Below are 144,179 nucleotides of genomic sequence, written 5' to 3'. Positions count from 1 at the left end.
TCTAGTCACAAAAGGAAACGAGAGAGATTGGATTGAGTGATTCTCCCATGAGAAGATGGTGGGGAGAGAATACAAGGCTTGCAAACGTCTCAAAAAGTTGAAAAACATAGGTGAGAAGTAGGATGCAAAAATGATGATAAAGGGTCAAAATTGTGATCATGATGTAGAAATAACAAGGGAACAATGAAAAAGGATCACTTAGGTAGAACATTGAGAAAAAATCTTAGATGGGGTCTTATGTAAGGGCATGGAGGTGAATAAATTACTTATTTGTGATCATTTGTTTATATAAATTTAGAATTTTAGGAGCTTTAGATTATAAGATAGTGATGGTTACATAGGGAGAACCTAATCATTGGGTAAAAATCATGTGACACATGTGGGTGTGCAAGATAGTAGATAGAGTGGTAGGCCCTAAACCAAAATTTTTTGATTTTGAATTTGTTCTTTTTAGCATTCTTGGGTTTGCAAATTTTCACTCCCATAGGCACATGTCTGGTGGGATTTTGGTTTCACAAAAGAGTTGAGTAAGGAAGGGTAAAATATGGGCTTGATTAAGAGTTCATGAGAATGCAATCTTACATAAATTTTATGTGGGGTCACATTTTGTTATGCCCTTCATACCCATCCCTACATGTTGTGAGCAAAACTTTGGGTCCCTCTTTTTTCTTTTTTCTTATCTTGTTTGAGATAGGTCCTTTGTCATTTATTTTCTTTTTTAGTTTTTGGGTTCTTGAATCCTTGTACATGTTGCTAGTCCCTCTTGTGTGGAACAAGAAAGTAAGGATCCCAAACCTTGAGCCAAGGGTCTATAGTCGATGAGAATAGTAATTTTTAGACCAATTAGGAACACATTACATCATATCTTTTGTGGCAAGAAAAGGATTCTTTGGTCTCAAGTTGGACATGTGATAAAATTTACTAGTGAGGAATAAGTATAATTAATGCACCCTTTAATTTCTATTATCGACATGTATTTAAGATGCCTAAAGTGGTTAATTGTCACTTTCATTCATAATCACAAATGTCTCTACAAGAAATTTTTTTATTTTGGGTTGCCACCTCATCTATGTGCAATCATTTCTTAATTCTACAAGTGCTTTGGTGGATTAGACTAGTTTTGGTTCTTGATTGGACAAGGATGGGTCCTAGTGTTGTAGTGTCTATGTAAGAAAATGTTCTAGGTTGGTGTTTATCCATTCTCATTTTTTCACTACATCTTTCATGTTGTTCTTTGGATTTTCTTTATCCATCCTTTTCCTTTCCTTTTCCTACTAGTGCTCTTTTTGTTTGTTTATCTTTCCTTCTTGGGCATAGTTTCATTGGTTTTTGTTCAATTTTTATTTTCTTGTTTCCATTATTTATTCTGGGGAAGAGCTTTTATAGGACCACCCTCACTGTGTGTAGGGTAAGTTGACATTTTTCTATACAATGATCTTGGTACCTTGAATATTGATCATGTATGCCAGCTTGAATTCATGGTATATGATGCATTCTACCATAGGGAGGATTTCTTGGTTCTATTGGTTTCTTTTCTTAGTTTTGTTGTTTGGTGGTGCAATTTTGTCCTTTGACATCTTTTGGGAATCTTGGGCATCTTTTGATTTCCATTTTTGTCCTTAGTTTTGTACCATCTTAAAATGGATGCACTTTCCTTTTAAGGCCTTTGATCACCCTTCCCATTATTCCTTTCTTAGACCATGGATGAAATCATTCTCGATGTCCTCTTTGCCTCATTTTCTTCCACTTTTTCCTCTATTTCTTTTGGTGACAATATGATCACTTTGTGGCTCCTCCGATCTAATCTATGTGACTAGGTTGAATCAAGTCAACCTATTCTAAACTAGGTCAACCTAGTCCCAAATTATTTTGGGGCTCAAGGCACAAAATGCCTTAGGGTTAATTATTTTTATTGTGCTCTCTAGTTGCCTTATATTATTTTCCCACCCAAAAAATCATATACAAAGATTCTTCTAGGCTTCATTTTCATAACATCACATCTCATGTTGTTAAATTCATCTCTCAAGCTAAAGAATTCATATCCTTTTGAAGATAAGGAAGCTATTCAAGGAGTCCAAGAACTCAAGCAACGGATATTTTTACTAAACATCAAAGGATCCATTGTGGGCATTTCCTCTTCAGGTCTAGCTTAATTATTTTACATCAAGGGAGGGGACCTACCTTAAAGCATTCTTCATCTTCTACATTAATGCATACTTGCATCCATGACACCATAGTGGGATTATGGTAGATCTATTCCAAATTATGGAGATACCTTACATTGATATACCTAATTCAAGAGCTAATCCTTATTGATAAGGGTTTTAAGAAAGGTAAATCTTAACATCTATCTTGTTTTCACTTAGTTACATTTATATTTTTCATTTACATTTGATTTCTTGACCTAGGCTTGACCAAGGTAAGCCCTCATCCAACCCAACAAAAAAAACCCTTCATATTGTATGTGTAGGAGTAGTATATCAAAATTTTACATGTAGATTTGGAAATATCTCCATGGAAGATTTCTAAAGAAGTTGGTTCAATTTTATTATAGTACCATTGGACTATGTCAACTTGTGGGAATCCATCCATCCAAGTTGACCTAGTCCTTCTCTAGATCGACCTAGTCCCTTTTTATTTTATAGACAAAGAATTTCTAGGTTTTATTCTTTTCATTGTTTCATTCCAGGATCCATGTTTGGATTCTTGGATACATGACTTTTGGAACTAAAATACATCATCCTATATGCATTCCAATGCAAGTATTTCATGTTTTAGTTTCTTTCATATACATATCTTAGATCTATATCTTAATTTGGCTAATTGTATACACATAGCATCTAGATTTATATTATTTAAGCAATTTGTTCAATTTGGCATATACATTATCCTATAAGGGCCAAAGAATGTATTTCCTTGTATTGCTTTCACCTTTAAAATTATATTATAGTAATGAAACCCTTCTTATTTTGGGTTGTAGCTAATCTAGTTTGGATTATAAGAGGAATCATATTTGGAAATTTCCCTTTTTCCCACACATACATATTTGAATAGCTTAGTTGCCTAGAAGAGTGGAGACCTATAGTCTTATTAAAATATCCCCATTTTCCCCCTAGAGATTTTGGTGAACCCCCTTTCTTTTTGGTTTTAGATTGTCTTAGGTGTTTACCCTCTTTTGGTGAACCCCTCATCTTTTTCTCATTGAGTTAGATTTGGCTGTCTTGGTGTAGTTGGATCTCTCTTTCATTCTCTTTCTTGTATTTATATGGTTATATCTCATTATATTTTTATTTTGTGATCTACCATTTCATGATCTTAATCACACTAAGCCCAACCTATAACACTCCCATTAGGAAAAGTTGTAGACTCATGGGCTCCTTTGATCTTGTTTCATTTTTTCTTCATAGGACTTGTTGGTGTTTGAAAATGTTACCCATTTCCAATTACCCTGATGAGAACAAGATGCATCTAGGGGCAGCTAACTCCCATTATCAACACATCCATTCAGACACCAGGCCAACTATAAGGCATGACCCTTCTTCTACTTCAGGCTCTGCAAAACCTAGGCCGGTAGACCTGTAGATTCTTTATATGGTACCAGTTGTCAAAGCATACACTGAATCTAATATGAAGTAGATAAAACCCTTATTTCTTCTATACTCAACCAGGAATCATAAGCATGAACTAGCTAAGAACATAACTCATGAAACTGGCAAGCTAAGTGTGGGTTAACATTGAGTAGCTTTCAACATAAAAGGGAAAATTGATTTAATATGTTGATAACAGAAAGACCCAAGTATGAACAACAGAACTTAATGATCCTATCTCTGACCAGTGCCTTATCTATTGGGCAATTAAATGAATCATAACCATACATCTCTTGGAAACCTCAAACGTATCTCTACATTAAGATCCCTGATCTATCTTTCACCTTGTGAATAGACATCTGCTACAGAATGAATCTCATACTCAGAAAATCCTATCATGAAATCTACAAACCCTTTGACAAATATCAAGCAATTACATGGTTCTTTGTTCCATAAGCAAGACATTTTAACCACATACATTTCAAAATGTAATGCAACCTAATTCATGCTCTTTGATCACAAATTAGAAGAAATAACAGAGCCATACTCAGGAGACAAGATTCAAACTGAACTTCAAACTTTTGCTGCACTTTATTTGTTTTCCTTGAAATCAAATACATGAAATGTACAGAAAATAACTCATAGATCACCCAACAGAAAAGAACTATCCTGCAAAACTTAAAATGTTGTTCAATACAAGAAGAAATGCTGAAGAATGGTTTCTCAGTGCAAAAACTGGAACCCTTACAAAGTAACAAAGAAAGAAAGATATAGACAAGAAAGAAATCTCGGATCTATTCTGAAAATGACAAGTGTCCACTTGAAAATCAATCTTCTGGCAACTTAAAAACTTCTTTCTTCCATTATCCCTTCTGATATGATTTTGTTTCATCATTAATCTGTAACAAACTTGCAAAATATCCTTGCCTAATGATGAAAACCTTTTACTTGCCAAAAAATCTGATTGCCCCATAAAAAGCTAGTGAAAATGAGTTTTTACTGAGTAAATCAAAACAAATTCGACCCTAACTGCATTTCCATTGCCTTCTACTGATATCCAGGTCATTATCTTGACAAAAAACAAATCTGAACTTCCTAGTATGAATATGGTTACACTTTAGGTAGCAGATAGAAAACCTCGTATAGCTCAAACTGACTGATACCTGTGCAAAAACTGACTCCAGATTTGGAAAGTTCGTCTTCTCCTGATTCCAACGGTATATGATAAGGCATATCTAGCCTCTCGAAAACACCTGAAATCTTCATTTGAAAAATAGTCCTCTGGTAGAGACATCAGGTTTGCATATCTTTGAATTTAAAATCCAAAAAAAAATATAATAATATAATGTCTTAACATTAGAATTAAAACCCTGCTTGATTTTAAAAACTGACGTGCATTTTCAACAAAAATAATAATAAAATATTATTATTTTTAACTCTGCAAATTTTCCTGACCCTTTGAATTCGGGGTCAACCTTTAGTTGACCACTGCCACGTGTCACCTTTTGACTGGTTCGAGCTTTGCACAGCTGGGCGCCACATCATCATCTTGATTACTGCCATGTTAGCCTCGCTATCTCGCTGTAGTTAATTGGCGAGCATCTTCGCATGGCGAGGAAATGACAACCCTTTGATAGGAACACGTGTCATCATCTGGGAGCATCTAGGTTTTTTGGCGCCATGTCATCATGTTTGGATTTCTGTTGAAAATTTCATATTGACCCCACCCCACATCATGCTGATGTCATCAGGCATTTAAGTTCGGATTAAATGGGGCCCCTACCACATGGGCTTGGCTTTCCAAAAGCCTTCTCTTAATTCATTTAGTCTTTTGTGTGAAAAGGTATTTAAAGTTTCAAAAGCCTCTCACTCTAGCGAATGTGGGACATTACATTTCACCTCTCTATGATTGCAATTTTTCTTCTTGTTAGCGTGGTGTGAGCTTCATCCTTATCATAGCCGGCTGCTTGCTTCTCAAGATGCGTGAGATCATGTGTTTGACTGTGTGTTCAAGATAGATGCTTCCTTTAACGCCTCATTTTAAAAGTTACTGTTCTGCGTGAGTAATTTTGCTGAAGACGTTGCTTCTACCTCCATCACGTGAGCCTCCACTTGCTAACATTTTTCTTCACTCAAAATGTGAGGCTTCATCCTCTTTCATGGCCTGAAATGGGCTGAAAAGATGTCGCCCCTGCCCTCTTTTTTCTGGACTGGATGAAAACAGAAACTTTGTCTCTTTAAAAGCGTGATGTCCTTTATAAGACGTGTGCTCTTGTTGTGAGATGCCTCCCTCAAACATGGATCTCCTTTCATTTTTCTAAGCCTGTTCTCTCCATTGCTAGGCATGAACGACTTTTTACAAGTGGTGGGTGACTTCTTTCCAATGAACTGCAGGTTTTTTGACTTGGCTAAGTTTCTTTTATGCCTGGACGTGGGTCTTCAATGGCATGGGCTGTTCTGATGGCATCCTCAAACTCTGACACCTTCCTCTATTTTAGACGTGACTTCCTTGTCCCTTGGCAGCTTTTTCTTTTAATGTCGTGACCTCATTTTTTATGTGCCTTTATCCATAAAATTAATAGCAATATTCCACACTTTACCTATTACATATTCACTCCTTTTCATTGCATGTGGCTCTGCTATTTGCCCCATATCTATGGTCCATTGGATAAACTTTTCATCTGGCAGTATATCTTTACACAATCCTGCAAGAAAAATGGCTCCTTAGTTTTAAAATTTCTCTGCAAATGTTTCTCAGAGATTCTCCTAATGAAAAACAATTTTGCTGTCAATTTTGATGTTGCACGAGGGTAAAGTTTGTTTCACATCTCCTTCCTTTGCCCTATCTAAAAATTTTTTGACCCCCATCAAAATCACCACCTCATTGCACTCAAAGCCCTTTCTGCACAATTCATGGCTAGCTTAGATGCTATAATAGATGCTAAATTTGAGTGTCTTTTCAGGTTGTAGTATGCATCATGTATTTGTAGTAAATTCTGAAACTATTTTTTATGCAGGTCTGGTTGGCTTCGAAGCATGCAAATAGACAACAAAATTCTTAACATATCATATCAGCTCACTGAAATCAATCAGACCCCACAGTGGGTCCGGCTAAAAAATTTTCATTTTCACACGACTGACACCTTAAACTGATCCATTAAGATCTTCAAAGTATCTGACATCAAATTGGATCACAATTTGATCATTTAAAATTCATTTTATCACCTTCTACCAACTGTCAAATTCATGCCAGGAGGTCCATTGGTTGGCCTTAAAAATTGACCCAAACAACTGACAATGCTCTAAAAACAAGCACACTGAATCTCTGTTCCGCACACTCTCAGTCTGTTGAATCTCGTCTCATGAAAAATTTGGGTAAATGAGCACATGGAGAGATGAAAACTGGGGCGTTAAAACTTTATCATGAGGTGAGTATGACTATGCAATTTTGGCTCATGACGAATAACTGGGCGCAAATGGCGGACGCTCAAAGTGGGCTACTCAGAATTTTGCAATTAGGAACACTGACTGAAAGCAATTTTTGCAAATGGAATTGACCTAAAAAAGTGTGTAAATGGATTCGTCATGGCTTGCAAACTGACACACTTGGAATATTTTTAGAGAACAACATAGGGGTATAATCCATTTGATCTCACCAATCATAGATCAGGAGTTATGACGTCTCAAACAGGGCTACCAATCAATCTGTAAATACTAACACCAGTGAAAAGTTAGAAATTCCATTTGGAATCGCATTTGAAAATCACTCAAACGGATTCGTCAAGAGTTGAAACTTGAAACATAAAAAGTCTCTGACGTCAAAAATATAATGCAATAGGAATTTCAACATTTTGGTCAACTGGTCAAAAGTTATAGCACGTCAAACATGCCTACCCAAAAATATGCGCAAAGTGCAAAATCATGAAAACAGGAACTGACCAACTTCGAGGGATTCAAAACCTAATCAAATGGATTTGAAATGATTCAAAATCTGGAATATAGATTCTCAAGTATGGACACTAGACACTCTCAAAGTGGAAAGTCACAAAAACTTTTTTGGGTACAAAATATTCAATGGCAAACACAGCCTCCTATCGTTGTTTGATACTTGGGGTAAAAAGCAAATTTGAAATGCACTCAAAACAAGACTTCACAGAATGGTTCAAAATGATGCTTTAACTTCATGGAACACTTAGACGCACTAAATGAAAGTTTCTAGAAGCATAAAACACCTCATGGGGTTCAAAGGTACAGCTAGGTACATAGGCTTCACAAACCATTTATAGGCTTCAAAATTCGGACTACAATTTTGAGCGCCAACAGTGGCTCTGTCTGGGGATGCATGCCCCATGTGGGCATGGCAAGGATTCAGGTCTCTGGGAGAAGTAGACCATTCCAAAACTTCAAAACTCTCCTGAACAGCAAAACTTTCTCGAACAGCTTTATTGAAAACAGGAAACTACTCTTAACTATGTACAAGTGATGGCTGCAGGCCACCGAAAAGTTTCAGAGCTTTTTACCTCTGTCAAACACCTTATTTTCATTTACGTTCTCCTGAGGAAAACTGAAACTCTCATCCTTATTTGTTTCACCCATCATATCAACAGTTTCAATTACTTCGTTAGGCAAAACAAAACTGCTAATACCATCTTCATAGTGCATATAAAAATCAGACAAACTTTCTACACCTTGCTCACTATGAAAATATGAATCGGCGTGATCATAATAACTTACATCATACTGAAAATGAAACTGATCACTACTGATTGAGTCATGGATTCTTTCAACTGGAAACACAAAAGCTTGGTACTCTATTTCATTCAACGAGTTACATGGAGCAGATTGTAACTCACCTTGTGCTTCCATAAATGAAGAGTATGTGAAATCTGATCATTGCCTACTTGCAACCATGTTACACTTTGAATCAGATTTATCCTCCTTTGCTGAAACCTCTTCACACTCAAAAAATTGATTAGTGACCATATATGAAAATTCATTCTGAAAGTGTTGATCTAGACTATGCTGATCACTATCATTTTCTTCATCAAACTGAATGTCGGAATACACCTTGAACTCATCTTTACAAGACTTATTAGCACATGAAGAAAATCTATAATCTGATTGACAACCTTCACTATTTTCCTCCTCATCATATGAAAACTCAAAACTTATTGTAGCATAACCAGCATGGAAAGAATCTGAAACAGCATTAAACTTCCCTTCATTAACATTCCCTACATCCAGCAAATCATCATGTGCAAAAACATTTGAGGTTCTATTATATACACCTCCAAAGTCTAACCAAGATTGTTTGGATTCTACCTCTTTTTCCACATCAAACTTTGGGGAATTGATTTGACTGAATGAGAAAGTATTATGAGAGAACATATGAAAATCCTTAGAGATACTTATGTGCTTTTCAAACTCACAAACCAAAAAAACAGAGATTTCATTAGAGCTCAAGAATATTGCCTCACAAATCTTCTCCTGGTTGTGATTGTCATCTAGATAACATGAAGAACTTACAATAGGTAGATGATTAGTGTAACAATCTGGAAAATCAGAATTATTACAACATTCTTTCTTATCATGGCAATTATCCCCCTTACTGTTGTTACAACTTTCTTCAACTTCATATGTACTGTAACTTAATTTATCTTCTCTTTTATATCCATCTTTTTCATGCTGATTTCTATTACCTGATTCATTAACATTTGAATCCACCTCTTCACAATCGAAAGATAGATTATCTTGCTCTACAGACTCATTGTATTCATTACTACCTTGGCTTTCAGCATACTCATTATCATTAGGAGATATTTCATGAAATCTATAATCACCACTTTCCATCTCCTCAATGAATTTTGTAGTCTGCAAAATTATTTGTAATCTTATAGGTGCTGGCCAATCGACTGAATCAGGTACTAGAACATCAAGGAAAATATTTGGCAGGGAAGATTCCTCAGGTCTACAATGAAAAGGCATCTAACTGATTACTGACTTAAGCCTTAAATAACATTGTTCAACACTTAAACCTTGAGTACTCCCTACCTCAACTCTTATAAGATTTACAATCCTTTTGTAAACCATTGTAGTCAACATAGTAATGTTATTACTCACAGTTTCTAAACTCTCAAAATTTGGCAAACTAATCTCAGATCTAAGATCTGACTCCATCTTACAACAAAATTTCTACCTCTTCTTTCTAGCGCTGAAAATCACTAAATAGAGGCAACTTCTTTAAACACTTGACTTCCATGAAAAGAAAACATGAAAACCAAAATACCTCCAGTGCTGATACTGAACTTGGATTTGTTGATTTGGCACAGGTGCAAGACTGAAAATCCTTTATACCACTGATCAAACTTTGTAGAGTCGCCACCTCTTTGCAAGAGGAATGAAATAACCACTGCTGTGATCTATTTTTATATTTCAATTATTTATAACAACAGATTGCAACCAGCACTTAAAAACTTATCAAGAATTTGAAACTCCTTTTCAAAAAACTACCAAAATCTTCAGATCTGCCCATACAATTGAAAATCCTTCAAAATTTTGCAATGAAATCAACTAGGAACAAACTGGTACAGAGATTTGAGAGTCGCCACTCACACTTGGTGAGAAATAAAACATAATTTGTCACTTGACAAATCTGAACCAGACCTTCAATGTAGGAGAAACTTGTAGATCATTATTATCTTGAAAAAATTTTACACTTTATAAAAGAATTCTTGACTCTGAAACTTTCTCAACAGTATTTGCAAACTGGACTGATTGAAGATAGACCTATGACAGTCATAGAACACAATTTTCATCTAGTTTCAACATACTGCTGATAATGAATAAAGCTTAATTGGGGAACATGAAACTTCAGCAAGGAAAAGGAACACATCTTGCTATTGATATGATATATCCAATCTGTTTCACATCAAAGGCTCCTATTCTTTCAACAAAATGGATTGCCATCTTATGTCCCCAGCAGAGTCACCATTTTTTTGGTGTTTGAAAATGTTACCCATTTCCAATTACCCTGATGAGAACAAGATGCATCTAGGGGCAGCTAACTCCCATTATCAACACATCCATTCAGACACCAGGCCAACTATAAGGCATGATCCTTCTTCTACTTCAGGCTCTGCAAAACCTAGGCGGGTAGACCTGTAGATTCTTTATATGGTACCAGTTGTCAAAGCATACACTGAATCTAATATGAAGCAGATAAGACCCTTATTTCTTCTATACTCAACCAGGAATCATAAGAATGAACTAGCTAAGAACATAACTCATGAAACTGGCAAGCTAAGTGTGGGTTAACATTGAGTAGCTTTCAACATAAAAGGGAAAATTGATTTAATATGTTGATAACAGCAAGACCCAAGTATGAACAACAGAACATAATGATCCTATCTCTGACCAGTGCCTTATCTATAGGGCAATTAAATGAATCATAACCATACATCTCTTGGAAATCTCAAACGTATCTCTACATTAAGATCCCTGATCTATCTTTCACCTTGTGAATAGACATCTGCTACAGAATGAATCTCATACTCAGAAAATCCTATCATGAAATCTGCAAACCCTGTGACAAATATCAAGCAATTACATGGTTCTTTATTCCATAAGCAAGACATTTTAACCACATACATTTCAAAATGTAATGCAACCTAATTCATGCTCTTTGATCACAAATTAGAAGAAATAACAGAGCCATAATCAGGAGACAAGATTCAAACTGAACTTCAAACTTTTGCTGCACTTTATTTGTTTTCCTTGAAATCAAATACATGAAATGTACAGAAAATAACTCATAGATCACCCAACAGAAAAGAACTATCCTGCAAAACTTAAAATGTTGTTCAATACAAGAAGAAATGCTGAAGAATGGTTTCTCAGTGCAAAAACTGGAACCCTTACAAAGTAACAAAGAAAGAAAGATATAGACAAGAAAGAAATCCCGGATCTATTCTGAAAATGACAAGTGTCCACTTGAAAATCAATCTTCTGGCAACTGAAAAACTTCTTTCTTCCATTATCCCTTCTGATCTGATTTTGTTTCATCATTAATCTGTAACAAACTTGCAAAATATCCTTGCCTAATGATGAAAACCTTTTACTTGCCAAAAAATCTGATTGCCCCATAAAAAGCCAGTGAAAATGAGTTTTTACTGAGTAAATCAGAACAAATTTGACCCTGACTGATACCTGAGCAAAAACTAACTCCAAATTTGGAAAGTTTGTCTTCTCTTGATTCCAACGGTATATGATAAGGCATATCTAGCCTCTCGAAAACATCTGAAATCTTCGTTTGAAAAATAGTCCTCTGGTAGAGACATCAGGTCTGCATATCTTTGAATTTAAAATCCAAAAAAAATATAATAATATAATGTCTTAACATTAGAATTAAAACCCTGCTTGATTTTAAAAACTGACGTGCATTTTCAACAAAAATAATAATAAAATATTATTATTTTTAACTCTGCAAATTTTCCTGACCCTTTGAATTTGGGGTCAACCTTTAGTTGACCACTGCCACGTCTCACCTTTTGACTGGTTCAAGCTTTGCACAGCTGGGTGCCACATCATCATCTTGCTTGCTGCCATGTCAGCCTCGCTATCTCGCTGTAGTTAATTGGCGAGCATCTTCGCATGGCGAGGAAACGACAACCCTTTGATAGGAACACGTGTCATCATCTGGGAGCATCTAGGTTTTTTGGCGCCATGTCATCATGTTTGGATTTCCGTTCAAATTTTCATATTGACCCCACCCCACATCATGCTGATGTCATCAGGCATTTAAGTTTGGATTGAATGGGGCCCCTACCACATGGGCTTGGCTTTCCAAAAGCCTTCTCTTAATTCATTTAGTCTTTTGTGTGAAAAGGTATTTAAAGTTTCAAAAACCTCTCACTCTAGCGAATGTGGGACATTACATTTCACCTCTCTATGATTGCGATTTTTCTTCTTGTTAGCGTGGTGTGAGCTTCATCCTTATCATAGTCGGCTGCTTGCTTCTCAAGATGCGTGAGATCATGTGTTTGACTGTGTGTTCAAGATAGCTGCTTCCTTTAACGCCTCATTTTAAAAGTTACTGTTCTGCGTGAGTGATTTTGCTGAAGACGTTGCTTCTACCTCCATCACATGAGCCTCCACTTGCTAACATTTTTCTTCACTCAAAATGTGAGGCTTCATCCTCTTTCATGGCCTGAAATGGGCAGAAAAGATGTCGCCCCTGCCCTCTTTTTTCTGGACTGGATGAAAATAGAAACTTTGTCTCTTTAAAAGCGTGATGTCCTTTATAAGACGTGTGCTCTTGCTGTGAGATGCCTCCCTCAAACATGGATCTCCTTTCATTTTTCTGAGCCTGTTCTCTCCATTGCTAGGCATGAACGACTTTTTACAAGTGGTGGGCGACTTCTTTCCAATGAACTGCGGGTTTTGTGACTTGGCTAAGTTTCTTTTATGCCTGGACGTGGATCTTCAATGGCATGGGCTGTTCTGATGGCATCATCAAACTCTGACACCTTCCTCTAATTTAGATGTGACTTCCTTGTCCCTTGGCAGCTTTTTCTTTTAATGTCGTGACCTCATTTTTTATGTGCCTTTATCCATAAAATTAATAGCAATATTCCACACTTTACCTGTTACATATTCACTCCTTTTCATTGCATGTGGCTCTGCTATTTGCCCCATATCTATGGTCCATTGGATAAAATTTTCATTCGGCAGTATATCTTTACACAATCCTGCAAGAAAAATGGCTCCTTAGTTTTAAAATTTCTCTGCAAACGTTTCTCAGAGATTCTCCTAATGAAAAACAATTTTGCTGTCAATTTTGATGTTGCACGAGGGTAAAGTTTGTTTCACATCTCCTTCCTTTGCCCTATCTAAAACTTTTTTGACCCCCATCGAAATCACCACCTCATTGCACTCAAAACCCTTTCTGCACAATTCATGGCTAGCTTAGATGCTATAATAGATGCTAAATTTGAGTGTCTTTTCAGGTTGTAGTATGCATCATGTATTTATAGTAAATTTTGAAACTATTTTTTATGTAGGTCTGGTTGGCTTCAAAGCATGCAAACAGACAACAAAATTCTTAACATATCATATCAGCTCACTGAAATCAATCAGACCCCACAGTGGGTCCAGCTAAAAAATTTTCATTTTCACACAACTGACACCTTAAACTGATCCATTAAGATCTTCAAAGTATCTGACATCAAATTGGATCACAATTTGATCATTTAAAATTCATTTTATCACCTTCTACCAACTGTCAAATTCGTGCCAGGAGGTCCATTGGTTGGCCTTAAAAATTGACCCAAACAACTGGCAATGCTCTAAAAACAAGCACACTGAATCTCTGTTCTGCACACTCTCAGTCTGTTGAATCTCGTCTCATGAAAAATTTGGCTAAATGAGCACATGGGGAGATGAAAACTGGGGCATTAAAACTCTATCATGAGGTGAGTATGAATATGCAATTTTGGCTCATTATGAATAACTGGGCGCAAATGGCGGACGCTCAAAGTGGGCTACTCAGAATTTTGCAATTAGGAACACTGACTGAAAGCGATTTTTGCAAATGGAATTGACCTAAAAAAGTGTGTAAATGGATTCGTCATGGCTTGCAAACTAACACACTTGGAATATTTTCAGAGGACAACACAGGGGTATAATCCATTCGATCTCACCAATCACAGATCAGGGGTTATGACGTCTCAAACAGGGCTACCAATCAATCTGTAAATACTGACACCAGTGAAAAGTTAGAAATTCCATTTGGAATCGCGTTTGAAAATCACTCAAACGGATTCGTCAAGAGTTGAAACTTGAAACATAAAAATTCTCTGACGTCAAAAATATAATGCAACAGGAATTTCAACATTTTGGTCAACTGGTCAAAAGTTATAGCACGTCAAACAGGCCTACCCAGAAATATGCGCAAAGTGCAAAATCATGAAAACAGGAACTGACCAACTTCGAGGGATTCAAAACCTAATCAAATGGATTTGAAATGATTCAAAATCTGGAATATAGGTTCTCAGGTATGGACACTAGACAGTCTCAAAGTGGAAAGTCACAAAAACTTTTTTGGGTGCAAAATATTCAATGGCAAACACAACCTCCTATCGCTGTTTGATACTTGGGGTAAAAAGCAGATTTGAAATGCACTCAAAACAAGACTTCACAGAATGGTTCAAAATGATTCTTTAACTTCATGGAACACTTAGACGCACTAAATGAAAGTTTCTAGAAGCATAAAACACCTCATGGGGTTCAAAGGTACAGCTAGGTACATAGGCTTCACAAACCATTTATAGGCTTCAAAATTCGGACTACAATTTTGAGCGCCAACAGGACTCATGATAACACTAACATCTTTTCTCATGATCTTCATCTTGTATTGGAACATAACTATTCTAACTCATCCCATCATGAAGATGAACCTTTAAGAGTTCCTCCTTCGAGAGTTGATATGCTTTGTCATGAATTTGATAAATTAGAAACTTGGATTGCACAAGAAAATTAGAATCCTAATAGTGTTGATGCTATTGAATCTCTTTAAAATCTTGTTAATAATGATGAAAATAATATTTCTATCTTGTGTGGTATATCTCACCTTATTAATACTTATGTTACACCTTTGATGAAATGAGCTCAAGAGTTAGGAAAAAACCAAAGGAGGTACAAAAAAATAATAATAGAAATTAAAGAGCCTATAGAGTTAGAGATTTAATCTACCTATAGTCTCCTTTTTCATCATTACTATTAATCATATATGCTTGAATGGAGGGATAACTTAAATACATTGTTGATCAGTTAATTAAACATTATCAAGTACTATAACTGAAATAGTATCAAAGGAAACAAGATCATTTAGTTTTATCCAATCCAAGGAAGATAATAGTAAGAAATTAGAATAAACTCACTACTTTCAAGGCTAAATGAATCCCATTAAAATCACTCTAGGATCTATCTATTTTAATAATAGCTTAAAATACAAACAAGCAATAGGTTGAATATAAGAGAGAAAACACTTCCAAGAAGCTAGATATATATTAATTCCCCCAGATAAATATTATAGATATGTATGACTATCAAAAATATGGAGCAATGGGCACTAAGTGACAAAATCAACAATTTGATAGATCCCTTTAGAGTCGTTGATAAATAATTTGATAAACCTATTTATAGATGACAAAAACATGCCTTTGATAGATGACAAAATCATACCTTTGATAGATGACAAAATCAACAATTTGATAAACCTATTTATACTAAATATTTCCTCTCATACAAAATATCTATGCAAAATTTTATACATCAAAATTTTGGCAATTGCCTATCGGGACCAACGCTCTTATCTATCTACCCTATTTAACACTTTTGATGCGGAGGTACTACTCATGATATTTACATCATTACATACAATAAAGAAATACTAAGATACAAAAAAGGAGGTAGTTAAAATAAGATATCCTTCTCCTCCTACCAAGGTACAAACTTTTTTTTATGCATTTTGGCTTAAGTTCATATGACACAACATTTTCCTTCTTGATAATAAATTACCTAAAAAAATTTGGTGATGGAAAAACCAATACTTGTTCCTATGTCACCTCCAAAAAAACCAAGCAAATACTACTTCACCTTGAGGTTCAAAGTTTAGGGAATTACTGATTACCATGAAGGTATATTATTTATTTCTATCTAGCCCTCTTTCATTGGCCCTATGAAATTATTTGATGAACTTAGAGACCATCACTCAAACAAGGCTTTTCATGCAATGAAGTCACCCCTAGGATTTCTCCATCTGGTATTTAGCATCCTCGATGATAGTCTCCAAGTTCCCTATCTTTTCTTGTGCCTCACAAGATTTAAGGACCATTTATGTTAGAGCCTTCATAGACCCAATACCAAAAACTCCAAAGCCTCATATTATTCCTTCCACATGCTTGTCAAACTGACTGAGCATGAAATCTATGGGAGCCCATCCCCATTCATCCCATGGATCAAATCCTATGATGAGCTTTCTAACTTTGATTAATTCTCTAGTCAATTCTAGAGCTTGGTATTCTTAGGCCTCATGGTATCCAAGAGTGGCTTTATTTCCTTGATATAATATCTAATCAATTCATAACTAAAGTAAAAATAAGCAAGATCTTCCTCTTGCAATATATCTAGATCTTGTAAAATTTCATCCCTTATCTATAATACCTCATTGATGGTTTTCCCTAGCTAGACCAAATCCTATTCTTCTCCACCTCATTCAACCAAAAAATTTACCTACCCTAGTCCCCAAGCTAGCCCCATTGAAAAATATATTCAACAAAAAGGCCAAGGCTGGCCTTATACCATTTACTTGCTTCAAGATCCATCCATCCATCATTATATATTTCTCCTTCATTGTCCTTAATTATATTAGCTCCTTTTGGGGTACAGGAGCATTAATTTGTGATGAAGGAGGAGGCAAAGGGGTAACCAAAACCACAATTATTGAGGCCAATTCGGCTAGTAGTGCCTTGTAAGATTCCACCTCTACTTCAATCTTTGAAATCCTCTAGTTGAACTTGTTGTACCTATGATGCACACTCTCCTTGACCTAATTAATGTCTACCACTATTATAGCTACCACCACCTCATTAGGATCATTCTTTAATGTGTAGGTAGTTCTTTCTATCTTCTTCAATATTTTGTTAGTTTGGGTGGTGGTCATTATATCCAACATATCCATTAATGTAACCACAGGAGACAAGAAATAAAGCTTCTTATTTTAATCCTCTGCCAACCACTCTAGATATTTGGATCCCATTATCCTTAGCACAATAGCTATTACTTACTTAGCACTTGATACTATTGAGGCTAGGAGCACTTCTTCTAATTTCCCCCTTGTGATTGTTTCCCTAGTTTCTTCAGGCTAGTCACTTCTTATTATGACTACTTCTTGAGAAGCACCACCTGATCTCCCTAGAGCCCCCAAGAAATTGGGTCCTACTTTACCCTATATTCTAACTTCTTCAGTGGTAGACATATCCACTTCTTCCATATCATCCTTCACCTAGATCCTTCATCCTTACTCTCCTACCATCTTTACCTACTCTTCCATGTTGTCATGCTCTTTTTCCATATGTTGTCAAAGGTTTTTTTCTTCCTATTCTTTCTACCTTTGAAAGTGAAATTCATCTTCTTTCCTTTATTCTTCCAAGAGGGGTAGGACTTCTTTCATGTACTACTTTTCCTTGAAGCCAATCACTGGCACCACTTCTTTCTACCTCAATACTTCAAGGTTGACCATGAGAGTCATCTTCAACCTATTTTCTTCCTTTTTCCTCTAAGTTGGCTCCTCCTTCTTAGGTAGACTAGATACCTCCCCAACTAGGCCTTTGTGGATGTATGTCTATGATGGGTCTTCCACATCTATAATATCAACACACTCCATACCAAGGGAATCCTCTTCTATGACTACCAGTTGCTTAGAATTATCTTCAGTTAGGGAGATGGTGAGGCTTCCCCTTGATTTCCTAGTTTCCTTTTTTGTTACCTTCTTTACTAGATGGGGCATATCTTCTTCTTCTTCTATCTAGATAGGCTTCACCCCTAGATTCTCATGAATTGGAGGGGGAGCACTATTAAGGATAATGGGAAATCTAGCTACCCTTTCCTTTAGAGCCTCTGTTAGCCTACGAGATGCCTCAACTTTTTTTTTTACTTGTTCAATGAGCCTAGTGATTGGCATATTATGTTCTTTTAGCAAGGCCCATGATTCACCAATATTTTCCTTGCATTTACTCTAGCATGGTAGCTGATGGGATGAGGTAGAGGAATCCTCACACTCGTTAGTGTAAGGTATTATTTGGGATAAGATACCATGAAATGCTCATGTTTTCTATTGGTTACTTACACTATTGTCCCCTCTAGAGATATGGGTTCATCCGCATACCAATCCATGGGAGGGAGAGCCTAAAGGAATATCCCTAAATGTTTATAATTAGAAAAGGGATCTCTGTGATCTTTGAAACTCTTAGGAAAGCCACATAGCTTGTAACTATTCATTTTCTTGGTAGTCTTTCAAGTATCTATCTTCTCCCACAACTCATATTTTGTAGGGAGGCTGACCTAATAGTCCTCCAAATGTTTCACATAGAACTGGGTGCTCACATCAGAGCACACAACCTAGCTTGAATAATCAAAGTCCTTCCTCTACATGTAGAACTCCTTGAAACTATAGGTCACAAAGTCTTTCTCAACTTCTCTAGCCTAGATCAAAGTGCATGAATTCCCTACACTGGCTAGGAAAAGGAATACTCATTACCTTCTTAGTTGTACATACCCCATAAAATTCTAAAGCATGTTTACAAAGTTCCAAAAAAATTACCCAGTCTGTGCAAGTCTAGGGAACCATAAATAACTATTCACTAGAAAGTGCCACTTTGATATATGTGAACTTGTGATACTAGCTGAAATAGGCACCCTTGTCCATTACTAGTAACTTAGCTACATTTGACATTTGACATCCAATGTCCTCTGACAAAAATGGGGACCTATCAATGAAGAAGAAGCCATTTAACCTAACATAATGTGGAAAAAATTCATCAAAGTGAAACTAAGGGTAATATCCACATGGGGGTTGACTAAATTCACTTGGCATACTTATAATTATTCCTCAACAGATCATGCCCAGAAGCCAATTTGTACATAAAATATGGAAATATAAGAATTTAAAACCTACATGTGTGATGGATAAGGACATGACATGGTGCGTAGCTACTGCTCAATAGGGCTTGGTGTGTTAATAATGAAAATTCAAAAGAACAACATATTCAAGGTGGGACCACAAAAGTCTCTACTAAGAATGGAGCAGTTATGAGGCTTTTAGAGAAGAGGAGGAAAATGCCATGTTCCAACACCAATATCAAAAAATTATGTAGGAAACACCACCAAATTGGGTTTACCCAACCACTACCCCTCCATAGAAGTTAGGACCAAAAAAATTGGGAAAATCTACAAAGAAGAAGAAGCTAGTTGACACTTGTCAATATTTAGCAGTTGCAAGAAATGCAAAAAGTCAAAAGTTAGTTTTGGTAAAATAGGCATATCTCAATCAATTCTTAATAAAAGTAAGAATGGGTTATGGATTTGAAAATCTGAAAAAAAGGTGCAAAAACCCTTTTGAGAGTTTGAGTTAGTTCAGAATAGTTAATGAGCGCCACAAATTAGAAGTTGATTGAGTAAAAGGTGGCACGTTTTTAGGTAGCAGAAAACAACTTTCAATTAAATGATCATAACTTCCATGTTTCTTAATGGAATTCAGATTTGAAAAATGAGATGGAAAGCTGAAAATAAGGAGAATAAATTGGTAAAAGGGTTTGACCTAATTCATAATAATAAAGCAGCATCATGTGTTTGAGTGGACTACTAGAAAGGTGGAATAGAAAATCACCACACTTAGTCATTAGTTTTGTAATAAATCTCTTCCCTATTTAAAGGAATGATGGGACACTTTTTAGATGGTTTTTAGAGATTTAATAATCTTTTATATTTGAAATTGCAATCAAGCATTTTAGATGGATGCATATGGAGATATATAGAGATATAGATAGAAAGTTGTAGTTTGTAATATACAGTTCTTGTAGCCACTATTATGTAGTCTTTTTTAGTTTCCTACAACCATTACTGTGTATTTAGATTTATTTCCAACATTGTTATTTTGCAACAATAGAATAGCTTAGATATTATTATAGTGCATATACTTTGTAAACTTGTTTCAACTATACATCCTTGGGTTGACAATTTAAATGATTCTTCTCCATAAGAAAGATAGCTATCCATTTTGGATGTCCAATCCATGAGTTGTGTTTTTAGAACCAAGTTATTGATCTAATTGGGAAGCCAACATTTTTGGCACCGTTACCAAGGATAGGTCAAGCTATGAGATTCTTTGAGGTTTTAGTAGCTCTTTGCCATTTTTCTAGAATCTTAGTTTCTATAGACCTCATGCATAAGGCAAAGGCTACACAATTATATAGACCTCGTGCATGTATAGATGAATAATAGGGTATAATTTGTGAAAGGGAAAAAAATGGATTTTTAATAAAAGAAAAATAAAACTAGACACACCAATAGAAAACCACCCACACCCAAAAGAATAGAGCAGAAAAAGGGGAATTATTATCCTTTTAGGTAGAAATTGGATTAACACCTATAAGCCTAATGAACCACAATTCAAACCTATTTTTTACCCAAAAGGGATGATAATTTCACTTGACCTCTACCACATAGAAACCAACCAAAAGGAGCCAAACTCTAGCAAGAAACCAAACCAAACACACCAAAAAATCAAACCAAGACCCAAATGGAAAAGACCCAAAAAAAGAAGGAAAATGAAACAAAGGAAAGGGAAAATAGGGGAAACAAACCACCAACCTAAAAAGCATTGCATAGGATTTGAGTATACCTACCTAAACACTCACACCACCTTCTAAATTTATCCCTCTAGAAGCACCTGAATTGAACAAGATAGGAATTACAACATCTTGGAGTTCAAAATTCACCATGAGGTTTCTTGTAGGGCACAATTTTAATCACTTAGTGAAAATAGAAATAAATTGGATTACCATCCTTATGAGCCTTGAATTATAATACTTAAGGTACATTAGTTACTCCATTTTACCTTCTTGGGTGAGTTTCTACCATGTTATCTTCTTAGGAGCCCTAAAAATCCCTCCCACCATGTTTGAAAAGCATGAGGGGAGGGGGATTCATGGATCCCTAAGTCCAACTCTTTCTTAGTTGAAATACTCTTCATCTTTATTTGGGTGGGGAAACCATGAACTCCTAAGAGAAATGAAATAAATGAGGGCCCACTTCCCAAAAGAAGAAAGGGGACCCAAATATTGAGGCCCAAAGTCAAAAGGAGGGTTCTAACACAACACCTAGAAACACAAAATAAGGGGACTAAACTTTTTGCTTACAAAAAGTAGGGATGTGTATGTAGGGTGTAAAAACACTAATGATGTAATTATAGTTCTTGATAGGGAATGATGATGTAATTATACTTTTTAATAAAATGATCTTTCACATTTTTTGAAAGAGTTTTGAATTTATTTAAAATAATTATTTTTGATATTTTTGTGTTCAATTATTAGATTGTTTTGATTCAGTTTTGAGTTTTAAAATGTGTCTTGTGAAGAAAAAGTTGAAATGACCATATAAAAGATTTAATTGAGACCAATATTTATTTTCTTATTATCATTTTCAAAATTGGATTCTTTTGTAAAGAATGTATGTTAAATTATATCATCTTTCTAATTGAATGTTTTTTTGGTATTTTATTTGTTCATTATTTATGTAGGGTTGATTCAGTTTTGAGTTCTAAAATGTGTCTTGTGAAGCAAAAGTTGAAATGACCATATAAAAGATTTAATTGAGACCAATATTTATTTTCTTATTATCATTTTCAAAATTGGATTCTTTTGTAAAGAATGTATGTTAAATTATATCATCTTTCTAATTGAATGCTTTTTTGGTATTTTATTTGTTCATTATTTATGTAGGGTTGATGGATTCAAAATTTTCAATTTGTGAGTGTGGCACTGGCCTTGTAGTATGAGTATGTCACACACAACAAGTATTCTAGAATGTAAATTATTACATTTTCCAAATAGAAGAAAGGTTATTAATAATTTATTTACATGTTTATATGTTATGCAACAACTATTTATTGTGGCAACCACTAATTTAGATTTGGTATTGTAGGTGGATAGTGGCAGTAATTTATTTTAGTGGGTCAATGATATCCTACCTAAATCTATTGTAGCTAAATCTATAGCACATGAAAGTAATGATTGCAAGTTGTGCAATATTTAAGAGAGTGAAAACATGTTTCTTCAAGGTGTGCTGTGCATTATAATTATTTCAATCTTACTAGTCTATTCAGACCATATGCGTAAGTGAAGTTAAAAGTTAGAGTGACTATTCTAGACTATAACTTATTTTATGTTTTTGTATAGAAATGGTGGACATATTTAATATTAATTTGAATATTTTTTTTTGGAACTTTTTCATGATTGTGGTGATCAATTCTATATAAAATGATGAATAAATTTTACTAGTTTCATGACTATTTGATGCAAGAGCATCCCATGTATAAGAGAAATCTTGCATCACCCAAGAATATTTCCTTTTTGTTTCTTGAATAAGGTTTGTCTTAGTGAAAAGTTATGGTCTATGAAGGATTTCTAATTAGTAAGTCAGTCATACAAGCTCAAAATGCCCTAATTTTAGAGCAGGATGTGCATCTTGGATATATGAGCCTGCCAATTGAGGATCAATGCCATATCATGAGTATTTGTGGATTTATTACAATTTTTTGGTGTGAAATATTTGTATAAAAAGTTTAGGCTCACCATTGAAGACATTAGAGGCCCTGTATGGGCTCCAAAATAGGGTCAACTAGAGCTTGCATGAATTGGGTTGTGTAGATCAAAAGTTGAGGATTTTAAAAAGTGTTTATAATAGACAATGAAAGTAATAGTTTGAAAATTATGACCTTCTCAAGTTGGGCTAACCAAAATCTCCAAAATAAGTGTGAAAGGTATTTTAGGCCAGCTCTATATGTAATTTTAGAGTTAGTTGGTGTCAAGGGTTAGGGTTTGATGTCTAGAAACTTCTTGGGTAGTGTAAAAATGCCTATTTAAGGAATGCTCATACATTGTCTAGGATAACTTTGCATGATAGTTCATAGCTCTATGTTAAAAACTATTGAAGGAAGGCATCCATGTGGGCTTGCATATTGTATTTAAAAATTCTATTATTCCACATTTGTGGTGATCATAAGAAGCCCATATTTTGTTCTCACAAATTGTTGTTATTTCTTTATTTTTGTTATGTGTTTGTGGTATTATGGGAAGCACCCTTCATCAAGTAGTATTAGAGTAGGAGTTCATGAGTGTCTAAACAAATTTATGACGATGAGGTAGTTGCACAAGGAACATGGTTTGGGCTGAACCTATAGCTAGATCATTAATTGTAAGGTAATTTACACTAGGATTTGAATAAAGGTGTTGTGGTCTCACAATGTACACCCCATTTCTCCTAAAAATGGGAACCCCCTAGTAAATTCTTACCAACTAGGCTCCTATTTTGGAGCTTGATAAACATTTATATTCCCCCAAGAGTCTAGTTCAAGTCCCAATATCTAACTGAGAAGGCTTGGGAAGCAAAAAACTAGAGACAAGGGTGATTTTTCCTTTAAAATATTCCTTTAAGTGTGCACTGAAACACAAGCGCACATGTGCACTAAAACACAAGCGCACTTGTGCACCTGCACATGTGCTCTTAGTGCACAAGTGCACACTACAACTTCTTCTTGAGATGCACACATGTACACTTGCACATGTACATAGCCCTGGAGGTTGTGCACCTACAAATGTGTGTATTGGGCCCAAGGTCTATATAAGACCCTGAACCCCCTTACTTTCTTCATTCACAACTCCTCACCCCCTCCAAGAGTGCTCCTCCATATAGCCCAAAATTGCATGACTCTACTCCTAGTCCCCTAAAAATAACCAATATAAAGGCTAGAAACCTTCATAAAGGTGTGCACACATGCACACTTCCGTATAAAAAAAAACCTAAACGACTAACCTAAGACTACTAAGAAGGTATGCACATGTGCACCTCTAGAAGGTGTGCATGTGCATACCTTCCTAACAATCAAACATAAAACATAAAAATTAAATTAAAAAGCCTTCTAAGTTACCATGGAAGTGAGCACATGTGCAACTCCACTAGGTGTGTATGTGCACACTTCTATTCTCACATAAAGACATAAACTTAAGTGCATCCCCCAAATCAGCATGTAAATTTTGCATGTGCATGTGTCCATCTACCTAAGGTGCACATGTATGCAACTATGCATAAAAGATAATTCGTGGCTTAAAATATCACACCTACACACCTATAAGGGTGTACTAGGTGCCCTAAACTACATTCTAGAGCATTTTGGGGGGATGGAACTATTTTGTTGCATTTTGACTAATTTTGACCTATTCTAGAGTTAATTAAAGTTAGTTTTAGGTCAAGTTTTAACCTTATAACTAATTAACATAATCAGATTTCCACAATCCATTAGTATGTGAGCAATGTTTCTGGATTAGATTGTGTGAGTTTTTTTAGCATCAACGTTTCGGATCATACTACATGATCCATCATCAGGACAAGAGAACATCAGAATATGGAATGAGCAGACCAGGACATCACAAGCAGTCCTAAAAGGAGAGGGGGGGGGGGGGGGGGGGGAAGGGCACAAAAACCAAGGGGACCAAAAATAAAGACATAACCACCAAGAGAACCGGTACGGAATAACCAATCATATGAAAAAATGCAGATAATGAGCATAGATGTAAAGGAATTATTAATATGCATTAAGAAATGATAAAAAATAAATAACTCAATAAAACTTAAAAAATAAATAAATAAGTAGATAAATAAAAAATTAAGAAATTAAGGATCATCGTGAGAAAGGGAGGAAGCACGCGAATATGAGAAAGAATAAAAAACTAAGAGGTTGAAAATGCAAAAATTAGGACTTATAAAAAATTAATTAAGTATTAGATAAATAAAAAAAGGCTCAAACCCTAACAAAAATAAATAAAAGAACAAAAAATTAATAAATAAAAGCATGAGCAAAAAATTAAGAACTTATATACAACTAAATCTAAAAAATCGAACAAGCCAAAAAAATATTTTTTAACCCCCAGAGAAAGAACAAGAGGAGAAATATTAGAAAGGCCCCGATACCTAAATAAAGAAGCTAAACACAAGATGAAAAACTCAGGAGCAAAAAACTAAATAAATAGATCGGACCTAAAACCACACATGCTACTAAAAGAAAATGCGTAAATATGCCAAGTGCGAAACAACCACAACACTGGAACCAACCCAGAATAAAGAAGATAAGTACAAGGAGATAAAAAGTAAAACATGAATGAATAAATGAGGAAAAAATAAAAAACAAAACATCAAGATGGCAGACCCAAGGCTGAAACCACCGGCATAGGAACGAGCTATAGGGTAAGAGCGACACAGACAGCTAAGACGGAATGCAAAAAGAGAGACAACAGGAAGCAACCTGAGAAAAGAGCACAGAGAATATGAGGAGGAAGGAGCTCGGAGACCACTAGGTGGGGCCAGGAGACGGGAGACGAAAAAGGGGGGGGGGGGGGGGGGGGGGGGCTCCCCCATAAACCAGATGGGCCAAAATGGGGGAGTGACAGGGGGAGGCTAGGGGACAAACCTCGGGGGGCAGGATAGCTCGAGAAGCATCAAGGGTGATGCTGAGTCTTAAGCGAGCCCAGGAGAGGTTGCCAAGACAAGCTAATGGACCATCCATCATCTCGATTGAGGTTGATGGGATGATAGTTAATTTCAATAGCTTCCTTAAGTTTTCTTTTGAAGAAGTTATCCTCCTTGGAAAGAATTTTGGCGGCCTCTAGACAAATGTGATGCTTGGTGGCCGCAGAATGTTCAGCAAGGGCAGATTTATGGGTTCTATCATGTCTGATATCTGCACCATGCTCCCGAATTCTGGTACGAAAATAAAATGACATGCTCATCCTCTTCAATGGTAGAAAATATGGATCCAAAACTAGTCACATTTAAATATCAAGGGGCACCAAGAAAATCAAGGTTTCAAGATGGACATGCCAAGATCAAAGATACAAAACTCATAAATATAGATTGGAATACATTCCCTGCAATCTATAACAAACCTAAAGAGAGGTCTGCAATGGTGTGAACACTCATTAGGTTAGGCCTTGTCAATGAGGCATAATATCCAACATCAATTTAATCCTATTAAAAAATAATGACCCTTATGGAACACTATGTGACTAAAGAGAGGGTCATTAAGAGTGTGATAGGAGAGATATTCTTGGATTTTTGACCATGGAACATTGAGAAAGTATTCCATCTCCTAAGGTAAAATCAATATTTATAGGTTTCCTATTATGAATCAGAGAGGTAGTCTAAGCATAATCTAAAAGAAGCATGGAAAATAGTGCAATCCTCCTTCTGAATGGACAAAATGCTTGTTGGCCTAGGAGTAGGTAAACTTGATATGACAAAGGGGTATATGAAGGATGACATTAGATATGCAATTTTTTTTTTGAGTAGAATTACGGGACTTTCTATAGTAGGATATCTATATACCTTGATGGTCCACTTTATTGAAACCATTAGGATGGAGTAGATGCCAATTGATTGGGAAGCCGTCCTAAGTGGAAACTTGGATGAACAATTAGTAGCCATCAAAGCTGATCCATGATTCTATATAACATCATACATGGTCTATTTACTAGTAGTGAGAACCATAGAATACTCAGGCCCCTATAGAAAAGGAAGCATGCAAGATGCAAAATCTTGGCCTTATGTGGCATATCCACAATTGGTGAGGAAGAAACACCCACTTCAAAGAGTGGAATACAAGGTGTTGAGTGATAGTTTTATCTTCACATCACCAAGTTCATCGAAGGTGATTAGACCAAAATAATATCAGTAGAGACAGCAATTGAGATCACAAAAATCTATGCCTACTAGGTTTAGTTCAAAACATTCACCTATCTTAGTGTAGCTGGTACTCTACTCTACCCAAAGAAGCTCCCAAGATATCTATATGATAGGCTCATCCTATTGGAGATTGCAAGCCAACTCACTTCTACATGCGACAGAGTGAGAATACAAAATATGAAGACATGGGTCTAGTCCATCATAATTGGTCTTGTCAAGGTGAAAAAAAAAGAAAAATATTATCACCTTTGATTTAGAGTGGAACCAATATCCATTGGAATACTACAACTCCCCTTGCCCATACTTTGACAACATTGGCATGGCACAACACCTAGCAGGGAAAGAGTTTGTACATGAAGATGCATTGGAGGACCATTGGATGAACATTGTAGATGACTACAATGTCCATATAAGAGACTATTGTAGGATGACTATATATTTAGAATAATATGTATTGAAGATAAAGATCCCTCTTAATGATGTGGAAAAGGACACCGAAGATGTCATGGATCCATTATACAATAGGGATAAAATATATGGCCAACCTATAATAAATGCTAAGATTGGAGGGATGAGAATACATATATAAATCATCAGGCTAGGCACATAGTTGAGTTGAGAAAGGAATAGATCAAGAAGCCATTTAGAATGGATCAATTTCCTCAGGCTATCCCCCTACAAGCCATTGCAAGGAAAATCAAAGGAAAAGGTGTGAAATTCACCATACCAACCTAACTCACACAATCCCTAGTAAGGCTAGAAATAGTTTACCAACATGAGTGAGAGGTTTAATACTTTGGAGCTACTAGGGCTACAAGGAGGAAAAGAATACCTTATATAATCTAGAAGAAAAAAACTCAAGCATTGGTGCCTCCACAAGGATAGGTACAATTAGAAGAGGAAGAGTCTCAAGCTAAGTCAAAAACGCAAGAGCCAACACAAGAACAACCATGAGAGCAAGCTCAAGAGAAAGAACAACTAGAGCAAGAACAAGTAGAGGAGTAGAGGGTGCCACCATTAGTAACTGAATAGGAAGAAGCCTCCCCCTTGACTCCAAAGAGGTCAAGAATTGAGCCAACTATGACGAAAACATAGAGGAGACTAAAGAAGAGAAAAACACTCTATCACCACAAGTACCTAAGACCATCTGAGAAGTAGAGGATGAATAACAAGATGAGAAAATATAATTTATCCCCTTGAGTCAAAGAACCCAATTGACTAAAGCAACAGAGAAAGATAGGAGAAAAAGCTTCACATTAACACCTCCATCTCCTCTAAGGGAGCCTATCTATCTATCAACATCTGAAGATGAGAAAAAAAATGGATAAAGAATATGGAGGGTTAAGAAACTAATGTTTTTGACCTCTCTTATTTTGACTTTATGCCAATAGGCACTAAGATGGAGAGGGAGAAAATAAGAGATACTCCATGAGTGAACCCTTAGGAGAGGATTAGAATCGATTACTAGCTCTACCTTAAGGACCACTGGGTATTCCATAACTACCATCTAGGGATTGTATAGTTTTGGATAAAGGGTCGGTGAATCCACTTCCCATAGCTACTAAAGAAGAAGAACAAGAGATTAAGGGGAACTCCAACATTTTCATGTCAATGAAGTATCCAAGGAGGGGGAAATACATGAAGAAGCTCAAAAAACTTCTCAAAATATCAAGGCTATGAACTTAGCCTAGCTAGAGATAGTGACTCCCATTAAAGATCTTTCTCAATAGGAGAAGACTCCATGGAGGAATGATAAGGGAAATGAGCTTGCAGTAGGACCAACCTCTTTAATCATGTACATGTCTCCCATGAGCACCACACTAACATGGCTAAAGAGGGAGGTTATGTTTCATCAAAAGAGGGAGCTAGACCTAATAGCCAAAGAGGGAATGAAGGAATTAGTAAAAGCAATAAAGAAGCCTGAGCCACCTATGGGTGATGTGCGAACACTAACTATCATAATGAAGAACTAAGATCAGGACTTGCTTGCACATATAGTCATTCCATCTCCACATGCTGAAACCAAACACCCAACTCCTAAAGAATACCAAATAAGGGAGGTCATGTTTGGAAGACCCATGGTAGGCATTACCAAAGTACTAATCACTATTGGTATGCAAGAGGTGTTCAAGAATGATGCAGTGCAAGATAGGAGAATCCCCAGAGGAGATGTCAAAACCCAAAAAAAACCACAAAATGGAAATACAACAAGAAAAAAACAATAATGCAAGATCTAATACTAAATTACAACTCTTTATTCATGGGTATAACTGATTACATGTAATATTCCCAGTTGTAAGGCCTTCTGGGTTAGGTCCAAATATAAACAACAATTAAAAAAATTGTTTTGCATGATCCAATAAGATCCATTTACAAAATCAACTCCAACTAGTCCAAATCCACAATTGGATAAGAACACTAAGAAAATCCACACTTGTACCCTCAGGTCCACCAAGAAAATCCTCTAGTTCTCAAGCTATAGCCCTAGCTCTTCAAAATTTGCATCTACACAATCCCCTTCACTCATCTAAATGAATAAATTCTCCTACTAACTAAAGACTCCACAAAACCCCTTACTTATACCAAACTAAAATACAAGTCAGCCCATATTATTAAAAACTAAATTAAATCCCTTACATTAAATATAGGTCAAGCCAAAAGTTGGCTGCAACACTAGATTAAATACCCATACAGAAATCAAATACCAAAATTTGTCTCAAAAACAAGTCAACACTCAGAGGAACCAAGACCAAACTGAGCATCAACAAAACCAAGTCAAGCTCCCAAGCATTATTGAGAAACATAGTGTATGCCAAGCTCACTATGTCAAGCTCCCGGGCATCAACTATACCCAATATTGATGGAGCACCACTTCTTTGGTGACCGAGTCCACAACTCTGAAGCCAAACTCCCTCCACATGCAAGATATAAAAAAATCCTAGAATCCTCTTGCATCAGACACCTTAGGTTCAAAAAGATGTTCTAGTAGCTGGAAGAACATCTTCTTTGATTCAACACATAAATCCCAAATTGGTTCTTCACATACATATCCTCCAAATCTTCAACCTGTACACTCTTTCCCTTGTTATGATTTGGCTTCTTCACAACCACCCTTTGTATTCTATAGGTCTACTTTCCATGCTAATCTCCAACCTTCTCAAAATCTACCAACTCAACTTGGCTACCAATACTCACATTCCTCCTACCAAGCTCTTTCTTCTACAAAGGAATTTAGGGAAAACTTCTTGGTGCCTTTCTCAATAGTAAACACATTCTTGGCACAATCACGCATAACCCTATAATCATACAACCAAGTTCTACCAAGCAACATATGACAACTATTCATGTCTACAATATTACACAACACTTGATCCTTATACTATCCAATTTGGAAATCAACAAGGCATTGCTTCCTTGTTTCTAAAGCATGTTGACATTGTAACTAGCCAATCCTATTAGGATAATGATGCCTCTCTCTCTTTAAACCAAGTTTATGAACCATCTCCTCAAAAGCAAGGTTATCAACACTACCACCATCCAAAATCACCTTGCAAACTTTACCACTAGACTTAAAACAAGTCTTGAATAAACTAGTCCTTTGACAATAATCTAATTTCCTCTCACCAACTAGTACTTGTTGAGCCAACAATTTTTTCTTCTTGCTCAGGGTGACTATGTTGAACTACAACATCATTCACAACAATAGCTTTCCTACCAATAAAACATTCAAAAGATCTATGCCCTTCTTTACCACACCTAAAACAATTGCCTCTGAAGCCACCTCCACCTATCCTCCTTTTTTGATCAATAGGTTTTGGTTCACCTTCAACACTTGGTTTATCTTGTGCCAAGCTATCATGCTTCTCCTTCCGTCTAGCATTAGCTTGACTTTTCCTCTTCAACTTATTTTTTGCCTTCAAAGTATATAGGTAAGAATTCTCAATTGAAGAAATATTCAACATACCAACCTCATCCTAAATATTAAATCTCAAACCATTAATGTATCAAGCTACCTTTTCCTTCAAAAATTCCCTATGAGAAAACCAAATAGTGAACTTGTAGAACTTCTTAGTATAATCTTTCATAGACATATCTTTATGTTTCAGATTCTACAACCTTTTAAACAAATCAAGGTCATAATCAATAGGAATGAACTTAGCTTTCAACTTAGTCGCCATCAATCTCCATCTAGTGATCTTCATTTCACCTTCTTCTTCTCTATCCCTTTACAATTCTTTCCACCAAAGAGTAGCATGTCCTTTCAACTTAGTTTGTGCTAACCTCACTCCAAGTGGATCCTCAATATGTTCAAGCTCAAAGTAGTCTTCCAATTCACCAATCCAATTAATCAAGTCTTTAGGATTCAAAGTACTTGGGAAATTAGAAACCTCCATCTTATGCTTCAGCTTCAACTGAGATCTAGGTCTAGCAAACTGGCCAGCCCTAGTTCCAATAGGTCTCTCCACATGATCAGTTCTATCCTCACCACTAGATCCAACAAATTTAAAGTCTTTAGAAACTTCCTCATAAATACCTTCAGTACCCACATGCCTAGGTACACCACCTAAAGCACTTACAATTTCAACAATCATGTCACTCTTCATAAATGCAATCTAATATCTGAACTCTTCTCTAATATTCTTTGAGATCCTTTCCTCCACAACATCACTAAGATCATCAATTTCCCTAGGCTCCAATCTCCTTGGAGGTATTTTCCATTTTTTTAGCAAAACCCAAGCAATAGATCCATCAATCTAGAAGATCAATCAACCACAAGATCAACCTTCTCCAACCCAAAACCCTCATACAAAATTGCCTCAAATTTGGTAGTCTATCTACACATTTAGGAATGACCTTCACTTTGATACCATCTAGCATAGTGAAAGGTAGGAGAATGCCCAAAGGAGATGTCTAAACTACCAATAAATAGCCATTCAATGAAAATACAACAATAATGCAAGATATGATACCAAAATTTTTATTCATGGATATAACTAATTACATACAATATGCCTAGCTATAAGGCCTTCCAAGTTAGGGTCAAATACAAACAAAAATTACAAAATCCATTCTGCAAGATCTAACAAGCTCCACTTACAAACTCAGCTCCAACTAGTCTAGATCCATAACTATATAAGAACACAAGAAAATCCACACTTGTACCCTTAGGTCCACCAAGAAAATCCTTTGGTTCTCAAACCACAACCCTAGCTCTTCAAAATTTGCATTTACAAAATCCCTTTCACTCCTCTGAATGAATGAGTTCTCCTATTGACTAAAGACTCCACAAAACCCCTTACTTATACCCAACCAAGCCACAAGTTGGCCTAGCTTATTAAAAACTAAATTAAATCCCTTACATTAAATATAGGTTGAGTTACAAGTTTTTTACAACACTAAATTAAATACCCATACAGAAATCAAATACCCAAACTTGGCTCACAAACAACTTGACACTCACAAGAACCAATAAAAAATTGATTGTTAACAAAACCAAGTTGAGCTCCAAAACATTGCTGAAAAAAAAAAGTGTATGCTAAGCTCCTAGAACATGCTTAGCTCCATAGTGTATGCTATGTTCAGTATGTCAAGCTCCTAGGCATAAACTATACCAAATAGTGATTGAGCATCACTTCTTTGGTGACCGACTCCAAAACTCCAAGGCCAAACTCCCTCAACTTGCAAGATTACAAGAAAATGTAGGATTGAAAGAAAGTGTAAGATGCTCCTGTATCAATGAATAAGGACTAGGATGATTCTTAGTTGATAGCACTGTGGAAGAAAAATGAGAAACTAAGAGGCTAAATAAATGAAGTTGTGGGCCCTATTGACCTAGAAATCCCATATATTTCTCTTGTGATGACAATAGAGAGAAGAGGAATAGAGGAAGCACAATTAGATCCATTTTTGGAAGCATGTCAACAATGGCATGATAAGTTTGAGGAGAATGGTGTATAGATAATACAAGGTAATTTGAACCTATTGTACCACATCCAGTTTGGTACCAACAAGTTGGTTTCCATAGTGAACCAAGATTTTGGGCTAATGGGTAAGGTACATACCTAGGCTAAAGACCTACATGCAATGAAATCATATCATATGCTAATGGAACTATATACTACTAAGGAGCTAGAAAAGCTTGATAAATGAATTAAGAATATATCAATAGGGAATATGATTATGGAAGGATTACATGCAGAGATCTATAGGCTTAAGGATTAGAATGAAGAAATTTTTTTGGAAGTGAAAACATACTACAACTCTACTTGCCTTGAGATTTTTGAAGATGAGGCTTAGATCAAGCTTATTGTGACATAATCAGTGGTCCAACAATTCTTAGGAACATTTAAGGATGCTTCATTAGATGAATACATAAGATAAGGATTCAAGACTAAGGAGGTATTGTTGGAGCCAAACACAAAGCTTTAAGATTTTGTGGCAACTTTGATTGGAGTTAGTAATTACCAACAATCAGTAAAGGATAAATATGAAGCTTTGGATTTTCTAGAAGCTACTCAAGTGGTAGAGATTATAGAGAAGTTTAAGAGCAAATATCCAACCATAATTTTAGTGTAAAGAGGGAAAAAACCTAGATGTTGGAAGTTAAGTTTTGACATTTAGGAAAATTTTGGATTTTTGGAACCTATCACCAAGTGTGCAAGTGTGCATGTGCTCTTTTCATATAGGTGCATCGATAATTTTGAGTAAGAAGCAGTGCACCAATAGTTAACTACTAGTTTCTAATTTAGAGCATTCCATGCACTAAATGCATTTTGACGATGGTTCAACTTTGAGAAATACCTAGAGAAGGCCATGCTTCCATTTATAGAGCTTCTATAGACTCCTAGATCATCTTGTAACTACATTCTTCTTATTTCTCATTCTTTTATTCTTTTCTGTCATGTAAAGGCTCATGCACCCATTAATGAATATAAATAGGGGTTAAGACCTACTTAGCACCATTTAGAGAGACAATTTTTATATAATTATAGTTTAGCATGTGTTTTCATTTTAAGAAATCTTAATCCTAACATATAGGGAGGAGATTATTTCTTATAAATAAATGGATGTAATATGTACTCTAGGCCATTATTTTGATTAAATAATATGTTCTATTGGTGCTCTCATTCTGAGTGTAGTTATTCTAGTTGGAGTGTGTTATTTTTGTGAATTCATGTAAATGAATAATAGAGCCAATGATTTTATTATGTTGTTATGATTTTACAATCTTTTACTTCTGGTGTTTGTGTTGTGTTAACGAATTCCATTGATGTAACAAATTGAAGAAAAGATCACCTATTGACCTTGCATAGCATCTTGTCTCACATGAGAACACTTTACATGGCCTTGTGATTTGATGAAATGTGAAGCACCTTTCAATTTATATTGAGTTCCCATTGATGATTACATTAATGGAGTTAAGGAAGCACTACTCCTATTTTTATTGGTTTCCTCCCCGATCATTTTGATGATTTAATTCATAGACATGTTGTTACCATTGTTTTTGTCCATTAGGAATTTTCCTTTCAAGTTATTTTCTTTAAACCCTTGCTACCTTATCTTTGTTATTTTCTTTGCTAACACTTGGTTAAAATACAAATTCATATAGTTACATTAATAACTTGGATTCATCATAAAACAAAAATTATCAAAAATATATTTCTTTTGTGGTTACTTTTATCAAATAGCAACATATCAAATAACTTATCTTCAATTGAGTGGATTTTTATAGGATGTAAGATCACTTAGAACCTTGGAGTTTATCCTAGATTAGCTTTTCAAGGGAGGATTTTGAAAGGATTCTTGCCATTCAACATCATGCAATGATAACTCAATATAAGTGGTGCTAGAATGAGGACCCACAAACCATTCGGATAAGAAACACAACTTTTTGTTTGGAAATTTTGTTGTATTCAAAAGTTCAAAATTTTTTCCATCCAACACTATCAGAAGGTGTGTAGGTGCATAGGTCTGCTATTTTGAAAGAGTGCACTTCTACAGAGGTGCACTTTTCAAGGATTGATGCAATCTTGAAGATCCTAACATCCCATCTCCATTTTAACAAGCTTTAAGATATTCACCTGGGCACACAAGTTCCTAGAAATAAACCATTTTCACAAGCCTCATAGTGATAAAGGATTACCAAGAATTCTACCACTTCTATTTCAAATTCCATCATCTTCTTTAGTTCCACCTCCAAATCAACCTCCACCTATTGTTCCACCAAATCCTCCACTGATGACCTTCTTGTTAAGCATTAGATTCACCAATTAACTTGCAAGGTGTACTTAATGACCTTCCCAAGAATCCTAAGAAATTATGCCCAAGGTTCATCTATGGAGAAACATGAACATTAGAGCACCATATCAATGTATTCAAAGAAATATACAATCACAAATAGGTAAACGAAGAGAATGTGGTCCTCTTTTTATTCCCATACTTGTTGGGAGAAGTTGTCTTTAATTGGTATGTGAATTTTACACCAAGAAAATTATGCCACCTTTTAAAAATTTTTCCTTGAGCAATTTAAAACATTTGTTAACCCAACCATGATATATCAACAGTTTATATCAATCAAGAGGGATCCAACAGAAACCATTTCACATTTCAACCATCGATTTCACATGGCTTACCACAAGTTGGAGACAGTCTACACCATACTAGTTGAAGTTACAATCTAGATTTATTGAAATGCTATGGATCATCTTATGACTATTTTCTTGAGAAGACTGTCTACTACAAACATTGATACATTAGACATTTTTTTCTCAAAAGAAATTACCCTTACTTAACAATCTAATCCTAATGGAGGAGGATTAATGGTCCCATCTCAAGCTACTTCAATAGTACTAACATATCCGATTGGAGCATAAGTGATGCCTAGTCAATTCATTCCAATGAATCTAATTTCATTACAAAAGACACTAGTTGTACTAATTTTGGCAAGAACTTATCCAAAATATGAACCTCCAAAAGATACTTTCTTTGAGTAGAAGGCAACCACATCCGTTGAAGCTAGAAATAATGTTGCATCTGAGATTGGCCAAATGAAGAAGACCATGTCTCAAATTACCAACAAATTAACCTGTTTGATGTTGTCATAAGTGCAGAACAATAACTTGTAAAGAATGAATGCATGCCCTTACAACAACAATTATGGTCAAAATTACAACAAGAATTTCAATGGAAATAACAATACAAGGAACAATTTCAATCCTTTAGATTGCAACAATGGTTTCCAAAGATAAAATTGAAAATGGAACACCTATCCAAACAATGGAAGTATCCCTATAGATAACAACAAAAATACTTAGTTTGGAGACATCAATCAATATGATAGTAATCAAAATGTACCCAATTATGATGGATCATATTTCAATAGAAATCAAGAAGTGAACCAAAATTCACAAGGCAATAATAATAAGTCCCCTATGTATTTCAATACTTTTCTATTAGAATCTTATGATTTTCCATAGAATCTAGGGATGGAAGAACAAGTCAATGAAGAATTCACTTTTCCATTCATTCAAGAATCAGATCCTCAACAAGAAGAGATGCTTACTTTTCAAAATGACAATCATAATACTTATAATTTCTAGAACTGAAGGGAACCCATGACTAATGGGATTCCTCCTACTTTACAAAAAATGTCTCAAGATCCAAGGGCCAATAACAATCTAGTACTTACCAGAGCATTCTATGTTGGACAACAAAATCAAAACCAAGGAAATGTGCATACAATCCTCAAGAATCCTTCTTGGTCAACTAAGAAGTATAGTGTAGTGGAAGATTTAAATAGAAAAAAGGCCAATATATCCTTTTTAGTCATGCTAAAAAAATTTCCTATTCAAAGGGAAGCACTAATAAAGACTCTTGATCATACAAAGGAAATTCCTAGTATAGGTCCTCAAACGATAGTATCATAACAAGTCAACACTTTTGAGGCTATGCCAACCATGTATAAAGACAAGGCCAAAGTGCCTTCTTCTTGCTCAGCATCAAAATATTTGGATGAAACATGTAAAATTGTCTCATTGATTTAGGAGCTTCTTATAATGTCATGCCACTTTTGATAGTTCAAACATTAGGAGTTACTCCTCAACCTATGAATTGAATAATGATTCAACTTGACAAGATGAAAGTAAAATTTATTGTGGTATTGAAAGATGTTGGAATACACTGTACTACAAACCCTAGAATCCAAGACATCGTAGACATAGATGTGGTGGAGATCCCAGAAAGATATAGATTTTTTCTAAGTAGAGAATGGACAAAATTCTTAAGAGGATGTTTCTCAACTAATTTTACTCAACTATGGCTACCTTGGAAATGACTAAATAATCATATCAAGATCAACACTAAGCCAAAACTGAAGATGATGATCATAGAATACAACACACCAATTGAGGTAGCATTTTTTCAAGATGATTTAGGTTCCTACAAAGTGATGGCCCTCGACATAACTTCAACTAAGAGACTAAAAAATCTAAATAAAGAATCTATGACCCCTACCCCAAAAGAAGAGGTCATGAAAATGTTTGCAAACTTATAATGGCAATGCGAAGTATAAGACCCAAAATTTTTTATTCTTCCAACATTTTGTAGGCTACACAAAGTAAGTCATTCATAATTTTAGTGCTCACATTGCCAAGAAGAAATCACCTGGGTAATGACTTAGCTAATGCAATTATAAAATGGTCAAACTCTAAGAGAGATACAAGAGGAAATATCAAGTTCCACGTACACATATGAAGTCATGAACAAATTTAAAGAGGAAAAAAAGATCTTAATGTATCATATAGTGACACCTCTTCACATGGTGGGGGTTTATCTTTTCCTCCACTAGGGATGATGAAACTCCTAAGGAGAAGAGATTTTATAAAAGGTCAAGGTTGGACCTTGGTAGTTGTTCATCCTAAGCCAAAATTTGATAAAATCACATAATTGATTAGGGATATTCAAGATCAACAAGAAAAATAGGTAACCCCAATATCAAAGGTAAATAATAGCAACTTACCAAGTCCACCATGTGAAAGATTACAATGGATCCTAAAGAAACAATCCTTCAAGCTTCAAGTGAAAGAAAATATTTGAACAAATAAACACAAGTCCAAAAGCCCAAAGAATAACCAACTTGGACACTCAGGTTTGACAACTCTAAATGCAAATTAGGAGCCGGTGTAGTTAATGAATTAATTAATCCCAAAGGTAGGTCTTTTATGTAGCATATCACTTACAACTTAGATGTACTAATAATGTTGTAAAGTATGAAGCCTTGATTCATAGACTTCTCTTTGCATTAGAGAAAGACGTCAAAGCTCTCATAATTGAAAGAGACTCTTAGTTGGTCATTAGATAGGTGAAATGAATTTATTCTTGCAATAATAGAATATTACTTGCCTACCATAAAAGAGTTTGGAACTTATTGGAATATTTTGAGGCCTTGAACATAAGGTCCATTATGAGAAAGAAGAACATAGTATTCAATGCCCTTTCCATTTCAGCAAGTGCATTGCAACCCATTCAAATAAAAAAAAACTAAAGAAGTTTTAATTTGAGTTGGTTGTTACCTCATCTATTGCAGACAATGTTACAAACTTCCAAGTCTTCCAAGATGACCAACATATTCTTGAGCTCATTATGTGCAATGTCCTTTTCAAAGGACAAGAAATAGATGATATCCCTAATGATAAACCCAAGCAAGATGAGCTAGAGGATGAATATGGGATTATAAATTTGAAGTCCAATAATATTCCTAATGGGTTGGTAGAGGAACATATCTTTGATTGAGATGAATCAACATGTAGTAAAAAACTATTAAAGAAAATAGGATTAAAGAATGTGATTCATATAATTTGGTTACGGAAGAAGATCCTAAGTTAGTAAGAATCAGAAAGGCATGTAACCCTCAAGAATGAGAAAGTATACTTACATAATAAAAAGATGCCATTGCATGTAGTTATGAATAACTCAAGACATATAATCCTAAAATCATCACTCATCACATTATGTTGAAGCATAATGCCAAACCCTTTCATCAAATATAGAGACCGGTGAATCCCATAATTGGGCCTTTGATAATGAAAGAAATCAAAAGGTCACTTGATGTAAAAATTATCTTCTCAATTCAAAATTCTACATGGGTTGCTAACTTGGTTCCAGTAAGAAAGAACACTAGAGAAATTCACCATTGTGTGGATTTTTGCAATTTGAACCTAGCTTCCTAGAAGGATAACTATCATTTTTTCTTTCTTGATGAAGTATTGCAAATTGTGAATGGGTCTAAAATGATGTATTTTATAGATGGATAATCAAGATACAAACTAGTGATGGTGGATGAAGAAGACAGGTTGAAGATTGCATTTACAAGAAAATGGGGAACTTTTACATACAGAATAATGTCTTTTGGATTAATCAAGACAAGAGCTATTTTTCAGAAGGCAATGGATGAAATGTTCAAAGGGATGATTAATAAATGTATATTTATCTACATGAATGAACTAACAGTCTTTTCAAAATATTAAAGTAATCATGTTGCTAATTTGAGACAAGTTTTGAATAGGTGTTGAAGATATAGCATATCTCTTAATCCTAATTGTGTTCATTTAGGGTTACCAAAGGAATTTTTTTAGGACATGTTATTTTTGACGTAGGGATATCCATTGATCCTGAAAGGATAGAAGAGATTGTTAAATTATCACCTCCTCATAGTAGTAAAGAGATTAAGTCTTTCTTTGGGAAGATTAATTTTGTGCATAAATTTATTAATGAATTTGTTGAGATAGTACACCTCCTCAATGAATTGCTAAAAAATGGCAGAAAAATTGAATGGGTTCCTAAAATAAAGAAATTTTTTGAAGATATCAAAGTAGGTATATCCATGGTTGTTGTACTAATAAGTCTAGATTATGACTTGCCTTTCAAAATCCACTCCTTTACTTCAGAACATTCATGCACTATGATTCTCACTCAAAATAAATAAAAAGAGTATGAAAGACCTATTGCATTCATGAGTTGTCCACTAAATAATGCTAAATTAAACTATTCAAATATTAACAAACAATCCTTCACTCTAATAAAGGCATTCAAGAAATTTCCTCACTACATAGTTAGGAGCAAGGTATATGCAATTGTCCCAGATCCTACTATCAAAACATTACTAATGCAGAATGAGTTAGATTAAAGACAAGGAAAATGGATGGCTATATTAAAAGAGTTTGATTTAGAGATTCAACTAATGTTGTAGGTGAGAGGAAAAGGACTAATTAAGATGATAGCTGATAATGTGATCAATCCTAACAATGAAATCAAATATGATGGAAAAATCAACACTGATAATCAACAAAAGATCATAGTGTCTCAAGTGGATATTGATCTAGGAATAATCATAGATGTATGGTATCAAGATATTGTCTATTATCTTTTTTAGAATCAATACCCTAATTGGATGAATAGTTCCCAATGTAAAGGACTCGAGATGAAATGTGAATTCTATATGCTTCAAGATAGAAAAAATAATAAAATAACATATGAGGGAATTTATTTGAAGTGTTTGGGATTACAAGAACTAAAGGAGGTATTGGAAAAATATCATGATAAGTATGGCATGAGACACAGATCAGCAAAGACTACAACTCACATGATCTTGAGATCATCTTACTTTTGGCCTACCATCTTCAAGGATACATTTTAACATGTACATTCTTGCCAAATTTTCAAACAAGTGCCAATAGAGAGAGACATCCAACTATGCCACTACAAACATTATTTGAGGTATGCCCTTTTGCTAAGTGGGAGGTGGAATTTATTGGACCAGTAAATCTACTATCATCTATAGGACATATGTTCATCCTCATAGATAGAAACTATCACATGTGTTGGGCAGAAGATGAAACTTTTTGAAATTACATAGCACAAGTGGTTATTGATTTCTTAGAAGAATACATTGTCACAAGGTTTAGAATGCCATTCTTCCTTGTATGCAATGATGGGCCATCTTTTGTATCTATCTTTCTTACTCAATGGGCACTAGAAAATTAGGTTATAATCAAGTTCTCATTTTATTACTATCCCCAAGGGAATGGCATGGTTGAGTCCACCAATAAGAAATTGATTAGAGTGATGAAGAAATTGTTGAAGGAGAACCCAAAAGATTGGCACACTTAGCTGAAATATGCATTATGGATGGACACAATTAGGATTAAAAATTCTTTTGGGATATCTCCATACTTACTCATTTACATACAAGAACTAGTATTCTCACTTAATCTCAAGATTCCAATTTTTAAATTTATGAGAGGGTATGATGAGGATGTAGATAGAGTTTAGATCAAACTAATGAATCTCTTTGAATTGGATGAGAAAAGGGAAATCACTTTAAAGCATATGGTGAAACATTAGGCTATCATCAAATGATGGTTTGATAAGTAGGCCATAATAAAATCTTTTAGAATATCTAGCCTTGTACTCCTATAGGACAAGGAAATATAAAAGTTGGGCAACACTAAGTCTCAATGCTTATGGATTGGCCCTTATCAAATTGTAGAAATTTTGGGATAAAATAATTTTAGGGCAAGTTCTCTACAAGGGGAATTGGTTACATTTACAATCAATGTCTAGTTTTTAAAACATTATTTTGAGGACTAAAAGTAGGGGAAAAAAAAACTTTATGCAAGTATGTTTACTTCTTGCATATGTGTTTTCTTTCAGTTGTGTGTTTTCTTTAAAAGTTTTGTCTATCTTTTCTTGCTAGTTTGGGGGTTAGGTATAATCAAGACTCTTTCTTAACACATCCAATAGATCACTCTTTTTGGTTTCAACCACTAGTACATTTTGAAAAATATGTGACTGTGTGACTAGAAATTTTAGTCACACCACTAAAACTTTTAGTCACTTGACTAAAACTGATCACATTTCACTAGTTTCTTACAATGTACAGGCATAGGTGACAAAATAAGTGACTATTTTGGTCACTAGGTAAAATCACAAGATCAATCAAATAGAAATGATTAAATAGAATACCAAATAAATAATTAAATATGTGATTAGAGAATTAGTCACTTAAATAAAAGTAACTTATTAAAATACCAAGTAAATGACTATAAAGTGACTAGATAATTAGTCATACACTCTTATATGCACAAAAGCCATAATATTGTATAATTATCTAGATTGATCAAAGACAAATATAATCCATACAAGACATTTAAAAGATATATTTGCAACCTTAGATGTGATCTAGTTATAATATATTATAGTGACTCATTCATAAGAGCATAATCTTAATTTTTGAGACATCCATAGTCTTATAAAGATGCAAATGTAGAGGCTCTCTTCTATCAAATTATAAAATAAAATAAGAATTCAAGCTTGAATCATTAAAAAATGGTCTCGATTGAGATACATTATAAAGACCACTAGACTTGGAATAATTGCTTCTTGAACCTAACTTCTGATCAAGACTTCTTTTTTTCGATAAGTGGTGATTAAAAATATTTTAATTATATTTTTAAAATTTTAATGAAAGGGAAAATGAATTTAATGCCACTATCAATATAATGCACATCACCTAAAGTATATCATTTATTATAATATTTTCTAACCAACTAAAAATTAAAATCAATTAATTATAAACAAAAAATAATTAATCAAAAGTTATAATATAGTTAACCTTAATAATTTAATTAAGTAAAAAATTCATACAAACTATGGTCGCCAAAAAAAAATGATCAAGAGCACATTTCACACAATTTGTAATGGAAAAAATAAGATTTTCACTTCCCACATTGATTGAGTTCAATGTTTCTCTAGTCAAGGTTTATTCCTAGCAAAAGAGTTCTCTACTTTCTTCAATTGATCACTTGTGAGAAGAAAATATATCACCACTCCTAAATCATAACCAAAAAATTGCCTTATGCATGAAGAGGGGATGAAATTATTCAGAAGTGAGCAAGAAATGTAGCTTTGGATTTGGGTAACATAGGAATTTTTTTCATTTGTCTAGGGCAAGAAGGATAGCTTTGATTGGGGGAAAATAGAAGTATTTGCAGACATTTGAATAATTTCCATTACTTCTTGGATTCAATCTTTAAGTGAGTGATTCTTTTCCCTTTTCTTTCTCAACCACTAGTCTTTTGTTTTATGATACTCATTATCATGTTTAGCTTGTGAAAATCTAGAATTTGACAATTCCTAAATGGTCTTGGTATCATGGTAAATTATTTAGTCTTCTATGAGAAATTTAGTGCCTTAGTCAAGATTTTGATGTGAATTTCATAATTTAACTGTCTATTGAACCATTCCTTCAAAGATTGACATTTGAAAGGGGTTTGAAATGACAAAGGAAGGATGGATAAGGTTAGAACAAGAAAAAATTGAACTTTTTTTTAAGAATACAAGTCTCCACCACTACTATCCATCTGACTTGTTCAAGCTAAACAACTACTTTCATCATATATTTAGGCCTCTCATTTTTCTTCAATGGCAAGCATGAAAACCCTACTTCACAAACCCTCCTAGTCATTACATTTGTCAAGGGATTTGATTCAATCCCAATTCTTTGATCAATGATTTCATACACAACCCCACTTTGGATCTTTGATTTTTCCAAGCATGTGAGGTTAGCTTCTCATCTACTTTTTGCACCATCCTTTACTTTCAAACTATTAATTATCTTAAATAAAACCACCCAAAAACTATACACATCACTTTTATTTGTAAGTTGGCATGATTCATTGCAATCAGGATCAAGATAAAAAGGTGTCAATTGAGGGATAATCGAAACACATGATGGTTTAGTTGACATAGGTCCAAAAAGTCCAAAATTGACAACTCTTACCCTAAAGTCCATGTCTACAAGAATGTTACTAGACTTCATATCTCTGTGAAACATGGATGGATGAAGAGAAAAATAGAGCAAAGCTATATCTGGTCTTGTCTTCCAAGGTAGACCTTGTGGTGTTCTCCCTTTTCCATGTAGATGATCAACTAGAGTGTCATTTGGAGCATACTCATAGACTAGAAGGAGAAAATCCCCATGTTGATAGAAGCCCATAAGGTGAACCAAATTTGGATGTGATAGAGATGATAGAATTCTCATATGATTCAAAAATTTCTCTATATTTATTGAGTTATCCAGATATAGTTTCTTCATTGTAGCAATTTGTCCATTACCTAGTGTGGCCTAATATACATAATGGAAGGATCAATTTCCTATTTGTCCACTCTTATTTAATAAATGTATTACTATTTTGAGGTCATTGTATTTCAAAATTGGTAGTTTCAAACTTAACAATGCTTGTTTTATTTCATCTGCATGAAGGCTATGGGTTCTTGAAGAAGAATCCCTTTTTTTCTTGTAGATTACCATGTAAGATGCTGCTATGGTGAATTATGACAGCATTGATTCATACTTCTATGTGGCTAGCTTTGAGTAGGAGGGTTTTCCCAAGGTATCTCTAGTGTTCTTATGGTTTTGATTTATTTTTTGTTTGTTTTCATGCAATCCTGGTTCAAAAATTAATAGACGGTGGCTTAATTATTTATGATGTGAGTTCATGTTGATAACATGTTTCTCTTTCAAGATCCTTTATGCAACTTCCTTTGTGTGCTTGGTGAATTTGTGTTGTGGGGGCTTGTTGCTCAATAATGGTTATTATAAGGTGGAGCTTTACTTGTTTTGGCACTCCACTACTCTTTGTTTCTCTATCAGTTGAAGGGTGTTAGTGTTGATAGCATCATTACCACATAGTACATTGATTTAGACTAAAAAGAGGGTCAGTGAAAATATAGAGAATATTTTAAGTGGACGAAGAAACAAGCTAAGTCGGTGGTAGCCAAACTATCCAAAATCATTGCATATCAAATTAGTGGTTTGGAGGGAAAAAGCTATAATTATTTAATGTTCGGTGAGAGAGATGGAGAGACTATCCTAGGTTGACACTATAGATATGAATTCCACTAACCTTCCATTAACCAAATCTACTCTATGTGAAAAGTACAATCAATGATGGTAATATTTCTATTAGCCTATGGGGAGACTATATATCTATTAGCCTTCATATTATAAGGGTGAATTTATCTAGTGGCTTCAACTAAGTTGAAGAAGATAGGTTAATTATAAATGGGAATGTTGCGATAACGATGGAATTTGAGAAACTAAAGGAGCAACAATTCTTACCAGCTAGGGTTGCCTTGGAAGGCATCATTAAAGTTTAATGTAAGCTTCTTCTAGTTGGTGGGAGAAACCACTTAGATAATTTTCTATCTAGCTTGGAATAAGTGAACAATCCTTTAAATGGAATGATATTTTTCCATGTAGATGTCATTTTATCATCCCATGTTGTCAAATGTTTTCATTTTTTATCAGACCTAATAGGGCATTATGTGTAGGATGAAGTAAATTTACTAATCATGATTAGACTAGTATGAAGTTACCTAAGGTATGGAAGAATGTATCTTATTGTAATAATAATGCCATAGAAATGGAATTTATAGGTGATTTTTAGTGTGGGTATACACAATGTCATATTTTAAAATGAAATGTTAAAAGACTTGCAATGTTGTGTGCTTAAGCGAGGAAACAGATGCCCTTGTTGCTTTCAAAGATGAGTTGTATCCTTCCCTTAGGTTTAGTTCATGGAATGGACATAATTATTGTGAGTGGAATGGCATTGAATGCAGTAGAGAAGCATCTCATATCATCAAACTTTAGTTTTCAGTAGACCACCATGAAGATCATCTATCAAATGGGATACTTTCTCCAGCACTCTTCAAATTTAATAGCCAATTACTTGAGTAGCAATATTCTAGAAGGTGGATACACTTCTACTTTGCATCATTTCTATTGTTTTTGAATGTGTCCTTCTTCATTAAAATATAATGTAATGTGTTTTCCTAGTCTACATCAATTGAATCACCTTGATCTCAACTTTAGTTATTTTGACAAGAAGATTTTGAAGCATATTTCCTCCATTCACAACTCAACTTACCTCAACTTCTCATGTCTAGGTGTTAATCTAGACAATAGTATTTAGTGGCATTTGGGAAATTTTTTCCAACTACAAGTCATATCTCTTTCTAATAGGAATTATGTCAAGGGTGATTTTTTCTATTCTAGTTATTATTGTGGTCCTGTGGAGAGCTTCGATTTGGATTGGACAGAGAATGTGTAGGGGTTAAAGAATTTGTCACTTCAAGGGGTCTAGTTGAATATGATGGGGGAGAAATTGGAAGCTCATATTTCTCAACTCCAAAATCTGTTAGAATTCTTTAGAATAACTGAGAGGGGGGGGGGGGGGGGGGGGGGGTGAATCAGTTATTCAAGGTCTAAATGCCCTAATAATACTTTTTCTCAAATTATAGTGAGCCCATAAGCTTTTCATCCATTCAAACTTAAATCAATCATCTTAGCAAATTATAGTAAATCAATCTATAGGGATAAAATATGCAAGATCAACACATGACACAATGATTTACGTGGAAACCCAATTTGGGAAAAACCACTAGTAACATGCTACTTAATTCTCACTCTTCTAAAGTGATGCCCTGTTAAAAGCCTATCCTGTTAAAGGCTTACAACACTCTGTTAAATGTGACCTTGTTAGAGGATTTCACCATACTATTAGGAATGGGCCTAGTCAAAGGACTTTAGAACATTCACTTGGAATGTCACCCTATTAAAGGATTTATAACATGGCTATTAAAACAACCTAAGTCCATAGGATTTAAACTATCTATTACAATTGCTAGAGAGTAACAATAATGGCTTTATGATCTGATACAACTTACAACATATTTTGTAGATTTCAAATCACACTTCAGTTCAGTCATTTTGCTTGGCTTTTAATCACTTCAACTTTGACAGCTTGTCATCTCAAGCTTCATCTCCTTGAGTCTTCTTACTAATCATACCAATGCAACCATATTTGTGGTCATCTATTGAAGCAGAGTAATTGTGCTCTCTTACTCCTTAGTAACTCCTTTAGCATTTTATGCTTTCATGCTTGACTTCCTCTCACACTTTTCTTCATGACCTTATGACTCCTTAAATAGAAATCTAGAGTCCCTTTCCCACTCGATTCTTCCTCTCCAATTTTAAAGTTTCAGGTGGATTAGGTAGGGTACAATGTATCTACCCCATATCTTGCTCTTATCTAGAAACTTCGTCTAAAGTCTAGTTGTATTCTCAAAAAGAATTTTACATGATATTCTATGCCACCAGCTCATCACTCTTATCTTCTATTTAATTCATAGAATTCTAGATAACAACCTTGTTGGCTCAAATCTGGAAAATCTTCGATCTTTGAAATAATGCAACAACTTGGAATTATTGGTTTATTGATGCTTGACACCTCTATGTTACTCAGTACTTATATCTTTCTTAGTACTTGTTTCTTGACTCAACACTTGCATCTGCTCGGCACTTGTTTCTTGAATCGACACTTGAATCTACTCGACACTTGTTTCTTGACTCGGCACTTGTATCTGCTTGGCACTTGAAGATCACTCGACACTTACTGAGGTTGAACTTGTTGGGCTTCTATTTGGCACTGACTAGCTTGCTCGGCTCCCTCTCTAATAGACTTAGTTAGGCTTCCCAAATGACTTAGCTAAAATCTTACATCTTTGATATGTTTCAGTGTGCCCATTCTCTATGTCTTAGAGTATGTCATCAATACACTTTTTCATCAATGGTTTAGTTGATCCTTGTACTTCATTACAACATCATAACTTCAACCTTTCTCAAGGTGTTCTAATTACATCTTATTGATTGCCTCCTCCTTTTTAATCAACCAATTGATAGTATTTGGATCACTAAAGCAATTGTCATTCCTGCAAGTAGCAAGTTTGACATCAATGACAAAACAATTATTGAGAACATTCTTTACTATTTCTATTACTTTTTATGTATGATCTTTTAAATTATTTCCAAAAATCTCCCTCTTTGGCATTGATGGCAAACCAAACTGATCAATTGATCAACTTTGTTACCACCAAAATTATATATGTTTTTTGCTTCTTTCTGTGTCTTCCTCTTGACTGTTGCATCCTTACTACTGATCTCATATATCTCCCTCTCTCATATATATCTCCCTCTTTCTTTGTATTGATCAGTTTTCTGCATATTTCTCCCTCTTTGACATAAATTCCAAAGATGTAGCATCTTTAACATGCACAATATAAGCTTTGGCTCTTGATGTCTTCTCCTTCTATCACCATGCTTGTGAATGATTTGGAGTTTCAGCTCCTGTTGTCATCCTCTGCATCATTCTTCATATATTTCAATGATTTTTTCCTATTGATGTAGGGCAACTTCCTTTTTGCTTTACATTGCTTGAGTTAGGGGCATTACCCCCAACTTGCCTCTAAGATATTCATAAGCATCCTTGGGCAATGTTTTGGTGAAGATATCTACAGTTTGTTCCTTTGTGTGAATGTACTCCAACTTCACTTGTTTGTCTTCTACCAATTCTCTGACATAGTGATACTTGATTGCAATATGCTTGACTTTTGCATGCATTATTGGATTTTTGGATATGTTTATAGCACTTGTATTATCATAATACAATATCAAAAGTTTGGTTACCTCTTCTTTCATCCCTTTCAATAGATGTGTGAGCCACACAATGTTTGTGCAATTGACTGCTGCTGTCACATATTCTGATTCTACAGTGGACTCGGATGTGCATGTTTGTTTCTTGCTAGTCCAAGTAACTAGCCTTTTACCTAAAAATAATGCACCTCCACTTGTGCTTTTCTGTCATCAATGTTGCCTCCCCAATCTACATCTGTATATGCATTGAACTCAAACTTCTCATTCTTTTTATAATATAGACAAAAGTTGTCAGTTCCTTTGAGATACCTCATTATTCTTTTTACTGCTATGAGATGATTTTCTTTGGGATTAGTAGAGAATCTAACCACTATTCCAACTACTAATGCTATGTTTGGTCTACTATGTACAACATATTGTAGTTTTCCAATCATGGATCTGTACATTATTTGATTGACTTTAGCTGATACATCATTTTTGGATAACTTATTTCCTATTGCCATTGGTGTGCTGACTAGTTTGGATTCTTCCAATCCAAATGTTTTAAGTATCTCTTTGATATACTTTGATTGTGTCACAAATATACCATGTTTTAGTTGATGTACTTGCAATCCAACAAAAATTTTAATTTCTCCAAACATAGACATCTCAAACTCATGTTTCATTTTATCAACAAAGCCTTTGCAAAGCACTTCCTTTCCTCCAAAAACTATGTCATCCAAAAAGATTTTAGATACAATAATATCCTTACCTTCTTCTAATTTGATGTACATGTTGATGTTATCATCAGTTCTTTCAAATCTTATTTGCACTAGATACTTGTGAAGTCTCTCATACCATGCTCTAGGTGCTTGTTTCAGACCATAGAGTGCTTTATGTAATTTGCAAACCATATCCCTATTGTTCTCATCAAAAAATCCCTCTGATTGTTCAATATAGACTTCCTCTTCCAATATACCATTTTAAAAAGTAGAATTTACATCTATTTGATAGACTTTAAGACCTTTATATTCAGCATATGCAAGTAAAGTTCTTACTCCTTCCATTCTAGCAATAGGGGTAAATGTTTCCCCATAGTCTAATCCTTCTTCTTGAGCATAACCCTTGCATACTAGTCTAGCTTTGTTTCTAGTAATCTTGCCATTCTCATCTAACTTGTTTCTAAATACCCACTTGGTGCCAATCACATTCTTGTCAACTGGTCTAGGAACCAAACTCCAGGTTTTGTTCTTCTTTATTTGATCAATCTCTTCTTCCATAGCTTTATACCAATCATCATCTTGTAATGCACCATATATTGTCTTAGGTTCAAGTTTGCTAATCAGACATGATTCATGTCTTAGTATATTCCTTGTCATTGGTCTTGCATCTTTGTCACCAATTATCTATTTAGTAGGGTGATGTCTTTTTACATATTTGGATAATCTTGGTTTTGTCCTTGTTTCCATTTTTGATCTTTCAGATTCAGGGTCACTATGCACTGAGTTGTCAGGTTGTTTTTCATCTCTTTCATGTGTACTATTTTTAGGATTAGATTGTGCATTTATTTCATTCTACAACTTAGCTTCTGAATGTAACTCGACATTCACTGGTTGTGACTCGGCTGAAACTGAAATTTTTTATTGAATCCCAATTTGATTGACAACATCCTCATCAATAGGCATTCCTTCATAAGAATACACAAAGGTTCTATATTCATCCATTCTCTTTGGTTCTTCAGCTTGGACTTCTATATGCTCATCAAAGTTTACATTTGCACTTTCCACAATTTTGTTAGTGTTAGTATTCAAACATTTATATGCCTTACTTCTAGTGGAGTAACCAAGGAATATGTCTTCATCACTTTTTGCATCAAATTTTCCATTTCTAGCATCTTTAAGGATAAAGTATTTGCTACCAAATACTTTGAAATGTTTTACATTGGGTGAGTGACCATACCATAATTCTAAAGATGTTGTATTTGTACCTTTCTTGACTTGTACATGATTTAGTGTATGAACAGCTACACTTACAACTTCTCTCCAATATTTTAGAGCAACAGTCTTTTCCATCATTAGTGTTTTGGCACAGTCAATCACATATTTATTTCTTCTCTTAGCAATTCCATTTTGTGGGGGAGTTCTAGGAGCTGACATTTTTCTTTTGATTCCTTTGTCATTACAAAATATCTCAAATTTATTTGATGTGAATTCACCACCTTTGTCTGATCTTAGGCATTTCAAACTCTTTCCTATTTCCTTTTCAACTCTAGCCACATACCACTTAAACATTTGAAAAGCATCAAATTTTTTCTTTAAGAACATAACAATCATCATCCTGGAATAGTCATCAACAAACAACATTATATATTTATCTCTTTATAGCTTTGTACTTCTATTGGACCACATAAGTCAGTATGGACTAACTCAAGTACTTCTTTAGATGTATAGTTTTTACTTTTGAAACTTGACTTTGTCATCTTTCCTAGCTGACATTGTTTGCACATGATATTATCAGGTTTTTTCAATTTAGGTAAACCTCTAACTTTGTTCATTACTAATATTGACTAGATTGTCAAATTTGACATCACATAACCTTCTATGCCATAACCATTTATCATCAAATTTTGCAACAAAATGAGAAACATCATCCATATCAAGGTAAAATAGATTACTTCTTGTTTGATCTCCTTTTCCTATCAATTTACCATCAGTACCATAGATTTTTGTAGTTTTGTTTCCAAATTCTACTTTGCATCCTACATTGCCTAACTGTGAGACACTCAACAAATTGTAGTTTAATCCTTCAACATAGTATGCATTATCACATGAAATTTTTTCTGTAAGCTTAATGGAGCCTTTTCTTGTTATTTGACATGGAGCATCATTACCAAATCTAAAATTATTTCCATCATATTGAGTAAGGTTAACAAACTTACTTTTGTCTCCTGTCATGTGATGTGAGCATTCACTGTCTATGATATATCTATCACTTTTGTTCATACTTGTTACCAGTGTTGTAGGTTCTTCTTCATCGGATTGGTCCTTTATGGCTACATAAACAACTTCATCATCATGATCATCAGAATTCTCTTCAACAATATAACACTTCTTGCTTTTTTCTTTGTAATCTCTCTTATCATCTTCTCTTCTATATTTTTTGCCTTCCTTATAATCCTTTTTCCATGTACACCTTGCAGCAATATGTCCTACTTCATTGCAATTGAAACAAATGATAGGCATCTTACCTTTGAATTTTCCTTTGCCTCTGTGAAATCTTCTAGCTAGCAATGGTTCCAATTGTTCCACATCTTCCTCATCAGTGCCACTATCACTGGATACATATTTCATTTTTCTTCCTTTCTTTGGTTTCACCTGTTTAGCATCTTTCAGTGATAGCTTGGCCTTGAAAGCAGATTCAACATTCTCAGGTCTATAGTTGTCAAAGTTAGATAACTCAAATTCAGTGAGTCTACCCACTATTCTTTCAAAACTTAGATTGTTTCCTGGTACACATCTTAGTTCTTGTATTGCTAATACTCTAATAGCATAGATAGGGAGCAAGGTTCTTAAGAGCTTACTATTAATAGTATCTTCATCCAATTGACCACTCAAACATCTTATTGCAATTACCACTTCCTTTATTCTAGCGCCATACTAAGAAACATCCTCACTTTCCTCTAAGGCTTTCTCTTTTTTATCTTTGGACATTCTGATCTCCTCCATAGATGTCTGATAGGGCTTTCCACATTTTGAATGCAGTGTCTTCTTACTCATCATACCAATGCAACCATATATGTGGTCATCTATTGAAGCAGAGTAACTATTCTCTCTTACTCCTTAGCACCTCCTTCAGCACTTTATGCTTTCATGCTTGACCTCCTCTCACACTTTGCGTTGTGACCTTATGACTCCTTAAATAGAAATATGGAGTCCCTTTCTTGCTCGATTCTTCCTCTCCAATTTTAGGGTTTTAGGTGGATTAGGTAGGGTACAATGTATCTACCCCATATCTTTCTCTTATCTAGAAAATTCTTCTAAAGTCTAGTTGTATTCTCCAAAAGTGTTTTACATGATGTTCTATGCCACCAGCTCATCACTCTTATCTTCTATTTAATTCACAGAATTCTAGATAATAACCTTGTCAGCTCAGATCTGGTGAATCTTCGATCTTTGAAATAATGCAGCAACTCGACATTATTGGTTTACTAATGCTTGGAACCTCTGTGTTACTCGGTGCTTGTATCCTACTTGGCACTTGTTTCTTGACTTGGCACTTGTATCTTCTCGGCACTTGAAGATCACTCAGCACTTACTAAGGTTGAACTTGCTCAGCTTCAACTAGGAATCTGTTCGGCACTGACTAGCTTGCTTGGCTCCCTCTCTAATAGACTTAGTTAGGCTTCACAAATGACTTAGCTAAAATCTTACATCTTTGATATGTTTTAGTGTGCCCATTCTCTGTGTCTTAGAGTATGTCATCAATACACTTTTTCATCAATGGATTAGCTGATCCTTGTACTTCATTACAACATCATAACTTCAACCTTTCTCTAGGTGTTCTAGTTACATCTTATTGATTGCCTCCTCCTTTTTAATCAACCAATTGATAGTATTTGGATCACTAAAGCAATTGTCATTCCTGCAAGTAGCAAGTTTGACATCAATGACAAAACAATCATTGAGAACATTCTTTACTATTTCCATTACTTTTTATGTATGATCTTTTCAATCATTTCCAACACAATCTCCACCATCTCAACCTCAAATTATGTGATCTATTCGACCACATCCACAATACTTTACAAAAACTCACCTCCCTCTCCTATCCCCAACTTAGTTAGAACTAGTTTACTTCCAAGTTCCCCACATGGTTGGAAAATTTGATTGCTTTAGTCTCCATTTGGCTTGAACATTGTGACCTAACAAGTCATTCCCTCCAACTCTTTGTCATTTTCCTCATCTCAAAAAGCTCATGTTGGCCGAAAACTAAATAACTAAAAATATCAAGGAAATATTGTTATGTCAATCATCTCCCCTACTCACCAAATTTTTCTATTGCATTCCAATGTTATAAGAATTTTTTTAGCTTGCATTGGAAATATTAATGTCCTTCAATACTGTAGTATTGTTGACAACCCATTGAATGGACAAATTCTAGCTTTAATTGGTTTTCTTTCGTCCTTGATATATCCCAGACTCTCTTATAACTAGCTAATTGACAATGTGCTTTCTGAGCTGGGTGGGATTTCCACTTTGGAATTTCTGTTTCTAGAACACAATTAGCTTAATGGTACCATTCCCAATTCTCTTGGACATCTTAGTTGACTTTCTAGATTAAATCTCACTAGCAACCATTTAGATGGCTACATTCCTCTTCATTTTTTAAAAAAGGCTACCAACCTTGTTGAGCTCCATCTTTCCAACAATAGAGTAATAGTTCAGATTGAGCCCAGATGGATACCTCTAATGTAGTTTGGTGAATTGGGTTTGGGTTCTCATAATATTAGGGGTCTCATTCCTGCATTCCTTTCAACACAATATAGATATTAATGATAAAGATAAATAAAAAATGTCAACTAATCTACTTCACTTGCTAAGTGTTGACCTTGTTAGTTCCTGCATATGAGATGGATATTGGCAAGTTGAAACTAGTTGATATTGGTCTCTGGCAATCATATAGGCAACAAAGTTGAGAAATCCTACATTAAAGTCATAAAAGTATGACTAAGTGAATATAAAGGGAACACCAAGAAGGCTTAGTGATAGTAATTTACAACTTTGAATAAATTTTACTTCCTTTTGAGAAAATTTTAAGAGCAGTTATAGTTATATAACTTTGACAAATAAAGTAGAGACAAAAGCTTCGTTGAGTAGATAGAAAAATTAAAAAGCATAAATTATCGTCCAAGAAACCAAAGGAACCTTTCATCCATAAAAGACACACACATTTAAGGGTAAAATAAGAATGCACTTATGATGTCCTATAGATAATATAACCCAAATAAAAGATTACCCATAGAGTGGCAATATAATATTGTAGAGATATAAACATGCAATACACATTTAAGACATTTGATAGTGGTACAATGTCAGTAAACATGGGCATGCATATTAAGAAATCCACTTACCCATGAATTGAGATGTTGTATAGATTGAAAAATAAATCAATTCTTAAAAAATAAGACTTTCTGATATAGAAAACACTTACTCAAAGACTTCAATATATAAGGAAGAGAAGAACATTTATATACTACAAAGGACTTCCATTCTTGGTAACAATGATTGCATGAAAAGTGTGTATACAATATTGATTAAAGTTTTAATAAAACTTTAAGAAAAAGGTTATTATGAATATTGGAAAGAGGTTTACGAATAATATTGCACTTAACCCCTACCATTGACAAAGGAATTTAACAACTATTCTATTCATGTGTGCACAAGGAGATTACCTAATATGGACAACAGATCATGATACTAGAACCATGGGACAAAATAATAATAGGTGTTCTTGCAATATATAAATATTCTTTCCCTTGAACTATACCTTGATATATAATAATTTAAGGAGCTTTTCCACACTAGAAGTTTTCACCCACTGTGTGTATGCCTTACTTATCATAACACAAGAATTAATAGAAAACAACAAAGTAAGATCATGGATATGTGCCATCTTTGGGTTGCATCAATGATAACTAATTTTTGGCAAGAAAAGAGAAATTAGGATGGATTTTTGCCTATAAAACTAAATTTTTGAAATCATTTGGCAATATTCCAAAGAAGAAAATTTGAATTTTTTAGTAGAGCTTGAGAGAAGGTTGAAGAATATTACTCATGTGTGATAACTGAGTCTTAATTAGTTATTTGTGGCACCATTGTAGACATTTCAAGGATGGTGAAAAAGGTTTATTTGGAGCAATTTGATCATAGTAGGATCAACCAACTGGAAGCAGTTTTATCAACAACAAGATTAGACCTATTCCTTTCTACAAAATATGTTTTTATTGGACAACTAAGAAAAATCAGGCCATTGCATGCATTAGGGTGGTCATTGGAGACTCCCAAGGATGTCATACACTTCTGAACTATTCACAAGGAATTAGGATTGAAACCATTAATGATCCAGAACTTCTGGCCTTTCTTGAAGGGATTGAATTAGCAGTCTTCTTTCAGATCATAGAATCTGATTCCAAACTTAAACTCAATTTGGTGGAGGAGGCATGCTATTTCCTAATATGATGCATGGTAAGATTGAAACCCACTAGGAAATGGAAAATGGTGATCTTTGCATTTTGGATGATATGAACCAGTTTTTTGACAATCATTTTCATAATTAGAAGTCACAACATTTTTGTTGATGATCTTGCTAATTGTTCTATTCAAAATGGGAATAAAAGAGAAGCTAGTATTTCCAAGGATTGGATGAAATTTCTTACAGGATTAGAGCCTTGGCGATCTTAGTGAAAAATGTCTTGCCTATTTTTTCTAATAATGATTATATTTTCAACATAGTTAACAAGATCATGGTTTATGAAGGCATAAGTACCCAACTAGTTGACTCAATCTGGTTATCCATTCATTCACATGACACTATTTAGAAAACAATTTAAATCTTATATGCCTTATATCTAATGAAGTAGAATTGTTTTCTCTTTTCATCATTATCTTAACATTCCCTCTTTCTATTTTAATCCCATGCCCTCAGTATCCAACATACGAAACCTTTATATAGTTGTACTTTTAACCAATCATTCATCCTATCTTTCCTCTTCAACTCACTGCCCTAGCCAAGTTGACTTTTGGCTTGTTATGCTTCACTAAGCTCCTTTGTGGACTTCCCTCCTAAGAGTAAGAATGATTTGGTAGTCCTCACTTTTGAAACTTGCCTTAAAGTTCAATGCGATTAAGTATTCCTTCTCTCCTCTTTCACTGATGGAGACTTTCCATTGTAATATTTATTATTCTATCAAGTTTGTCACATTATGTTTTGGAAAATATTCATGGTAATGGTAGACTAGTACGAGTCTCCTTTTTTTCCTTATCCTATGGTATATTTTTGTCATGCCCAAAAATTAGTGCAAAAACACACCAATTTTTTTTTGATAAAAGGATTAATAGCACCACTAAGTTTGATATGTTTAATTGAGCATGTTAAATTATAGGTTTAATGAGGAACAGATACATGATCTCCTAATGATATCCTGACATCCTAATTAAGTTAATAATCGTGAGTGAGAATACATCGTTAAATTTAAACTTTCGTTATTAAATCGATCGATTAAATTAAACATTCCAATTTCAATTTATCAAAAGGTTTAACACATTATCACATTTATTCTCCTTAAGACTATGAATGAACAATACATTTAAATTATATGGAAACCAATTAAATAATAAACAAAATAGATCTAATTATTTTGAAGTATTACAATCATAGAACTAACTCTAATTATTCAAACATTTGATATAAAATGTACCCACTTCAAGTTTAAATATTAGACAAACTATATCCTATAATATTAACAATGTTAATCTAGAACATTTAAAAGATAACTAAACTAACAAAATCAGATTACTTACTATACTAATTTGAAATTAAATCTAATTAATATCCTAAAACTAAATACTACATATCAATTTCTTAGCAATTAGAATTGAAAAACTATCTTTAATTAACAAAAAAAAATTTAAAAAGACATATACTAACTACCTCACCCTTTTAGCATTCACCTATCTCTCATTATGTACTAACTTAACATATTAAATTTTATAGATAATTAAAGCACTTAAATATATTCATATATATAAAAAAGAGAGTTTAAAATCAAACTCACAAAACAACTCATATACCAAATTATACTAACTAATTAAAATAGTAAACAAAAACTAACATCTAACATTAATTATAATTACTTAAAATTACTAAATTAATTCAAATACATCTTTACTTAACTTTCTTAAGAATTAAAAACTAAATTTACATTATCTAGCTTTTACTAACATTAATTAGAACTCTAACATTTGTTACATACTAACATAAAAGAAAACCTAATTTAAAACCATGCTAAACTACTAACCTAAGCCAAACTAACATCTAACACTAACTGCTAACTACACTTATCCTTACTAACTTCTAACATTTAAAAAAGAATACATACTAACTTACTAAAATTAACAAAAAAAAAACATACTAACACTAACCCTACTAAGCCCCTAACCCTCCTAACTAACCCCAACCGCCCCACACTCTTCTCAGCACATGGCCCTATGTTTGCACATGCAAACCCAAGTACTGTGCATAATCCAGGTGTGGAGATACATTTTGCTGGCCAAGGCAATTTGCAGGGTAAAAGGGGTTTGAAATAAGTTTAATATGTCACTCATTTAATGTGACTTGCCCCTCCCACCAAAGTCCATTTCCCTTATGATAAGATTGCCATGGGAATGTGTGAGCCCATCAAGCCTCAAGGCATTGTCAACGCCTAGTAAGATAGGGGGGTCAAAGTTTAAGTTTTCTTTAAAGTTTTATTGGTAGGACAGGGAGTTATGGTAAATAGTTAGGTAGATAGAAACTTAGGATATTTGTTTAACTTATAAGTCTCTTCTTTGTTTGTTTTTCTCTCTTTTATTTATATATTTAATAATAACATATTTAATAAGTTAGAAAGGATATTTGAGAGAATCTTTTAAGGTTCTCTGTTTCAAAAGAGGAGATTAAATTTTCTCCATACAAACTCTAGAGAGAGTTTTTGCTCCTGAGAGTTATTTTATATATATATATATATATATATATATATATATATCATTCTAAGTCTTAAATTTTGAGAGCAACTATTTCTTCTTTTTAATTTGGATTGGGGAAAATGTTCTATTATTTCCTAATTAGATTTTAAGCCATCTATATCAAATACATAAACAACAATATTATTAATTTTCTTTCTAGTGCTGATTCATGATAATACCAGTGAAGTTCCAATTCAATACAAATTTTCTTAACCTAGTTTGAACTTATAATTGCAAGATTTTATTTCATTGTATTATCAAATTTAAACTAAATCAAATGAATGCATTTACAAACATAAGAATGTCACAAAAAAAGTAGAAAAGTCATCACATCTACCATCAAATAACATAAGAAAAACTGATACAACGAACATCTCATATGCAAGAAACATTACCCCTTTTTTTCTCTCTCTTCTATTAATCAACCTAGTTCAAGGTTCCATCGGGAAAGAACTAGTAAGAAAACTTGACATCCTTGCCGAATATATCAAATTTTAAACAAATTTTTACATAATGTTGCAATTCAATTGAATTTTCTTCTAGGTCTTTCACAAGAGGTCTTTTCCAATATCTTTAATGCACCAAGGGAACCATGGGAAAGACAAGAACTAACCCAGAGGTAAAACAACATATATGATGAACAATTCAAGCATGCATTTTTGACCCGATTTTGCACAATAGGTTCAACATTGAACCAAAATAGGAAGGAGGTAGATTTTCTCAATAGAAGACGTCAATCACCATACCATAACATAGCCCTTTCGCGGCTAAAATTCAAGAACTTCTATTCTTCTACAAATGTCCTTTCGAGGCTAATATAACAAGGGTTTTCATTCCTTCCCTTCTTTAAGAATTCAAATTTTCATACAAGGTATGTGATGACAAGTAGGGGCCCATACACCCTATCCTTTTTCCCTCTTCTCACCATGAGAGGAGACTCTACACTATTGAGGTCCAACTAAGGCCCTTCCCCCATACTTGGCCACTTCTTCCCTATCCAAGGGTGAGTAATGCCAAAACAATCCCCACGAAATCCCCTGAAAATTTCAAAACAAAGCATAAAAATGACATCCAAGAACAAGTTAAGATCCCTCCCCAAACAACCTCAACACACATGCAAGCAATACAAGAGCAACACAATGCCTTATGCATAAACCAAAGTATGAACAATATGAAGAACATGATCACAAGAGTGAAGAACCCTACCTTCACAAAAGAAAGTTATGGTAAAATGACAAGTTGAGAAGAGCTTATCCTTCCTTTCCTTCCATCTTCCAACTTCTCTCTAAAACTAGAGATTGGGTAACAACCCCAAGACTTTTCTAAAATGTATCTAAATATGATCCTAACTCAACTAGACTTTAGGTAACCCCAAGGTGGAGTTTGATTCACCAACTCATGAAGGAGACAAATCAATTTTTGCAATCAACCAAAAGTAGGGTTTTTGAGTGACCCTAAAAGTCAACCAAAGAGGCTAAGGGGGTGGAAAGTACTCCCAACCCATACCCTTACCCCTAGGGTACTTAAATTTAATTTTTTTAGGCCTTAAAGACTTAATAAGGACCAATCAAAAGCTAAAAAAATTTTAAGACTACATAACAACCTTCAAAGAAATACCATGCAAATTAGCACAAATTAGCAAGGGGTTCAGTTCCGTCTTTCCATTAGGTTTCTCGGCTAAACATCCTGTGCACTCATTGCACACATCAGTAGTTCAAAAAATCACATGCATTATGTAAATTACATATTAGAAAAATCATATAAATTAAAAACATCCATCTTTCTACTAATCAATTGTTTATCTCATTCTACTCATATTTTTGTCCATTAAAATTGCATAATCAAGTGTTAGTTTCACATTCATTTACTTCATCATTATATATGTTCATAAAGCATTAAATGATGAAATCAAATATTTGAAAGTAAGGCATCACACATCATAAAATAACATAATAATGTTTAGTGCATCAAATAATGTCCTGACATATCGAGTCATGAGTATCAAAATAATAATGTATCAACTATGCTACGATGGGTCAAGGCAAGGCCTCACACCTATCTAGATAGTTACATAAATCAGAACATGAACCTTTCATAAAATCAACTTTTTAATTCATTTCTACCCGCATTTAATCATCTAAATGACATAATCCATATAACATAACTTATTCATTAATTTAGATTGAAGTACCAGAATAATCATCGTTAGGCATGCATACACCTAATCATCATAACAACACCAATTAAAGAATATTGAACTATCCAAAGCATAAAACTTAATCATCGAGGTATCAAATCAACACCCTTTAGCATCAGGTGAAAGTGCTTTGTATCATCGTTAGTGAAATTTTAATGTTTTAACAGTTGAAATGATGTAGTAATTCTTTGAATCACTATGTATTAAGCAAGGATGTATCAACTACTCTCTATTTTATTAAGACATTCACAATATAAACATTACTTCATATCCATTTCCAACTCTTATAACAGTTTAACAGAGGAAAAAAATCATATTTAAAAAGTGTGTGCAAAGAGGGATCTTACAATTTTCTCTTCTACGTTCATATTTTAGTATTTTACTAATTTTCTGCCCTTTATTTTTGTTTTACCTCTATTTGGTTCTATTGCTTATTTATCCTAGATATAGTCTTAGCCACTTGCGCTTCCCCTATGTGATTTCCCCAATTCAAGCAAAACTGATTCATGACATTTTAACTTAGTTCGAATTTTCCTTGCAAGATTCTTAGCGAGTTGGGGAGAAGAATTTCAAACTTCTTCAAAGATGTAGGTTTAGTATTTCAACATTTCTTTTTAGAACAATAAGATCAATTAGCACTGAGTATTGCATTGACAATTTAAGAACCATTTTCTAACTCTCAAAGTGTTCTCCAATCTTCTTGGAGAGCACATTTATTTTTATTTTTATTTTTTGTTATGCCAAAGGGTCTACGTGACAGAAACTAGCCTTCCTTAAATTGGACTTACAAATTGCCATGTTGGGGTCGTAGAGGCAAGAATAGTCTCTTAAGCTAGGGATGGGGGGCATTCACAGCCTGCAAGCAGTCCCCCTCGAGTACATTTGTTTTTAAGTCTCCAAGTTGACTCCAATCATCATCCTACTGCTTCAATCTTATCATAGTGAGCTCAAAGTCAGAATTTGATATTGTCGCAATAAATTCTGCAACTTAGATCAAATATTTTAAATGATCACTTAAGTTTCTAATTTATATTTATTTAATTGACAACTTAATTGAACACAATTCTACCACTGAGGGGGAGTGCATCAGTATTAGATATAAAATTTTGAGCCGTAATCAAATTTTGAACTTGTTAAACATCAAATTGAAATATGAAAGTAAATGGAACTGAAACCAAAACCAATGCAAACCATACAAGAGAAAAAGCGGAAGTTTTTATGTGAAACACTAGGATAAAAAAACAATGGTGAGAAATTATGTTCAGATCTACTGTCCTAATCCAGTCCCACAGTCAAAAAAATATAAAATATTTTAGAGCACCAACCCAAGGAATCGCCAAATGGCAAATTCCTTATATGAGCACCAAATCATCCAAATTCACAAATGATCCAAGTACCCACGTAGAATTCTCAGAATGCCAACTCTAAGAATATTACAATCAATAATTACAACTGATTACAAATTCTGAAATGTTTCCTTACAAAACGAGTGGAAAAACATATACAATTTGAATAGTTTTTAGATTTATCAAAAACAACTCTAATTATCCATCTTTGACTGAATACAACGTGAAAGAATAATCTGGAAATGTAACTTATGTGTTATCTGAAATACTTGTCTGTAATTTTAAAATAGACTTGATAAAATAAAACTAGACTGTTTTGTTAGCACAGGTTTCCAAGATTACATTACTGTTAAAACAAATCTGAGAGAGAAACTGTCACAGATATGCCTGAAAATTACCATCAAGTAAATTATCTACCTTTCTTAGAAGCATATCGGTTTTCAGTCTTCAACAAATGTTGTTATCAGAATCTATGATCTACTTCAAAAAGATTATCATTAATATACTCAAATCTTTTCATATATGTTGTCTCCCCTTCACAAAGTTTCTTTCTCAAAATACAACAGATATATGATGCCTTAAACCCAACCACCACGCACTTTACACACCCTCAAATCAATTGAATGAAAGAATATGTATACAATGCATCAAAGAATCGAGAGGTTGTGAGTACCAATAGGAAGTTAATACTATCAAACAGCCACCCAACCGACTACTCAACCTCCTGCCAGCAGATTCTTCAAAGTTTATTTTTTCATTCATTATACTTGACAATCACCTCCTGCCAACGTAGCTTTCTTCTTGAAAGTTTATAAATGTATTTATTATAAACAATGATCTTCCATTCTCAATCTGAAATAATTCTGGAAACTATCTTCACAGACAAGAATTCGATTGTTAATCTGATTAAAACATGATGGAGACTATGAAGAATGATTCTTCTTCTGCATCCCCACAAATGATGAAAAGAAGCCAACCAAACACCCATGCCATCTGTGTGTGTGTGTGTGGTATTCAATCCATGCTTTCTGTGTTAATGGTTAATTCCAACTCTAACTCATTGTTTTCTCATGCTTCTGCCGGATTTTCAGGCATTAATTTTGGATCACCATACAAATCACCGCCTCCAGTTCTTTTAAATCAAAATGCTATGCCAGACATCATTCCAAGTCTTGGTTAACTGGCTGATATGTCAGTTAAACATCAGATTTTTTCCAGTATTAGCTTTAGGCTTTTCATATATTGTATTGTTTTTAAATAATACCATTGTTTTTGTTAATAAAATCTGAAGCAATTTTTACAGAATGAAATGCTGATGCTCTATTTTTCTCATTCTGGTTTTTATCATTAACTACTCTGTTCATACAGGGATGTTGTTAATTTTTCTTTTTTCTGTTGCTCATTAAGCTGCAAATTTCACATTCTGTCAGTTGCTTTATAAATAGAAACATATTTGGAAACATTTATTTAACAAATTTGATCAGTACGAATTTTAATTTAGTCTATAAAATAATCTTCCTGTTTGCTGACAACCAAAAATTTGATCATAAAGTGATGATAGATACAGATTATTTTCTGTTATGTCAATCTGAAGCAGTTCATAGATTCATACGGTCTGAAATAATTTAGAAAAACAATATTATAATCTTCAGCATCGATCAATGACAAATACGTCTGTATACATATTAAATTGAGCACCCATGTATTTCTGCTAAAAAGAAATCAATTGTTCTATAATGAATTCAACCATGGTCTATAAATTGATCATTATACTTGAAGAGATCCAAACAATAAAACATATCAAGTATCCATTTGTTTCAAAGACTGGCCTTAACACAGTCAAATCTAGCGAAATGCAATAGACCATACTACAACATGCACCCATGCCCAGCAGACAACATAAACTGATCCCTACAGAAAAAATAAGGATTTTTAGGATTATACTTCATGACCTTGTCATACAAAATATGACTCGAGGGGGAACATCCCATGGGCAGACTAGGGTGCCCAGAAATGGTCTTCTCAATTGCATCAATGGCCAGAAATAAAATAGTGTGCATATATTTCTCAACCAAAGCAATACTTGTCTCATCCAACATCTCCATAGTTACAACCCTGAGAATGATTTTTCTTGATGAATCTATCATATGTGTGTCTTGTGGTGAAAGGAAACCTTTCCATGTGATCTGTGGCAGGTTGTCCTCGAGCCCCACACCCATCTACCCTGTCAGGTCACCGTAGGCATCCATGAATGGTAGGCATTTATTTTTGGTAGGTGAGATTTTGAATTTGGACGTTGAGGGGGAAAGATATGACAAAAAGGAATGTTTATTCATTCATTCAGTGAGCTCAAGCAGATCAAGCAGATCAGAGAGAAGTTGCAGAGCTGAGCAGAGAAGGAAGAAGGAAAGAAGTTTGTGCCTGCAGTTGCACGTGCTTCCCTTGTTCACTCTATAAGTTTGTCATTGTTAGATTTGTCCTGTTGAAGCAGTGATTGATCTAGGCACCATTATATGCAGCCATTAGAGCTGTAGGTTTTAAGTTTATTGAAGTTTGAAGTTTTATTAGTTTAGGGTTATTTTAGAGTTTTCTGGTTGAAGCTGAATGCTCCCTGATTTTGTAATAGTTTAAATCAAAGATTGAATAGAAGGAAAGTAGACATACTTGAATCCATTGCTCTTCCCTTGTATGTTGCATTTGAGTAATTTGTTTGAAGGCTTAAAGCTTTGGCTCTCTGATTTTAATAGTGAAAGCATTCATGTTGGAATTTCTCAAGCTATAATTTTTTAGTAGAATAGAACACTCGGCATCCTCTTTCTCAGTTGGAGCTGAGCTCACTCGGCATCTATTATTGCCGAACATTTCCTTTGGAGCCGAGCTTACTCAACATCCATTGTTGTTGAGTATTATTTCTTTGAGTGCCGAGCTAACTTGACACCTGTTGCCTATCACTCGGCATCATCAAGTGTCGAGCAACCTGTCACTCGAAACCTTCAAGTGCCGAGTAAAACTGGCACTCAGCACCTTCATGTGTCGAGCAACTTTTAAGTGTTGAGTAAAATTTTAGGTTTAGGGTTGTGAGTATTAAATTAAATTTTAATATATTTCTCATATGGTATCAGAGCTTTGAGGCCCCACATCCACAGTGAGTTAGGGCATTTGTTTTCTTGAGTTATTTGACATGGCAGGAGATGCAAAAAAGATAGGGCAGCAGCCACCATCCTTTAATGGGCAAAATTGTGATACATGGGCAAAGAAGATGAAGACCATAATGGTTGCAAATGATTTGTGAGAGTTTGTGGTCAATGGATTCAATGATGTGACTGATCCAACTCAGTATGCTACTGTCACAAATGCACAGAAGACTCATTTGAAAGAGTCAAGGAGGAAAGATGCAAAGGCATTAAGTCTTATTGAAACAGTAATGACAGAGACAATTTTTCCAAAGATTGCAGCAGCAAATTATGCAAAGGAAGCATGGGATATCCTTGAGACAAACTTCAAGGGGACTGATAAAGTTCGTATAGTAAAGCTACCAAATATAAGGAGGGAATTTGAGAACCTTTAGATGAAGGAAAATGAATCAGTCGCAGACTTCAGTTCAAGGACCTCCAATGTAATTAATCAATTGAAGTCAAATGGAGAAGACTATCAAGAGTAGAGGATACTGGAGAAGATATTGAGGAGTTTACCTCATAAATATGACAATTTGGTCATGACCATAGAAGAGGAAAAAGACCTCACTATTTTGACAATGGATGAGTTGATGGGTACACTTCAAACCCATGAGCATAGGATCAACAGATCTACTTCTTCATCCTCCCAAGAGCAAGCATTCAAGGCTCAGTCAAATCCAAGAGGAAGGGGGAGAGGAAGAAATGACTTAGGTAGGAACTCTAGAGGTAGAGGCCGAGGAAATGGAGGACAAAGAAATGCTGCAGTAGAAAGCTCAAGAAGAGTAGATGGAGCAAGTAGCTCACAAAATACTTCAAGAGGAGGTAAGAAAAACTACAACTCAAATAAGAGTAATGTAGAATGCTGCTACTATCATAAATATGGGCATTATGCAAATGAATGCTGGAAGAAGCAGAATGATTAGTTAGGACAAGCAAATGTATCTGATGTGAACATGGGAAGTGGACCCAATGCTGTTGCCTTCATCATGTGTAATGTTGGTGAAGAAGGAAGCCCTGAGGTTTGGTACCTCAAAAGTGGATGTAGCAATGACATGAGTGGCAATGAAACTTTTTTTTCATTCATTGACAAGAGTTTCAAATCTGAAATTAAAATGGGTAACAATGGAACTCTACCAGTTGTGGGCAAATGATCTATTATGGTCCGCACCAAGAAAGGTGAGAAAAGGGAAATATAAAATGTGTATTTTGCCCCTGGTATGAAGCACAATTTGATGAGCATTGGTCAGCTCATTCAAAATGGATACAAAGTGCTGATGGAGAATGACACGTGTGTCATTCATGAAAAGGATGGGAGCAAGAACTTACTTGCAACAGGTCAAATGACAAAGAATAGAATGTTTCCCTTGAGGATAGAGACATGTTTCTCATCTCAAGTTTGTGCTGCACCTCACACACAATCAGCTCTAAGGAGTGTGATTGAAGACCCTTCATGGTTGTGGCATCTCAGGTATGGTCATCTTGGCTATGCTGGTTTAAATTTATTGTCAAATAAAAGAATGGTAGATGGTTTGCCACATGTAAGAAATTCTTGTGACAAGTGTGAGGCTTGTATTTTGGGTAAGCAACATAGGCTTCTCTTTAATTCTGAAAATTCTAAGAGGGCTAGATATCCATTAGAATTAGTGCATACTAACCTAGTCGGTCCTATGCAAGTTACTTCCATTAGGGGGAGTACTTATTTCATGACATTTATTGATTATTTCAGTCGTAGGACATGGGTGTATTTTTTAAAGAATAAATCTAAAGCATTTGATAAATTTGTAGAATTTAAAGCCTAGGCTGAAAGAGAATGTGGACACTATATCAAGGTCCTAAGATCAGATAGAGGAGGGGAGTATAGCTCCAATTCTTTTGTAAACTTTTGCAGGAAACATGGCATAAAGAAAGAGCTCACAGCCAACTATACACCATAGCAGAATGGAGTGGCTGAAAGAAAAAACAAGACCATTGTTGAAATAGCAAGGAGCATGATGAAAGAGAAAGGTCTCCCAATTGAATTTTGGGGAGAGCCTATGGCAACAATAGTTTATCTAATTAATAGGTGTCCTACAAAGGCAGTCCATGATAAAATTCCAATGGAAGCATGGTCACGAGGAAGATGGATAGTTGAACACCTAAGAGTGTTTGGATGTGTTGCATATGCACATGTGCCTAAAGAAAAAAGGCAAAAATTAGATGACAAAGGTGTGAAGTACATTTTCACAGGGTATAGCTCAGAATCAAAAGCATATAGATTGTATGACCCATTGAACAACAAGATGACTATTTCAAGAGATGTGGAATTTCTTGAAAATCAGTCTTGGTATGGTTCAACTGATTAGTCACCGAGCACATCAAGTAAATTGCCAATTATGAGTGAAGAAGATGTTGATGAACATCAAGAAGAAGATGAAAATAGAAGAAAAGGTAAGCAACATCAGTCATTTTTGAGCTCCTCTAGGTATGATTGAGTGTCAGTGCCGAGTAGCAGTGAAGATCGACCTGGTCCGCAAAGAAGCAACAGTGAAGATTCTGATCCCACACTCTCCTCCCTATTACCAAGAAAGACCAAGAGTCTTAGGGAGATATACCAAGATGAAAGGTATGAAGATTATGATGAGAGTGTTAATTTTGCATTATTTTTTCATAGTGATCCAGTATATTTTGAGGAAGCTATTAAGGAGAAGAAATGGTGTAATACCATGGATGAGGAAATAGATGACATAGAAAGGAATGAGACATAGGAGCTAACTAAATTGCCTTCAAAGAATCAAGTGATTAGAGTGAAATGGGTTTATAAGACCAAATGCAATGCTGAAGGCAAGATTGATAGGCATAAGGCAAGGCTGGTAGTCAAGGGCTACAAATAGCAGTATGGAAGAGATTATGATGAGACCTATGCCCCAGTTGCAAGAATCAAAACTATGCGTGCTATCATAGCAATTTCAGCTCAACACAAGTGGAAGGTATTTCAAATGGATGTGAAGTCTGCCTTCCTTAATGGTGTATTGAAAGGAGTGTATGTGGAGCAACCACCTAGTTATGAAGTTGTAGGTGAAGAAAAAAAAGTATATAGGTTGAAGAGAGCTCTTTATGGGCTCAAGAAAGCTCCATGGGCATGGTATAGTAGGATTGACTCATATTTGATGAGCAATGGCTTTAGCAAAAGCAATGGTGAGCCCACTCTTTACATCAAGTTAGCAGATGGTAATGTATTGATTTTTGTCTTGTATGTAGATGATTTAATTTTTACTAGTAATGATAAGGCTCTAATTGGTGAGCTCAAAGAGGCCATGAAAAGTGAATTTGAAATGACAAACCTAGGTCTCTTGAAGTACTTTCTAGGCATAGAAGTAAAACAAATGCATGATGGCATATTCATCTCTCAAGAAAAATATGCAAGGCAGATCTTGGAGAGATTTAAAATGCAAAATAATAAGGTAGCCCCCACACCAATAGCGATAAGTCTAAAGTTGAGCAAGGAAGACTCTAGCAAGAGAGTGGATCCAACACTATACAAGAGTATGGTTGGAAGTTTAATGTATTTGACTGTAACTCGGTCAGACCTAATACATGTAGTAAGTTTGATTTTCAGATTTATGGAAACCCCAAATGATTCCCATTGGCAGGCGGGAAAAAGGATCCTAAGGTATGTGAAAGGTATCAAGGGATTTGGGATTTTATATACTGCAAATGATGATTTCAAGTTGGTTGGTTACATTGATAGCGATTGGGCTGGAAGTTTAGATGATAAGAAGAGCACTTCTGGTTACATGTTTCATATGAGATCGGGTGTAATTTCATGGGCATCCAAGAAGCAACCTAGTGTTGCTCAATCTACAACAGAGGCTGAATACATTGCAGCAAATGCAGTAGCATGTCAAGCAATTTGGCAAAGGAGGATCTTGATAGATTTGAATGAAAGGCAAGAGGATGGAACCACAATTTATTGTGACAACATCTCATCAATTGCATTGTCCAAAAATCTAGTCTTCCATGGGAGAAGCAAGCATATTGAGATCAAATATCACTTCATCAGAGAGTTGGTGGAGAATGGGGATATCAAGATGGAATTTTGCAAGTCTGAGCAGCAGCTAGCAGATATTTTCACCAGGCCATTAGGCATTGGAACTTTTGTACACTTAAGAGAGAGTCTTGGTGTAGTTGATTTGGATCAGTTCTGATCCTTGTTTGTTTGGCTCAGGACAAAGGGGGAGTGTTGAAAAACTTAAACGTTGAAGAGCCAACAGGTTGTCCTCGAGCCCCATGCCCATCTACCCTATCAGGTCACTACAGGCATCCATGAACGGCAGACATTTATTTTTTGTAGGTGAGATTTTGAATTTGAACGTTGAGGGGGAAAGATATGACAAAAAAGAATTTTTATTCATTCATTCAGTGAGTTCAATCAGATCAAGCAAATCAGAGAGAAGTTGCAGAGTTGAGCAAAGAAGGAAGAAGGAAAGAAGTTTGTGCCTATAGTTGCACATGATTCCCCTGTTCACTCTGTAAGTTTGTCATTGTTAGATTCATCCTATTGAAGCAGTGATTTCTCTAGGCACCATTGCATGCAACCATTAGAGCTATAGGTTTAAAGTTTATTGAAGTTTGAAGTTTTATCAGTTTAGGGTTATTTTAGGGTTTTCTAGTTGAAGCTGAATGCTCCCTGATTTTGTAATAGTTTAAATCAAAGATTGAATAAAAGGCAAGCAGGCATACTTGAATTCATTGCTCTTCCCTTGTATGTTGCATTTGAGTAATTTGTTTGAAAGCTTAAAGCTTTGGCTCTCTAGTTTTAATGGTGAAAGCATTCATGTTGGAATTTCTTAAGTTATAATTTTTTAGTAGAACAGAACACTCGACATCCTCTTTCTCAGTTGGAGCCGAGCTCACTTGGCATCTATTGTTGTCGAGCATTTCTTTTGGAGCCAAGCTTACTCAGCATCCATTGTTGCCAAGTATTATTTCTTTGAGTGTCGAGCTAACTCGACACCTTTTGCCTGTCACTCAACACCATCAAGTGTCAAGCAACTTTTAAGTGCCGAGTAAAATTTTAGGTTTAGGGTTGTGAGTATTAAATTAAATTTTAATATATTTCTCACATATTTGTAGTTCCTTCAGCATGGCAAATCATCAGAGAAGAAGCCATGATATTTTTTAGTGAAGGAAAACTCTATTCTGACACATCTAATTTTTTTTTCTTCAAAAACTACTATGCAACATGATCACGCTATAGCCTTTCAATAAAAATAGAGCCTTAACCATCACATCACCCTAAATGGTTTGCTACAAACCATAGTTAGAAGAAAATATTCCAAGATTTATTTATGGTGTGAGTTAATACAATATGAAAAGATTAATAAGGAAAGCTTACTAACCTATATAGATTTGATGCTTTATAGATTATAGTTGACACCTAGAGGGTGAAGTTACTTCCAATATCCACATAGAAACCTTTCTTGATTTGTGGAACCCATAAATTACTTCCAACATTCCCATAGCTAGATTATAACCTTCCTTGATCTATGGAACCTAAACGTTATTTCCAGGATCCACTTAGCTAGTTTACAACCTTCCTTGATCTATGGAACCCCCTCAACAGCCTATTCAAATCATTTTCAATTAGCTGAACCATATATGATAATTGCAATTAGAGTTTGACTCTTAAGCTCAATGTATTGAGAATGTTTACTTAAAGCATAGTGGTCAAAAATATCTACATGACCAATTCCTCATATATATGCACAAAAAATGTAATGATAGCAATGGTCTCACCTATAGAAATTATTGCAAGATATTCATGCAATTGACTTTCTGAAAGAGCTTAAAAAACTTTCAATAGAATACAATTGGTAGGTGTAAAGCTAGATTCAACAATCATTGTCAGCATACTCCCAACCTTTGATGAAATGGGAGCTTTGGAACATGTATGGATATCCATCAAATAATATGCACTTTAATTTTTATCCACCATTATTATAAAATGATTTATTATATATGAATTGACAATATGTATGCAAGATTTGAATTCAATAATATGCAACACTTATGTATTTTTTATTTTGTATTTTCCTTGATGATAGGATTTGATAGAGAATAGAGAAGAGAAGAAATAGATATTTTGCAAATTTTAGATTTATAATAGAAGATAATAAATTACAATCACTAGCAATTTTCAAAGCTCAAAACCTACAACAATTTGAAGGTACAAAGTAGACATGAAACTGTAATTAGCCAAATGCTCAAAACTAACTATAAATGATAAATGAACACTCATTTGTTAGAAATGAGAAATATTATATTGCAGCAATAATAACCTACAAATACGTTGTCCAGAGACCTTACATACTTAACCAAATGACTTCAAATGGCATGGTTGGGTGTTGAAATGCCAGACAACAAGAAATGATTTCAAAGAAATAAATTCTAACTCGAAGTCCAAACCATTAGTTGCTCAAGCTTCAAATGTCCATTTCTTGCATAGTATTCCACCAAATTTTTTAGTGATTCAAGAAATAGGGATAAGGATCTTTTAGGAAAATCAATAATTCCATCCTTCTATCAATGATTTGGAGTAACAAGCAATAAACTCAAGGCCTATTAGGTCCTAGCTAACAGACTTAATTGATAATACAATAAGGTTTTGGCAAAGCTTAGACCTAGAACTTTCTCTTGTTTCCACATGACTATCCTAATATGGGACTATGGGTACAAAGATACCATTATATATAACCAACTTACCTAATATCAAACTAGATACATGATCTACCACTAATTCAACACATGAACTTTATACAACAAACCCAAACCTTTGAAATAATGATAAGAATCAAAATTAGATTGTGAGTGTAATAGTCAACATTAGACAATCAATTTCTAATGAAGAACCATCAATGTAAGGAATGAAATTATGACAACTCTATTGTATTTGAATAGTAAGGATCTTACACAACTATGCATAAAAATTGTAAACATGCAAGGAAAGTCCAAAATGCAATGATGAGCTAGTTCTCCAAAGGGATAACATTGTCCCTATCACAATGATTGCACAAGTAGTATGATAGTCACAAATATGAACATTTTCTTAATGAAAACATGGGAATTTCATATGTCTTTGAGATTTAAGGAAACCAAAAATCCTATAGATTCAAGGAAAATGCAACATGGATCAATGCCTTTTTTAATGATTTAAAGCTATGTTTGTGGACAACTGCCATGATTGTAACAATGTTCTTTTTCATGGACAATCCAAAGATGCAAGTTTTCTCTTTCATAAAAAGCTCATGTAGAAGTTATATTGGATTTTTTTGGAATCCAAATACACTGTAAATAGTTATCCAAATTCTCATTCATCTAAGCTACCATCCATTGACTCTTGCAATATCAAATCTACAAGTTCACTTTCTGATACATATAAATATCAGACCACTCACACTTCTAAATTCTTATAAAAAAATGTGAATGGATACTTGCAACCTTAGAGTAATAAACAACATATAAAAATCAAAATATAATACAACCTAGGGAATTCCAAAACATAGAGAAAGTAATGTTTTACATTTTGTTCGTTCTCAGGTTACCCTAGGTAGAGTTTGGGTCTACTTGTACATTTCCCTTCCTTTGAAGTGATATCTTACTATGTGAAACATTTCCCTATTATAGTACATCTTTTGATACATTTTAAACCTTGTACCAAACAATGCATCATACCAAGTTATAATCACAACATTCTACAATAGATATTGCTTTTGATCCTTATGTGCACAATGAACTGAATATAGATAAGCAGCCATACATCATTAATACAAAACTATGAACAAAAGATTTAAACCCTAGCTATACATCATGAATATAGATAAAAAGATCATTTTGAACTTAATTATTGTGTCAAACCACACTTTGTTTCATGTTGATGAAAAAGAGAATTGCATCTTCCCTCTTGCATTTAAAGAGAATTGCATTCAGTGTTGCCACAACAACTAATGGATCTCCCATTCCTTTGTACAATCCTTGAGGGACCTCTGCTATAATTATTTTCTAGACAACATCCACAGCCCCATCATAGCATGGAGGTTGGGCTAGAGTTAAAAGTTGGATGAAGTTAGTTGTCACTTTTGGATTTATATGGTTTTATGTTATGTCTATGTTATTTAGAAAATAGGTTTCCCCATGTTCTTGCATCAACTCTATTTTTTTGTATGAATTTTCACTTTTTTAAATTGATTGAGAACTTATTTGAATGTGCATCATTTGGAAGCAATTTCTCACAATAACTTTGACCTTTTTGTAGATATGCAGTTTTTCTAATGGTTCATCATGTAGTGCATCACATCTTGGAAGTACTAGAACTATGGTAATGTGTTGTTACCTCAATTAAATTAAGTGAAATGATTATCTTTTGTAGTAGGAATGTTAATGTTATGGAACTTATATTTTTGTAACATCATGGGTGATATAAAATCTAACATCATATGAGTGATGTAAAATCTAATATCATGAGTGATATTCATAGGTTACCCTTTTACTTCTTGCTTTGCAGTCTACATTGACTTTTGCATCAAGCATAATAATTAGTCTTATCAAAAATAGAGATGGAGGATAGAAGCTAGAAGTCTTTCCAGGGTAGGGCCAAGCAATATTCTAGTCTCTTCATTCAAAGCTCAAAGAAGTTTGAACCATTTTGATGACTACAGTTCCAGTCCTTCTGAACACTATGAAAGAGTTACATATAGCTTTGAAAAAACTTGCACGGACTACAAGTTTTGATGTTGGTGTTCTTCATAAAGTAAACTACTAATTTTATGCCCTATAGTCATTACTCTTTTGGTGCTATATAGTATGTTATAGTTACGATAAAAATAATTTAATTAAGTAATGTCTAATGTCAGTTGTTTTTACTATTTTCATAGGATCTTGAAGGTATTGGCAAAAGTTAGGAAGCAAGGTCACACGAATTCGATTTGGTTGGGCCTGAACTTGATAGGGATGACTGTTTAGCTTAAATCAAGATAGAAATCTTACAGAAGCATTTGAGGAAAATGGTGAACATGGAAGAGATTCTATGACAGATGAAGAAATTATGCTTCAAGGTGATGAAGAGTCCTAGATATCACCACTTGACAACTTAGAAACTAGTAGGTCTGAGTCTAATGGTAATTCCTCAAAGAGTACCATCTACCAAAACTAGGAAGACTCTGTGGGTGTCTTTAATTATTGGGAATCTCATCTAAGTGTAGCTGACATGATGAGTTTTAGTGGATGGGAGTTGGAAGATTCCTTAAGATATACAGTACATGAGGATATACCTTTTACTTCTCCATCCTTCATTGTTAACAACTAGGAAGATCCTGCAACAGTTCCACATTTTGGAACTGATGGAAAAATTTGAAGTTTCATACATGGGGAATAATCAGATTTGTATAGGTAGAAATCAAATTGCCTTCTCAAAGAGCACAAATCACAAGCAATAGGACTCACCGACATCTATAAAGGCTAACTCTAAAATCCTAAGCACTACACAAATAAATGTGTCAAAAACAGAGAATAGTTATTTGAATGCTACTAAAAAACATCAAACTAGAGAGTTGCAATAGGGAAATAGGTAGAAATAGATTCATGTAACAATAGATAAAGATAGGGTTGGAAGCTATAATGAATTATCTATTTTATTTTCATCTATGAAGGAAGAACAAAGAAGTCACACTTTTAGGGGTATGTAATTTTATTTATCAATCATGTATTTTGATTAAAAGCTTTTGATGTTGATAAATTTTGACATGCATTTCATTACCATGTAAGAATGTGTATGCATTATCGGTGCTAAAACAAGTTGTGGCAAGGATGGGAGGTCAAGACACTGATGGGAAAAGGTTAATTATTACTAAATTACTAGTTATTTGATAATATTGTTCAAGTCCATTTTTTTAATAGTATTTAGTAAAATACTTTTTACAGTGTTTGTGCAAAAAATTTATTGTCTCAAAACATATTTTCTCAAAACAAGTGGGCCATCTTCTTCATCAAGCTACAAGAATTGACAATTTGTGCAACATGTATGAGGGCTGGACATGATATATATGATGTCTGAAAAATGTTTTTTGTGGGAAAGTGTATTTCATTTCAGGTTGGTTGATATACCTATTATTATAATGTAGAAAGTGTATTTATCATAGACCTCTTAGAAGTCCAGTTGTCATCTTTCTTCATTTGGGTTATCTACATATATTTGCATGAGTCTTTTATGATTATTTCAGAAAATGGAATAATGGGAAAGAAATTCATCTAGCACCATATTGGATGTGCAAGGACTAGTTGCTTTAGCTACATAGAAAAATAAACAATCTCCATTAAATAAGGTATTCGCTTCAACTATAGTATTCACATTACTATTAAGTTACTTTTTATTAATGGTCTATTCAGAGCATTTCTAGCCTTATCTTGTAGATACCTATGATATTATTTTTGGATAATATTTCACAAGAACTCTACTTTTGGGATTAAGCAACATAGTTTGAGATTTTTATCCTTCTCCAACTCTAGACAATTTGTTGTTGCAAACTTTATAGAGCCTAGTACTTTGTTTTGTGAATGATCTTAGCTAATTTTGAAGAAGTTGGTGCACTGAGAATATCATTGTTTTGCATTATTTAGTGTTGTATAAATAATCTCATTGTATTTTAGTGTTATAATTAAGTTTTTAGAAATTCTTATTTGTGTGCATTGAGAATATTATTTAATTGCATTATTTACTATGATGTAATTATTCTCATTGTATTATTAGTGTTACTATCTGAATTTGTAGAAATTGTTAGAGGTGGCTAACCACAAAGATGTGGCACAAGCAAACATTCTTGTATTGATAGGTATATGGATGGAATGGATTATGAAGAGTTTACTGTGTTCTTTTTCTAGCTCATTTGTTTATGATTGGTGGCTTTTCATCTATTAGTGGAGTGTCATGCCAATGGCTAGTGTAGAGTCTCATTAAGGCAATGACATTGTATCTAGTATAGAGTGTCTTCTTTTTGATGACACAGTTGAAGCAATCTTCTAGTCACTACATGCACTTCTACATTGTTACAACAAGTCAAACACCATTTTTAAATTTAAAATCAATCACCCCAATTCCCTTTTCCTTTGGCTAATTAAATTTTGAGAAACTTGAATTAGTTTTTTTGAGATAAATGGAGCCTTTAAACTATTAGCTTGATTGGATGTTGTCTTGTTGCCCCCATTTCAAGAAATATAGGTCCATAACCTTTTTGTGTGCTATATTGAGAATGAAATAAAACAAATAATAATTTATTATGTATTCTTTAAAGGGTGCTAGCTCAATGGAAGAGCACCTACTTTACAAGTAGGAGGATGGTGGTTCGATTCCACCGTGCCCTATTATGACTAAGTACACTACCAAATATGTGATTAAATATGGTATTGAATATGCTACTAAATATACAATCAAATATACTATTAAATATGCTACTAAATACACTATCAAACATGTACCAAATATGTGACTAAATATGCTATTGAATATGCTACTAAATATGTGACCAAATATACTATTAAATATGCTACTAAATACAATACCAAATATGTGAGTAAATATACTAAATATGTGACAAAATATGGTACTAAATATGCCACTAAATATGTGACTAAATCAACTATCAAATATACAACTAAATATACCACTAGATATGTGACTAAGTGAATGATCAAAATCAGTGATCAAATAAGTGACTAAAATCATTTAGTAGCAAATTTAGTGTATATGAGCAATGTTAGTATGCTAATAGAAACCAAATTTAAATAAAGATTCTACAAACTAAACAAAATTCATAAACTTCAAGATAGACTAAGATGAGCTCTTAATTGAGAATATGAGCCATTAATGGGCTCTCTCAATGAGAATCTCTCTTGTTGAGTAGCTTTGTCTAAATAGATAGGATGTTGCTCAAGCTTTATGCTTCAAAAAGGGCTTCAAATGGAGTTGGAATTTGGGTGTGAGTGTATGGTTTTGATGTAAAATGGTTTCTTAAAATGGCATTATGACTTTACTTCATGGATTGTGTTGTTTTGCAAAGGGGAAGGATCCAATTTATAGGCAAGAGGCTTGAGGGTTTGAGGGCTAAGATGCAAGGATGGGGAAAAGCTCATGGAGGGCTCATAGTGCATGAGAGGAGTGCACATGGATTGTGCTTTCTTACAGCCAATCAGGGAGTGACACATGTCACAAGGTGAGAGGATGGAGGAAAGGGGAAGGATGAGTCAACAAAGGAGGCTCAAGGGATAAAATCTTCATAAAGACCCTCATAATGGCTTGTAAGAGCAATGAAAGGGCTTTGGAAGAGTCATTTATGGCCTAGTGGGCTTCATAAAGTTTTATGGTTGGGATATTTTGAGGGAGATGAGAGGAATTTTGACTTGGGCTTGATTAGGAAGGTTTTAAGCTTGCTTAGGATTGTGCAAATGATTAGAGGATGGATTAGGATGGTTTAGGATTAGCTTAGGGATAGGCAAGTGGATGTCATTTAATGAGGGTGGGTGAAGGAGGAGATATTTGTTAACTTTGGCTTGGGTTAGTAAGTCTTAACCCATGTTTAGAGAATGTGACAAGGTTAGGAGGGGATTAGGATTAGGTTTAAAGAAATCTTCTAGAAGAGTCTAGACTTTGGATGAGGATAAAGACTTTCTAGAATAGTCTAGAACTTCCTAGGATGAGGATGAAGACTTTCTAGAAGAGTCTAGAACTTCTTAGGATGAGGATAAATTAGATTTTTAGGAAATAAATAAAGTTTTATTTATTTCAAAGGTTTGGGTTGAGGAGATATTTATTAAAACTTTTTTAATAAACATGAGGATTATTATTTAATCTTAATTAAATATTTTGAGTTGGGATTAGGGGTAGGAAATGATGGGATTAGTCTTTAATCAAAATTAAAGAAAGATTAGAAGATTTTGGAAGAGGTTAGTGGTCTTAAGAAAATTGGCCAAGCTTTCGGCAAAAAATAATTTTTTTAATTTATTTTGGGTTTTTTGGTCAATTTATTAATTAAATAATTAATAAATAAGGAAATAATGTTTAAATAAGATTTAAACATTTTTGGGAGGGATTCCTTAATTAAATATTATTAATTAAGATAAAGGGATTTAATGGCATAAAAATAAATAAATTAAATAAATAATTAATTAATAAATGATGATGGCATTAGAAATTTTTCAGAAAATAAAAATACTTTATTTTCTAAAAGTTTTTAGGTGTCTACATTTTGCCCCTCTTTGATGTGATGCCGCAAGTGGCATGGCATCAAAGATAAGAAAATAAGATGCCCAAGGCTAGAGCAGAAGAGGAGAGAATGGACTGCAAGATGCCCCCTCAAGAAGGTGGTGGGGAGAGAAAGTGAGGCATGACAACTTCTTGAAATGTACAAGAATCTTGGCGGGTGGGAGGAGGAAGAGTGGCTTAAGAGAAGAGGTTTAGTTAGCTCAAACTCTCACTATGGGAGAATGATAAAGGAGAATCAGAGGCACAAGAGGAAGCAAGCTTAAGATCTCAGGGATTGCAAAGGATGAAAGAGCGGAGTGCTATAAAAGGAATCTAGGATGGGGAGATGGATGAGGGGATTAAAAAGTTGATGCAATAGGATTTCAAAGAGTCAGATTGGTGAAAGATGGGTTTCGAAGATCCCTAGGACTAGGATTGTGGATCTTGAAAGATGAGGCTTGGTGGATTGATTTGGATTGGTGGATCCCTAAGACTAGAATTGTGGATCCCTAAAGCTAAAGGTGAGGAGTTATTCAAAGAGATACTAATGCATAAGCTAGGGTAGGAGAGACGAATGCTAGATATGGATGGGGGATAATGGAGATGAAGGAAAACGATTGAAGCATTTTGAGTGGGGGGATACTTCAAAGAGAAGTACCACCATGTAGTTGAGCACTAGATTTGCTATAGGAATGTTGGTTAATTGCCAAGGTTACCAAGAACATCAAGGCCTTTTCACCAACTGTCCAGAGGACTAACGGATTGACTCAAAACAAACACGCAAGGATTGCCCCAGCATCACACATGAATCTCGAAAGAGTCAGAGTGGAACTAACACTGGGTAACCCACAAGCAGAAAAGAAAAACAAACAAAAGACTTGATCAAGACCTTACGCCCAGATTGCCCCATTCGTAGTATACCATGATATGGAAGATTGTGGCAAATTTGAGGAGGGAACAAAAAGATTGTTTGGAAAAGATACTTCAAGACCCAAAAGGGAAGATTCCAAATCAAAAGAAAGTGAAAATCCAAAAGAGAAACATTTGCCAACGAGATGGGTAGGATGAGATACTAACGGACCAAGATCATACATGAGGAAAGCTATATCCTACAAGGATCTATCGGAGAGCACCTAAGCTGGTGGATCTAGATGAGTGATGCATTTGGCAAGCTAAACTAAGAAGGATAACACTTTGGTGATAGGAGATCTAGCTAAAGGATGCATTGGGATAGCTAACCAAGGGTTGTGCGATGTGTGCAAGATGTTGAGCAAGGACGATCTAACATGAAAATTGGATAGATACAATGGTACTAAGCTAAAGAGGATGTACAAGCTGACGGACCAAGATATGTTACAAATGTACAAGGTTATTCATGTTTGGGTTTTTTGAGATGGAAATGTTTGTGAAGGGTGGGATGTCTACAATAGTTGATAGGCAGATAGGTAAATGGTTTGTGAAAAGCTTAAGTGAAAATGGGATTCTTTGTGTGCATGTGATAGGATACAAGCTAGGATACAAGATTTGGCATATAATACAAGCTAGAATATGGTACAAGCTTTGGACAAGATTTAGATATACAAGCTATGATACAAGGGATGATACAAGATTTACAAGCTAGGGTACAAGATTTACAAGCTGAGGTACAAGATTTACAAGCTGTACAGGAGGTATTTACAAGCTCCATTAGATTTTGGATATTTGGTTGGAACACCAAGGGAACAAGAAGGTGTTTTATGGGATGGTGGGTGAATGGATGAGGGATAGGATAGTGAAAGATAATGGATTAGTCTTAGTACACAAGGCACCTGAATTACCAAGTTTTGACCAAGGTACCTATCCAAGGCACTTGAATTGCCAAGTTTTCACTATTGGATGCTTATTTATCTTTACTATTTTTTTTTTGTATTTTTCAAAAGCCGAGTATACCAAGATCTTCAAGCATAGAAATTCTTGAGATGAATGATGTTAGTAGGATCATTCAAGAGTTCTCCTTCTGGTGTAGATAGCTGATAGGCTCCAGAGCCAAAGGATGCAGTGACAACATAAGGACCAGGCCATGTAGGTTCAAACTTGCCTTTCTTTTCTCAATCTTCTTGGACTTTCATGTTTTCTTTGAGGACCATGTCGTCCGACTGAAAGTGTCATAGAAGCACCTTCTTTTTGAAATTCCTTTTGAGACGAGTTTGATAGACTATGAGATGATCATAGTCTTGTTGTTGCTTCTCATCTAAGAGATCTAGCTGGGTGAGCCAAGCTACTCTGTATTCTTCATCTGATATTTGCCCTTGCAAAGATATGCGCAAGGAGGGAAGTTCAACCTTGATGGGTAGTACCACTTCGACACCATAGACTAGGGAGTATGGAGTTGTGCTTGTGGATGTATGGAAGGAGGTTTGATAGGCCCATAGGGCTGGATTTATTTGTAGGTGCCAATCACGACCGGAATCATTGACAACTTTCTTTAGGATTTTAAGGAGGGTTTTGTTAGTTGCCTCCACTTGGCCATTACCTTGTGGGAAATATGGGCTAGAAAAGCGATGATGGATGTGGAGGGAAGTGCATAATTCTTCCATGTTGAGATTTTCAAAGTTACCTTCGTGGTCGATGAAGATGGTGGATGGGATGCCGAAGCGGCAAACAATGTGGTACAAGATAAACTTAAAGACCTGAACTCCTGTAGCTGAGACTAGAGGGACTACTTCCACCCATTTAGTGAAATAATTTGTAGTTGTTATTATCCATTTATGTCCATCATTGATAGTTCCAACTAGATCAAGGCCCCAACAAGAGAAAGGCCAAGGTGGTGCAATAGGCTGTAGATCTTGTGCTAGAGCGTGCACAAGATTTGCATGCTGCTGACATGGGAGAAACTTTCTGACAAAGTCACAAGAGTCTTCTTCAATGGTAGGCCAATAGTAGCTTTCTCTAAGGATTTTTTATGCTAGGACAATACCACTTGTGTGGGCACCACAAAGTCTGGAGTGTACTTCTTTTAACACCATTGCAGCCTAGTTTTGGTCTAAACATCGAGAGAGAGTATCGTGATAACCCCGACGATATAGGGTATTGGCTATGATAACATAGCGGGATGATTTTCGGATGAGGTTTTGGCATTGGGTATGTGTGAGGTGAGGGGATATGATACCATTGTTAAGGTAAGCATGAATCTCATGGTACCAAGGGGATTGGGGACCAACCAAGATACAAACACAGTTTGAATCCTCATTCGCATAGGTGGGTGTGAGGAGCTACTCGACTAAAAACTCATACTGTGTAGCTGCTTTGGGAATTTCCAAGAGCGAGCCTATAGTAGCCATAGCATCTGCTGCTTTGTTCTGTATTCGAGGCACTTGTGTAAACTAAAGCCTTGTAAAATGCTGGGTTAGCTAATCAACTAGCTCTTTGTAGGGTAATAGCTTTTCATCTTTGGTTTGATACTCATTTAGGGCTTGCTTGATGATGAGCTGAGAATCGCCAAAGATTTGTAACTCAGTGATGTTCCATTCTATAGCTATCTTTAATCCTACTATGAGGGCCTCATATTTAGCTATATTATTGGTGCTAGGGAATTGTAGCTTGAAGGCTTTTGGAATGTAATCTCCTTGAGGTGTGACCAACAATATTCTTGCCCCTGATCCATGAGATGTGTATGAGCCATCAAAATAAAGTTTCCATGTGGGTTGTTCTTCAATTAGATAGATATGCTCATCTAGAAATTCTGTGATCAATGGATAAGCATCTATTAGAGGTGCATCAGCTAGGTGATCTACTATAGCTTGCCCTTTGATTGCCTTTCTATCCACATACTAGATGTCAAATTCACTAAGGAGCATAACCCATTTGGCCAAATGGCCTGTTAGTGCTATTTTGGAGAGCATACACTTGAGAGGGTCGATCTTGGAGACTAGTTGGATGGTATGACTTAGCATGTAGTGGCGAAGCTTTTGAGTTGAGAAAACAACTGCCAAATAAGCTTTTTCCATAGGAGTGTAATTGAGTTCATAACCAACTAGGGTTCTACTAATGTAGTAGATGGCTCTTTCTTTGCTGTAGTCATCAAGCTATGCTAGAAGTGCCCCTAGAGCAGTAGGCATTGCTGATATGTACAAGATCAAGGGATGACCAAGAACTAGTGGAACCAAGATAGGGGGATTGCTGAGATATTGCTTGAGCTGATCAAAGCTGCGCTAACATAAAGGATCCCACTTGAAGTTATCATCCTTCTTTAGTAAATGTGAAAATGGTGTACACTTATTTGCAAGATGGGAGATGAAGCACCAGATGGATTGAAGCTTTCCTTGAAAAGAGCAAAGCTGTCACAGTTTCTGGGGAGGAGGAATCTCTAAGATAGCCTTGACCTTCTTGGGGTCGATCTCTATACCTCATTTAGACACTATAAAGCCTAGAAGCTTGCCAGATGTGACCCCAAAGACACACTTCTTGGGATTCTGCATGAGATGATATTTGGCTAACCTATCAAAGAATTTCTCTAGGTCAGCAAGATGATCCATGAAGGTATGAGATTTGACCAAGATATCATCGACATAATCCTCCAAAATGCTATGGATGAGATCATGAAAAATGGTTGTCATAGCTCTTTGATAGGTAGCCCCAACATTCTTTAGGCCAAAAGGCATCATGTTGTAACAAAAGGTTCCCCAAGGGGTAGTAAATGTTGTCTTATGTTGATCCTCTTCTGCAATCTTGATTTGATTATACCCAGAAAATCCATCCACGAGGGACAAAATTTCATGTCTAGCTGTAATATCTACAATCATATCTATGTTGGGCAAGGGAAAATCATCTTTTGGACAAGCTTTGTTAAGATCTCTAAAATTAGTGTAGATTCTGATGTCATCGGAAGGTTTAGTGACAGGGACCATGTTGGAGATCCACTCTGAGTAGTTGATAGGTTGAATAACCTTAGCAACTAACATTCTTTCTAATTCAACTTTGACCAGTAATGCCACCTTGGGGTGCATTTTTCTAAGCTTTTGTCTGACGGGCTTGATCTTTGGATCAATTGCAAGATGATGAACTACAAGCTTTGGATCAGGTCCTAGCATGTCCTGATATGACCATGCAAATTGGCCAATTTTCTCTCTTAAGACCTCAAAGAGGAGATCAACTTGGTCTTGTGATAGGGATGCAACAATGTGAACAAGTCTGGGGATCTCTGAAGAACCAATGTTGACTTCTCGAGTATCCTCAATTAGAATAGAAGACACCTCTGGTTGATTATCTTGAGAAGGCAATGTTAAATCTTCATGTTCTGCTTGTGGCTCTAGATTTTCTTGCTGAGGGGTTCTCTTCGCTGCCATAGCTAGTCTCGAATTCACCTTAGTTCCAGTTTTGGGTGTATCGAAACTAGGTTAGGGATTTTCTCCAAAATTCCCCTTGGGATCTAGCTTGTAGATATATGTAGAATCTAGCTTTGTTTGCTTATGAGGAGTTTCAGCTCCCATGAATCTCAGAAGCGCTTCCTCTGATGTGAACTCATCAATGTATATGACGCTTGGTTGGTCCCAATCTATGAGTTTTGGATGGGCGAGTGGTAGGTCAATGAGGTGGATGGATAGTTCTTGGAGATCAGAGACTCGGAGGGAGATTTGGTCTGGGATATCATCATAGGCTCTCTTTTCAACTTCCTTAGGAATGTCTTCAATTTTGATAAGGTCGCAGTGTGTTGGTGTTTTAAATGGTACTAAAACTACTAAGCGACAAAAAGCTTAATACCAGAATGACATTACATACACAATATAAAGACTAGCATATTCTTATCAACAATTGCATATGTAAGGTATTTGGACCCAACTTCAACAAAATCACAAATGGTTTTCTACTCATTTGGCTCTGCACAACCAGGGTGGGTATACCCAGGGATGGTTCAAATATGAAATGAATGTATGAGGATTATTCTTTATTTCATTTTGATTCTCATTTCAAAATCCTCAAATATATACATAATTCTTAATAACTTGCCAAACACATCCCATAAACAGATATGGCCAAGAAGTCTTCTATAGATCTGCAGACGTTTTCAGCAACAATGGCTAACTGAAGCTAAAAAGATTTCATGCAAACAAGTGCTGGCCAACTTTGAAGATCTATAGGAAATAAAAGTAAAATTTGATTTGATGATGTATTTGAACAACCATTTGTAAGATACTTCTCTTTCAGCTGAAATAACTTGATCAGTGCCTAATTCATTGGGGTTTCAGAGTCTATAGCAAAATCTAAGATCTAATTTGTTGCCTTACAAATAATTGTATCAACAATTCTTATTAGAACTTATCATTCAAAATCCTTTTAAATAATTAAAGAATCTTATCACATTCATCAAAGCTTTTACTTAATCCATTGAATTAACAGCAATGATAGATGGATATACAACCTAACTAGATTGCATTCAATTGTACAGGCTTTTACTCATACAACATCAAGGTAGTTAAATATTGAGCAGGAGACAAAATTCAGAAAGAACTGATATGGGGACAGTTCATAATTTGTCTTCATTTCCTTTGAAAATGGTACATCTTTTACAATAAACTCAGAATAGCCTTTAGAAATAAACACAGTTCATTCCATCTTCATGTATTTTCAGAAAATTTGACAGAGAAACACATTACAAACTTGCCTTCAAAATTTGGACCAAAAACTAGACTAAGCACAATACTTAGAAGAAAAAGAATTCAGACCATTCTTTAGCCTTGGGATCTCACTTAAATAGTGTGAGATGCAACAAGCTTAGGGCTAAAGAGAGTGAGATGTGTCCTTTTACAAAAATTTGGTAAATTACCCCTTTTCAAAAGAGAGCCGAACAAACAAAACCAAAACAAATAAAACAGAAGGCAAATGATAGCTGGAGCATAAAATCTTCAATTTTGTCCTTTTCTCTAACTGCTCCCAGTTGGTAGCACTTTCATTTCTGTGATTGCTTCACAGAAAAATATTTCTCTTTTAGTGGGCCAATCACATTCTTTAACTATTGTTAATTCATCCATTGTTTTCTGCCATCTGGCATCAGTAATCACCCTTCCTTCTATGATAAACCTATTCACTTTAGTTTCAATTTTGAAAAGGGTATCAATTAGTTCATTGAAAAGACATCCATCAATACCATCTTGGAGGATGGACACCATTTGTGGCAAGTCTATAATGTGATCAAAAGAATTAGACCACTCATCAAAATCTTTTAACTTATCATCAGAATCAATAACAGAAGGAATCAAAGAATAGAAACCATTTGTTAGCATTTTTAATTTACTTTGGATTACTGCCAACTTCCCTGTGAAGATTTGCAATAATTCTTTCACCTTGTCCATACCTTCCTTTACAGTAATAACTTTGTCTGGGAGATCTAGCTTCTTGGCTAACAAGGGTATCAACCTATCAAAAAATTGCATATAGGGTCCCCACTGTTGAAAAATAGGCTCAAGCCACCTAACTGCACCAATGCATACCTGTTCTGCGGATTGTAGACTGATGAATGTATTATAAGTATCCTGAGATATTCTTTTCAAAACACTGATTCTATGATTTAATACATTCATCAAAACAATTTTCTTGGTATTATTGTCAACCTGGGAAACTTCTATTTCCACACTAATCACAGGCACTGACACTGTTGTTTCCATAAGCATTTCTTCTGTTTGGGCCTCTGCTTCTACTTTGTGCCTTCTTTCTTCCTCTTGTCTTGGTGCATGCTCTGCCTCTGCTGCTATCTTGTGCTATTCTTTGAGGGATTTTATTTCTGTTTCCAGAATTTTAATTTTTTACTCCAACTCCTCTATTCTTTGTTTCTGTACATGGCTCATTTTGAGCTCTTCTTCGTATGTTCTCCTGATATCAAGGCATTCATTAAATGTTGCAGCTAACTTATCCTCAATTTCATCAACCTTTCCCTCATTCATTAGAGAAAAATGTTTCACCAAACTGGAGATTTCCTTCCCAGTAGTGATCTCCAATGTCCACACAATCATATTTCCCTAAGCAGTTTCTTCTATATCCATCATCTTATGCTTCTTGGTGTCAGGGGCCACACTCCATACTGCTAGGGTTTTAATGTCCACATTAAAACCTGACCCTCTTTTGAAACCTTCACTGCTAGTGGCTTCATAACTGATGGCCTTATCTTGTCTTCTCATTTGGTCCAACACATAGGCTTTCTCAATATCCCAATGTGGTATTAGAATCATACCACTCCTATGTACTAATTCCCTAGCTTCTGCGGCAGTCATTGTTTCACTTTCAGGGTCATAAGCCAATATTTTTTCAACTAACTCTTTATTTTTTTTGGATCTTCTCCTGGCATGAGACTCAATGTGAGTTCATTTGTTTGATTTTATAGAGAAAACTTTTAAATTCTGATGATTTAATAAAATCATCATCTTCCATGAATTTCTCAGATTGAATAAGCCTGTCATCCAACCTTGACGCTGCAATTTGCATGTCAGTAGAAGCTTTTCCTACTTCAGTAGCCCTTTGATGAAAATAATTTTTCCTAATATCAGCAAAATACTCACTACTTCCAAACATGACCTATATAGCTCTGCTTACCACCTTTTCGAGGATGTGCATTGTCTTTTGTCTTTTATTTCCTTGTGACATCCAGGCTGAAGTTGATGGCTGCTCTTCTTCCAAATCAATTTCTAATTGTGTATCTGGTCCAGGGGATTCTCTATTTACAATGACTTCTTCTCCCTCTGGCTCATGAGGCATTTGTAACATAATATTGTCAAAATCTTCAATCATTTTCCTCAAATTATTAGGATATGGGATTTCTGTATAAAAACCCTTAAAATTAGGGTTGGTCCTCTTCAGAGCATTTTCTACTTTCCTTATTTCTTCATATTTCCTCAGTAACTCATCTACCTCCCCTGTTGCTACTATGCTGGCAATTAGGTCCTCTATAGGGATAGGCTTACTTGGAGGCAGAACAAAACCCCTAATGGTCTTAACCTCATTTGCAATGTAACCGTCAGGATCATATACCCTATAGGGCCCAGTAGCAAATTTATACTGACCTAAATAGTCTCTCAATTCCTCAAAAGCATTCTTGCCTAATTCAAAATCTCCTACCTTAAAGGTTCTACACACAAAAGTAGGCTTATGCGGTGAGGGAGGGATCATTTCTTTATTCATCAACAAGAATTGCCAAAAGAATTCAATAATGGCATATCTAGGGGGTAGATATTTAGGCAATAGATGAGGAGGCTATGGGCATGCAAAAACTCTGATTAAAGTACATTCTTTAAACAAAAATATGCTTCCCCAGTTATGATCTAATTTTGTTTTTTCATCTAAGAAAAGGGGTCTAAGCAGAGTCTTCAAAACATTGGGTGCCCTAAAGAAAGTATGATCTAGCTGCCTCATAATAACAGAACTAAAAGAATTGAAAAAAACTAGAGCATTTGAATAGAAGAAATCTTTGTGCCAGATACGAGTCCAGAGTTGCACAGGTAACTCACCAAATTCATCAGAAGTTTGATCAATGAAGTCTCCACTGATGTACCCAATGTTGCTATATAGGATAAGGTGCATCAATAATGAGTAATGGTGGAACTTGAAGTCTTTCAGTTCTCCTTTCTTAGCGTCATAGATTTGCATGTGCATACTGTCAATGATAAAGGCCACATAATCATACTCCTTATGATGAAAAGGATCCTGTATGTCGCATGCCATTAGAAAAAGAGAACCATATACACAATCCTCTGCACCATCACTTCCCAATACTTTGTGTAACCCATAAACTTATTTTTTGAAATAATTTTTTAACCTACTTAGAGGTAAAAATTCTCCCACCTTTCTTGGAATTAACCCTGCCTTCTTAACTCTGTAAGGAATGTGCGGCAACATGACATTGTTTACAAAATAGGTTTTATTCCTAGCGAACTTTCCTTGTAAGTCTGCTATGTCAATAGGTACATCCATTTGTCCCATCAATCCAAAATCTTCAATAAAAGAAGTTATGTCCAATGTACATAATACACTCCCATTATGCCTATGAAAAGTCCTGGTTACTGGATTGTATGACTTTATTACGGCCTTCAATAGGTCAACATCAACGAACACTTCTGGAAAAATTAGTTTTGCCATATTTCTATTCCAAGGGTTACATACTGGCACATTCTCTATTCTATTCTGATAAAAGTACATGAAAAGATCATAGCCAATAATTCTAGGGCATTCAGCATCTCGAACAAAAGCATAAGGTTCTCTGAATATATGATTGTTTGCAAAAATTGCATTTGACGACCCTGGAAAAATTTTTAACCAGTCTTCTGCATGCTTGTTTGATTTTCTGACCCTTGTCTTTTTTTTTGTTTTGACAGCAGTTTTCTTCCTTTTTCCTTCTGGTGTGACTTCTACCACATCATCACCCTCGTCTTCAACTTTGAATTCTTCTACGTGAACTTCTTCAACTTCTTGGTCGGCCATTTTTTTACTTTGAATTCTTCGACAACTTCACAGGATACACAGAGCTCTGTAGCTTTTAAAACTTCAGAACAACACAGGAACAAGCTACTTGAGGCTGGTAATTCAAATAAATCCTTGATGTTTTAATTATATATCTGCCAACCTTTTTAATAAATTTAGCATGCATGAGCTTTAAAACTTATGATCGCAAGGTCGTCATCAAGGTATATCAGCCACAAAATTTGATTCTAATTGTACTTTTCAAAACCTTACTTTGCTTGGTTACAGTAGTTTTTTCCTTTTTTCTTATCTGTCATGATACATCAAAGATTCTTTCTTATATGACTACCTTCCGTTCTTATGCTAAGTTAAACCTTCAATCTTTGTGATGCTGAAAAAGCTCTTGATGGATCTCTATGCTCACTCGGAGAAAGCTTCAAAATGCCCTAATCATAGGAATGTAATGATGCTCTTACAATGTTTTATAAATCCATTTTACGTTCCTATGAAACCTTTTACCCCGTAGGATCTCAAGCCCTGTTACTATGTATCTCTGCCTCTACAATTTAATATTCCTCGTGCGAGTGTAAAACCCTCATTCAAGCCATTCTAGTTGCCTTTACGCTCCTACGTGCACGTATCTGCAGAGACCTTGGGAATTCCTTCTACGTTGTTCTGCTTACTTCATTTCCTGAAGTAGCGTAAGGCTTCAAAAATTTATCTCCCACTCTTACAACTCAGCTTTATTCGTATCACCAGAGAGCCCTCTCAACTGCTATTGTGGTCTCACGTCTTCCTTTTGTCGTATGAGCATAAACCCCTTTTACTAATTTTCCTTCTCGCCTCTTTACGCTTACACACTAAGACTGGATCCGTAACCACGAAGGAAAGAAAAAATAGCTCTTCATTCATACGCTTAACCTACAAGCATAAGGGCGTAATATCAAAGGCTTAAGTCATATGCCACGAGGGATGGGTCCATCTGACATAAATGTCATGTCTCTATCTGATTTGCTGCAACTGGGCCCTTCTGACATTTCAATAGGTCCCAAATGATTCCTTCACTGCTAAGAACAAAGCTTTACAGTTGTCCGCAAACCTAAGAATCGTAGACACGTAAACACCATGAAACCTTGCTTATATGCTTATGAAAAAACCTTTACTCATAACACCATGATACCCTCGCGTGCCCTTCAGATCATGCTTTACGCCTTTATGCTACCCATTGAGGTGCATACACATAGGTCACATTATAGGCTTCCCCGCTCCTTTTCTCAAGGTATTTACTCGTAAGCCCATAACGAGAGCTTTTCCAAGTGCGATAATCCTTTATGCCTCTTCGCTATATCAAAAAGCGTGGCCACAAAAAATAAAAACAAAAGGCATTCCATTGTTACGTGAATCCTCACACCGTAAGAACATAAATGACCAACTTAAAACATTTTACAACTCCTTCTGATAAATTCAAAAGGGATGCCATCAATTTCAAACCTAGGACAATATCATGGGTGTTTTTAAGAGATCAACCTAGAGAAATCAACAAACTCTGATAACATATGAGACAGGGCAAGACTTAGGGAAACCTAAGAATTCAAATGATTTCTCACCATGATTTTAAAAAATTTTAGGTTTGAAAATCAGACCAACAGTGGCTCTGTCTGGGGATGATAGACTACTTGAGTCTATGCAAGAAATTTAGAATCTATGGGAAAGAAGACCACACATTTGGTAAGATGACAACTTCTTTAGAGAGCACAAAGCAACACACAAAAATAAAGAACCAAACTGCACAAGGATACTTACAAGGATTTACAGAGAAAGAAAAATGACAAGAACCCTAAAACTATTGTTCATGGAAGAAAATAAGTATTTTTCAAGAAAAATACCTCTTCAAGAACTGTTCATGAACTGGAAATTCAAGAATATTGTCAGATATATCTTTGATTATATAAGAATCTTCACCCCAAGTATTCTCAATGAGATATGGGCCTAACCAAATAGGATCAAATTTGCCATGTTTTCCTTTATCTTCAATTTTGGCATTCCACATCAAGACTAGGTCTCCATTTTCAAATTTTCTACTTACAGTTATTTTGTCATAAAGTGTTTTGACTTGCAATTGCAACTTTTGGTTCCTCAAAGATGCTTCTCTTCTGGTTTCGGTCAATCCTACCAATTCATCCATTCTTTCTTGCATTTCATCTATAGTATCTTCATCATATAACTGGATGTAATTGTATAGTCCCATCAAGTTGTTCTGAGGCATTCTGGCTTGAATTCTGTACACTAAATCAAATGGAGCTACACCAATTGCTTTCTTTACAGTTACTCTGTCAGCCCATATTGCCAACTGTAACTTGGAATCCCATGCCTTTTTATTATCATCCAAGGTTCTCTTAATGACCTTCAACATGCTCTTATTTGTGGACTCAGCTTGTCCATTCCCTTGTGGATGAGATGGAGCAGATGATGATCTTGTCATTCCATATTTATCACAAAATTTGATGAACTCCTCAGATCTGAAACACATAGCATTATCTGTGACAATTCTCTGTGGACATCCAAATCTAGAAATAATATTATTCAATAGAAAATTATTTACCACCTTACTTGTCGCATTTCTTGTGGGGATAGCCTCTACCCACTTTGTAAAGTAGTCAGTAGCAACCAGAATCCAAGAATAGCCAATGCTAGACTTGGGGAAAATCTCTCCTATGAAGTCCAGACCCCATTATTGAAAAGGTGCTTGAGTCTCAACTGGTTTTAATGGAGTATTTCCTGAGAATTTCAGCTTTCCAACAAACCTCTGACAAGGATCACATTTTCTAACCATAACTTGAGCATCCTTGAACAGAGAAGGCCACTAGAATCTAGCCCTCATTATCTTATGTGCAGTAGTTTTGGGCATGTAGTGTCCTCCACATACTCCAGCATGCATTTCTTTCAAAATCTCTTTTGCCTTTTCTTTATCCACACATTTCAACAAAATTCCCTCAAAATTTCTCCACCATAAGTTATTTTGGACAATTATGTACCTGATGGCTTGCAATTTAGTATTCCTTTTTTCATTGTTAGGCAGATGGGGAGGAGCTTCCATATGTTGCAAATAATATATGACATTGGTGTACCAATCACATTGGTCCATGTCACATAAGTCAGTTATGAGATCATCATTTACTAAATTTATCTGATTTGCCTCTAGATTAGTTTCAGCCATGAGTTTGGCCAAACCTTGACCTCTTACTAATTTTTTTATTTGTATATCAATGTTAAATTCTTGGATTCTATTGATCCATCTACACCTCCTACCTGACACTTCCTGCTGAGAGAATATATCCTTGACTGCAGCACTAGGTACAAAAGCGACAACAATAGCACCTACCAAATAACTTCTGAAAGCTTTTACAGCCTTTACCAAAGCATATGCTTGCTTTTCATTTATTTCATACTTCAGTTCAGCAGGCTGCAGGAACTTGCTGAAAAAGGCAATAGGTTTCTCATATCCTTCTTGATTTGTCTATAATAAGACTACAGCTATAGTATGGAATGATGAAAAAGAGAAAATATGCATGGGCTTTGCATAATCTAGGGTCCTCAATACTGGAGCATTCTTTATTGCAATTTTTATATCTTGGAATGCTTGTGAGGGTTCACCATTCCAATCTATAATAGCTCCTTTCTTGAGCATCTTTGAGATGGGTCTACTGATTTCAACAAAATTGGTAACAAATATCCTTAGAAAATTGACCTGGCCAAAAAAGGACTGAATTCCTTTCACATTTTTTGGTTTGGGCACTTTGTCAATAGCTACTACCCTCTCAGAATCTATTTTTACCCCATCATTAGACACTATGTGTCCTAATAACTTTCCTTCTGTGACCTCGAATGTGCATTTCTTTTGGTTTAAAGATACCCCATATTCCAGGGCTTTTATAAAGATTTTTTCCAAGTGTTTGCAGTGATCTTCAGCCTTGTTAGAATACACTGTAAGATCATCCTGGTACACAACCATAAATTTGTCAATATACTCATGAAATGCTACATCCATGGCTCTTTGGAAAGTAGCTCCTGCATTAATCAAGCCAAAAGGCATCCTCACATACACATATGTTCCCCAAGGGGTTGTGAAGGCTATCTTGAACTGTTCACTTTATTTTACTAGAACTTGATTATATACAGAAAAACCATCCATCATTGACATCAATTCAGAGCCAGTCACTTGTTGCAACATGGCTTCCATATTAGGTAAGCCATAATTGTCCTTCAGAGATGCAATGTTTAAATTTTTAAAATCAACACAAAGCCTAATATCTCCATTCTTCTTCCTAATAGGAACCAGGTTTGAAACCCAGGTGGAATGCCTGATTGGTTTGATTATTCCACCATCTCTTAGTTTTGTCAGTTCTTCTTGCATTTTTGGGGCAAGGGTAGGATTGATTGGTCTCTGTTTTTTCCTAAACGGTCTTACATTTTCCTTCAATGGTATGACATGCTAGAAAAGATTGTCCCTGTAAGCCTTAAGGTCATCATATGACCAAGCAAAAACATGTCTATATTTTCTAAGTAGGTCAATCAATGTTTTCCTGATTTCAACAGGCAAATGTTGGCCAATATAAACCATTTTAGGAACTTCATCAGTACCCAAGTTTATTTCTTCTAACTCCTGGGGTTTGGGGTCATTTACTCTGGATTTTACTCTGTCTTGATTATCAAAAATATTTTCCAAGACTACTAACCCCTTTGGCATCTTATTTGTTTTTAATTGCATTATTTCTTGACCAAAAATGGTTTCCTTCCCATTTATGGTTTCAATCAGTCCACTACAATCCATCTCCTGACCTTGATACTTGTCTTCATTTAACAAAAAAATTGTAATATCCTTATCATCTTCAAAAACCTACCAATTTTCAATGTTGTCAGGTATGGAAGGCCTATTTTGCACCTTAATCTGGGAGATTCTTGCAAATGATATTTCTTTTGGCTTGATGGCTACATTTGCCAACAGATCAGCCATCTTATTTTGTGTTCTATCTCTCCATGCGATCCCAAATGCATCAAAGAATTCTATGTAATCCCAGACTGCATTTCTATATTGTTTCAGTCTCCTATTTTTTGATGAATAGGTTCCTTTGATCTAAGAGATAATTAGTTTAGAATCCCCTATGACATATAATTTCTTAATCTTATGATGTATGGCAACTTTGAGCCCTAGCAGCAATGCTTCATACTCTGCAATATTATTAGTGCAGGCAAACTTCAAGGTGAATGAATACCTAAAAGTATTATTTTTAGGGGACACAAAGACTACACCTGCCCCTGTACCCTCTTTAGAACTAGACCCATCAAAGAACATTGTCCATAATTTTGGTGAATTCATGCAACATTCAACCTCATTTTTGACGATAATAGGTAAATTTTCAACTTCCTAAATAATTAATTCAGCCCTGAAAGCATTAATCCCAGTATCTAGGAAACAAGTGGTATCTTTGTCAATTTCTTCACCTAAGATGTGGTTAAACCTTGGTTCCCTATTTACCCTGATAGCTTTATCCCCTATATGAAAAGTGGCATAAGTTAGATCACATTGTAGGCTTCCCCCCATGGCAGCACTCCATTTTTTGGAGAGTAACATTCCGTAATGTGGAGGTATATCTACCACAAGGACATACATGGTTAATTCTACTTCAAGATATGCAACCAATTTGAATGGTAGGGCATTTATAGTACCTATGACTGGGACTTCTCTAGCATCCATCCCTCTGCATCTGCCTTGCTTGGTATCTACCTTCAATCCTAAGGTTTCCATTACCTTGAAAGGCATTATAGTGTTGGAAGCTCCCGAGTCTATCATGCAATTTTTTAGGATTTTTCCTTTTATGATTAGACTGAGGAAAAAAGGATCAATATCTTCTATGAATGCCACTAAGGAATCATCTAGAAACATTTGAGGAATCTGGGATATGATACCACTGTCCTCTATTACTAATGGGGTTTGTTGGGGCATAGTTTGGTCAACAATAATATTATTGTTTGCTATTCCACCCAACCATGACAAAGCCTTATTCTTATGTTCTTCAATTCTAAAAAGTTTAGATAGGGGCACTTTTATAGTAATTTGAGATAACATGGATATCATATCAACAGGTTCAACCACATTAGGTTTTACAATAGTACCTGGAGTCAGAGTCTTTTGAGCAGTAGGCACCACATTTTTCTTTACAACATCCGATTCTGATTTCTTCGGTTGCACAACTAGTTTTGTTGCTTCACTTATCTGAAATTGAACCTTCTTCTTTGGTTCCCATTTCTTACCCTTTTTCTCCTTGATTTTAGGCACATCTACATGGACTTTCTTGTCTTGATCATTTATCTTATGAGTGATGTCCTTGATGAAGACACTAGATGGCTTTCCTGCATCATTTTTTATTGCTCTATTTCTCAAATTATAATTACTATGAACTTGTGAAATCATTTCGGCTGTAATTCTATCAATTTCCTCCTTGGAAGGCATTCTTAGACTTGTGAGATCCACATCAAAAAATGTACTGCATACCTTATCTGCATCATACCCTTCATCATCTGAGAGTACTTGCTAATGATGTAGCTGGTAAGCAATTCTTTGGCTAGTGACATCATTTTCAGGCTCTTCTGAATCAGAATCTATCAAATCATCATACATGCTCACCATATTGTAGCTTATATCATCATGGCTTTTATCTTCAATTTCTTCTTCAGCTTGCACTCCTTGGGCTTGGGAAAATGACTGAGCAATAGCACAATAATCAACAGAATGAGGTGATTGGCATATAATGCACCATGGTACATCATCATTCATATTTACAATGTTCCTTTGCAGGGGGTCTGGAGTACCCTTGTCCTTCACATTTTGGGTCTGGTTAGGAACTGGTTTACCATCTTTCCACTAAGTGGTATAAGGGTAATTCTGCATCCTAGGCTATCTATTGAAGTTGTTGTTATTCACAGGGGGTCTTTCAACAACATTTGGCTTATTGAAACTAGTGGGATTCATCTTCTTGAGCATTTCTAAAACCTGGCCTATAGTAGGTTCTTGGGGCTTTTTTCCTATAGGGGTTCTGTCACTCTCCCTTTTATTATTTTTCTTAGAATTAAAAAGTTTAGGATCATCCCTCCTACCTTGTTTGCCAGATGCCTTTCTATTATTCTCTATATTTACTGCAACTCTATAGGCATCTCTCAAAGTTTTAGGATCTTTATCCCTCAATTGATAAGCCATTTTGCTATCAAAAGCATTGAAATAGGTTGTGAGACATACATCTTCATTTAACCTCATGAATTGAAAAAGTTTTTACATACCCTTTTGGAATCTCACATTGAAATCAAATGTGGACTCATTTGGATTCTTCTTGATATTGTTGAACTCGTTCAACATGAATCTTGCATTGGTATTGTCCCCATACTGCTCTTTAAACAACTTTTCCATATCACTCCATGAGGTAATACTGTCATCAGGCAACCTCCTGAACCAATCCCTTGCATCCTCTGTTAATGAATGCACAAACAATTTCATTACCATGTCTTCATGTTCAACTTCATAACCATTCAACATGTCAATGAAAGTCCTCAAATGTTCTTCACCAGTAACATCATTATTTTTAGAAAACTTAACCACTTTATCCCTTAAATCAAATGATATGGGATGGGGGGCACCAGGAATACCAGCAAATGATATCTGTCTGTACTTTTCCAAGTATATAGGTTTCTTCTGGAAACCAGGAACATTTGAGGTGCTAGCTATATTAGCTTGACTCAGGGGAGCAGCTTGGGACTGTTGTGGTGGGACAAATGGGACTTGGGTGCCAATATTTGGGGATGAAGTAGGGGCAGATTGGGGTATTCCCTGGGTTGAAATTGTGGGAGCACTAACTAGTGCAGGATTTGCAGGTGGGATAGACAAATTGGGCCATGGAGCCAATGCAGAATTAGACTTTATGAACTGGATTTTCCTTCTAGTTTCTGCAGCTTGAGCTTCATTTTCAACCTTCTCAAGTTCTTTTGCGAGATCTTCCCTCTCTTTTCGAGCCTTCTCAAGATCTAGATCTAACTTTGACATGGAGGGTTGTATAGATTTGCTTGGTATAGCTTGAGGCTCGTTTATTTGGATTCATATAGCCTTGGCTTTCCTTTATCTAGAGCTTTTGCAGTGGGCTCTACAGGATCAATTTGAACAAGTTTATAGGCTTGAACTTGAGCAATAACTGGTTCTTGCCTTCGATTTAGGTGTTTCTCCTATTCTTGCACTTTAGCTCTCAGATTATCAATATCTCCAAAAACATCCTTATGGAGAGTTGTGGTATTCTCTTCTAATTTTTTATTTTTCTCTTTCAAAGTAGCCATCCTTCTTAACAGAGTATCTCTTTCTATTATGGCATCTAAGGTGGCTTGCTCCTTCTCTTTTTCAAGACAAATGCATTTAGCTTCTTCCTCAGCAATCCATTTCTTCAAAAATTCTATCTTAGAGTGCACTTCTTTAGGATCTGCAGAAGTTGCCTCGAAATCAGCAGGGTCATCCAGATCTATAAGGTTTGGTTCTACGTATGGGGCTACTCTGGGATTAAAAAGATTATCAGATGAACTCCTAAATCCTAACCTATAATTTATATCAGCTACAGGATCTGGTCTTAATGAAGCAACTCCCATAGTAGACACATCTTTATCTTGAAAAAATCTCTCATCTGGTAAAGGGGTACTGAAAATGCCTCTTAAGAGTCTTGTAGTTTTGGATTCTGAGCTAAGCGAAGAAGACTCTCTTCCTATTACTGGTTGATAACGGGAATTGATAGATGCATTACCTCTAGGTTTCCAAGTAGGATTTGGATCTGTCTTTTTCTTATTTTGGTTCTTCCTACCACCTTGGGGTAAATCAGTATACATTGATACATCGGGATTGGCTCTCATGTAAGCTCTTGTATTTTTCCTCTTGTCAGCCATATTTATCTTTTTATTTCAATAAACACTAGCTTCAAAACCTTGACTGAGTTGCCACCCTATTTTGGGAAAATATATAATGACACTTTTAGCTGACCAAAAGAAACTGACACACAAGGAGGAACAAAAATATATGGCACAGATAGACCAATCACTAATGTCATAAGATTGCAACTCTTGCTTGTTTAGATAAGACACTTGGATAGGCTGGGTATGTCAGTGTGTAGCAATGGTACTTGGGCTCTATCTTTTTTAAATTCTCAAAGTTTGACACTTAAAGATTCCCTTATAACCATGGGCAAGACATAGATCACATAACACACATGTACACAGCAGGACCAAAGAAACTGCAGTACTTTTCACAGAGGTGTTGGACAACTCCCCAGTAGAGTCACCATTTTGTTGGTGTTTTAAATGGTACTAAAACTACTAAGCAAAAAAAAACTTAACACCAGAGTGACATTACATACACAATCTAAAGACTAGCCTATTCTTATCAACAATTGCATATGTAAGGTATTTGGACCCAACTTCAACAAAACCACAAATGGTTTTCTACTCTTTTGGCTCTGCACAACCAGGGTGGGTATACCTAGGGACGGTTCAAATATGAAATGACTGTATGAGGATTATTCTTTATTTCATTCTGATTCTCATTTCAAAATCCTCAAATATATACATAATTCTTAATAACTTGCCAAACACATCCCATAAATAGATATGGCCAAGAAGTCTTCTATAGATCTACAAACGTTTTCAGCAACAATGGCTAACTAAAGCTAAAAAGATTTCATGCAGACAAGTGCTGGCTAAATTTGAAGATCTATAGGAAATAAAAGTAAAATTTGATTTGATGATGTATTTGAACAACCATTTGTAAGATACTTCTCTTTCAGCTGAAATAACTTGATCAGTGCCTAATTCATTGGGGTTTCAGAGTCTAGAAAAATCTAAGATCTAATTTGTTGCCTTACAACAAATTGTATCAACAATTCTTATCAGAACTTATCATTCAAAATCCTTTTCAATACTTAAAGAATCTTATCACATTCATCAAAGCTTTTACTTAATCCATTGAATTAACAACAATGATAGATGGATATACAACCTAACTAGATTGCATTCAATTGTACAGGCTTTTACTCATACAACATCAAGGTAGTTAAATATTGAGCAGGAGACAAAATTCAGAAAGAACTGATATGGGGACAGTTCATAGTTTGTATTCATTTCTTTTGAAAATGGTACATCTTTTACAGTAAACTCAGAATAGCCTTCAAAAATAAACACAATTCATTCTATCTTCATGTATTTTCAGAAAATTTGACAGAGAAACACATTACAAACTTGCCTTCAAAATTTGGACCAAAAACTAGACTAAGCACAATACTTAGAAGAAAAAGAATTTGGACCATTCTTTAGCCTTGGGATCTCACTTAAATAGTGTGAGATGCAACAAGCTTAGCGCTAAAGAGAGTGACATGTGTCTTTTTACAAAAATTTGGTAAATTACCCCTTTTCAAAAGAGCGTCGAACAAACAAAACCAAAACAAATAAAACAGAAGGCAAATGACAGCTAGAGCATAAAATCTTCAATTTTTTCCTTTTCTCTAACTGCTCCCAGTTGGTAGCGCTTTGATTTCTGCAATTGCTTCCCAGAAAAATATTTCTCTTTTAGTGGGCCAATCACATTCTTTAACTGTTGTTAATTCATCCACTTTTTTCTGCCATCTGGCATCAGTAATCACCCTTCCTTCTATGATAAACCTATTCACTTTAGTTTCAATTTTGAAAAGGGTATCAATTAGTTCATTAAAAAGACATCCATCAATACCATCTTGGAGGATGGACACCATTTGTGGCAAGTCTATAATGTGATCAAAAGAATTAAACCACTCATCAAAATCTTTAAACTTATCATTAGAATCAATAACAGAAGGAATCAAAGAATAGAAACCATTTGTTAGCATTTTTAATTTACTTTGGATTACTGCCAACTTCCCTGTGAAGATTTGCAATAATTCTTTCACCTTGTCCATACCTTCCTTCATAGTAATAACTTTGTATGGGAGATCTGGCTTCTTGGCTAACAAGGGTATCAACCTATCAAAAAATTGCATATAGGGTCCCCACTATTGAAAAATAGGCTCAAGCCACCTAACTACACCCATGCATACCTGTTCTGCAGATTGTAGACTGATGAATGTATTATAAGTATCCTGAGATATTCTTTTCAGAATGCTGATTCTATTATTTAATACATTCATCAAAACAGTTTTCGTGGTATTATTGTCAACCTGGGAAACTTTTGTTTCCACACTAATCATAGGCACTGACACTGTTGTTTCCATAAGCATTTCTTCTATTTGGGCCTCTGCTTCTACTTTGTGCCTTCTTTCTTCCTCTTGTCTTGGTGCATGCTCTGCCTCTGCTACTATCTTGAGCTATTCTTTGAGGGATTTTATTTCTGTTTCCAGAATTTTAATTTTTTTCTCCAACTCCTCTATTCTTTGTTTTTGTACATGGCTCATTTTGAGCTCTTCTTCATATGTTCTCTTGATATCAAGGCATTCATTAAAAATTGTAGCTAACTTATCCTCAATTTCATCAACCTTTTCCTCATTCATTAGAGCAAAATGTTTCACCAAACTGGAGATTTCCTTCCCAGTAGTGCTCTCCAATGTCCACACAATCATATTGCCCTGATCAGTTTCTTCTATATCCATCATCTTAGGCTTCTTGGTGTCAGGGGCCACACTCCATACTGCTAGGGTTTTAGTGTCCACATTAAAACCTGACCCTCTTTTAAAACCTTCACTGCTAGTGGCTTCATAACTGATGGCCTTATCTTGTCTTCTCATTTGATCCAACACAAAAGCTTTCTCAATATCCCAATGTGGTATTAGAATCATACCACTCCTATGTACTAATTCCCTAGCTTCTGCGACAGTCATTGTTTCACTTTCAGGGTCATAAGCCAATAGTTTTTCAACTAACTCTTTATTTCTTTTTGGATCTTCTCCTAGCATGAGACTCAATGTGAGTTCATTTTGTTTGATTTTATAAAGAAAACTTTTAAATTATAATGATTTAATAAATTCATCATCTTCCATGAATTTCTCAGATTGAATGAGCCTGTCATCCAACCTTGACGCTGCAATTTGCATGTCAGTAGAAGCTTTCCCTGCTTTAGTAGCCCTTTGATGAAAATAATTTTGCCTAATATCAGCAAAATACTCACTACTTCCAAACATGACCTGTATAGCTCTGCTTACCACCTTTTCAGGGATGTGCATTGTCTTTTGCCTTTTATTTCCTTGTGGCATCTAGGCTAAAGTTGATGGCTTCTCTTCTTCCAAATCAATTTCTAATTGTGTATCTGGTTCAGGGGATTCTCTATTTACAACGACTTCTTCTCCCTCTGGCTCATGAGGCATTTGTAACATAATATTGTCAAAATCTTCAATCATTTTCCTCAAATTATTAGGATATGGGATTTCTATATAAAAACCCTTAAAATTAGGGTTGGTCCTCTTCAGAGCATTTTCTACTTTCCTTATTTCTTCATATTTCCTCAGTAACTCATCTGCCTCCCTTGTTGCTACTATGTTGGCATTTAGGTCCTCTACAGGGATAGGCTTACTTGGAGGCAGAACAAAACCCCTAATGGTCTTAACCTCGTTTGCAATGTAACCATCAAGATCATATACCCTATAGGGCCGAGTAGCAAATTTATACTGACCTAAATAGTCACTCAATTCCTCAAAAGAATTCTTGCCTATTTCAAAATATCCTACCTTAAAGGTTCTACACACAAAAGTAGGCTTATGCAGTGTGGGAGGGATCATTTCTTTATTCATCAACAAGAATTGCCAAAAGAATTCAATAATGGCCAATCTAGGGGGTAGATATTTAGGCAATAGATGAGGAGGCTGTGGGCATGCAAAAACTCTGATTAAAGTACATTCTTTAAACAAAAATATGCTTCTGCAGTTATGATCTAATTTTGTTTTTTCATCTAAGAAAAGAGGTCTAAGCAGAGTCTTCAAAACATTGGGTGCCCTAAAGAAAGTATGATCTAGCTACCTCATAATAATAGAATTGAACAAATTGAAAAAAACTAGAGCATTTGAATAGAAGAAATCTTTATGCCAGATACGAGTCCAGAGTTGCATAGGTAACTCACCAAATTCATCAGAAGTTTGATCAATGAAGTCTCCACTGATGTACCCAATGTTGCTATATAGGATAAGGTGCATCAATAATGAGTAATGGTGGAACTTGAAGTCTTTCAGTTCTCCTTTCTTAGCATCATAGATCTACATGTGCATACTGTCAATGATAAAGGCCACATAATCATACTCCTTATGATGAAAAGGATCCTGTATGTCGCATGGCATTAGAAAAAGAGAACCATATACACAATCCTCTATACCATCACTTCCCAATACTTTGTGCAACCCATAAACTGTGTTTTTGAAATAATTTTTGAACCTACTCAGAGGTAAAAATTCTCCCACCTTCTTGGAATTAACCCTGCCTTCTTAACTTTGTAAGGAATGTGCGGTAGCATGACATTGTTTACAAAATAGGTTTTATTCCTAGCGAACTTTCCTTGTAAGTCTGCTATGTCAATAGGTACATCCATTTTTCCCATCAATCCAAAAGCTTCAATAAAAGAAGTTCTGTCCAATGTACATAATACACTCCCATTATGCCTGTGAAAAGTCATGGTTACTAGATTGTATGACTTTATTACGGCCTTCAATAGGTCAACATCAACAAACACTTCTGGAAAAATTAGTTTTGAGATATTTCTATTCCAAGGGTTACATACTGGCACATTCTATGTTTTGTTCTGATAAAAGTACATGAAAAGATCATAGCCAGTAATTCTAGGGCATTCAGCATCTCGAACAAAAGCATAAGGGTCTCTGAATATATGATTGTTTGCAGAAATTGCATTTGATGACCCTGGAAGAAGTTTTAACCAGTCTTCTGCATGCTTGTTTGGTTTTCTGACCCTTGTCTTTTTTTCTATTTTGACAACAGTTTTCTTCCTTTTTCCTTCTGGTGTGACTTCTACCACATCATCACCCTCGTCTTCAACTTTGAATTCTTCTGCGTGAACTTCTTCAACTTCTTGGTTGGCCATTTTTTTTACTTTGAATTCTTCTGCAACTTCACAGGATACACAGAGCTCTGTAGCTTTTAAAACTTTAGAACAGCACAGGAACAAGCTTCTTGAGGCTAGTAATTCAAATAAATCCTTGATGTTTTAATTATATATCTGCCAACCTTTTTAATAAATTTAGCATGCATGAGCTTTAAAACTTATGATCGCAAGGTCGTCATCAAGGTATATCAGCCACAAAATTTGATTCTGATTGTACTTTTCAAAACATTACTTCGCTTGTTATAGTAGTTTTGTCCTTTTTGCTTATCTGTCATGATACATCAAAGCTTCTTTCTTATATGACTACCTTCCATTCTTACGCTTAGTTAAACCTTCAATCTTCGTGATGCTGAAAAAGCTCTTGATGGATCTCTACGCTCACTCAGAGAAAGCTTCAAAATGCCCTAATCATAGGAATGTAATGATGCTCTTACAATGTTTTATAAATCCCTTTTACATTCTTATGAAACCTTTTACCCCGTAGGATCTCAAGCCCTGTTACTATGTATCTCTGCCTCTACAATTTAATATTCCTTGTGCGAGCATAAAACCCTCATTCAAGCCGTTCTGGTTGCCTTTATGCTCCTACGTGCACGTATCTGCGGAGACCTTGGGAATTCCTTCTACGTTGTTCTGCTTACTTCATTTTCCAGAGCAGTGTAAGGCTTCAAAAATTTATCTTCGACTCTTACAACTTAGCTTTATTCATATCACCGGAGAGCCCTCTCAACTGATATTGCGGTCTCACATCTTCCTTTTGTCGTATGAGCGTAAACCCCTTTTACTAATTTTCCTTCTCACCTCTTTACGCTTACATGCTGAGACTGGATCCGTAACCACAAAGGAAAGAAAAAATAGCTCTTCATTCATACGCTTAACCTACAAGCGTAAGGGTGTAATATCAAAGGCTTAAGTCATATGCCACAAGGGATGGGCCCATCTGACATAAATGTCATGTCTCTATCTGATTTACTACAACTGGGCCCTTCGGACATTTCAATAGGTCCCACATGATTCCTTCACTGCTAAGAACAAAGCTTTATGATTGTCCACAAACCTAAGAATCATAGACATGTAAACACCATGAAACCTTGCTTCCATGCTTACGAAAAAACCTTTACTCGTAACACCTTGATACCCTCGCGTGCCCTTCAGATCATGCTTTATGCCTTTACGCTACCTATTGAGGTGCATACATGTAGGTCACATTATAGGCTCCCCCACTCCTTTGCTCAAGGTATTTACTCGTAAGCCCATAATGAGAGCTTTTCCAAGAGCGATAATCCTTTACGCCTCTTCGTTGTATCAAAAATCGTGGCCACGAAAAACAAAAACAAAATGTATTCTGTTGTTACGTGAATCCTCACACCGTAAGAACGTAAAGGACCAACTTAAAACATTTTACAAATCCTTTTGAGAAATTCAAAAGGGATGCCATCAATTTCAGACCTACAACAATATCATGGGTGTTTTTAGGAGATCAACCTGGAGAAATCAACAGACTCTGATAGCTTATGAGATAGGGCAAGACTTAGGGCAACCTAAGAATTCAAATGATTTCTCACCATGATTTTAAAAATTTTTAGGTTTGAAAATTAGACCAACACGGTGAATGTTCAAAAAAGTGTGACCATCCATATTGGTGCCCCCAGTTGTGGGTATGCCAAAGCCAAGACCTGACTTCGATTTCCACTTGTCTACATCGATGGGGCATTGCATGCCTCTTTCTTCTGGTCCTAGACCACCACCTTGATAGTTCCATTTGTTAGTGATGAGCTTATGTTCTTGGGGATACTTCTGGCTGAAGTGATCAAGGTGTGCTTGATTTCTTTGAGGTGCATCCTTATGTAACCAATTGTTGATATCTGGAGTGAGCTCCTTGTGAAGAGGGATTTTCGAGGATACAAAAGTTGTTGGGCCAAACTGTTTGTATTGAGGAGTTGGAATCTCCTTAGCTTTGTGATATGTCAGTTATCCATGAGCCTGTGGATCAAGTGGGAGTGCTCGGACAACAAATGCATCTGACAGACTATACTCTCCATAGCCTTTTTTATTGATCTTCATGGTAGACAGCGTAGAGGCGAGGATGGTTTCTGGGTCATTACAAGTGTGGGATGAGCTAGCAATGGATGTGCCAATATCAATTCCAAGGCAATGGTTTGTATCAAGTGGGAGTGCTCGAACAATAAATGCATCTGACAAACTATACTCTCCATAGCCTTTTTTATTGATCTTCATGGTAGATAGGGTAGAGGCAAGGATGGTTTCTGGGTCATTACAAGTGTGGGATGAGCTGGCAATGGATGTGCCAATATCAATTCCAAGGCAATGGTTTGTATATGAAGCTTCAACTGCATTGCAGTAAGCAAAGGGTTCTGGATCAGCATGGATGGTTACCTCAGTGCCTTGCTGTGAAAATATGACACACTGATGGTAAGTGGGTGGAATGACTTCCATGGCATGAATCCATGGGCAACCAAGAAGGATGTTAAATGGTAGGTTTAGATCAATAACATGGCAGAGTGTCTCTTGGATGACTGGCCCAACTTTGATTGGTAGCAAAATAGTTCCTTCTATAGTTCTTTCCAAGTTTTCATAAGCTTTGATGGTGATAACCTCACTGATGATATCTGCCTCAGTATACTCAGCTTGTTTTATGAATTTTAGGGTGCAAATATTCAAGGATGATCCATTATCTATCATTACTCTTTTCATCACAAAATTGGATACCATGATGGCTATGCAAAGTGAAAGGGTGTGATCTAGCTCGACCATGGGTATGTCAATGGGTTTGAAAGATAGGGCACATGAGGAGGATAGGTGTCCAACAAGATTACAAAAATTAGTAGCATTGATATCTAAAGGGACACAAGATTCTATAAGAGCACTTTCAAGGATGTTCTTGTAAATGGGATTGGTGCGAAGAAGGTCTAAAATGGAGATTTGGGCTGGCATGTTCCCAAGGTGTTCCAAGATATTGTACTGGCTTTTTGATGGAGCTGATGGTGCTGGTGAAATTGGTGGGCCTGCGATGTTAAATTGTGCTCTTCGAGTGGTAACTGCACACTCATTGTTTGGTCCATGAATATTGATAACATTGACAGAAGGCTCTTTCTCGAATATACAACCTATGAGGCTACCATAGTCTATATAGGATGAAGTGTGGTCATTGTTCTTCCCATGCTGTTGGTTTGGCTGGCGGTTGTTGGTGTTGTTGTTGTTGGCTTGGATAGGTGTTTTTCCAAGATTTTGGTTGTTGTGAGGAGGAAAAGCATTTTGATATATCTGTAAGCCTACATTGGGAGAGGTTTGGGCACCAACAGTGATTTCTTTGTGATCAATGAGGTCCTGCACATAATCTTTCAGTTTCATGCATTTGAGGGTAGTGTGACCTTTTACCCTATGAAATTTGCAATACTCATTGTCTTTGTACCATGCAGCTTTGGATTGGCTTGGGTCAATTTGCTGGGTAGGAGGAAATTTGATGAGGTTTTCCTTGACTAATTTCTCAAAAATGGCATCCAAAGGTTCACCAAGGGGTGTATAATTTCTAGGTGCAGGTTGGAATCTGGGCTTTTGTCCTACAGCTACATTGATGGCATTAGCTTGATTGCTAGATCCTTGAAAGTTGGGTCTTGGATTATGGTTTTGATAGCTTTGGTTATTCTGCTATTGGTAGTTGATAGCTTGCTAATTGTTTGGTTGATATGGTGGGTTGGACTAGTTTTGAGAAGGACCAACAATATTCACATGTATGGTGTCAGTGACGCCATCTGTTGCAACATGCTTGTTTTTGTTCCAATACCTAGACTTGTCATTGGAATGTGATTGATTTTGGTTGGCTTCCTTGTAAATCTTGACCACACCATCTTTAATGAGTCCTTGCTCAAGGATCATTCCTTTCTCTTTGATATCTTTGTAGGTCTACAAACAGTTCATGGTCATGTAGAGAGCCAAGCTAGGATGGGCATTATCAATAAACATTTTCACCAAATGGCACTCTAGCAAGGTGCAAGATATGTGGGTGGTAAGGGTTTACCATCTTTGCAAATATTCAGGAAGGCTTTCTCCACCTTTTTTCTTAGTGTGGACAAGATCAACTACTGATAGCTCTGTTTCAACAAGATGGGCATATTGGGCTACAAATGCCTCAGACAATTCAGCAAAACTTTTAATTGTGCCATAGGGGATTCTATAAAACCATTCAAGAGCTAGTCTAGCCAAGCTTTTTGGAAAGAGACGCAAGAGGAAGACGTCATCATATGCCACTTCTTGGCAATGCATGTAAAATTCTTTGATATGTGTGACAGGGTCTCCTTTTCCTCTAAATTTGTCAAACTTGGGTGTCTCAAAATGCTTGGAAAATGGTGTCATGGTAATGGGTCTGTCAAATGGGTAAGGACACACATTCTCAAACTTGAAGGTTTTTGGATCATTTCCCTCTTGGATGTTCTTCAAAGCTATCTTCATGGCTTCCCATTCTGAATTAATGGGTGATGGCTAGGGTGCCCCCAATGTAGGAGTGCCCTAAGGTAGGTATGTGCTGGATGGGGCAATGGAATATGGATGGGTTTGAGGTATGGGCTGGTAGGGATTGTACATGGCTTGGGAAACTAAATGGTGGATGATGGGTTGCTGAGGTGGAGGTGACACATATTTCTGCATGTGTTGTGAGGATTGCTGTTGATATTGGATTTGAGGTTGGGATTGAGGAACATAAGCTAGCTATGGGAAAAATGGATTTCTTTGTGGAGGTAAGGTATAAGATGGGTGTGAAGCTTGGGGAAAGGATCAGGGAGCTTGTGGAACTTGAATTTGAATTTGAAGAGTTTGACCAATATATGTGGGTTGTGCCCCCATTTGGGAAGGTATCTGCATGGCAAAGGAGGCCAAGTAATTGGTGGTTGGTGGTGGTGGATTTCCTCCTAGAAGTGGCATAGAAAAATAGTTGGTAATAGGAGGTAATGGATTAGTTGGTGGTGGAGGTGGTGGGAATTGAAAGCTTGGAAATGGAACTGATGGGGTTTGATAGCTTGGTGGTTGGATTTGAAAGCTTGATAGAGTGGTAGCAGGAGCTTGGGTCACTTGAGAGCTGGGCAAAACATTGGTAGTAGCTTGTGGGGTTTGATAGCTTTGTGGAGTGAGGGTAGTAGCTTTTGGATTTGTGGCTAATGGCACTAAGCTCCAAGGACTAAGTGGAAATGATGGAATCATGTTTTGAGCTAAGGTAAACAAGCTGGGGGTGATGAAAGGTTGATTACTTGGCCCCATGGGTGGCATCCCTATTGTATATTGCTGAGGTTGGCCAAAGATACTAGCACTAGTTTGGGAGATGGGTGGATTTGGAAGGCTGGGTTGGGGAACAGTAGCAACAATAGTGAAGGGAGTGAATGATGAGGTGTTTTGGGTGAAGGGGGTTTGGAATGGAGTGGTATGGACCAATGGTGGAGTGGTGGTGGTTGGATTGGCTTGTGGAAGGGAGATCTCAACTTGAGTGGAGGATGGTATGTTTGGGTCTGTTGGATCATATGGGGTGGGTTGAGGCTTTTCTTTTGGCACATATTGAGGATAATTTGAATCGTAAGAGCCTATGGGTGGTGAGAGTTGCTCAAACAAGGGGTGAGATGGATCTGATAAGGGGGGAGGTCTTCCAAAGTTGAAGGTTCCAATGTTGTCCCTTTGAAAGTTAGCCATGATTGTTTCCTTTTTTTTTGTCTATAATGGTGTTCACCAATACTACATTTCCTGGTTGGTTCATAAAAGCTTCAATATTAGTAGGTGATGGTATAGCGTTCTTTGGGCTGAAGGATGGTTGAGTGCTCAAGAGGAGCAATGTTGTTGGATCCAAATGATAGGGCTCCATTGTTTCCTTCTTCTTCTTTCCTAAGTAAGTGACAGGTGGCATGAAAATGCAGAAGTTCCTAGGGATGAGATGCAACAATGCTGATGGAGGCAAAAGAGGAAGGCTTTTCTATGCAAATGATTTCCTAGGTTGAGGCAAAGCTATATGATAAAACCTAAGGAGGATTGAGTTGGGGATGGTAACTTCAAAGATATGTTGCCAAAGCATGAAAGGTCTGCTTTCCTATGTGCAAGCTTGGTGGTGATTGTGTCAACTTAAGGATAGACTGATGATCCTTTAGGAAGAACATGAGATTGAGCACTTGTGGATCCCAACCTTTAGCTCAAGGTAATGAGGGATAACAAGTGACAAAGATAAATTACCCTAGACAAAGCTCTATCAAAGGGATAACCTAGGTGAGATTGGTGGATTTGGAAGATGTTAGGAATGGAAAACTTTTGGCAAGGTGACAAAAATTTTGAAGGCTTGGATGTGAAGTTTTTGGATTGTTGGCTAAATGGTTTGGTTCTAAATGAGATGGATGAGCTAAAATGCTTAAGGGGATGACTAAGGATGGCTGGAATACCTACAAGGATGATTCTAAAGTGAAGCTTATGCAAGAAGATGTGGAGAAACAAGGGGGTCTAATCATAGAAGTCATGCCTAGTTGGTAAGGCATAAGCATTGTTAACTCCTGGATGTTGGTTAAATTGGATGGTACGATCTAACCAGGCATCTTGAAGGGCTTTTTCAGTAGCTTTTTCCTCTACTTTGTGTAGTTTGGAAATTCAAGGGCTTGGTGTTAGTTCCTTTCTCTTGGCTGAAAGTTCTTGGTATGCCTGAGATGGCTTGAGTTTAACTTTGTGAAATTTCTGTTTGAGTTTGGGTTGTTTTGACATGAATTTTTGAATTTGCTTGGTTTTAAGAGATCTCGATTGTTTTTCTTCAACTTGTTCAACTTTTGGAATAGGCAGTGACTACGCTAAGTGTGCCCTAAGCTAGGATTGACCAAGTTTGGCAAACATTCATTCAACAAATAAAAAATCAAGCAATAGATAGGAACAACCAGATAGAAGTTTTGGATTCTCAGAATGTGAGACTTGCGCCAAGGAGTGTGTATGTTCTACAAATGTTTCGATCAGTCACTTCAAACACATTAACATCTTAGATGGTTGTCTACAAGGCTGACAGTTGGTTTAGCTAGGGAGTCCTCAATATACCCAAGGTATGCGAGGCCCAAATCCGTAGATGAAACCAAAAAGATGTCACACAGCTGAGAGGAGCAGTAACCCACTTCTCCTCTTTCACTTCTCAAGGGTATAAAGTTCCTTGAGGCTTAGCCCGAGTGACAAAATCTTGATTCTAAGAGAGGTGTCTTTGGATTCACCTCCCAATTTTTATACTCCACTGGAACGCTGGAGTTGAGGTCATCCCAAGGGGTGATGAAATCCCCAAGCAGGCCTCCTAAAAAGAGAAACAAGGTTTTGGATCCTAATCTTATGCACCCAAGATTGCCTCGAAAGATGATAAGGGGAGAGAAGACTTGGATGACCTTGGGCTAACAAACATGCTTGTTCATTTTCCAACTGACTCTTATGTGTTCTGATCTAGACTTTGCAAGCACTCATTTTTAAGATGCAAATGTTCAATTCCAACTTCGAGCGTTAACAAAAGTAAAATCGATTGAAGAATGCAAACAAGAAGAAGAGTTAGGGTCAAGAAGAAAGTAAACCCATGCGCCCAGAGGCCCTCCACATCAAGTATCAATTAATTTCCTTTAAGGCATTCAAGATTGAGTGTGAGTTTATATTAAGCCCAAAAAGAAAGATGTGTAAAAATCAGTTTCAAGCGTGTGCCTGGAGGCCCTCCACGTCAAGAGTTGTTCAATTTTAATGTCCAAATGAAGTGTTAGCGAGCCTAATGTGTATTTAAGAAATTTTCTAAGTTAGAAAAACTAATAAAAATACAAGTAAGTGATGTTTGATCTTTGTGGAGCACTTAACACCCTCTTAGGTGGACCCATCCCCATAGATGGTGTTGAGATTGCAACCAATGGTTAAATTGATGGGTGATTAAAGAGGGTGAGTCCAACTAAAAACTCACTTAAAGCGTCTTTATTTGGTTTTTATAATTTAAGAAGTTCCTAGAATGTAGATTCTTTTTATGCCCCAAAAGATGATTATTTGATCTATGGAATTCAAGATTGGATTTGTTGTTTTAATCATGCATTCATAAAAAAAACAAACTTGATTTTAATCCATGGCACTCAAGAGTGATTTTAGGAACATGCATTCAAAGACAAGTGATTAAACATTCAAGTTTTTTCCTTTGAGCATTCAAGATTGATATTTTGTGTGTTGTTTTAAGAACTTTGAAGTGCTTTGTTTTAACCTTAGATCATTCAAGATTGTTTTGGACTCAAAAGTGAAAATGACTCTTTGGACTTTGGTTTTCATTCAAGATTTTGTGTTCTAGTTTGCATATTTTAAGCCCAAAAATGATATTCCTAGATTGTTTTGATGCATGAAAGACCTAAGAAACATTCAAGATTTTGCAACAAGACATTTGTTTTGAACAAATAACAAAGCTTTTAGGATAACTTTTGGCAACCATTTAGGACTCTTAGTTTTCATGAGATTTTTAAAAGAACTTTAAAATATTTGCAAATGAGGTTCATTTTATCCTTGATTGATGCTTTGAGTTTGATTTAGATTTTAGTGTGCACTTAGTGTTGATTTTGAACCTTTTGAAATGGAAACTTGAAGTTCCTTTTAAATTCCCAAAAATGAAGTGTTCCTAACTTTGCATGAATGCATCTAAAACCTTGATGTTGCAAGGATGCAAATGATTGGATTGGTTTAGTTTCACTTGTTAAAAGATTTTTTCTTTTTTGCAAATTTTTAATTTTTTAATGGATTTAAGTATGATTTGGGGGTTCATTTTAAGCACTAAAAAGAAGTGTGTATGATTTTGCTTCCTTAAAAAAAATGGCCAAGATCTCCCACAAGAAGAAGAAGAAGTAGATGGAATAAGAAGAATTCCAAGTGCTTTGTCCACCTATAAGCTTGAAAAATCTGCAAATACTATGAGATAGACTATGAGTTCTTTTGTCTTCTTCATGCTCATGTGGACCTACAAAACCAATTTATACAATCCTACCAATCACAAAAACAAGAAAAATTAACCAAAATTAGCAAATGACATACAAAACTTGGCTAAAAAAGCTAATGAAGATGACCCATGCGGGTTCCCACCGGGCATGCCAAAATGTATATGAGCAATGTTAGTATGCTAATAGAAACCAAATTTAAATAAAGCTTCTACAAACTAAACAAAATTCATAAACTTCAAGATAGACTAAGATGAGCTCTTAATTGAGAATATGAGCCATTAATGGGCTCTCTCAATGAGAAGCTCTCTTGTTGAGTAGCTTTGTCTAAATAGATAGGATGTATGCTCAAGCTTTATGCTTCAAAAAGGGCTTCAAATGGAGTTCGAATTTGGGTGTGAGTGTATGTTTTTGATGTAAAATGGTTTCTTAAAATGGAATTATGAATTTACTTCATGGATTGTGTTATTTTTCAAAGGGGAAGGATCCAATTTATAGGCAAGAGGCTTGAGGGTTTGAGGGCTAAGATGCAAGGATGGGGAAAAGCTCATGGAGGGCTCAGATTGCATGAGAGGAGAGCACATGGATTGTGCTTCTTTATAGCCAATCAAGGAGTGACACATGTCACAGGGTGAGAGGATGGAGGAAAGGGGAAGGATGAGTCAACAAAGGAGGCTCAAGGGATAAAATCTTCATAAAGACCCTCATAATGGCTTGTAAGAGCAATGAAAGAGCTTTGGAAGAGTCATTTATGGCCTAGTGGGCTTCATAAAGTTTTATGGTTGGGATATTTTGAGGGAGATGAGAGGAATTTCAACTTGGGTTTGATTAGGAAGGTTTTAAACTTGCTTAGGATTGTGCAAATGATTAGAGGATGGATTAGGATGGTTTAGGATTAGCTTAGGGATAGGCAAGTGGATGGCATTTAATGAGGGTGGGTGAAGGAGGAGATATTTGTTAACTTTGGCTTGGGTTAGTAAGTCTTAACCCATGTTTAGAGAATGTGACAAGGTTAGGAGGGGATTAGGATTAGGTTTAAAGACATCTTCTAGAAGAGTCTAGACTTTGGATGAGGATAAAGACTTTCTAGAATAGTCTAGAACTTCCTAGGATGAGGATGAAGACTTTCTAGAAGAGTCTAGAACTTCTTAGGATGAGGATAAATTAGATTTTTAGGAAATAAATAAAGTTTTATTTATTTCAAGGGTTTGGGTTGAGGAGAAAAATTAATAAATATGAGAATTAATATTTAATCTTAATTAAATATTTTGAGTTGGGATTAGGGGTAGGAAATGATGGGATTAGCCTTTAATCAAAATTAAAGAAGGATTAGAAGATTTTGGAAGAGGTTAGTGGTCTTAAGGAAATTGGCCAAGCTTTGGGCAAAAAATAATTTTTTTATTTATTTTGGATTTTTTGGTCAATTTATTAATTAAATAATTAATAAATAAGGAAATAATGTTTAAATAAGATTTAAACATTTTTGGGAGGGATTCCTTAATTAAATATTTTAAATTAAGATAAAGGGATTTAATGGCATAAAAATAAATAAATTAATTAAATAAATAATTAATTAATAAATGATGATGTCATCAAGAATTTTTCAAAAAATAAAAATACTTTATTTTCTAAAAGTTTTTAGGTGTCTACATTTAGTAGCATTATAAATGATTGGATATTACTACTATTAGTCACATGACTAATTTTAGTCACATATATACAAATTTTAGTGGTTTTTTGAGTCATATATTGTTGTTTTTGTACTAGTGAACTTTAGGGAAGAGGCATTTCTTTGTCAAAGCATTCAGATGATTTTGTTCTTGTACCAACTGAAGATAGATATGGCTTGTAGTTCTAAAAGACCTTAAGTCTTAAAATAAGAGTTGTGGATCAATGGCTCTGAACACTCTACAAGTTTAAGGATCAACTATCCTGGTGATTTTCAAATCTAGGTTGACAATAGCAAATGATTGTCCTAACTTTTTGGTTCAATGTAATGCCCCACCAAGGGATCCAAAAGAATTAACCTAAATTTTAACTAAGTTTGCCAACCAATTTTTTTTTTAATATCATGAAAGATAAGCCATTCATATAAACACATAGTAGCGGAAGCAATAACATACATACAACCAAAAGCATACATAAGAATACATAACAGGTTACATTCCTTAAGGATCCCAAGATGTTGAGTCACATTTAATCTAATTAATACTAATTCTAATAACTACCACATCCATATGAAAGAATAATTAGAAAGTCCAATGTCTATATTATACTTTTTTTTTAATGCCTCTTGGAAATTAAATTTGGAATACTCAATCATCCACTGTACATGTCACAAGGTATGAAAAGCTTAAAAGATTAAACATATGTAAAAATAAAGATACATCATCCTCATTGAATCCATGATACAAGTACAATAAAGTAAATGAAATTATTAACATACATGATACATCCATCCATCAATAAAGATATAACAACCATCGTAAAAGATATCCATCCATCATAAAACACAACTAACTAAGTGCATGGTTCCTCCCAATCATCAATAGTATCATTAGACCATTGTGGGCCCTAGCCATCCCCCATGTGTAACATCCCGAGCCACCAAAGAGATCATTGGTACTATAGCAATAGGGATGTCACTCCTAAAAATACTACAACATATGCATAAAGAAACCTAACATGATACAACATACACATAAAGAAATCTAACATGAAAGGAATAAAGCATAAGATGATCCTACGAAATAGATAACATCATCTATCACATGCTAATCTTCAATATAAAGAATAGTGTTAGCAAATAACATCCATCATAAGATATAACATCTATCATAATGATCCAAGAATAGAATGAAGGTAAATGCCAATAAAGAATGCTCTAGCCATGGTGACTACGAACGGATCTCAAATGGTAAAAGTGAAAAAACACTACCACCTGACCACGTCAAACCTAAATGTCCCACTCCCACCGCACTGAGGAGATAGTCTCAAGTCCCAAATAGAATATCAAATCACATAACACAAGATGAAAAATCACATAACACAAGATGACAAATCATATAACACAAGTACTCTCTAAGTCTAGGAATTCTAAAAGTATACTAACTCAAAGGTTTCAACATAGACCGACATCTAATCCTAGAGGCACACAAAGACACGTAGGAATCTACTATGTAAGCAAGAAAGTGTCATCACACAAATCATGCTAGAGTTACCCTAGTAGTCTCTCAATAGACCTCACCCCCTAGTGATCCCTATGCAGCCACTAGTATCCTCTCATACTGATGAGGCATACTATGGAATGCAAGGTCATAATCAAGTATTCTCTCTACTCTCATCCTAGTTTATACTAGCACTCGAATCATGGGTGAGAACATACAATTATCTTATTAGGTTCATTTTAATCTATATTTAGTGTAATGTTTTCACTTATTAAAACAACTTACAATGAGTTACCCTGGCAGCCACTTAGGGCCCTAGTCCCCATTGCAAGCCACTTCTTGACACTACATATAGACTTCCTACCCTAGGCTCATGAAATCACATATCAAAAAATCACCTCAATCCTATACAAGCAACTGGAAATGATCATAAAGATAATAAAAATAATCACATCAGTTCTCTATGAGCAACTAAAAAGCATCCAATGATAATTATAATAATTAGAATAGTTCTCTATAAGAAACTGAAGGCATCAATGATAAATCAAAATATCCATCGATTCTCAACGAAAAACTAGAAAGTATCCCAAAATAAAATTGATTGAAGACTCCAAAATGGTCAAGCCAAATATGTCACAACATGACATCATCAAGATAACCCAAGTATAACTGATCGATGACTCAAAAATGGTTAAGTCAAGTATCTCATATACATACACCTCAGCTTCACATAAGAAGATTGATGAGCATTAATGAATAGTAAATACAACATCTCATAGAGCATACCATCACATTACCATGGTTGGGTTTTAAAAAGATCAAGACCAACATCAACATGACATCACAAACACATAACCCCCAAGCCTCTGGTAACAACCTAAGACTAGTCAAAACTAGGAAAAACCCCAAAACACATATAGCATAGAGAAACACGATACAAACACATGTTTTGGTTTTCTTTTGAAATCACATGGTGATGCCAAGTATAAAGTTTCAGCTTTGGTTTTCGAGTATATTTCAAGTGTATTAGATTCTTTGTTTAATTTCCAAGTCAACCCATTTATTCGAATAAAACATAGAATTATCCTTCCATTATTTTAAAACAATTTTCTAAAATAATCAGAAGATAATTATTTACTTATTTAATTCATTGAACTAGTTCCCATTGACTTTTAGATAAAATCATTCACATTATTTCACTAAAAATCAATGTTACTAATAATTCCAGGAAGCATCTCTCATTATTCAAATTATTAGTATAATACTTATCAACCTTCAAACAATTAGTTTACAATTTCCTTAAAACACTTCAAGGACTATCATTTATTTAAAATATTCTTCATTGATTTTAAGTAAAATCAATCTTATTAATAATTCAATTATTTAATTCTACTAAACACTTATTAATATCTCTTTTCTTTTGCTTTGCCCTCATTCAAAAATCTATTTACTAAAATTGACTAATAATCAATTAGACTCCTCCTACTATTAACTAACCTCAACTAAATTTAATTTAATTAGATTAGTTAATAAATCATATAAAACTAATGCATAATAAGATTCTATTTTAATTCAAACCCAAACCTGAATCAATTTTCAAATTTTGATTCTACTAAGGGAAGGTTGCAATGATATTTTTAATTTCCATAACTGGATGAAACAACATGCATTTCTAAATTACAAAATTGAAGATTCATTCATAGAGAATTATTTAGACACACATAACAGACACAATGAAGATAGAAAGAGAAATAGCATAATAAAATATGCAAAATAATCACAAGTGCTTACCTGGACATTGATGCTAATTTTCTATGCTTCAAAAAATTGTAGAGAAGCTCCTCCTCTTAGAACCTTCTCCTTTTTGAAAATTCCTTCCTTCTCCAAAATTTGCAATTCCTCCAAGAATCGAAACCCCCCCCCCCAAGTGACTAGGAGTTCTTGTAGAAGAATATGAATTTTTAGAAGCATATGAGCTTGTCCATACACACTAGGAGAGCTCGTATATAAACGCCTCTAAGATGCATCTAGAATGTGTCTAGAAAGAACTAGGAGATAATCATGACAACTAAGCACATATCTTCCATGATAAGAAGATAAACATGATGTGGTGTCCAGAATGTTGTAGACACCATGTGCTCAAATAATGTGCTAACACCTAAGTGTAGACAACACGTGCATAATTAGAGAGTAAACTCCTATGTTGTCAACATGACAATTCACAAGAGTTTGCATACTCCTATGTGAATAAGTATTGAAATAATGCACATTAATTTATTTAATATTCACTTGACTCCTTTTTAAATTAATTTATACGTTCTAAATCTCATGCACTTATCAAGTGGTCATGAAATTTTTAATAAATTAATTTCTTTTCAACTTTTAAATTTATTTTTGAACATTAATTGATAAAATATTTATTAACTTAAATAATAATATTATTTAGCATTTATTTAAAAATGAACTCTAAATATGTTATTATTAAGTAAAATAAATATGATCACATTTCAAATCTAAACTTATAACTTTTATCTTCAAATTTAGTTTATTTATTTAATTAATTTGTCAATTAATTAAATAAAATTAAATATTAAGATATCATATTAATTTTTCATTTAATTAAATCATTAATTAAATCTTTTAATTAGACTTAATTAATAAAAAATTCACCAAAGACTCATAAAATAAAATTAAAAAACCCATCATAGAAAAACACATACAAAATCAAGCCAAGGGTTAATATCACGAATTACATCATCCAACACATTCAGAATGTACTCAACTTAGATACTTGTTCTAATTTTCAATTCAAACAAATGGCTTAAATGGTTGAGATTTGGACTCAAGAATTTATCTCCCCTCTCTTACCATTGAGATAATGGGATAGGGTATGCTCATCTTGGCAATTCAGAGAAGTCGATACCCAGTACCTACAACCTACATAAAATCCACGCATGTACATACACAATATATACTAAGCTAAATAAGCAATGGTAGGAAGTGGTGCATCATGTAGATCCTGACTAGCAAGTGACTATGACTCCCTTCTTTAACCACATCAGAAATGCCATACATAAAGAAAACAAACATGCACACCATACACATGCAAGTATGGGGTAAGTATTTATAAAATAACATATGATAATAAACTATCTAACTAATCATCATCAATATCTAAAAACACTAAATACTCATCATGCATACATGAAATATAGAGTACAAAATAATCTCATCATATAATAAACTAAATCTAAAACAATATTAGATAATCACTAATAATCATAAAACTAACCCTAAAAGAGTTCGACAATGATAGAAAAAATGTGAACTAGGGCAAGCACTACATTCAATTCAAAGGATCTCTTCAATAAACTACTAAGATCATTATTTGACATGAGAGTTTCCCAAAAGTTTAATAAAAGAGGAATTCAAGGGTTATCAAAAAAAAGAAAAAATTAGAGAAATGACACTAATGCCTTGGCCACATAGTCTAAGCATAGTTAGGGTACAAAAGAAAGAAGAAAATTACAAATGGTGTTAAAATAAAGATTCTATAATATCCTAAAAGGTGATCAGACAAAGGGGATATACACTCTAAAATAACTATCTACAATCTATACAAAATGCTTCAAGGAAGAATCAAGTGGAAACATGTGAGCTCAGTGAAGAAAATTAAAATAGATTACTAAGGACTCAAAACAAAGAATTGATAACTTGTCAAGAGCCCTTAGAATGTATTTTCTCATCTAGTTAGACAATGATTGATAAAAAAGTTTTTACAAGGATTCCCAATGAATGGACCAGTGGAGTAAAATATTTCTCTGAGTTGCTAGATCCTCATGATAGATGACACCTCAAAACATCAAAGGAAATGAATACAATGAGCACACATTGAGCTTGAGGATTTGAGGTTCTAAATTTTTGACTATTAAGGGACTTGAAAGCTTCTTGAAGTGTTCAAAATTCAATTATCATTTGATACATGTCAGAGGAATGCTTGCTGATGAAGAAATGCCTTCGTCATTTCTTCCCTTTTTATTGGGGCTATATTTTTAGGTCTCACAATGCACACCCCATTTCTGCTAGAATGGGGACCCCCTGGTAATTTTTTTTTGACCAACCTCCTAGTACAGAGCCTAGTACACTTTTGGACTCCCCCAAGAGTCTAGATCAAGTTCTAGTATCTAACTGGAAAGTCCTGAGAAGAAAAAAATTGGAGATAAGGGTGATTTTTCCCTCAAAATGTGTTTTTAAATATCCACTAGTGCACATGTTCACCTATGTATGTGCACTCAGTGCACAAGTGTGCACATGCATATTTGTACAACTTTAGAGGGTGCACACTTGCAAAGGTGTGCACTTGCAGAGGTGTGCACTAGGCCTAGGGTCTATATAAGACCTCAAACCCCCTTACTATATTTATTCACAACTCCTCAAACCCTCTAAGATTGCACCTTTTCATAGGACCAAACTAAACAACTCTGCTCCCGGTCCCCTATAAAAAACCAACAAAAAGGTTAGAAACCTTCATGAATGTGTACACATGCACACCTCCATGAGATGCACATATGTACAGTATCACATAACAAAAATCCTAAAGGACTAACCTAAGACTCCTTAAGAAGGTGCACACATGCACACCTCCACAAGGTGTGCATGTGCGCACCTTCCTAACAGTCAAACATAAAATTTAAAAACAAAATGTAAAAACCTTCTAAGGCACCATGGGAGTGTGTACATGCACACCTCCACTAGGTGCACATGTGTGTACTTCTATTCTCACACAAAGATATAAATTTAAGACTCCCCCCCCAAATTTCCACACATAGTGCACATGCATAGGTGTGCAACTACACATAAAAGGCTATTTGAGGCTTAAAATGCTACACCTATGCATCTATAAGGGTGCACTAGGTGTGTTGAACAAAATTCCATGGTATTTGGGTGGCATGGAACTATTTTTCTTCTTTTTGACTAGTTTTGACCTATTATGGAGTTAATAGAGTTTGTTTTAGGTCAAGTTTTAACCTTCTAATTAATGTTTTCCTCGTCTATGTAGATAAAATGGTGTCCTCATCCTTTGAATGGAAGAAAAGATGGCTCTAAAACTAGTTGTATTTAAATATCAAAGGGCACCAAGAAAATCAAGGTTTCAAGATGGACATGCCAAGATCATGGATATAGAACTTAGACATATAGATTGGAATGCATTCCTCACAATCTACAAGAAACCTAAAGAGAGGTCTGCAATGGTGTCAAAACTCATCAAGTTAGGCATTATCAATGTGACATTACATCCAACATCATTTCAATCATCTAAAATGATAATGACCCTTATGGAACACTATGTGACCAAAAGAAAGGCCGTCAAGAGTGTGACAAGAGAGATAGTCCTAGACCTCTGACTTAGGAACATTTAGAAAGTATTCCATTTCCTAAGGGCTGATCAATATTTACAAGTTTCCCATCATTGGTCATAAACATGGTATAAGGATAATCTAAAAGAAGCACATGCAATAGTGTAATCCTCCTTCCTGATAGACAGAATGTCAATTGACTATAGAGTTAGTATAGTTCATATGATAAGGGGATATATGAAGGATGACATTGGATATGCAATTATTCTTTTGAGAAAAGTTGTGAGACTTTCTACAAAAGGAAACCTTCAAACCTAAATGGTCAACTTTTTTGAAACCATCAAGATGGAAAATGTGCTAAATATTTGGGCTACCATCCTAAATGACAACTTGGATGAGCAGTTACTAGCTGTCAAAGTCCATCCACAATTCTATATGACATCGTACATGGTGTATTTATTGGCGGCAAGAACCACAGATGACCCAGGCCTCTATAGGAAAGGAAGCATACAACATGAAAATGCTTGGCCTTATGTGGTATATCCAAAATTTGTGAAGAATAAATTACCACTACAAAGTGTGGAATATAGAGTGGTGAATGATGGTTTCGTCTTTGCAATTGTCAAGTTCATTGAAGGTGATTATGCCAAAACAATGTCAGTAGAATTAGCAACTAGGATCATAGAAATTGGCACCTACTACATTTAGCTCAAAACATTCACCTATCTTAGGGTAATTATTATTCTACTATGCCCAAAGAAGCTCCCAAGATACCCATCTAATAGGCTCATGCCAACTCACTTCTATATATGACAGAGTGAGAAGACAACATAAGAAGACATGGATTTGGCCCATAACAATTAGTGTTGTCAAGATGAAACAAAAACAAGATATTATCACCTTTGATTCAGAGTAAGACCAATATCGTTTGGAAGAATACAACTCCCCTTGCCCATACTTTGACAACATTGGCATGGTACAACATGTGGCAAGGAAATAGTTTTTACATGAGGATGCCTTGGAGGAAAATTGGATGAACATTGTAGATGACTATGATGTGTGTATAAGGAACTATTATAGGATGAGTCTATATTTAGCAAAAAATGTGATGAAGATAAAGATACCTCTTAAGGCTATCAGAAAAGACATCAAGATGTCATGGATCTATTATATAACAAGGATAAAATCTATGATCGACCTATAATAAGTGTTGAGATTGGGAGGGATGAGAATATAGATATAAATCATCAGGCTAGGAACATAGTTGAATTGACAAAGGAATGGATCAAGAAGCCATTTAGAATGGATCTAGTTCCTTAAGTTGTCCCCTTACAAGCTACAATGAGGCCAATCAAAGAAAAATGTGCAAAATTCATTGTACCAACCTTCCTCACTCATTCTCCAATAACGCAAGAAATGGTTCATCAACATGAGTAGGAGGTTGAGTACTTTGGAGCTAACAAGGGTACAAAGAAAGTACAACTAGAACAAGCTAAGCCTAAAACACAAGAGCAACCATAAGAGAAAGACTAGGTAGAGGAGTACAGGGTGCCACCAGTAGTAATTAAAGAATTGAACCAACTATGGTGGGATCATGGAAAAGGAGACTAAAGAAGAAATATACTCTATTGCCACAAGTGTCTAAGACCATCCTGGATGTAGAGGATGAAGAACAAGGGAAGCAAATATAAATTTTCCACTTATGCCAAAGAACCCACTTGGCTAAAGAAATAAAGGAAGAGAGGAGAAAAAGATCCATAGTTACACTTCCATATTCTCTAAGGGAGTCTATCTAGGTATCCACATCAAAAGATGAGAAACAAAAATAGACAGATAATATGGAGGGTTAAGAAATTGTTGTCTTCAACCTCTCCAATTTTGACTTTATGCTAGTAGAAACTAAGATGATGGGGGAGAAAATAAGAGATACTCCCATGATTGAACCCTTAGGAGAGGATTGGAATCAATTACAACCTCTACTTCAATGACCTGTAGGTATTCCATGACCACCATCTTAGGATTCAATAATTTTATATAAAGAATTGGTGACTCCACTTCCCCTAGTTACTGAAGAAGAAGGACAAGCAACTGAGGAAGGGGAATTCCAACAACTGCATGCTCATGAAGTATCTAAGGAAGGGAAAATACATGCGGAGCCTTAGGAAACTCCTCAAAATATAGAGGCTAGGACCTTAGCCCAACCTGAGCTAGTGACTCCCACTAAAGATATTTCTCAATAGAGAAGACTCTTGAGAGGACTGATAAGGGAATGGATCCTATAGTAGGACCAACCTCTTTACCCAAGTACATGTCTCCCATGGGCACTACACTAACATGGCTAAAAAGGGAGGTTATGTTTCACCAGAAAAGGTAGTTGGACCTAACTGGTAAGGAGGAAATGAAGGAAGTAGTAAAATCAATAAGCTTGAGCCACCTATGGGTGATGCATGAACAATGGACTTCACAATGAAGAACCAGGATTAAGAATTTCTTGCACATATAGAGATTCCTCCTTTGCACACTAACACTAAACACTAACTCTTAAAGACTACCAAATCGAGGACGTCATGTTGTGAAGACTCACAATAGACACTGCCAAAGTGATGATCATTATGGCTATGAAAGATGTGCTTTGGAATTCAATTGGGATGAGTCTAAGTTGATAGCACTGCAAAAGAAAAATGAGCTACTTAAAGGATACCTAAATGAAGTTGTAGGCCCTATAGACACGAAAAATCCAAAGATTTCTATTGTGGTGGTATTAGAGAGAAGAGGAACATGGGTAGCATAGTTATATCCATTTTTGGAAACATTTTAGCAATGGAGTGACAATTTTGAGGAGAAATGTGTATAGATAATATAGGGTAATTTGAACTTGTTGCACCACATCTAGTCTATTTTTGACAAGTTGGTTTCCATAGTGAACCAAGATTTTGGGCTAATGGATGAAGTACATACTTGGGCTAAAGACCTACAAGAAAAGAAATCGATAAAGGGTCAAAAGTATTGTACATTGATGGAAGTATATAGTATTGAGGAGCTAGACAAGCTCGATAACTAGATTGAGAAGATATCAGTAGGGAATAAGATTATGGAAGGATTACATGTAGAGATCTAGAGGATTAAGGATTAGACTCAAGAGGAATTTATGGAAGCAAAAAGGTACTACAATGCTGCTTTTCTTGAGATTTTTTAAGATGAGAATAAGACCAAACTTATTAAGACAAAATTAGTTGTCCATAAATTCTAGGGATCATTTGAGAATGCTTTGTTAGATGAAGGCATAAGAGAAGTATTTAAGACTAAAGAGGTACTGTTGGAGTTGGAAAAAATGCTTGAAGATTTTATGGCAACTTAGATTGAAGTTAGTAATTACCAGTAATCAATAAAGGATAAATATGGAGCTTTAGATTTACCAAAAGCTACTAAAGTAGCAAAGATTATGGAGAAGTTTAAGAGAAAACATCTAGACATCATTTTGGTGTAAAAAGGGAAAAAAAGAGATACTTGAAATCAAGTTTTGACACTTAGGAAAAAAAAAAATTTGGAACCTATTACCAAGGTGCGTAGGTGCACTTGTCATAGAGGTGCACCAACAATTTTGAATAAGAAGTAGTGCACCAATAATTAACTACCAATTCCTAATTTAGAGAATTCCATGCACTATAAATGTAGTTTGAGAATTGTTCAACTCCTAGAAATGCCTAAAGAAGGCCGAGCTTCCATTTTTATAACTTCTAAAGACTCCTAGATCATCTTGCAGCTACATTCTTCTTATATTCTCATTCTTTTATTCTTTTGTATCATGTAAAAGCTCATGAACCTATTAATGAATATAAATAGGGGTGGAGACCTACTTAGCACCATTTAAAGAGTTAGTTTTTATATAATTAGATTTTTTTAATTAATTTTTAGCACGTGTTTCCATTTTAAGAAGTCTCACTCCTAACATAAAGGGAGGAGATGATTTCTTATAAATACATGGATGTAATATGTACTTTAGGCTACTATTTTCCTAAAATAATATATGCTATTGGTACTCTCATTCTGAGTGCAGTTATTCTTTTTGGAGTGTGTTATTTTTGTGAATGCATGTTCATGAATAATAATAGAGATAATGGTTTTATTGTGTTTTTATGATTGTATGATCTTCTAGTTCTAATGTTTGGCTCATGTCAATGAATTCTACTGATGTAATGAATTGGAGAAAATATCACCTATGTTCTTGCATAGCATCTTGTCTCGCATGAGTGCACTTTTTTTGGCCTTACAATTTGATGAAACATAAAATACTTTTCAGTTTATATTGAGTTATCATCGATGATGGCATCAGTGGAATTGAGGAAGTGTTGCTTCTAATTTCATTAGTTTCCTATTGGATCTTTTTGATGAATTAATTCATATATGTGTTGTTGCTATAGTTTATGTCCATTAGGAGTTTCCCTTTTAGGTTATTTTATTTAAAATTTCCTTACCTTATCTTTGTTATTCTCTTTGCTAACACTTGGTTAAAATAGGAATTCATATAGTTACATTAATAACTTGCATTCATCATAAAATAGAAAATACCAAAAATATATTTCTTTTGTGGTTACTTTTTTCAAACAACAACAAATCAAACCACTTATTTGAAATAGTTTAGAACTAGAAAAGGCCTCCTCATGAACATACACATTTATCTTAATTGAGAATATTTCAATAGGTCATAAGATCTCCTAGAACCTTTTATTTGATGCTCAATTAGATTTCCACGAGAGTCATTCAAAAGGATTTCTGTTGTTCAACATCATGCAAAATGACAACTCAACAGGAAGCACAAAAATGCCTCCACAAAGAGACTGTGGTGTAAAATCTATAGGTGTTACACTTGAGGCTTTTAGAGCCCTCTATAGATAGATGCAAATATTAGAATAAAAAATGTGTAGAGGAATAAATCTTGCCATAAGAGATGAAAGTGAGGAAGAGGATGAAGTATAATAAAATGGTAAAGTAGAGGCAATTATGAACCTAAGCAAAGAGAGACTTTTTAAGGCCATCTCCAAGATTCAAAGAAGACCTAAGTTTGAGGTTCTCACATTTAAAATTTTAACTCAAAGGAGTTTATTGATTGGATCAATGAATTGTAGGAATACTTTGAGTATGAAGATATTAAGGATCTTGATAGGGTCAAGTTTGTGAAGGCAAAAATGAAAGGACATGCAAAGATATGGTGGTAGTAGATTCAATTGGAGTAAAATAGAAGAGGAATGAATCTAGATGTGATTATATTATTGCTAAATTGAAATGATAATTCATTCCCATGGATTATGAGCTTCATCTTGTAAATAAAATGCAAGGGTTGAAGAAAGTGGGAATATCTGTTCAAGAGTATATTGAAGACTTCTACCAAGTTCTCATTAGAGTTGGCCATGAGAAAAATGATAAGGAGAAAGTCCCTCATTATCTTAATGGGTTAAGGCCAAGCATTTAGGAGAAGCTTTATTTGGTTTGGATGAGTAGTATTGTGGAGGCATACCAATTTTCCCTAAGAATTAAGGAGAAGCTAAGAAAAAAGATTGATAACAAAAATAGTTGAAGAGGTCATGGTGGAAGATCTATGTCATGCCCAAAATTCTACAAGGTAAAACAAAACAATTTTTTTTTTAAGGATACATTTATGTTTTACAATTTAGTTAGATGATTTGGAGTTTAATTTGATAAAGTTAACACTTGCATTAGGATAGGGGTATTCATATATGGTAACTATTATAACTGAATGTGTAAAAGTTGCATTCTAAGGTTACAGGTTATGACAAAGATTCAGACATTGCCTGAATGTTTTGAATTTCAACTAGATAAGTGAGATACATATTCTTAACTTTGTTAGCCAAATTAACTCCTTCATAAGTCATTTCCAAATTAAGAAGATATAGTTATGTCATTCTTAACCTAGTGTATGTTGTGTGTCAACTACTTCCAAATTTTTCTTATAACTATTGGTATTTATGTTTATTAGTAGATGGTCTAGCCCTTTCCTGATGTTAATGATATGTCAATTTCCAATATGGAAGGTTAGATTTGTGAATTCCTTTAGTGAATTTTTCTTGATCGGTCAAATGTTCTTACTTAATTATATGCTAACTAAACATTAAATTTGAATCCCATAAAACTTAGTAGTTACAATTTTCTTCTCAAAACCACTATTGCATCATTACTCTAAGGGATACGTCACTTCCTAAGTTAACTCTTACCACTGTCCAAATAAATTTTCAATTCTATACTATTCCTACCTTATTTTTTGATTTCAAATTTAAATATAACTATACTTTTACTTTCCCTCCTTGGAACAAAAAAAAAACAATACTGTATTAACCTATCCAAACCCACATCAAAACAATTGAATCAATACTCTAAAAATCCCCTATACTTATCCCCTAAGTATGGATATTAAATCTATTTAATTTACCCCCACCTTTAACACCTGAATATCCCACATATAATCACTAATTTCCTAACTAATTTTCCTTATAATATAGATTCCAATTGACACTTACCTTATACATATACTTTTGATAAAGAAAACATTTCTAAAGTCAATCCTATTTAGACTACCCCTATCCTAATAAAATAAACATTTAAAATTTAAAATTTAAATCCTTTCCATTATAATTTTCCTAACCCTCTAATCCCCATATAATCCCCTTTTACTTTATAAAAATACATCAATACAAGAAATTTTTTAATACTCAACTAATTTTCTTTACCTTTCCCCTAGACTAACACCTTTCCCTATGCTATGATGCCAGCCCTCCTTGCTTCATGTAAAAAATGACAAGGAGATTCACGTAAATGTACCTAGAGTTGATTTTGGGTGAACCAAAGGGGTGAGAGGAGGTGGGAAGGTGGAGTGGGTGTGGTCACCCTCCACTCTTCCTTATAATTTAAGATTTAAGATTTCTTTTAAAGAGAAACCGACACCTAGTCAGCATGGTTGCCTCAAGTAGGCCCTCGCAAGGAATGAAGTCCATTACCTCATGAGTTATTGAGCAATCATTTTCCTAGCTAACTTCTTAGGATAAAAAGGTTTTGACATATTTAGTTTATTATTTTTTTGTGTACAAGGTCCTCTCATGATTTAAGGACATCATATCTCAAGGATGACAAATTATTAATGGGGAGTGGTTATAAAAAATATTTATTTCTAACTTATAATTTTCAAAATATTAATATCTTATTTAGGGTATATTATTTTATTGAACTATATTGGTAAGAGACATTATTTGATTTTTCTCATACATTTTCTAGAGAATGAATATGCATCTATAGGAACTTTTTTTTAAAGTTGAGCTTATTGCCTTGTTTTCTTCACAATTTTCTCTATAGATACTCATATCAGAGCTAATATAATTTTTACATTGCATTATGTATTTAAATGCTTATTCCATATAATAAAATATATATTTGGTACATGACAACTACCCTATTACTATCAAACTTAAATTTCAAAATACTCTTATATGAGACATAATGCAATCTTTTACATGTAATTTTAAGAACTTCAAATACTCCAATTTTATTGTTGATGACTCCATCATGACTACAAATTCATTATCAATTGGAAACATAATCTACACTTAATGTGATTCTAGATTGAACAAAAATGCATCTAAATTATTCATATGAGACTTGAGGAAATAAGAAAAACAAAATGATAATCTCCTATTCATCTTTCTAATGTCTACCACGACACTTAATCCTTTCTTCAATTCTTTTATATCCAAGAAAATGAAACTACAATTATAATCCAATAGAATTCTCTTTCAAAGTCCTCTCATTTCTTCCATACTACACACTTGTCAAATATGAACATAGGGTGGTGAAATCAATATTTTGAAACATACACAATAGAAATACCTTTTGACAATACATAGTTGACTCATAAACTCTCTATTGAAAAATGAAATAGAGCAAAGACAACACTCTCACAAATAGAATATAATCACATAACAAAATGGTTTTTTCTCTCTATTTCAATACAAATACAATAGTGTCTTCTTCTCCTATGAAATGAAAAGGTTACATGAGCTCCAAGTTTCCAAGATAATCAAGTAAAAAACTTACAAAAGAGAGACAAAAATAGGGAACCATGGAGGCTCACCTCCCATCCTAGGCCTCAAGGAGACCACCCACCGAGCTTGGAGAAACAAGGTACAAATAGTTGCACACCTTCACTTTCACATATTATGCATAACCATAACAACACAACACAATACAACCCATTCAAAGGCTTGCACATAGATTCAACAATAGAATCAAGATATAGGGTGAAGGTGAGCTCTCTCCATGAGGAGAATTTCAAAACCATGAATCTCATATATTCACATATTCCCATAAGTAACATGCCCTTTCAAGGCTTAACAATATTTTTCCTCTTCATACACCTCCTTATACCTCCAATAATGCAAGTAATCATGAAGTCTATACTCCATTGAAACACATCAAAATCATATCCACACAAGGGAGAGTTTCTCAAATACATGCATGAGCCCAATTAACCCCTTCACACAAGCATATCTTTGCTCCCAAGGGTGAGTGATGCTTCACACCCATTTTACACAAAAAAACAACATGAACAAAACAAGATTCAAGGAAGAAACTACATAAAACTTCTCACATTCATCACACATACAATAAGATTCTTCACAGAACCACATCTACACAATAACAAATCTACAATGCAATGAAGAAACACCATGGATCATGGATACCAACCTCACTCCAAGGAATGAAAAATGAAATTTTTTGTAGAGCTCCTTATCCTCTTCCTCTAAACCCTAAATGTCTCTAAAGTTAGAGAGTGGGTAAGTGAGTTTCTAATTTGGCCATTCCTCTATATAAGACTCCCATTCCCAGATTCAATAAAAAAAATGCATTCTTTTTGGGGTCTCCTAGGTCTTCTAGGCACTCTAGAGGTCACTATTAGCCCCCTAACTTGAAGTATTATGATGGGTAGGGTTTATTTTTATCACATATTCACCTTAGAGCTACTTTTTGACCCTCATGATGCTAGGTAAAGTCCAATTTTTAATTTCCTATGGTGATAACCTTTGTTTCCCTTACTAAGTCAAGGAAATAAGTCTAATTCTTAATTAAGGAATTTAACTTGAGATAAGGTGGCCACATGATCCATCTTTAGAGAAAATTTCATTTTCACATAACAAGTACAAGTGTCAAGTGACACACATAAAATTTACTATACATCACACATGACATGTTTTGAATCTACTCATGGAATAAATACCACACACATACATCTCATGTTTACAAAATAAAAACATCACAACAAGGTTTACAAATCTTCTAAAGATTCAGCTTGGTAGTGTCAAATTAACATGTGTTTATACTTGTTTCCTCATTATATTTCCACGGTTCCTTTCTTGCACACTAAACTTGAGCATTAGTAGTCCAATGAAAAGTCACATACAAAATACAATGAAAGTAAAGATACATGAAATTTTTTCTATTCTACAATTCACATATAAAACATTTCGTAATTAACTTCCTATTCTCCATCATTTACATATAAAAAATTTAATCATTAACTTCAAAAACCTACATATTACTAACTTCTCTAACAATATCAAATTAAGCTTTTGAATCACATCATAATTCCATTTTCTACCAAAATAATAAAGTATTGAACAAATATCCATTAATTCATTGACTATGCCAATTAAGTCCTAATACATATCATGATGGAAAATCACAAGGTAAATATCATCGGACGAGTAGAAAAAGTTACTATCCATCAAGTCTCAAAAATATATATCAAGATATCCAATCCTAAATAAAAAAATGAAAATACAATATCTATGCTATGATGGGTCACAGTGAGGTCTCATAGTCTGGAAAATGATCTTATGGAGGCTAAAATGATTATTAGAATAAAAAAGATCAGGCCAGTAATAGCAATCAGAACTAGAAGGAAAATAATTTCAATTGTTTACATGATAAAAATAAATAAAGATCAAAGAGGAAGAGGAAGAGGGAAAGGATCTGTAAGAAGAGATTTCCATGGAAAATATTTTCACCATGGAGAAGAAGGGCATAGAGAATTTGAGTGTTCCTAGTGCCAAGGAAGGAAAGATCAAAGAAAAAAAGGGAAGGCCAGAGTTGTACATGTTGATGAAGATTCTAAATCATCCCATTCTAAAAATGTTGAAAGAGGAGAACTCCTAGTTGATAGGAGAGTCTTACTAAGTGGAGAGAATAAACCTCATCAAAGGAGAATTTGTTTCATACTATGTGAAAATGTGAAGATAAGTTCTATGATATGATCATCAATGGTGGAATCACTAACAATATGGTGTTAGAAAAGATGGTCACAAAGTTAAGTCTCAAGGAAGAAATACCCATGTCCATACCATATTGCCTAGGTGTAGGATGACCACAAGGTCATGGTCAATGAGAAGTTCTTAGTGAAGGTAAATATTGGAAGCTACCAAGGTGAGGTGATTTGTGATATCATACCTATGGACATATGTCTTATGTTGTTGGGTATGACATGGTATTTTGATAGGCATGTTGTGTATGATGGGTGAGAAAATACCTATGCCTTGACAAAGGATGCAATGAAACAAAAGTTGAATCCATTGAAGGAGAAAGAAGATAAGGTATCCAGTCCTACTAGAATATTTTTTTTTAATGGAAAGGAGTTTCTCAAATGTATGAAGCATGAACATATGTGTTTTTCTATAATCCCAAGAGAGGGTAAAGAAGAAGTGGAGGAGGTACCTACAGAAGTTGCAAAATTGTTGGGAGAGTTTCTTGATATTATGTCATATAATGTACTTGATGCATTACCCCCAATAAGGAAGATCAATCTAGATGGATTTGATTTCAAGAGGTAGTTTTCCAAACAAGGAAGTGCACAGAATAAAAGTAGCAGAAAGTAAATAGTTGAAAAATAAGTACATGAGTTATTGTAGAAGGAGTTGATTTGAGAGAGTCTGAGTCCATGTGTTGTACCAATAGTATTTGAACCAAAGAAGAATGGAGAATGGAGGATGTGTATAGATTTCCAAGCTGTCATTAAGATAAAAATCTTGTACAAATTTGTATTGACATGGATTGATGACATTATGGATTGTTTGAGTGGAGTTGTATATTTCACAAAGGTAGATATGAAGTGTGGGTGCCATCATATTCACATAAGAGAAGGAGATGAGTGGAAGATAAAAGATTGCACCCTTGCCTAAAGTTTCTACCTAAAGGATACCTTGTGAAACATGGAAACAATCTCCAAGCTATGGGACTTGAACTATGAGATTGAGTCTCTGGAGAAGGCCAAATTCCTTACTATTAGGGTGCACCTAACTACTCTTTGAGAGGAAAAAGGAGAAAGAATGCATGAAATCAAACTACCTAATCTAGTCTAAAGGGGGTGATACACCAAAATAGTTTGTTCAACATTATTTTTTCCTAGAAATGCACTTTTCATCAACATATTCCCCCTAGGATACATTGATTCAATCTTTTTTTCAATCTAATAACCACAAACTAATCAGAAACCAAATAAAATGTTACAAGGAAGGAACTTCATTCTATAACATCCAAGGAAAAAATAAATAATATTATGAAAATTGAAGGATACAAGATAAAACATTAACAAGGCAAGGAATTTTTGTAGTTATATTAATGGGAGAATGAGGTAATATAGAGAATACATTCAAACATAGATGTTGGTGTAAATAAGTATTTACTTATTATAGTTTACTTAAGTTTACTTAGATCAATAGATTATTTTATTATTTATTAGGTTAACACCTAGGAGTTTGTGTACTCTTATGAGTTTTCATGTTGACAACATAGGAGTAAGCAACTCTAATTTAGCACATGGTGTCTACAACACTAGAGTTTGTATAATTAACTGAGTTTTCATATAGACAACATAGTAGTTTGCACTCTTAATTAAGCACATGGTGTATACAAAATATTTTATGTGCTAAACCTTTGTAGGCTTATCCTCTCATCATCACACTTACTCTTGTGCTTAATGGAGGATAATCTACTTCTAGTGTATGTGCGCTTGGTTGTAAGATTTATTTGTGTGTTGATTCCTAGGCATTCTAGAAGCATTCCAAATGCCTTTATATTCAGGAACTCCTAGTGTGTATGTATATGACATGATAGAACATTGAATGATGATAAATTAATTTTGGATATTTTTATTTTGATCACACCTAGTTGGTCTATTGTTGTACTTGTGCTTGTGTTTCTTGATCTTGGGTGATTTTTCCCTAAGGAAAATTCTTATTTGGTATCATAGCTATACCAAATTCTTACATGGTATCAAATATATACTAAATTCTTACATGATATTTGAGTAGAGGGAATTTCTCTCCACATAGCCATTTGAGACCATCTTCTTACTTCACATCTCTAAGGACACCTTGACCCAAATCCAAAGTATCACAATCATTGGGAGTGTCTAGATCCAAAGCGAACCTCACCATTACATTTGAAACATTGATTCGGTGAATTTTGACTATAAATTTGCCTATGTTGGGAAATAGTCAAAATTGAGGCACATTTTTTCTACAAACCGGCATCTTAGTACCAATTTGCAGATTTGATATGATCATTTTAGATCTTTGAATTCAATTTTTAGATCTACATATTTTATTATTTTAGTCTCTACAATTTCTCTGCATTATTTTTTGGATCTACTTTTTTTTTTGGAATTTTTTTGGCCATCAAGCCTATAGAGGAGATATTTATTCTAGGACAATATTGGAGTTTGTTGGTACTAATCAGATATTGGCATTATAATTAGAAGATAAAAAATCCCCAAATCAACTTTTGTTTCACCAAAATTAGACATTTGAGGTGAAATCTAAAGTCAATTGATTTTTAGAGGCATGACAACGGCGATTCAGAAAAAATAATTAGTAGGGTGATTTTCAAACAGCAATATCTCCCTCATACGGACTCTTTTTTGCAAATAATTTTTTTGTTTTGGGGTAGAATTTCATGATCTACACATTGGTGCAGGATGTTTGATACCTCTATTCATGAATTTTTCTACAAGTTACAAATCCTAATTTTTGCAACCTCAAATGCTTAGTACAGGCTCATCTAGACACATTTTCATGTTCCATTTTTTTTTACAGTGCTTGATTTTTCATCTACTTTCCAAATCTACAATCAGATTATAGGGTTCTGTGAACAAAATTATCACTTTTAGAATTAGGTCCTTTTCTGCATTATATTACTTTGATTGTTGTACATTTGAGTTATAGTGCTTAGTGCCAGATTTGAGCCTCAAAAGGTAGTTGTAAACAAAAAAATTAGAAGTTCACTTTGTACTTTTTGACAAGTGGTCTCCTGTACATGCACTATCTATAAAGTGCAAAATCATCCATTGTGGGGGGGGGGGGGGGGGGGGGGGGCATTGATTGATTTTTTTGCATTTTGGGGAGTACATTGATTATTACATCATGGATGAGGAAGATTTAATTACCTTGACAAAATGAAACTATAAGCAATGGAGTCAATTGGTTCTCACTTATCTTAGTTAGCATAATGCATTACCATATGTGAAAGGACTTTGATACTGGTTCCATAATTTTTCATGCCCTCTTTCTACATATGGATATGAAGGTTATGGATTCACTTGGTGACATGAAGTCAACTAATTTATATGATGTTTGGATCTATCTTCAAGAGATGTATGGAGATCCACACATTCCTCTATTCCCAAAAGATATTTTAGCTCTAGCTGTAGTTGCATCCTCTCTAGATAAGATCATAGCTCTTGATGCTCCTATTGCTACTACTAATTTAGTCCTAGCCATAGATGCTTCTGATTCAGTGCAATAGGAAACACTATGTCCTCCTACTTTAGCTTCATGGGATGACTTCCTTCTAGACATTGTAGGTCTATTCATGGAGTCTCACATTGAAGATGTGGGAGAAATCATTGATGATATTTTTTTCTCTTTGTTGAGGCCAATACTTCATACATTGCCACAATGATAGGTTCATGTACTTTAGCATAGCAGGTTACACCTTGTCTTCTAGCTCCAACATCACTCGATGACTTCTTGACATATATTTTAGGTGTGTTCATGGAGTCATGCATAGAAAATTTGGGAGACATCATTGATTATATACATCTTCTCTTTGATGAAGTATAATCTTCTTTAGTTGTCATTAGGGCTCACTCTGACCCTCTTGTCCATTCTCTACATGATCATTATTTACAAGTTGATATGATTGTGAATCCTTATGTACAATAGTTACAAGAGATCTCTTTATCATTTGAGGAGATTATTTCTTTGAGGCATGTTCTACATCTGTAATGCCCAGCCAAGGGATCCAAAAGATAATCCATAAAAAGAATCATCAAATATCCATGATAAAAGCATCAAATATCCATAATAAGAATCATCAAATCTCCAAGATAAGAATCATCAAAATCTCCACGAGCATCTAGAAAAACATCCATAGAAAATCATGACCACAACAGTTCTCTATTGGCAACTGAAGGCATCACTGATAATCATAAGTATCCATTGGTTCTCAATAACCAAAATAAATCATCAGATCCATTGGTTCTCAACAAGCAACCAAGAATATCTCAAAATCATACTGATCGAAGACTCCAAAATGTTGAGTCAAACATGTCACAACATGACATCATCAAAAAATAAATCAACACTTTAGTCCCATCATGGCGACTAGAAAATAATCCAAGGATAACTGATCGATGACTCAAAAATGATTAGCTCAAGTGTCTGATACACATACCTCTTAGCTTCTCACATGAAGACGGATGAACAAACACAAACATTTCATAGAGCATACGATCACATAACCATGGTTGGGCTTATAAAGATTGAGACCAAAAAGATCAACATGCCATCACATCTCATAACCCTCGAGCGTCTGGTAACAACCTAGGACTGGTCAACACTAGTCAACCCAAAAACCCAAAACAAGAAGCATATAGAATACACGATGCAAACACATGTTTTGGTTTACTAAAATCTCATAGTTGAAAAATGTGTGGAGTTTCATTTTCCATTATTCAAGTGTAGGGGTTTCAGTTTTCCATTTGCAAGTATACCTCAAGTGTCTAAGTTTCATCATTTGACCTACAAGTCAACCCAATTGATTCCCCGATAACATTATCCTAAGAATAACTTAAGGATAAATATTTACTCATTAAACTGATCATCATTGACCTTTAATTAAATTGTTCTCTATTTTAACCATGATCCATATTCTAATTGATTAACTCTCCTATAATGTTACTTTAACTTTCAACATAAATCAAGGATCATTATTCGTTATATTATAAAAGAGCCAGTTATCAATCTTTAATAGGAAGATTATAAATTTATTAGAATGATCAGTTTAACCAATCAAATAACATAGGTGCACCGTCCTTGACCTATTAACATTATAATAGTTCTCAATTAAATATTACTAAGTCTCACTATTAAAATATCTAAGGTCATTATTAAAGTCATGAGAGTACGATTTATTAACTTTGATATCATATTTTACAACCTTGTTAAAAGAATCTTATCAATTACATCTCTATAACATAATTATTAATTAAATCCAACTAACTCTATTAATCGATCTAATTAATAATTGCACAACCATACCATCAACCCAATGATTATCATTTGACTAACAATAGTTTGTACGTAAAAAGTCAACTTCAATACAAATATTAGTAATAATAATAAGAAGTTATTTTGGAAAATCTTATCCATAAATCTATAATGACCATACTCGTCACTCTATTAATGGATACTAACTTTTCTTAACATACCCGTATTATTGATAATCATTTCAGTTAAACCCATTTCATTCAACTAATTATCAATCAACTCTATTCCATTACATTAACATTAGGATTAATAATCTCTCAATTATTTAGGTCCAAGTTTTATTATAGATAACATCATGATAATATAACTAACTTCCCATAAAATTATTGCACTACTAAGAGCAATTTACTCCCCTTTGATTCCAAGAAATGATTCCCATTGCTCAAATTATAAGATTGATACCTAATGATTTCCCTTTAATACTCTCCTCAGATTAATATTCTAAACCACTCATTCATTAACAACTACAAATCCTCATCATGATAAAATGAATTGACTTCCCTTCATTATCTCTTGCTTATCATGCTCCCAAATAAATCCCATTTGTTTAAAATATTAAAGTTATGCACTTCGATATCTTGAATAGTTTCATAACTTAATTACACTTCCCTTCCAATACAATCTTGTTAACATAACTTCAATTATTAACTTAAATTGAATTAAGCAATAACTATAGCAACCATTTATACTATTATCCACTAATAGTTTAACAATTATTAACTAATAGCAACCTTATTAATAATTTTAACACTAATGATTTAAATTATTAATAATCTCACCGATTCACCATTGGTTTAGCCAACTAACTTTTGACTATATTAATCAACCATAATTAATAATTTAATAATAACTTGTAAATGAACAAGTTATGATAATAATCTTATTAAATAAATCAACAATAAATTACTTAATAATTTTTAAATCTAAATCTAAATTATTATTAATAACGCATCAATAAATCACTTATTAAATTATAAATTATATATATATATATCTATATATATATATATATATATATATATATATATATAAACTTACAAGCAACACTTTATAATAATAAGACTTTAACATAAAAAATATGTTGCAACTTGAATCATATTGTCGAGTGGTATGAAATTGCTTTGGCCTAATAAGTCGTGCCGTTGTCTGCCCACCGCAGGTACACCACACTTGCATGGGTATGTGGACGTTGCCGGAGGTACTGTGTGTGTGGTAGTTTTGGGAGATGCCCCTATCGCAAGCATTCTGCGGTGTGGGGTACCCGCAGGTACCCTGCTCTGTGACCGTCTCCCGACAGACAGAGACAGGGGGGTATGGGTCCATCCCTCCCCCAATCGTATATATATATATAATGATTTTTTATTAAACATTTTTCTTTTTTTTCTTAATTCGGTCTATAATAAACATTTTCACCATATACAAATTCGAATTGTAAATAAAGTTTCTCTTTTCGACTTACATGAATATATATACATATATGTATATATGTATATATATATGTATATATGTATATGTATGTATATATATATACAATATTTATTATCAATTATCACTATATTTAAAAAATATATATATATTTATATATATATATATAGATTTTACAAAAGAGAACATATATTTAGATCAAAACGAAAAGGGATTTTCTAACAAGAATTTTTCCTTTTTAGATAATTGTTTTCTAAACATATCCATTAATTCATCCAATGGGTTTAACTATAAATTTGAAATCATCGTTCTCAATTAGATTCTAACTTGAACCCAAACCCGATTTAGATCTAATTGAATCTAGGGTTTTCTATTGTTTTCTACTCAACCAACAAAATATCTAGATTCTAATTCAATTGTAGATTCTAACACAAGAGTATTCAGACACATATAATAGACATGATGAAGACAGGAAGAGAAATAGTGCAAAGAGAATATGCAATTATCACGAGTGCACCTGGACATTGATGCTAATTTTGCCATGCCTCAGAAGTCCATAGAGAATCCTTCCCTTCTCCATCATCCGCAATCCTTCCAAGATCCAAGCCAACCGAGAATCTCCAAGTGAATAAAAATGCTAGAAGAAGCATAGAAGCAAATAGAAAATATACGAGCATATGAATCTTCTCCAATGCATGTAAGCTTTGAAGATTCCATTTTAGCTTGAAGCTTGTAGTCTCCATTCAGCTTCTACTTCAGCTTGTAGCTTGTGGCTTCCATTCAGCTTCCATTAAGCTTGTCCAAACACACTAGGAGAGCCTCAATTTAAAGGCCTCTAAGATGCATCTAGAGTGTCTCTAGAAACAACTAGAAGATAAGCATGACAACCAAGCATGGGTCTTCTCCAACCTTCTAGATAAGTCTTAAGGTTGTAGACACCATGTGTTAAAATAAAATGCTAACTCCTAAGTGTAGACAACTTATGCATTCTTAGAGTGCAAACTTCTGTGTTGTCTACATGACAACTCTCGAGAATTTGCCAACTCCTATGCGAGCAAATATTAAAAATAATACACATTAATTAATATAATATTTAATTTACTCTTCCCAATTTAATTTATTTATTTATTAAATCTCATGCACTAACTTTAATAAATTCCACTTTGCAATCTTAATATATTTATATTTTAATCACATGAGATTTAGAATCTTTTATTAATTTAAAATATATTTTCCACTTTTAAATTTCATTTTCCAAAACTTAATTGCTATAATATTTATTAGCTTTAATAATAATATTATTTAGTCATTTATTTAAAGATGAACTCTAAATATATTATTATTAAAATAAATATTGTCACATTCCAAATTTAAACTTTTAACTTTTATCTCCACATTTAATTATTTTATTTAATTAATTTTCCAATTAATTAAATAAAATAAATATTAAAATTCCATTAAATTAAACCATTAATTAAATCTTTTAATTAGGCTTAATTAATAGAAAATACATCAAAGACTCACAAGGGTAAAATATGAAAATCCATCATAGCCAAAATACATACAAAATCAAACCAAGGGTTTAAATCTCGAATTATGTCATCCAACGTATTCAGAGGGTACTCAACTCGGATACTTGTCCTAATTTTCCAATTAGAACAAATGGCTTAAAGGGTTGGGATTTGGACTTGAGAATTTATCTCCCCTCTTATCATTGAGATAATATGATAGGGTACGCTCATCCTGGGAATTCAGGGAAGTTGATACCCGATACCTGCAACCTGCATAAAAACCATGCATGTAAAAGCACAATATATATTAAACTAAACAGGCAATGGTAGGAAGTCGTGCATTGTGTAGATCCCGACTAGCAGGTGACTACGACTCCCTTCCTTAACCACATCAGACACGCCATACAAAAGCAAACACGCAAAGAAAACACGCACACCATACACATGAAAGTATGGGGTAAGTATCCATAATAAAACACATATGATAATAAATCGTCTAACTAATCATCATTAATAACTGAAAGCAATGTAGTAATCATCATCAATAATTGTGAACACTAAAAATAATCATCATACATACATGAAATGTAGAGTCTAAGTAATCTCATCACATAATAAATTGAATCCATAGCACAATATATGATAATCCCAAAACAATGATGCTAACCATCAACATAAAACTAGCCTTGAAAGAGTTCAATAATGATAACAAAATGTGAACTAGGGGCAGGCACTACAACATCCATCCTTGCTAGATCTGCACTTCTTCTTTTTAGTAGTATTGGAGGGAGTGACCATCAGCATCAACACTTAGATAGTTGAGAAGGTTTCCAAGACACCATTCATCATTGGGATTATTTCTACACATAAGGGAAGCATTCACCTGTACCTCTACCATTGTTTCTTCCAAAGGGGAGGAACATTATACAATAGCATTGGATCAACTTCTACATTGGTGGAACTATCATTGATCGACATTCTACATTTAGGGGGGACTACCTTGTCTCCTTCTTCTTCTCTTTTATGAGGTTTACTTTTTCCTCTTATGGGGTTTTTTCCTTCTACTTCTCTTTTCTATATACTTGATATATGTTGTAATGGGTTGGGGGGGTGGTCTTGATTACTCCATCCATCCATGCATCTTGATTTTTCATCTCTCCTTTTGGGGGAGGGTTTTTCCCATGAGGTTTACTCTCTTTCTCCACTTTATGAGATATTTTATTGCTTTTTCATATGGGTACCTTGCATGCCCTAGTAGCCATGACCCACTATGCATTTCATCCAAGCTTTCAAAAGCTTAAGTACATTCCCCTAAGTTACACTTAAGGGGGGTGCTGTAAATAAGTATTTACTTTTTACACTTTACTTAAGTTTACTTAGGTCAATGTATTATTTTATTATTTATTAGGTTGACAACTAGGAGTTTGTGTACTCTTATGAGTTGTCATGTTGACAACATAGGAGTAAGAAACTCTAATTCAGCATGTGGTGTCTACAACACTAGAGTTTGTATAATTAACTGAGTTTTCATGTAGATAACATAGTAGTTTGTACTCTTAATTAAGCACATGATGTCTACAATATAATTTTATGTGCTACACTTTTGTAGGCTTATCCTCTCATCATTGTACTTACTCCTATGCTTAATGGAGGATAATTAACTTTTGGTGGGCATGTACTTGGTTGTAAGACTTACTAGTGTGTTGACTCCTAGGAATTCTAGAGCATTCCAAAGGCATTTATATTTAGGTACTCCTAGTGTGTATGTATATGACATGATAGAACATTGAATGACAATAAATCAATTTTTGATATTGTTATTCTAATCATACCTAGTTGGTCTACTATTGTGCTTGTGCTTGTGTTCCTTGATCTTGGGTGATTTTTCCCTAAGGAAAATTCTTGTTTGGTATCATAGCTATACCAAATTCTTACAATAGAAAAAAAGAAAATTATAGTAGCAAAGCATAAAATGCAATACCAATGAATTAGAAAAAGGCCAACCCTAAGAAGGGTTCAAGCATAACTTGGATAGCTTCTACCCTAAGGCAAAACACAACAACTTCATTTAAGGTTGCAGAGAACAATCACTGCAAATGTGGGAAAGATTTGATCATGGTACACATCCAAATATAGGGAAATCATATATTTCACCAAATGGAGCCTTGAGAAGGTAGAAATGGTGGCTATTATTTCTTTAATTGAGTAGATGGATAACTAGGTGGTGATGGAGTGTCCCTTTACATTTATTAGGCATACAGAACATTCATAAGTGGGTGTAAACAATCAAGAAGATCAGACTTTCCATTAAAGAACTATCTTCCTTTATCCTCAGCACACCAAGTCAGCCATGTCATCAATCAATAGGAGTCAATAATCAGGCTTCACCACATGGTCTAATCATATTAAAGCATTCTGCCACCTTGTCCCAATATTCAAACTTATGTTGACATGTGCCTTTGCCCTGGTCATAGATTTGCCAACTTTCATTCTTAATTAATTGTTTAACCTTGCAAAATTGTTAACCCATCAAGCTAACTATTATCACTTCTCAAATTGAATTCTCTTCATTTCACTAACTATTGTAACCCAATGACTACATGAATTTTTTCCTTCACATCATCACTATACTTTTTTTGACTAACATCAAATATTAGGGACCCTATAAAACTATGATTATAACCACCACTACTCATTCACCACCTTTTTCCTTTGAGTTAAGCTTAACAAGCTTACAATTTCCTGCTAACTTTTCAACCTTCCTAGAGCATGCCACATTGTGATATTTGATTTTTTTCTCTATTTTTGGCTTCGCCACTTGGGCCCGTGAAGATACATGTCATCATGTCATTATGTCACTAGGAATAAAGATCTACCAATTTTTTTATAGTGACATAATGACAACCCTCGATTTTTCTTCAATCTAATAGTGGAGAAAACAAAACACCTTATGAACTATGATGGGCCTTCTAGGATACATATTGCATCATCACTATCTCACTTTGTTTTTTCATCATACAACTTTCCATAGTGACAAGGTGATAATTATTGATCTTGGAATATCAAACAACCATGAAAAAATACCCTTTCTCTCTATGTTTATATCTATAGTGAATAGGAACCTAATAGTTCGAGCTTCATTTATGGTAGAAAACCTTTAGCAACTCCCTACATGGGCTGGTCCTACCATCTCCATGTGTAAAACTATGTTATTTCACTATGACTAAAGATCTTGCATCTTTTCATAGTGACATATGACAATTGTTGATCATCCCCAAGTCAACAATGGACAAGGTTACATCAAGAAACTAGCTCATGTCAAAAGGTAGTGAATAGAATTTTGACAACTATTATTTCATCTAACAACTCCACTAGCCACAAAGAAGAAAAATACACCTAGGATACATGGCATGTTGTCATTATGTCACTATGGCTAAAGGTATAGAAAATTCTTATAGAGATATAGTGACAACCATTGATCTATCTTCAATTTGTAGTTCCCAACATTTTACTGACTACTACACATGACTCGAAGCAAGAGGCCCCACCTAAACATGTGTCACATTATCATTATGTTAATATAAAAATTGATTGTACATTTTTTCATAGTGACAAAAAGATAGTTATTGATCTCTTTAAATTAAATGGCTGAGAAGATGTGGGCCTACTGAGGTGTTAATGACATGGAACAACTTTAAGACTTAGTATATAATGCATATAACCAATGTTTGAAATATATAACTTTGTAACATTAGAAAAATAGATGGAAAAATAGATGGAAAAATGTGGTTCAACCTTAACTACTGATATATCTTGAATCACAGTACAACTAGGCCATGCATGCAAGGCCATTTACACATTTTCTAATATCCCTACAATCTCAATAGAGCTACCATCTAACTAAAGTATATCCCTCACCATTGCTTCATACTTAATGCCAGCAAGATTAGCTATACATTTAGGCATTATTGAACTACTAGCACCTGAACCTATCATACAATTATGGACTAGTTTATCTCCTATGATCAAGGAAACATAAAAGGGAGGAGGCCTAATTTTCTTACTTGTGTCTTTCCCTTTTATTGGATGCACTAGGCTTGTTGCATTCTCCACTCCAGGTGGTTGATCTTTTACTTCCATGCCCTCTAACTCATACTATAGTAGCCTCTTTTATGATGGTATAGTAACAAAAACATCCCATATAGAGATATTGGAATTAGTGTTTTTATTTGATCTATCATATTGAAAGAAGTATTAGTTTCTTTTCTTGAAGCCTTGGGAGATGCATGGATAGGTGGCTGAATCTAAGAAGTCAGAGGCTTAGTAGACTTCTTGTTACTCATATCTTGCCTCTATTCAGGAGAAACATTGGATTTTGAATTCATCATTAGAACATGAGGAGTACCATTTGAAGTTAAAGATTGAATTAGTGGGGGGATAACATCTCCAACAACTCTCCTCTTACTTCTAGTATTGTGAGCTATGATATCATGATTAACATGAAAATGCTCCCCTAGATGATGGTTCATGAAAGAACAATCACCTTGCTAATGTAGATGAGAAGCATCCATAGGTTGACTAACATTATATTGTTGTCTTGTTACTTACTATTATGTAGTTAGCATTAGGAATGATTCTACCTTATGGCACATATAATAACCTTATGAACAATTGCAAGAAGGGAAAAAATCCTAAAATTGAGGAAGATTATTTTGAGGGACTAAAGCCCTATTTGGGTTTATATTTGGTGAAGGGGCATTACCAATAGGTCAATTTTAATTATATGGAACATGACCCTAATTTTTATTTGGAGGCCTATTATGTATAGGACATTGATACCAAAGTGGGGGAGGCTTAATGTTTTGAGATTTTTGCCTTCCTAATGTTACCACCTTGTTACTCATCTTCTATATCACTACGAAGCTATCCTCTAGCTTCTTCTCATGACCCTACAACTTCTTGTCTACATTTTGCATCATAGAATGCATCATATCTTTAATTTCATCTCTTCCATTTGAAGATGTGGAGGTTGAAGGGAAAATAGCAAGGGGCTAACTTGTAGATGTGGTAAGGATAGGGG

The 144,179-nt window shown here is 34.9% G+C and overlaps 1 non-coding gene and 1 pseudogene across 1 annotated transcript; one reads left to right on the top strand and one right to left on the bottom strand.

Annotated features, from left to right (window-relative positions):
- Window positions 1-43,014: 43,014 nt before the first annotated feature.
- LOC149542619 (LEAF RUST 10 DISEASE-RESISTANCE LOCUS RECEPTOR-LIKE PROTEIN KINASE-like 1.1) lies at window positions 43,015-136,358 on the bottom strand (annotated as a pseudogene).
- TRNAV-UAC (transfer RNA valine (anticodon UAC)) lies at window positions 76,511-76,582 on the top strand. Its single transcript has one exon. It is a non-coding gene; the product is annotated as a tRNA-Val (tRNA).
- Window positions 136,359-144,179: the final 7,821 nt, after the last annotated feature.

The sequence above is a fragment of the Cupressus sempervirens genome, chromosome 8, assembly GCF_028749045.1.
Source record: "Cupressus sempervirens isolate cs-2001-9-10 chromosome 8, ASM2874904v1, whole genome shotgun sequence".
Taxonomy (NCBI): domain Eukaryota; kingdom Viridiplantae; phylum Streptophyta; class Pinopsida; order Cupressales; family Cupressaceae; genus Cupressus; species Cupressus sempervirens.
This window is presented reverse-complemented; position numbering and strand designations above follow the sequence as displayed.